Source organism: Rhinatrema bivittatum, chromosome 18 (assembly GCF_901001135.1).
Source record: "Rhinatrema bivittatum chromosome 18, aRhiBiv1.1, whole genome shotgun sequence".
Lineage (NCBI taxonomy): Eukaryota > Metazoa > Chordata > Amphibia > Gymnophiona > Rhinatrematidae > Rhinatrema > Rhinatrema bivittatum.
In genome coordinates, this window is record NC_042632.1 from 8716628 (window position 1) to 8860806 (window position 144179).

Consider the following 144179-nt stretch of genomic DNA (forward strand, 5'->3'; position numbering starts at 1 on the left):
AACACTGCAAAACACACTGTATGACGATGAGACACCTTTCTTGTATATTCATATCGTGTGAGCACCAACATCATATTGGGGCATGTACACCTGTGTGTGCTGAACATTGCAGTTAGTTCAGGACCTCGGAGACGTCCCTTCCTTCCAGTAGACACAAACCTTATCATACACAACCTGATTACATTTCAGCATGCACGTAAGCTTTTTTGTTTGTGATATGAAATACTTGTTTGTGCCACACTTCCATTGTAGGGACAGGCTTCCACAGTAAAGCTATGGTAAATCTGCCAGCATGAATCAAATGATTTGCAAATAGCTTTTTGGTATTGGAAAGTCAGAGTCCTCCCATCTCTCCAACAAACAAACTCCGGTGTTTAACCTAATGTTGGCCCCTATCATTTTGGGCCACCAAATACCTTTCCAAAAGGCAGCCACTAATGGGCATTCCCACCACATATGAAGATATGACACTCCTCATCCAGTATCCCCTCCAGCACAGCCTGGGAGAGCCGGGAGAAAATGTGGCATAAAAAAGGGGGTCTGATGTACTAGTTTGACCATCTTTTCCACTCTTCACCTGCAAATAGAAACTTTATGGGCTTTCTGCCATCCCCCTCCAGTCAGCCTCACTGAGATCCAGATGTAGATCCCTATTCCTTTCTGGTTCCCTGACAACCAGACACTCCGCAATAGCCTTATAGAGCCAAGACAATCCTATCCTAGGATATCCTTCTCAATCAAGGAGGGTGTCACTAGTTCCCAGCCACACTTCTTGTGACATTGAAACAATTCCAACAACTTGGAATTATTTCAATGTCACAAGAGGGTTCTCCTCAATCATGAATTCATCTCTCAAATCCAAGAACGATTTGTACTCTGGGTACTCTCCTCTTGCCAAAGATGGCCCACAAACTTGAAGCCCATTCTCTACCACTCAGCTGCATCTCTACAGAGATAAAGGATAAAGATGGATTTCCTCAAAGGGGAGAGAGAGAAGTAATCCTCCCCCCCCCCCCTTGCTAGAATAGCAGTGGTTTTACAAACTGCCTGCCACACTTCTAACGTGTGTGATAACAGCGGGTCAGTTCTGCTAACCCGTCATCCCTAAGCAAAGTCAGTAGGTTGCAATAACAAACTAGCCATTCTCATATCTAATGAATACTGAGGATGTGCATTTGTTTTAAAAGAAAGTGCAAAAAGTGATGAATAAGGCTAATTTGTTTCATTCAGGGGGGCCCCAAAACAGAATCGAAGTGGCCCCCCAGAATGAAATGAACCTTATTTGTTTGTTTCATTTTAAACTAATGCATTGGGCCTAGACCTAGGCCAGAAACTGGGGCTTTGTCTAGAGCATACGAAGAGGCCCAAAGCAGGGGCCGCTGCCTAGGCCAAAGCACGACACAGGTGTCTCGGTGGTGGCACAGGCTGATGCTGGGGCCTCGGCTGAGACTCGAAAGTTTAAAAAAAAACTTACCTAATCCATCAGGTATCCGATGAAGGCTGGGTCCCAAAGCCTGGGCCTCGGCCTAGACTGGAGTCCGAGCTCAGGCTTGATGCTGCGACCTGACTCGAAGCACATGAACCCAGCAGATGCAGTGATTTAGCATTGAAGAGCCAAAGAAAGAAGAGGATCTGAAGAGGAGCTCCCATGTCTGGGCATTGAGACCTGGTCCTGACCCTGACCCAAGACCCAGGCATCGGGATCTGGGCTTCGGGTTGGGTTGCAGTGTCAGGCCTAGTGCCAGGACCCAGCCTCAAGCCTGGGCTCGAGCTCTGGCCTAGTCTGAGGCCCAAGCTTCAAGTCTGGCCCCCGGGTCAAGTAGTGGCATTGAGAATGGGCTCCAGGCTGAGGCCCTGGTGCCAGGACCGACCTCCGGGTTGGGGTGCAGCGCGGCATGGCTTCAGGGCTGGGCTCGGGCTGCAGCCTAAGCTGAGGCCCAGGCATCAGAACCTGGCCTGTGGGTTGGGTTGTGGTGTCGGGCTTGGGCTCAGGCCCTGGTCTAGGCTGAGGCTCAGGCATAGGGTCTGGATCCTTGCTGGGGCCTGCCATTGGGTCCTGGCCTTGGGACCCGGTCTCAGGCTCTGGCTTAGGCATCAGGACCCAGCCTCCAGGTCGGGTTGCGGCATCAGGCATGGGCTTGAGCTGCAGCCTAGGCTGAGGCCCAGCCGTCAGGACCCAGCCTCCATGTCAGGTCACGGCATCGGACCTGGGCTCGGGTTGCGGCCTAGGCATCTGTACCTGGCCTCCAGGTTGCGGGATGGCTCCTGGGCTTGGGTTCGGTACCTGGCCTCCAGGTTGGGTCACGGCATTGGGCCTGGGTCTGGGCTCTTGCCTAGGCTGAAGCCTCAGCCTTGTGTAGGCCAAGGCCGTGGTGATTAACTGCATCCTTGGCCTATGCGAGTCCGATGCTTTAGCCTAGTCCTTGCCAAAGGATCCCCACCAGACCGGGTAAGTGGCAGGCTGGGGGAGGTTCTTGGATCCGGCATATTTCCATGAGGGTGGGAAGGAGGCTTTGATTTTGATTTTTAGCCCCTTTTTTTTTTTTTTTAATTTTTTTACACAAATGAAATGAGTCCAGCAATTCACAAACCAAGATTTGTGGGAAACAAAACCTCCAGAAAATGAGCTGAATAAAATATATTTTGTTCCCCTGCACATCCCTAATGAATACCAGGAGTTGGACATATCCCTGTGCAACCAAGTCAAAATTCCTTGTGTATGGGCAGCCCAAAAATAGACCTATTAATTGGGAAGCTCCATCTTGTCCTCCACTCTTTTACCTCCATAAGGTGTGCAGCTTGATTCGTGAGCACTGATTATTCTATATAAATTTGGAAATCTTACTGTTGAGGTTGACTGACAAAACTGTCAGGTTGAAAGCAAGGAACATGCTAAAATATGTACATTAAGTGAGGCAAGATATTCATCTTCAAAACAGCTATCCTACCCAGGATATGAAATAACCATTCCAATCTGATAGGTTCTGCTGTATTTTGCCTACCATGTTGACCTTGTACAGGTCACTGAGATCTTTAGGAATGAAATGCCCAAATATTTAGTGCCCATACATGCTTTTTTGAAACCCCCAAAACAGTGTGGAATATCTTTGTCCGTGGCTATCCCAGCTGTGAACACTTCTAATTTCTAAAGTTTTACTTTATAGCCCGACAATCTAATATATTCCTCTATTAATCACAGCAGCTTGGGCCCAGAAGTCCCCAGGTTGAAGAGGAATAAAAGCACATTGTCTGCATGTAATGAAATATGCTCAGCAGTTCCAGCCCAAAACCCTGCAGTGGTGGTACATGTGCGAATCTTTTGTGCTAAGTCAAATAGTAAAGGGGAGAGTGAGCAGCCCTGCCTGGTGCTACTGGAAATAGTAAAAGGCTGTGAATTGTTCCCATTAGTGATCTCCATAGCCTTGAGGTAGAAATACAGGGCCTTCACCCAGGCACTCAATTGAAGGGGGTTACCAAATTTCTGCAAAACAGAGAAAAGGAAAGACCATCGCATCCAATTGAAGGCCTTCTAGGCATCCAAGGTGATCACCATACCCTCCTCTTTGTCCCTTTTAGCCAAGGCCAACATATTAAACAATTGTGTGTTTACAGTGGACTGTCTGCTCTTGACAAATACTCCAATACCATCTCTAGTCGCATCTGCAGGACCTTAGCCAGTATTTTCACTTCTGCATTCAATAACAAAATTGGCCTATACAAGCCCAGGTCCAACCTCTTTCCCTTTTTTTTTTTATATTGGCCTTGCGCAGCATACTTTCTTTCTCAGGAAAGGCCTGCAGATGAGAAAACATTCTTAGCATTAAGAGAGCTATCTCTGGCCCAAAATGCCTATAAAAATCCGTCTGGGCCAGGATACTTCCTATTGGGTAGTTGGGCTATAGCTGTAAAGAATTTAGGAGAAATGGGTGCTGCCAACCTTTCTACTTGGTGCTCAGACAGCTCCAGCAGGGTGATCTGACTCAAATATATATTAATCTCTTCTAGATTACACGTAACTGTAGCAGTGTAGATCTTTATAGAATCTGCTAAAAACTTCATTCATTTCTGAGAGCTGGGAAGCCACAGCCCCCCCCCCCCCCCTCCCCTTCACAGCCCTCTTGCACAAAAAGCATGCTAAGAGCACCCTCGTCTTATTCCTGTGCTCGCAAAACTTCTATCTCGAAAATTTAAGAGACTTTTTTTCTATTTTCCCAACCTGGACTCTTTGCAGTTCCTGTCTTAGGGCAATAAGCTCCTTATATACTCTAGGAGAACAGGAAGCTTTGTGCCAGGCCTCCAGTAGTCTGATATGTCCCTCTAATGATCTTTTCCTGTGGTTGCTCAACTTATTTACATGACTGCAAAATTTATGATATTCTCAAGCTTGACTTAAGGGTCTCCCAAGCATCACTATGCATTGGGTAGCATTCCCATGTATTAGCTGAAACTCTTTGATAGCTTTCTCAATCATCTAACAAAATTGATCCTGGCCTAAGAGTGAAATGCCACGCCCTAGGGGACTGCAGAACCTGTGAAATATTCAGCAGCAACATGACTAGATGATGGTCTGAAATATTACAAGTACAAAATATATAAACAAACTGGTTTCCCTGGTCAATCTTTGTATGATTATACTGTGCCGCATGCACACAATTCAATATTATAATAGATTTTTTTGTAGGACCAATACGCAACGAGCCTGTATATCAATCAGACCCACCATGGAAAGGTCACATTACTTTATTGTATTATATCTTTTAACTATTTTTTTGATTTTTTTGAATACACTAAAACAGTCCATCTTGCCATGGGAATTAAAAAATAATTGAAGATTCACTTATCCATAACTTTCATGAAAATCAGCAAAGTTGCAATACTTAGCTCATAATAAAGTCCTGACGTGATTGCATTTCGGACCACCCGGTCCTGCTTCAGGGGGGCAATCATGTTTTCCCTTAAGAGCAATCCATTGAGTCCACAATCTTCCCTTAATGGCAACAACAATAGCGTCCTCGAAGGTCCTTCTTCGGCAGTCTGATTTCAGACACGCTAAATTAACATGGCGATATGGCAGGGCATTTATACTTCCTCCGGAAATGATGTCTGGCACCATATAAATCAAGTCCTCTCCGCTCCTATACTGAAAACTTCCACAAACTTGTTAGAGGAAAGTTCCCAAACAGGTTGTCCAAATACTTCGGCAGTTTCAATAGGGAGTTCTCACTAAGGTCCTCATCATCCAAGCAAACAGCACACCGATAAAACCTCTCATTGGTATTGCAGTCCTCCATCAGTCAGTCCATTGGTCCAGCCCCCTTGTTAAACACAGCTGAACAAAGAAAAAAATCTGTGACTATAGGTGCCATATCTAGAAGAGAAGAAAATGTAGCCCCTTCCTGACAGGTGCTGTACCCTCCAAACAACCCTAGGCATGATATCAGATATCTCAAGCCATCGGCTGAGCTCCCACCTTCGCTCTTATGAGAGGAACTATCCATAGCTGAATAAGGACAGGAACCCCAATTCCCCCCCCCCTCCCATTTACAGGGGAAGAAACAAAAAGCCCTCCACTGTTGCCGTCAGTCTCTAGATCTACATTAGGACCAAATACATTAACCAGAACAAATTGCCAGACATAAAAGGAGCTTTATGAAATAATATACACACCCCTTGGCTCTTGGAGTTGAAAGAGCAAAAACACACCTGTCCTACTCATTCCCTGATGAGTTTCTTGTGCTCCTTATGTGTGAGATGAGTCTCCTGCAGCAGAATAATCATGGCACCCTGTTGCCTAAGATATTCCAGGATCCTTTCCTCTTAACTGGCATCCCAGTTCCCTGCCCATTTTAAAGATACTACATTAACTTGTTTACCCACCATCCTTGCTCATTGTGTTAATATCTTCTGCAAACCTGCCCCACCTCAATTTCAGTAGAAGAAAAACATTGTCAGAAATAAACCCAACTAACATTCCGCCTCTGCTTTTTCTGGGACTCCCACAATTCATAGATTGCTTCAGCATCCTCTGTTTTTGAGGTTGTCCATCTTCTCCTCGGTGCGCTTACTTCCAGGCACCTTCCAACTGAATTGAGTGCCATCTCAATATTGTCCATTCCTCAACCACTGTATCCAGCCACGTGTTAGTCTCGCTGGCCGAGGAAACAAGCTGGCCTGATCTTCTCCACCACCAAGTCTAATTTAGCCTTGAGATAAGTATGTATCTTGCCTCTAGCTGCTGCAGCATCACTTTCATGGCCTTGAGCATATCCACTGGCAAGGCTACTTCTTGTAGAGGGGTTAAACTTGCAATTATTTAGAGAGAGAGAGTAGGAGCTAGATGAGGACACTGCTGCTATCAAATTTCAGTTCGAGGGTGTGAAGCATCTGGGGGGGGGAACAAATTGCAACACAAGTAATCATTTGCGTTGCCAGTTAAATTGTTTGCCTCAGTTCTGTGTGGTTCAATTACCATGGTCTGGAGAGTTGAACAGGGCGCTTCCTAACAATATGAATTTCTCATCCGTTTTTTTTTTTTTTTTTTAAATTAGTTGACTTCATTTAGGCCAAGGCAGTCTGGCAAGGTTCAGCTTTGACAGAAGGCTACTGTCAGCTGCCTTGAAACACATCTCCCTTCTAGTGGACATGATGGCATGTGATGTGTCCTGTCTCCACCAGTTACAGAGAAGGGAAATCTCTAGATTAATGATGGTCTAGCAGGAGTCAAGGAAAAAAAATTCAGGTAAGATATAATTTCACATTATAAACTAGGCATGAAATATTCTACAAATACTTGATGCTCTCTTAAGCATTAAATTGCTCTATATCAATAGATTAATGTGATCAGTAAGACAGCACTTACACCAAACAACTGTAAGTACTGGAATTTTTTTTATAAATCACCAAGCCTCAACAATATACATTTTAATAGATAATCAATGTGACTTTGGAGCATTCGTTTCAAAGCTTTTAAGCATTGTATTATCAATGTGAAGTTTAATTTCTTGAAATGGAGGAGCTTTGCATCTCACTTGGCACTTGTTAACAAATCATTGGAATGGCCAATTTGTACTGCTCTGCACTTTGCCTTTTCTAAGTGGCACGAAAGACCTGGAGTATGGACATGGCTTGCAACAGATCAGCAAATTTCTGCCTCCGAGCGATAGATGGATATGACAGCAGGCCTTGATCTTGAGTTAGTAACAGATTTTAAGTGCATCAATATTTTGATACAACCATGACATTTTGCTTTAGTTGATGTACTGCTTGCTTATTCACCATCATCTGCCATTCTTTATAACGGTCAACAATAACTGAGTAAGACCTTAGTTAACCTGAATCTTATGTGGAACCTCTTAGCATTTTTCAGACAAACAGGTCTGCTTGATTACCTTCAAGGACACTAGTGGGAGATGGAGGATGGACCAGGGCAAGAATTTGTGTTGGTAAGCACTGGACAATTCTGTTCTGGCACAGGAATGAGTTTATTTAATAAGCAGAGCATCAGACTTGATTGACTGTCTCTGCTGGCCTGCATCAGCTCCAGCACAGTGTGAGACTGAAGTGCATCTCTTTTGTATAGTATGAGACAGATAACTGTAAACTATTAATTTATTGTTGACTTCAATGCTTACCTCTTAGTGGTCACATACATTGTCAGCAATGGTAGACGACTGAGGCTGTCGCCTTAGGGATATATATATATGTATATGTCAAGGTATCAGTAGATAACCCACAAATAGCTATACATTTTTTTTGTTCATGTGGATTAAAAGATTTAGACTTTGGTAGACTGGATGCAGATTATGTTTTAACAGCATGGGATGATGAGAGCAGAGGTTAACAGCAGGAAAGTTTGATGCAAAGTATAAAGTCAGTTAAAGATTGTGTTAAAGCCAAGGTCATGGGGCACCAGGGGATGCTTTGGGAAATAAGGAAGTTCACTGTTTATATTCAGACTGTGTGGTCAAGTCTCTCTGGGACAAGACCTAGCTATACCTAAATCAGTACATAGCTGTCTAGAACATGACATGGTGCCATAAGTTTGAACCTTATTTAGTTTTTATATTAAAATAACCTTTGAATAAAATGCATACAAAGCATAGAGGAGATGTTACATGGCAAAAATAAGCATCATAGCTGAAAGGAAAGTGAGAGTAAGCCACAATACCAATCAAGCAGCTGTACATTTTACTCCCTGAGAAAATGTCTAAGGTGTGGTGATCAACTATCCACTAATGCATACCCAGCTTTAGGCAGAATATACAATGTGTCAGAAAGTTGGCCACTTTACTCCTGTTTACTGTGGCATACTTCTGCAAAGAGTCACAGAGAAAAGGGAGAAGCTTTGGTTTCTAGGTTCTGTAACATGAGAAGTACCCAATAAAAAGTTGACTGAAAGGAAGTTAGGATCTGATCATGGGGCCAGTAATAGTACCAGACTGCAAACTTCAGGCACTACAATGAAAATCAAATGTAATTCTGGAGCAGGCACCTCTAGCATAACAGTGATTGCTTATGAACAACTACCCTCCCTGGAAGTTAGTTAACCTGGATTTGAGCTCAGAAACATATTGCCTTGACACCCATGATGGACCAAGGGAATATTCCAGTTAACAATGGTCACTTCCGTGGATGAAAATCTATTGTGTAAAGGAATTGTGTATAGTCACAGTCAAAGCAATAAATGTTTTTAAATGTCATTTTTTAAATTATATATGTTCAACTTTGTAAACTGCTTAGACCTACATATTGTATAGGTGGTATAGAAAAGCTTTTAAATAAATAAATAAAACATCATTTAACCATCAGCAATCAGATACAACATCAGTAAACATCCTAGTAATGAGGCATAAGACAGAACACTGTTAAGTCTGCCTGGTAACAGAAACAGAAGGCCAGGTTAGGCTGTGTGAACTTGATCTTGTCCACCTATGCAAACTTGTGTGGGTGATGGAGAGACAGTTTTGTCCAAAGAGGACCTGTGTTAGCCTGATAACAAGAGGATTGCAGCAGCATGAGCAACAGTATGTTGCCACAGGCACGGAGGTAAACCTTACAATACAGAACAGTCATGTATTTGATACTAAGAAAGGGATCTATGTTGGTGGTAGGGGGAGTAGAATAACTGAAAATTAAGTTACTGGAAATCCATAAGAAATCTGATGCATGACAGAAGAGCTAAAAATGGTCAGAGAGCACCAAGAGCTATGACAGGCAATCGGTGGAGATAAAAATCAGATTTACTTTAATCTGAGTAGCCTGGTTGCCTTCCCAATACTCTGTGCTCTGAATAAGGATTTCAATAAAGTTTTTACCTATTCCTTACCTTGTGTCCTGAGTATTGGATGCTACACACACATTTTTGGTGAGCCTGACGTGATTCCCAGGCATGGCAAGGAAGGCTGCAAAGTCTGTTTATCCTCCACAGGACGGGGAAGTATAGAGTAACTTCGGCAGAGTTGTCTGAGAGGAAATTGTGACAGTAAGTTAAGCCATACATATGAAGGCATTCCATAAGGACAAGAAGTTGTAAGTATGAAGTCTGTTTCTGTTGTACTGTTTGGTGTAGTTTTCTTATGTCGTAGGGATGTCCACTGATTTTCAGAACATTTTGTTTTTGTAGTATAAGCTTCAAGTATGACTGATTCTGCTCTAATGTTGCCTGTAGATGGAGTTTGTGCAGCATTCCTTTAAATAAAATATTTGTACTGGAGCACAACAAAAAGTGGTTTAAAGCAGCAATTTTAAAAAAATCTTTTAACACTAGGACAAAGTTCTGCTTTAATTTTTTAAAATTGTTGCTTGCCTTTTCCAGAGAAGATTGGGCAAGTGACAGTAACTGTTTGAAATTGGGTCTTAGTTATGTCCTGATTGCAACTACGATGTAACTAAGTTACCACAGCTGTCTGTCAAAATCCTGGAGTGGGGATCCGCTCTAGGAATCACCGCCCAGTCTCAATTTACACTTGCCATAGACATGCACAATTGTGTAGAGATTCAGAATTGGGTCATGAAGGGACACAGGGGTTCCTCTAGTAAGATTGATGATTCTGTTGTTGTAAAAAGCAATTGCTATATGAAAATTTTAGAACTTGAAAGGACACAGGGAGCGGAAGAGTTAAACTGAGTTTGCTGATAAGAGGAGGGGATGGAAAACTGAGTTTCTCATAAGGAAAATAAAATGGAGAGGAAAACTAATTTAAAAAATGAATTAATTGTTCAGTTTAAAAGTTATAAACAGATTGATGGGGAATTAAAGATGTGGAGAAATGATTTTTCCAGAAAATGAATTTAATTTAGTAGATTGTTTAAGAATGTTTAGTTTCATTTGCACTGAAGTGGTGATCTGTAACTTGTCAAAGTGACAACAGAAAATGCTAAATGCTCTTAATGGCTAACATTGAATTTGTAGATAATCAAAAATTGATGAAGCAGCTACCTCTCCTAAATCAATCACGTAACAAAGGAGAGAGGAGAATAAACTCACTCAGTACATCTAACAAACAATTTTTAACAAGACTATTTTGTTGAAAGTAAATAACCCAACAAATGACAATATCATACGAGATTTTTTGCTCAAATGATGTAATCTGCAGCCTCTCACCACGCAATGGGTCGCAGGCTGTTGTCAGCTCACAGAGCTTGCTTGTTGTAATCATTTACCGTCATTTGTCCACCCACCAAATACCTTTATTTAAACCATTTACTTAACCTTCTAAATTTCCAAAAAATTTTTAAATGTTAAATCTTACTTAGAACAGAACGTTCTTTTAAATATCAAATCCAGAAATAGAATACTTAGCCGTAATATTTTCAATCAAGCCACTACAGTGCTTGCTGTTGCATTTTAACCGTCCCGTCGGTTAAAATGCAACAGCAAATGATTACAACAAGGAAGCTCTGTGAGCTGACACAGCCTGCGACCCATTGCGTGGTGAGAGGCTGCAGATTACATCATTTGAGCAAAAAATCTCATATGATATTGTCATTTGTTGGGTTATTTACTTCAACAAAATAGTCTTGTTAAAAATGTGTTTGTTAGATGTACTGAGTGAGTTTATCTCCTCTCTCCTTTGTTACGTGATTAACATTGAATTTGTACAGAAATTAATAATGTGTGGTTTCTTTAAATGCTGGGTAAATTCTTGTATGTGAGTAAAATAAGGAAGGTGTATGGCTCTAATCAGGAAATAGAGAGCAGCTGTCTTGTCTAATTTCCCTGAATATAATGTACATTTGTTTACACTATTGTTTTTTTTAATTTCTGTTTTAAGGCCAAATTGCCTTTTAATAATTTGTATGTCTAGTAATGAAATGCCTTTACTTTTGACATCACACTACAAAAGAAAAAAAAAAGTGGATCCTTCTGGCCCTGAATCAACAGACCAGAATGCCTGTCACGTGACTAACTGTGTTCATAAGTTTTTAATTTATTATCCCTATTATATGGTATGAAATATATTATAGATACTGTTTTATTTAGTGAAGGGACCCTGAATGTTGCAGAATGAGTTTGAAAAACACAATTAGGGGCAGATTTTCAAAAGGTTACATGTGTAACCCCCGAAAAGCTGCCCCTGCGCATGCCGAGCCTATCTTGCATAGGCTCGGCGGCGTGCACATGTCCCAAGGCTTGCAAAAAGGGGCGGGGCGTGGGCGGTGCAGGGGGGGCGGTGGGCAGGGCCCGAGCCTCCAGGCACAGCGGCCATTTGCTGCTGTGTACGGGATCGCGGGCCGGCCTTTGGGCCGGTGCGCGTAACTTCTTCAACAAAGGTAAGGGGGGGGGTTCTAGGTAGGGCTGGGCGGGCGGATTAGGTAGGGAAAGAGAGGGGAAGGTGTGGGGGGTGGAGGGAATGGAGGCAGGCTGCATGGCGAGGCGCGCACAAGTTGCACAATTGCGCACCTCCTTGCACCTGCCGACCCTGGATTTTATAACATGCGCACGGCTGCATGCAATGTTATAAAATCGGGCGTAGATTTGTTTCACGCAACCCCAGCATGAACAAATCTGCGCCCGCGTGCAGGTTTTAAAACCTGCCCCTTAGTTTTCTGCTTTGATCTTTGAATAAAGCAAATGTTTGTAGCTATTTAAACAGAGATCCTATATAAGAGCGGAGATAAACTTCCTTTTTTACTTTTCTGCTTTAGAAATTAAAGGGAGAACAATATCCTCTTCAGTGAAGGTATTTTGTACAAGATGTGAAGTTCCTGGGAGATGGCTGGAGGTGAGGGAGTCAATGCTGAGAGATATTAGGACATTGTTGGGTCTGCTTGCCTGTCATCAGGAATGAAGTCACAAGCCCTGTTGCAAGCAGAATACAAAAGATCATCTATGCTGCATATTCTTGTTTGATCTTTATTTCTTGAACTACCTTTATGAACATTCTATACAAAAGACTGGTTTGATTGTTTTAATTTTTGATTGTTCTATATTGCATTTTCATGCTTGGTATTAGAAATCATTTACAAATATCACATGAATTATGATAACATACATACACGTAGTAAGCACGCCACCCTTGCAGAAGCAATTACATGGGATCCTTTAACACTGACTGAGAGAGGAGAGCCTTATTGGCAGTAATAGTATTTATATTGGTGTTGGCCATAGAACAGCAACAAGTATTTTGTGCTTACCAGCTATTGTGGAAATCTTTAAGAACACTAGAAAGTAAAATTTAAGACCTATGCATGGGCACACATGTGCATGCGTTTGCCAGCATGTGCACATGGACACAGCCATTTTATAACATATGCACATGATATAAAATTGGTTATATGCATGTTTGTGTGCACAACTTTTTATATTGATAAACACATCTGCATACACATGGCGACTCAAGCGCGTAAGTGGGGGAATTTTATCAGCTACACTCTCCGACGTCATTACCTGTTTCCCCAGTTTGTTTCCAGTTCGAGGACTTTCTAAACCTCCTAGCTAACTTGCCTCCCTTTTACCCTATTAGCCCTGAGCCTTAAAATCCTGCTGACTAGCCTAGTATTTTTTGTTACATGACTTACATGCCATCTATTGCAGAAGTAAAGTTAAGCAGTAGGGGACCCTAGCACACTCTTGTGCGCATAAAACACTTACATGCAGACTTCATGGTGCAGTTCTGGCCGACCCATTCCCTACTCATACTTCACCCCTTTTAGTGAGAAAAATGTGTACGCACATACCAGGAGATATGCAGATTTTAAAATCCGCGTGGCATGTGCCAGGCCAAGTCATGCAGGTATCTCCCGGCTTTGGTGCACATAGGGCTTTTAAAACTGACCAGTCACTGTAGAAATTCACAAACACACTGCCCTTCAATTAAGAGGGGTGATAAAAACTTTACAAGACCATAGATTAGCCCTGAATTTAATTCTAAAAGCCAAGGATGCTGTGTCACACACTGAAGACCAACTTTGGTTGTCAAATATGATGTGGAAATCTGACAGTATCCTCATTATTTTAAATCTAATTAAGCACTTAAAAGAAAATTACAACTTGCTCTCTGGTTAGCTGAGCCCGAATGGTGAAAACGTCTTCTTTTTATGTGAGAAAGGTATGGGGAGTCCAGATACTAATATACTTCGTTTTAGCTGTAAGTATCTGCATAGTTCTGGCTTTAATTGCTTTTTGTATTAAGGCTTTGTTTCAAAAAGCAGTTGATCATTTTTTACCAATTGTTGTTCCCCCAACTTCAACCTTATTTGATGATGCTAATACTGCTTCAGTTGGTTTTACAGATACAGTTACTTGTCCTATTTCCCCAATAAAACAATTATAAGTGCTACCTTTGCATGGTTTAGAAATGCAGGTTTATTTCCACTTGGCATTGTTCATTTTTGTATTATATACTAGCGGTACCCGGCCACGCGTTGCAGTGGGAGAGTCAGGTTCTTTACCCTCCCTCCCCCTTCCCCTTGCTCATTTACCTCAGTCACTCATCCTCCTCCCCCTTGGTCACTCACCCTCCCCCTTCTTTCCCCTGTCCCCACTCCAACTCTCTCTCCCCTCACTGTCACCTCCCCCCGCCTACTGCCTACCCTTCAGATCAGAAAACCTTTGTCTTTCTATTTCTGTGGGAAACCCCCCCAATCCCAACCCTTTAAATCAAATAATAACCCCCCTCCTGCCCCCCCCCCCAGACCTGGGAATTAAAATTGTTGGTGCTACATGTGGTCTGTCCCTGGGCGTCTGTGCACGTTATGGAGCCAAATAGGGGAGTGCCTAACCAAATTTGCACTCCCAAATTTGTTTTGTGGTCTGGGGAGGGCTATTTTGGTGCGTTCCCAAGATCGTGCAAGTTTAGTGTATGTATTTGTGTGTGAACCGCCCCCCCCCCCCCAGCCCTGTGAAAAACAGTAGCCCACCCCTTGCCCCCCCCCCAGAATTGCCGAATGAATGAAACCTCCCCCACCCTCCAGACCCCCTGAGACCTGATAAAAATGTCAGTCGGTGGAGCGGGAGCATTCAGGAGCGGTCTGGGAGCGATGTATTGGCGTTGGTCCATCGGCTGCAAGCACTGAAAAGGGTTCCGATGGCCCTTTGCCCTTACTATGTCAGTGGGGTGGAGCAATGGCAGCGGGAGGTCCTCTGACATAGTAAGGGCAAAGGGCCGCCGGCTGCCAGTCCTGAAAATGGCATCGACGGGCCCTCACCCTTACTATGTCTCATGGGCTACTGCCGCCATTGGTGTCCCCGAGTGGCATAGTAAGGGAAAGGGCTGTTGGCGCCATTTGATTGCTGGCAGCTGATGGCCGTAGGGCAGGAGATGTGTCCCGGACCGGTCCTGGCCCCCCGCTGGAGCCTCCCGGACTTCTGTCAGGTTTTGTGTGTGTTGTGAGGGCCTGGGAAGTAAATAAATTTGGCATGTGTGTGTGTGTGTGTGTGGGGGGGGGGGGGGGGTGTGAGGAGGGTGGTGGGTGTATTTTATCTGTAAAGGAAATAGTTATCTTCCAGCGAAAAAAAGTGCGTGAATGTGTTAAAATGGAAGTGAAACGTGGACCTGGACTGGCGAAATGAGTAGTGTAGCGTGTGTTAGTGTAAGGTGTAACAGATGGCGCTTACGTCCAGCAGATGTCGCTGTTTTCTGGAAAAAATCTTTAAACCTATTTTACCTGTCACAGGTGTGACATATCTGTAATGTAAGTACAGAAGAACCTGCCTGTATATGAAATGAATGTGTCCAAATTTGAAAGCAATCGATTTAGTGATTTTGTCCAAACTATTTAACATTTTATATATATATATATATATATATATATATATATATATATATTTTTTTTTTTTTTTAATTCTTTATTTATAAAATTTTTGAATTACAAACAAAAAAGTTTATTTTAAAAAATCTGTTGATAAACACAATCATTCTTAATAAAACAAAACATTCCAGGCATAATCTCTAATCTACTTTCCAGAAAAAAATATAAGAAATCGGGGGAGGTAGATGCAATTTAAAGAGAACTAAGGCATTAACACAATTACCCAGCATTATTCTATTTTACATGCTTAATGGAGAAGAAGTAGCCGGTTTCTTAGACTCCAAAAACAATTTTAACTGTTTGGGGGAGAAAAATATAGAACACTCATCCCCTTTTCTAATTACGCATTTACAAGGAAAGCTAGGTAAAAAGGAAAAACCTAGTGCAATGCTATCTTGGCGGAGGGTTAAGAACCCTCTACATCGTGCTTGAGGCTAAATCTGGATATATCTTTATAGGAGACGCTCTAAGTAATTAATCAGATATTTCCTGAAATAACTTGTCATTTGATTTATATCAGCAGTGGTAATAAAAGAGACTAATAACATTCCTCTGACTTTGACTTCCATTGCAGAATTTTCTAAAAAATTAGATAAGTCATTTTGAACATTTATAGCCATTCTGGAGGATGTAGATTTTGGAAGGAAAAAACAGGTATTTATCGAAGGTAAATTGTCCGTAATAAACCCCAAGATATCTTGGAGAAATTTCTTCACTGTCAGATAGGGAATCTCTCCAACCACTCTGGGAAAGTTAAGGAAACATAGATTAAGATGTCTAGCATTGTTTTCTAGATATTCTATATGTTTTGCCAGAGCTTCTCTATCCTTTAACTATTGCAGCTTTAAATTCTTGAGTTTTTTCTTTTTCTTTTTCTTCTATTCCGGATATTTAAGCTGATAGGGGTAGATTTTCAAATAGCGCGATTTGGCGTACTTTTGTTGGCGCATCAGGCGCCAACAAAGTACGCTGGATTTTAGTAGATACGCGCTTAGCCGCACATATCCGCTAAAATCCGGGATCAGTGCGCGCAAGGCTATCGATTCCGTATAGCCGGTGCGCGCCGAGCCGCGCAGCCTTCCTCCGTTCCCTCCGAGGCCACTCCGAATCGGAGCGGCCTCGGAGGGAACTTTCTTTGCCCTCCCCTCACCTTCCCCTACCTAACCCACCCTCTCGGCCCTGTCTAAACCCCCCCTTACCTTTGTCGGGGGATTTACGCCTCCCGGAGGGAGACGTAAATCCCCGCGCGCCAGTGGGCCGCTAGCGCGCCAGGATGCGACCTGGGGGTGGGTCTGGAGGGCGCGGCCACGCCCCCGGGCCCGCCCCCAAAACGCTACGCCCCGACACGCCCCCCTCGGAAAAACCCCGGGACTTACGTGAGTCCCGGGGTCTGCGAGCACCGGTAGGCCTATTGAACATAGGTGCACCGGCGCGCAGGGCCCCTGCTCGCCTAAATCCGGGCGGATTTTAGGCGAGCAGGGCTCTGAAAATCCGCCCCATAATAAATTAACCTGCGTTTTGATTTCCAATGATGTTTGTTGGCATTTGGAAGCATAGTGATCTAGTTTAATATTTAATAGGGATGTGAATTGTTTTTGTGACGATTGAAAATATTGTATGATATTTTCAAACTCATCAGAAATCGGGGGCTGCCCGAAACCGATAGGAAAACCCCACGAAATTGGCGTGGGTCATCCCAATGCTCCTACCAACGTGACAGAGGCCGGCCAATGGCACGGATACCCTGTCATATGGTAAGGGCAAAGGGCCATCGGTGCCATTTTGATTAGTGGCAGCTGACGGCCCGAGAGCGGGAGATGGCTCCTGAGACCCCCACTGGACCACCAGATAATTTAAAAAGTTTAGGGGGGAGGGTCGGGAGGGTGGGGGAAACTAAAGGATATGTTTTAAAGGGTTGGGGTGGGTTTTTTGTTTATTGGCTTGGGCGCAGCCGATTTAAAAAAAAAAAAAAAAAAAACCCCCCAAAAAAAAAAAAACCCGATCGGACTGCATGAAAAAGATTTCATTATAGTCCCTCGGGCGCATTAATACAATTTTTGGAAACTCTGAGCATCCCTTTTGAAGAAGTATCTCTCGCCACAATTGACATCGTGTCCCTCTACACGAATATACCCCAGGATGGGGCCTTGCAAGTGATTCATTCGAAATTAACCACACAATCTTCCGAGATTCACCCGCCAGTTACCTTCATAGTTGATCTAGCTAGTCTAGCTTTGAAAAAAAAATTTTTTGTATTTGATAACATCTATTACCAACAGGTGGGAGGCACAGCGATGGGCGCCACCATGGCGCCCAGCGTCGCTAGCCTTTATGTGGGACAGTTTGAGTCACAGTGGCTGTCAGTTTCTCCTTATAAAAATAATATTTTGGTATGGCGTCGATTTATCGATGACATCTTCATAGTGTGGAGAGGCACTGAAGTTCTATTCAAAGAGTTTATTCAATGGTTGAATACTCGTGAACAGGCATTACAGTTTACTTATATTTTCCATAAAAGCACAGTCTCATTTTTGGACATAAATATCTCAATAAAGGAAAATAAATTTTTCTTTACGATCTATCAGAAGCCTACAGATCGTAATACACTACTAGAGTATTCGAGTTGTCATCCATTACCGTTGAAAAATAGCATTCCCTTTGGCCAATTTTTGAGGCTGAGGAAACTCTGTTCAACAACAGGAGAATACAAATTAAGAGCTAAGGAGATGTGCCAAAAATTTTTAGACCGAGGCTATCTTTTAAAAGTTATAAAACAAGCCTGTAAAAGAGCACGATGGAATCATAGGGAAACTTTATTACAACCTCAACAACAACGAAAGTTACAACGTCTTACTTGTGTACTACCATATTCTCTGGGGGTGAATGAGGTGGCGCGCAGTATCAGACGCCACTGGAATGTCCTACAGGTACATTCAGTCTTTGAGTCACGACCTATGGTCGCTTTCAAAAGAGGGACAAACATAAAGGATCAAGTAGTTAGATCGCATTTCAAGAGCTCTTTTGGAAATGAAATAAGTCGCGAGGGACATTCCGCTTGTGGATCCTGTATGATGTGCCCACTGGCTCATTCAAACATCAACATACCCCTAGATAAATTGAAAAGATTTAAACCAATAAGAAAATCTACTTGCAATTCCATTTTTGTGGTGTACACTATTTGGTGCCCTTGTGGTTTATTATACGTAGGGAAAACAACCAGACAGTTGAAAACTCGTTTGATAGAACATAAAAGTGCCCTTAAACGTAATAAATTAGAAGCCCCGTTGGTACAGCACTGTTTAGAACAATCTCATAATTTTTCAAGTTTAAAGTGTACGGTATTGGAGGTAATGGAACCGGATGAAAGAGGAGGGGATTTAAACCTGTGCCTATTACAGCATGAACAAAAGTGGATTTTTAAGTTGAACACGGTAGCGCCAGCTGGTCTTAACAAAGAGGTAGATTGGTCGGTATATCTGTGAAATCCAATTGATAGGTGCTTTAATTAACAACAGGATATAAACACTAACTTCCGGTAAGAGGATAGAGAAAGCGTCTAAGCGCCATATTTGAATGCCGTGAAGGATTGGGTGAGATAGCGCGAAGCTGAAGAGTGAGTACCATTGTTAGCATTATCACTTGAATAGTAAAATTAATTTAAGAATTTTAACACAATGAATATAAAACTTGTCTTTTTAGGTATTGAGCAGTAAGCCCCTGAAGCAGGCGCATTCGTTGCGCCGAAACATTGTCAATGTCTATAAAAAGTTAAATAGGATAAAAGTAAAAAACAATTGAACGCTCTCAAGGGAAATGGTAGATGACGCGATTTAGCAGTGCCGATACATGAGAAGGGTTGTAGCCCTGTATAGGGCAAGAGCCTGTGAGATTGTGAGCACTTTCTCTGATACCATCCCTGAGAGTTTGTTTGATAAAAAATAAAGTCTAAGTTATTGCTTTTGAGCAAATATCCTCAAAGATATCAAACAATTTCTTATTTCATTATAGTCCCTGAACCAGGAATCGCAACCGGTTCCGGTTCCGATTCACATCTCTAATATTTAAGGTGTTTAATGTTGTTGCTCATATCGCGAGAAAATATGGCTCGATATTCCATTTATTTCATTGTGCCCAAGAAGGAAGGCTCCTTTCATCCCATCTCAAAGTGGTCCACCCTCATTTGTAGGTGATTTATTTTTGCATGGAAACCTTGTGCTCAGTGGTAATGGCAGTGCAATTGGACTTTCTGACCTCCCTGGATCTGTCTAAGGCATACTTTCATATTCCCATCCGGTTGGACTACCAGCCTTTTCTGTATTTTGTGATGTTGGGGTGCCATTATCAGTTTCGGGAGCTGCCTTTTAGTCTAGCCACCACTCCCAGAACTTTTTCCAAGGTTATGGTGGTGGTGGCAGCAGAGTACACCCATATTTGGATGACTGGCTGATTCTGGCCAAGTCTCTGGAAGAGAGCCACCTGGTGACTGCAAGGTGATCTCACTATTTTAGGAACTCTGGGTGGTGAACCTATCCAAAAGCAATCTTCAGCCATCTCAATCATTGGAGTATCTGGGTGTTTGCTTCATCATGAAGCAGGGCAAAGTTTTTCTGCCAGAAGCTTCTATTCAGAAGCTGATGGCACAAGTATGTCTCTTGATGAATACTATACACCCAACAGTGTGGGCCTATCTGCAGGGAATTCGGTTTGATGGCGGCGACCCTAGAAATGGTGCCGTGGTGCATGCAGTCTCAGGACTAATTGATTCGGCTCCACGTGCCAATGAAAGTCTTTCACCTTCAGTGGTGGTTACAAGCGGGTCATCTAAAAAGGAGAGTTTCCCTGAAATTGCCGACTGGTTAGTACTCACAATAGATGCGAGCCTCCAGGGTTGGGGGGTTCAGTGTCAGCAACTAATAGCACAAGGGTGCTGGAGTACGGAAGACTCTCTGGAACATCAGTTGGCTGGAAGCCTGGGTGGTCTTGTTGGCATGCTTCAGTTCAGCTGCAGGGTTGAGTGGTCCGGGTATGTCAGACAATGCAACGATAGTGGCTTACATCAATTGACAGGGAGGAACCAAGAGCCAGCAAGGGTCGCAGGAGGTAGACCAACATGTTATAGGTGGAAGTGCATCTTCAGGAGATCTCTGCCTAACACATTGCAGGAAAAGACAATGTAAGAGAAGACTTTATCAGCAGGGGGAATCTGGATCCAGGATAATTGGTTTTGTTGGATGAGATATTTGAGCTGATAGTGGATCACTGGGGTCTTCTGTTCCTAGACCTGCTGGAGACTTTTTTCAATGCAAAGTTTTCTCGATTCTTCAGTCGCAGGAGAGATATGAAGTTCTTGGGTACTTGAATACTCTTGTGCAGGACTGGCTGGAGGATAAGCTGCCGTATGCCTTTCTCCCATGGCCCATGTTGGGCAGAATAGTTTGGAGGGTTGAGAGTCACAGATGGTACTTTTGGTAGCACCAGATTGGCCCCGGAGACTATGGTATGCAGATCTGTGAAGGCTCCTGAGAGACTCCTCCCTGTGGTTTCTAGCGCACAGGAATCTGTTAAGGCGGGCACCTGTTCTTCACGAAGTTCTGACTCTATTTTGTCTTACGGTTTGGCCCTTGAGAGAGCTTGTTTGCTGAAATGTGGATATTCTACTGTAGTGATTGCCATCTTGCTACGAGCAAGAAAGTTCTCTATTTCTTTAGCCTGTATGCGGGTTTGGTGAGTGTTTGAGGCTTGGTGTGAAGATCAAGGAGTGCTTCCTTGTTCAGTTAAGATCCTGCTCAGTTTGGAATTTTTGCAGTATGGATTGAATAAAGTGTTGGCCCTTAATATCTTGAAGGTACAGGTAGAGGTGCTTGCCTGTTTCAGGGGTCAGGTGAATGGTGAATCCTTATTGGCTTATCCAGATGTGACCTGTTTATTGAGAGGAGAGAAACATCTTCATCCTCCCTTGTGGTGTCTTAATCTGGTTTTGGATTTCTTGGCAGGCCCTGCATTTCGACTGATGTGTAGCCTCTCCTTGCAGTTACTGACCTTGGAAATGGTATTTCTGGTGGCGATATAAATTCTGCACATAGAATTTCCGAACTGCAGGCCTTGTCTTGCCAGGAGCCTGTGGCTCCTGGCAAGACAAGGCCTGCAGTTCGGAAGCATGTGGAGCATGTGGCTCCAGCGGTGATAATGCAGCTGTATACTGTTGCTTCCTTTTTGCCAAAGGTGGTCTCAGATTTTCATTTGAATCAGTCCATTTCCCTGCCATCTCTGGATAGGGAAAGAGAGGCGGAGGAATATCACTTGTTGCGGCCCTTGTATGTCAAGAGATGTTGTGAGGTATCTCCAGGTTTCTAAACCTTTCCGAAAAATGGATCATCTACCTCCTCCATGAAGGACAGACAGTGAGCCAGCTTCACAGGCTACAATAGCTTGCTGGATTAAGCAGGTAGTCACAGCTGTGTACGTGGCTGCTGAAAAGCTGATGCCTACTTAGGTTAGGGCTCATTCCACTAGGGCTCAGGCAGTATCATGGATGTAAGTTAGATTGTCTCCCATCAACATATGCCAAGCTGCGATGTAGTCCTCCTTAGTCCTTACACACCTTTTCCAGGTATTATAATCTGGATTTACTGGCCCAGAAGGATGCAACCTTTGCACGTGTGGTTTTTGACTGACTGGACTGCGGGCAAACTCCCTTCCTTTTCGGGAGTAGCTTGAGTACATCCCACTGGTCCTGAATCAATCTGTCTAGGTGCTAGGAAATGAGAAACTACTACTTTCATGATAATTTCTTTTTCCTTAAACCAGACAAATGATTCAGCTTTTCACCTTGGCTGCCGAATGATTGCGTTATAGTCCTCCTGAGTGGCAACATGTTCATGGTTTACTGGTAAGTATTAATCCAGTCCGTAGACTAGTGTTAATACATTCTTTGCCTGAGTTCAGTGTTTCTTGTTGGTTGAGTACTGAAATGGATATCTGTTATTAAGCAAGTTTTTGCTAGTCTGTCCACAGTTGCTTTTGAAGAGAATACTGGCAGGGTGATGTCAATGCAGGGGTATATATACTGTGACATCAGTTTACTCCGTCTCCATCTGCTGGTGGAGGTGCTGGTAGAGGTCCTGAATCCATCTGTCTGGTTTATGGAAAAGGAAATTATCAGGTAAGTAGTAATTTCTCATTATTGGCAAGAGGGAAGAGTCTGCCAACTCTCTCTCACCCTCCAACCCACCCTTCTCCCTCCCCGCACTCCCAAACTTTTTTCTCTTTTTTCCCTTTTCCACTCGCAACCTCAACCCACCCTTTTCCCTCACCCCCGCCACTCCTCCCATCTGACATAACATGTATATTCCAGCTGTATATATTCCATATATATATATTTCCATGTATATTTCCGCTGATTATAATCCATGTTTTTTGTATTATTAATTTATTGTTTTATGTTAATTTATAGTTTGTAATTTTGTTAACTTATTGTTCAATTACTTAATTCTGTCCTATCTTCCGACATCCATGTTTTTACTCTCCCTGTTTTAATGTAACTTCTCTTTTCCACTTATACGTTAATTGATTTTTCCCCTTGTTCTAATGTAAACCGGTACGATAAGACCTGGTCTTGAGTGTCGGTATAGTAAAAGAAGTTAAATAAATAAATAAATAAATAAATTGTTAATTGTTTTCTAGTTATGGAGGTTATTTATTTATTTATATACCGTCATTCTTACCGAATGGGCCTCCTGAACTCAAAATGCAGGATAACTACTGGAAGACTTTTTGCATCCTTGTTTCCACAAGAGAGCTTTTCTGAAATCAGTACCCAGTATACACAGTGTATAGTATTTGAAGAATATAATTACTATTTACTCTCATTTAGGACTAATTTAGTTTTCTGAATGCATTTGCTTCACTGGCATTTTTATGGGACTTTTTCAAATATCAGTATATAGAGCATGAACATTTCAGAACTTGCATTTCATTCAGTGTTCATGGATTAAAATGGGAATATTTAATTTTGTATAATGGCAGGGGACCTGTGAAAAATATAACTTGCCTTTCTTTGTTTCAGACACAGCATGGAAGAATGAATAGTTAAAAAAAAAAAAAAAAAAAAGAAGGGGTTTAATCACCACCTGCACCAGCAGGGCAGGAAATGTATTTGCGAGCACACAGCTGGAGCTGTTTTGTAACCATGTGCAATATTTGTGTTGTTGCCTTCCAGGGAAAAAAAGGGTAAAAAAATGCTGCTTTTTGGTTAGTAACATAGTGCATGTCACCAGAAAGACTCAAGCGGTCCCTGCCCAGCACATTTTTTTTTTTTTTTTTAAATATTCTTAGGGTATTTGTTGCTCTGTGCAGGTTATCCTTTTCTTCGTCTTCATATTTAGCCACTAGGTGTTACGCCCATCTGTCGCAGATGGCTGCGACCGCTGTTGGTCACCTCTTTCTTCACAGCATTGATTCCATTGGGAAGACTTGCGGCCTCCGCCAGTTATCACCGACCTGCCCTACCATTCCCAGGCCTCCCTGGATGGCGCGGACGCTGCCGACCGCCATCTTGTCCTCGGAATCCCTTAGGCGCGCGCATGGGCTAGTCTTAAGCACGTCATGGCAGGAACCTCAGGGGCATCCCCTCCGGATGACATCATTCTTCCAGGACACTTAAGCTGGCTGACCCTGCCAGTCTACGTCTTGGCAACAACGAGTTCCCTCATTGCTGAATCCGCTTCACTCACAGAAGACCTTTCGTTCCAGCTCCTGCTTCCTTGGCATGAGATGTCCCGGGTACCCGCTTCTCGGGGGCCCTCTCCTTGTCTCTGGCTATCCACTAGGGATGTGCAGACAAAACGTTTATGTTCATAAGTCCATAAGTCGAAGGTGAGGGTCAATTTCGGTCAATATGGACATATGTAGAATTCCATAAGTTGAGGCTATGTCCATACGTGCACCGGTTCCCTAAATAAAAATTTAAATCCCTCACCCTCCTTAATCCCCCCCCAAGACTTACCAAAACTCCCTGGTGGTCCAGCGGGGAGTCAGGAAGCCATTCCTGTATTCCTTTGCATCCTTGTTTCCTTGTGGAAACAAGGATGCAAAAAGTCTTCCAGTAGTTATCCTGCATTTTGAGTTCAGGAGGCCCCCCCAAGCTGGCCAAAAGTTCCGGTTGTGTCCAGTGGGGGTCCGGGAGCGGAGGCGCGGTGAATCACGTGACGCGGACGTCACGTGGTCCACCGCACCTCCGCTCCCGGACGCCCCGTTGGACCACCAGGGAGTTTTGGTAAGTCTTGGGGGGGTCAGGAGGGTGGGGGGTTTAAGTGTTTATTTAGGATCAACGATCGCGATTTCCAACTTATTCAACATAGCTATGTTGAATAAGTTGGAAATCGCGATCGTTGCTCCTCATCACTTTTTTAAGTTAAAAAAAAAAAAAAAAGTTGTGTTTTACATATGCGTTCAAAACGAATGCACACCCCTACTATCCACTCTTTTTCCCGGCACTGAAGTCAGGCTCACTGGTCTATAGTTACCCGGATCGCCCCTGGAGCCTTTTTTAAATATTTGAATGTTAAATGCTGTTGCAGTATGTTTCTTTAATGGCCTCCCTCCAGTTTGTTGTACTTGGTTTGTGGGCTCTTGGGCCATGGAGAGAGCTGGGTCATGGAGAGAGCTGACTCCACCCACAGGGGTCTCAGCAGTGATGGACACAGGAGTCAGAGATATATTTATTATACAGCAAAGAGAAACCCGAGGAGCGGGTTTGTAAACTCAGTCCTTGAGTAGGAAGACCTGAGATGGATTCTCTGGTAGTGGTCCGCAGAGCGGGGTAACCGGGGAAATACTTGCTTCTTGGTTGTTCTTAGGCGTGGTAGCTCCGGTAGTGGTCTGCAGCGTGGGGTAGGCTGGAGATAGATGTTGGCAGCAGGCACAAGACCACGTGGATTCGGTAGTGTTCCAAAGAGCGGGGTAACCTGAGGATCCACACAGCAAGAGAGAAGCAGAGATGAAGATCAAGTCTAGTACTCACTCCATGATGATGCAGTAGAGATAACGTTGTAGCAGCAGCGGAGACCCAGAGCAGGAACACTGAAGGGTCATCCGTAGAAATAGCGAGAGGTGCTAACTAAGCTGGTGAAGGTAAGACTCGCAGAGAAGGCTCTCTGAGGAGCAGATAGCCCTGAGTGCAGCAAGGCCCCCGAGGAGCAGGTACCTGAGTCAGTCTGGAATGCAGGAACAGCGAGGCTCTGAGAAAAGGAATTGAACAAGATGGAATCCTTGCTAACTCGTTGGTAGGAAGGTCCGGTAGGCTTAAGTACACGTAGGCAGTAGGGATGTGAATCGGGCTTCGGACGATTGAAAATATCGTCGATATTTTCAAAATCGTCAGAAATCGGGGGCTCCCCCAAAACGATAGGAAAACCCCACGAATTTGATTGTGGGGGTTCCCTTATTGTTTTGGGGGAGGACGCGAAAAATGGCACACAAAAATAACCCCTAAACCCACCCCGACCCTTTAAAACGAACCCCTTAGCTTCCCCCACCCTCCCGATGCCCCCAAAAACATTTTACAGGTACCTGGTGGTCCAGTGGGGGTCCCGGGAGTGATCTCCCGCTCCGGGCCATCCTCCCACTCCTGGGCCGTCTGCTGCCACTAATCAAAATGGCGCCAATGGCCCTTTGCCCTTACCATGTGACAGGGTATCCGTGCCATTGGCCGGACCCTGTCACATGGTAGGAGCACTGGATGGCCAGTGCCATCTTGTACTCCTACCATGTGACAGGGGCTGACCAATGGCACCGGTAGCCCCTGTGACATAGTAAGCGCAAAGGCTATCTGCACCATTTTGAATACTGGCAGCCGATGGTCCGAGTGCAGGAGATCGTTCCCGGACTCCCGCTGGACCACCAGGGGCTTTTGGCAAGTCTTGGGGGACCCTCCTGACCCCAAGGGGTTACTTTTAAAGGGTCGGGGTGGGTTTAGGGGTTATTTTTGTGTGCCGGTTTTCCCGCCCTCCCCCCAAAACGATAAGGGAACCCCCACGATCAATATCGTGGGGTTTTCCTATCGTTTTGGGGGAGCCCCCGATTTCTGATGATTTTGAAAATATCGACGATATTTTCAATCGTCCGAAGCCCGATTCACATCCCTAGTTAGCACTCATCAGCATGTATTAACTCTGCAGTCATCATAGTTATAAAAGTAGCAGATGGAACCATAATTGATTTCATGAGCCATTCACAGTTTCACTGTACTGGCCATGTATAGATAAAACGTGCATGACTTGATCTTTACAGATTTTGAAAAAAAAAAAACACTACTGGTAGGATCAACTGCATTCATCCTGATACAGACATCCCCCATTCCAATGGTCTTCAAGGTTCTTTTCAAATCCTCCCTTCCCCTATGGTACTTACAGACTCTTTGTCTTGCCCTGGCCATCAGTTGTTCTGCATGCTTGCTGCACCGCTTCTTGAGCTTTTGATGCCTCCTCTGGCCTCATCCTTCAAAGTACTGCTGCTCTTGCTGTGTTGCTCTGATCCTACAGTTTGTTTTTAATATTTGCCAGTGCCATTGCTGTTGCTGCCATTCCAAGCCTTAGGGTGTTCCCTCTTCTGCTTTTGCTGTCTTCAAGGCCCTTTATAAAACCCCTTACCCTACTGATTTTGGTCTTGCTCTGGCCTTCCAATGCTTTACACAGGCCTTACCCACCCAGTTATCTTTAGAGGTTCTAAGCCCTCTTGGACATTTTCTTCAAACTCTTTTCATTTATGATTAAGTGGTGCACCCAGAACCATGATTACTGATACTAAGGTAATGGAGGCAATATTTGCAATTATTGATTCAGAAGAATCATGTCTTGGATTCCTTGAATCAAGGATATTAAGCAGCTAATGGCTAATAGGCATTTGGTGTCTCTAGTCAGTGGCATCTTAGCCTGTAATGAAGACAAACTCTGATCAGCCAGCTCCTTCATGAAATGATGCCATATGGAAATGACATCAAGACTCCTCCAGGGATTTCCTCTGGTTTCTCTCTGCCTAGGGATTTCTCTCAATTTGGTTGGTGCCCTTTGCTCCTCATTTGGAACCTTGAGGTGTTTTTGCCACTCTGGTGGCTGCTTTGTGCCTCTCATGATACTTTGGGGTATTTATACTACTCTTCCAGTTGCTTTGACCTTCTATCATTGCCTTGGTTTTCTGCCTCTTTTGGTGTTTTTGTTCTCCCTTCAAGTTTCATTGAGCTGTTCATGCCACACTTGGTGCCTCTTTGCCCCTCTCATATAACTTTGGAGGGTTTATGCCACTGTTGTCTGTACCATGTGCCCCACTTTTTCAGCCTTGAGGTGATATGGCTACTCTTGCTGCTGTTATGGTCCTCTGCTGCTATGGAGAACGCCTACCACTGCTGATATCATGTTGCCCTATTATAGGTCCTTGATTTTTTTCATGCCACTATTGGTGTCACGTTGACTCAGGGGTAGATTTTATAAATTTACGCGAGCGCGTACTTTTGTTCTTGCACCAGACGCGAACAAAGGTACGCTGGATTTTATAAGATATGCATGTAGTCGCGCATATGTTATAAAATCCGGGGTCAGCGCGCGCAAGGGGGTGCAAATTTGTGCAACCTGCGCGCGCTGAGCCCGGCGCGCGCTGCCTGTTCCCTCCGAGGCCCCTCCGAAATCGGAGCGGCCTCTGAGGGAACTTTCCTTCCGCCTCCCCTCACCTTCCCCTCCCTTCCCCTACCTAACCCACCCTCCCCTACCTTTGTTGGCAGATTTACGCCTGCCAGCGAGCTGCTGGCGCACCATCACCTGACCCGGGGGCTGGTCCGGAGGCCTCGACCACGCCCCTGGTCTGGCGCCACGCCGTCGGACCCGCCCCGAACTGTCCCCTGACCCCAGACATGCCCCAGGACTTACGCGCATCCCGGGGCTATGTGCGCGGAAATCCGGCTGGATTTACGCGCGCAGGGCTTTTAAAATCCGGCCCATAGTCTTGGTGTGTTGGCATGTCTTCATCCTTCTGAAGCATAGCCCAAAATAAATAAACAAATGAAAATGTTCATTTAAAACAAACCTAGCGAATGACTGGCCTATGAAATAAATGAATAAACAGAAATGTTTTGACACTGCATATACTTAATATCAGTCATACTTCTGTCAGTATTTTAGGAGCAAGAAGGAAGATGGAAGGTTGGCAGCTTGACAAGACAGTACTATTCCTCGTTTAATTTTTTTTTTTTTTTGTTAGTTGTGATAACATAAAAAAGGCAATGGAAGATGGGGGCTATGAGGGGATCTGTTGCTTTGCTCACATGCTGCAACTGGCATTAAAGGGGGCCCAATGAGGAATAGGCAGCTTAGTCCTGAAGGAAATGATTGAGAGATGTAGGAAAATAGTAGTACATAAAAATGAGGGCAGTAAAGGACCAAATGGTCAATCCAGTCTGCCCAACAAGCTTATAATTGTATCTGCTGCGCCGTTCAGGTTACCCTCATGCTTATCAGTTTCCCAGATTGTAAAAGTCAGGGCCTTTCTTGATTGCCGTATGAATACAATTCCCCTTTACCCCTTGTTGGGGAAGCAGAGAACTATGCTGGAGTTGCATCAAAAGTATCAGGCTTATTGTTTAAGGGTAGTAACAGCCACATCAGCAAGTTACCCCATGCTTATTTGTTCTCCAGAACATAAAGGTCTGGGCCCTTGTTGGTTGCTGTCTGAATCCAATTCCCCCTTTCCCCCTCTCTTGTGTTGTACAGGTCTTTGGTGAGACCTCACCTAGAGTATTGTGTTCAGTTCTGGAGACCGTATCTCAAAAGGGACAGAAACAGGATGGAGATGGTTCAGAGAAGGGCAACAAAAATAGTGGGAGGTCTCCATCAAATGACTTTTGAGGAGAGGTTGAGGGAACTAAATATGTATACCCTAGAGGAGAGGAGGTGCAGGGGATATAGACCTTCAGATACCTGAAAGGTTTTAATGATGCACATTCGACAAACCTCTGTTGGAAAGAAATCAGTAGAATTAGGGGTCATGAAATGAAACTCCAGGGAGAATGACTCAGAACCAATGCAGAAAATATTTCTTCACGGAGAGGGTGGTAGATGCTTAGAATGCTCTTCTGGAGGAGGTGGTGAAAACAAAAATAGTGAAAGATTTTAAAGGGGGATAAACATTGTGGATCCCTAAAGGCTAGAGGATGGAAATGAGGAAAAGAGCACTTGGGGGTAACTTGCTGGTGTGGTGGTTACTACTCTTAGCCAATAGGCCTTCATACTGTTGCGGCTCATTATTGCGCTCTGCTTTAACAGCGGGGGAAAAGGGGAATTAGTTTTGGACAGCAACCAAAAGAGCATTGAATTTTACGGTCTGGGAAAACAAAAGCATGGTGGTAACTTGCTGATGCAACTGTTACTACACTTAATCAATTAGCCTTAAACTTTGATGTAACTCAACATTTCTCTCTGCTACAAATGGCAAGAGTTAAGAAATAACATGGAATTAGACTCAGACAGTAACCAACAGGGGCCCCTGACTTTAATGGTTTGGAAAACTAAGTATGGGGGTAACGTATGCCACAGCAGATGCCACCCCCTGATGCTACCATTATAGGGGAGACCTGTATTGCACAGCTGATGCTACCATAAGCTTACTGGGCAGATTAGTTATGCTGCTCCCAGTTGAATATATTTAACTATTTTCATGTTTTTCCTTGTTCTTGTTCACTGTAAAGGCCATGCCTATTTGATTCTCAAGCTATCATTGTTCTAAGTTATTTGTAAACCGATACGATGCGCAAACGGTTGTTGGTATATAAAATCTTTAAATAAATAAATAAATTAGATTGACCATTTGATCCTGTTCTGCTGTTATTTCTATGTTTCTATCTTTTTTGAGATACAGGCACCAGTACTGAAATAAGTAATCTAGGTGAGTGTTATTCTATCTCTTGGATTCACTAATAAATTCCAGGAAGACCTTGTGAGACTGGAAAATTGGGCATCCAAATGGCAGTTGAAATTTAATGTGGGTAAGTGCAAGGTGATGCATATAGGGAAAAATAACCCATCCTATACTTACACAATGTTAGGTTCCATATTAGGAATGATGGGAATTATTAGAAAGGGAATGCAGAAAATGTCATAATGTCTCTGTATCGCTCCATGGTGAGACTGCACCTTGAATACTGTATATAATTCTGGTCGCCACATCTCAAAAAATTTATAGTTGTGATGGAGAAGGTACAGAGAAGGGCTACCAAAATGATAAGGGGAATGGAACAGCTCCCCTTTGAGGAAAGGCTGAAGAGGTTAGGACTTTCAGCTTGGAGATGAGACTGCTGCGAGGGGAGATATGATAGAGGTGTTTAAAATCATGAGAGGTCTAGAACGGGTAAATGTGAATCAGTTATTTACTCTTTCGGATAATAGAAGGACTAAGGGGCGCTCCATGGAGTTAGCATGTGGCACATTTAAAACTAATGAGAAAGTTCTTTTTCACTCAACGCACAATTAAACTCTGGAATTTGTTGCCAGGGGATGTGGTTGGTGCAGTTAGTGTAACTGGGTTTAAAAAAGGACTGGATAAGTTCTTGGGGGAGAAGTCCATTACCTGCTATTGACTTAGAAAATAGCCACTGCTATTACTAACAACAGTAACATGGGATAGACTTAGTTTTTGGGAACTTGCCAGGTTGTTATGGCCTGGATTGGCCACTGTTGGAAACAGGATGCTGGGCTTGATGGACCCTTGGTCTGACCCACTATGGCATGTTCTTATGTAACAGTCTTACCTCAGGCTAGAGACAGAACAGAGACTGAAGAGTGACACCCAGGTCACACGAAGATCCCGCAAGGATAGAGGAAGACAAGACCAACCAGTCCAGGCAGGGATCGAAGCTGGCAGCAGGCAAAATCGAATCCACATCCAGGCAAGGGTTGAGATAGGCGGAAGAGAAACCAGACTCCAAGTCCAAGCAGGTGTAGAGGCAGGCAGCAGACAGTTCAAAATCTAATCCAATCAAGGGTCAAGGCAGACAGAAGAGAACACACAGCGAAGCAGCACCAGCACAAGCAAACCTGTAGTAGAGGTAGGCAGATGTAGTAACCCTGTGCTTAAATCCTTCAAGTTCTCGCTCTATCGTGAGTACTTCTGGTGTTGACGCGCGGCACATTGAGGGGGAGGAGCTGTGACTGAGTGCGCGTCTTGCTGCCCTGCCGTCGGGAGACGCTGATGACAACAGCCACCGCTGTGCCAGGGAACTGCCAGAGCAGAACAGGTTCTGGCTTGCCTACTAACAATACCTCCCCTGCAAGGTCCTCCCTTCTGCCTTCCCGGCCTAGACTTGAGAGGGAAACATTGATGAAATTCACAGAGTAACTGAGGCGCTTGAATGTTACTGGCCAGTACTCGAGGATTTTGCAAAATGGCGCCGGCTGTATGGCCATATTGCCGTATGGCCATATTGCCGTATTGCAAAATGGCACCGGCCGTATGGCCATTTTGCAATACGGCAACACGATTCGAGTGCAGGAGGTCATTCCCGGACCCCTGCTGGACTTTTGGCAAGTCTTGTGGGGGTCAGGAGGCCCCCCCAAGCTGGTCAAAAGTCCCTGGGGGTCCAGCGAGGGTCCGGGAGCGATCTCCTACGATTGTGACGTCGGGGGACAGGAACCAAAATGGTGCCGGCGCTACCTTTGCCCTGTCATATGACAGGGCAAAGGTAGCGCCGGCGCCATTTCTATCAACGCACCCGTGGCCCAAGAGTGGAAGATCACACCGGGACCCCCCCACTGGACCCCAGGTAATTTAAGACATTTTGGGGGGGGTTCGGGAGGGTGGGGGATTTATTTTAAAGGTCGGGGTGGGTTTTAGGGTTGTTTTAGTGTGCCGGTTTTCCCGCCCTCCCCCTTTCCCCTCCCCCTTCCCTTCCCCCGATTTACGATTTTTGACGATAAATCGGGGGGAATTCCTATTTATATATGCCTCTAACGATTTTGACTATTTAAAATATATCGGACGATATTTTAAATCGTCAAAAAATGATTCACATCCCTAGAGATTGAGTACTTAGCCAAACTAATTCTCCTGGATGGAGCTGTGGGGTTGGTATTCGTTTTTTATCTGCCTGTTTCTTAGCTCTGACTGTGTCCTGCTGCAACAGTATATGGGTATTTTTCCATAATTCAATTAATTCTTGAGTAGCAAGATCTAATGCAGGACAAGAGGATGACGTGGCAATGGGTAGTGGTACTCGAGGATGATGTCCAAAAAACAAATAAAATGGTGAAGTTCCTGTAGCCTGTGTAACGTTACTGTGGCAAATCTGGGCCCATGGGAGTAATAAGAACCAATCATCTTGACACTGATTCACGTAAATGTCTTAAGAGACTGATTAGTTTGTTCCGCCAGTCCATTAGTTTATGGATGATTAGCTGAAAAAAAATCAAATGGAATCCCACATTTTTTTTTACAGAGGTCCTTCCAGTAACATGCAGAGGAAGTCCATGGATTTGAAAGATGTGTTGAACAAATAGTCAGGCTAATTCTGGAGTTGATGGCATTCCAGGGAGTATGATGAAATGGGCCATTTTAGAAAATGAATCTACCACTACCCAGATAGTAATATTCCCTTCTGACGAAGGCAGATCCATGATGAAAGCTGTGGCAATATGAGTCCAAGGTCTCTCGGGTATAGGTAACAGTTGTAGTAAACCCCAGGGTCGGGTCCGGGAGTTTTTGTGGGCTGCACACATAGGGCAGGATTCCACAAATCGTTTTGTATCCTTTTCCCACCGAGGCCACCAATAGTGATGGGCAAGAAGTTCCTTAGTCCATTGAAGTCCCGGGTGCCCTGCAAGACGAGAGTCATGAGCCTAACAAAGAACTCTTTCCCTTAATTGTTTGGGCACAACTGTCTTGCCAGCGACCATGATTCGAGCTGGGTCGATAATATGATTAGGTGGATCAGTTTTGTCAGGGTAAAAGATTCTTGATAAGGCATTGGCTCGATGATTTTTCTCTGCTGGCTGAAAATGCAAGTTAAAGTCGAAGAGACTAAAGAATAAGGCCCATCGGGCTTGTCGGGGATTTAATCGCTGAGTGTGAGAGGTAAGCCAAGTTCTTGTTGTTGGTGTAGATAGTAACAATATGTTTAGCTCCCTCCAATAAGTGGTGCCATTCTTCGAGTGCTAATTTGATGGCCAGGAGTTCTCTGTCTAGAGTAATTTTTCTCAGCCGACGAACTCAAATAGTTCTTATGACCTTTTGGACTCCATTTGGCCAGTTGTAGTGTGCTTCAATCTGTGAGGTTGATATAACCTCAAGCACAGCAGACCCAATATTATCTGGTTCATCACTGAGGGTAACACATATAAACATTTTTTCTTGATGCAGCAACCTGGTAGTCATAGTTAGGATCTCCAGTATCAGACCATTATCAGTCAAATGTTCCCCTGAGACTGATGATATAGTGAGAGCCACTTTTAGTGGTTTCGTAGGAATCCGATATTGCTGAACCATGCTTTTTTCAGTGAAGTTTCTGGCCACTCTGGTGTCTATAAAGGCCTAGAGATGAATTGTGTTTTTAACTGTACAGGAATTAAGATCTGTGGAGAGGAGATCGCACGACCCAGGGAGGCCTCTCCCACCAATCCTAGGTCCGAGAGTTTCCTGGATTCAGAGGCCAAGCTACGGCATAATGGCCAGCTCCTGTAAAATATAAGAAAAGATTATGTTGTCGTCATCGATGCCTCTCCTCGGAGGAGATACTGACCCGGTCTATTTGAATGGGTCATGCTTCTTGAGGTTTGGTGGGAAGAAGCGGGCATTGAAAGGAAGGTGCTAAATGCACCAGTTTATGAAGAGCAGTTCTTTCTCAAGACCTTTCCTGGAATCAAACACACATGGGATTTCTACTGCAAAGGGAGTGGGGCCTCTGGATGCTGGGGCTATGGACGTTAATCCCTGGATCTCTTGTGGTGACTTCTGGACTCCTCTCCCGGGGGATGCTGGGAGCAGTATGCAGATGAGCCTTCTGGTCCTCCTGTACTGCAAAGGGGGTGGGGCCTCTGGAAGCTGGGGCTATGGACGTCAATCCCTGGATCGCTTGCGGTGACTTTTGGACTCCTCTCCCGGGGGATGCTGGGAGCAGTATGCAGATGAGCCTTCCAGTCCTTTTCGACTGCCTTTGAAAGTGTTCTGCCCTTTTTGGTTTATGAAGAAGCTTAATGCTGCCCCCTCCTCATTGTTGAAGCTGGGCTCTATTTGCCTGTTTAGTTTTCTCAGCATCAGACTTTTCCTAATGAAAGGTCACATTAGGATGAGTCCAAGGAGCAGAGGCCAGTCCTTTTGGAGATCCCTATCTGGATCTCTGTCCTTCGGACACAGGATACAAGCTGTGGAAGAACCAGACTCAAATGGACCTCAGGTACAATTTAGATACTCGGGGAATCCTCTGCACATAGGAATTTCCCTGCCCATCTGGGATATCTTCTTTTCACTCCTTGAGGAATAAGCCCTAACCCAGGACTAGATACTGAGAGAGACATACACAGAGGAAAGGAAGAAGTCTATACTGTAAATACTCCAGTGAGGGCACAGATGTAAAGGGACAGTTATTTACTTGATTGGACATTTGTTTATTTCTGAAGAATCACAGTAAAGTTTAAGTTGAACATCCAATGTGTTTCCTGCCTGTTGCCTGCAGTACCATCACAGTAAGCAGCTATCAGCATACAAAGGGAAGTCACTTATACTGCCTGGCCTAGGTCATCCTTCCTTCCCCATAGAAAGGACCCACATGGGACAAGCAGAGAGGGGGGAAATATTTCTATTGAGACAGCTCCAAGAAAAAAAATATTTTATCTCTATTTGAGAGACAATACCCCTACCGGAAAATGTTTACAACATGAATATTAGTAATGACAGGTTAATATTCTGTCTGAAGGTGTTTTTGTAAAACTGTTCTGAGATCTATTTGTCACTGTTGCAACCCCTGTGTCTCCTGCTTGTTAGTACAGATTCACATTGCTGTGTGTTGCTTATAGGGGTGTGCATTCGGATTGACCGCATTAGTAAACGCAACTCATATTTTTTTTTTACTTAAAAAATTGATTCGACATAAACGATCGGATTTCCACATATCGAACATAGATATGTTCGATATGTGGGAAATCGCGATTGTTGAGCCAAAATAAAAATATAAACCCCCTCACCCTCCTTAATCCCCCCCCCCCCCCGACTTACCACAACTCCCTGGTGATGGAGCGAGGAGTGAGGACGCCATTTCTGCAATCCTTGGCGAGAAGCATGTGACGTCGGCGGCACGTCGAGTGACGCCGACGTCACGTGATTCCCGGCTCGTTCGCGCCGGACGGCTCGTTCGGCCCAAAAGAACTTTTGGCCAGCTTGGGGGGGCCTCCTGACCCCCCCAAGCTGGCCAAAGTTCTTTTTGGGCCGAACGAGCGTCCGGCGCGAACGAGCCGGGAATCACGTGGCGCCGCGTCACTCAGACGCGACGTCACGTGATTCCCGGCAACTTTTGGCCAGCTTGGGGGGGTCAGGAGGCCCCCCCAAGCTGGCCAAAAGTTCTTTTTGGGCCGACGAGCCGTCCGGCGCGAACGAGCCGGGAATCACGTGACGCCGCGTCACTCGACGTGCCACCGACGTCACATGCTTCTCGCCAAGGATTGCAGAAATGACGTCCTCACTCCTCGCTCGATCACCAGGGAGTTGTGGTAAGTCTGGGGGGGGGATTAAGGAGGGTGAGGGGGTTTAATTTTTTTTTTTGCACATATGTACATATACCCAACTCATTGGATTTTTTTTATGTCCATATTGGCCGCAAGTGGGACCCCCTTTCGGACATAAAAATATGAACATAAAATTTTGCTCTGCACATCCCTAGTTGCTTATGTTAAGTCTGGTTTAATACTTCCCTGATAGGGAATAAAGAAAACCCTGACATGAAGTCTAGAGGGATAACATTTTTACAGTCTTGTATGGTACCAGTCAAGGCTCCATCCAGCAATTAGAACTGGGCCACACAAGGTATATAAAATGTTACTTTGGACAATCAGATTATTCAGCAACTCAGCACATCAGCAGAAAGCCATAGGACAGCCACACATTGACAATACAATAGTTTTATTATAAAGGGCCTTTTGCCAGGAACATGACATTTTAAATAGCTGCTCTTATGGAATGCCATAAAGTAAAAAGAGGTTTGTTTTTTTTCCTGAAAGTTCACAGGTTTATTTGTGTGTTTTGAGCAGCAAGCAAAGAGAAATACTGGCTGATTTTCACCAAAATCACAATGGAAACCCCTCCTATCATCATGAAGGTTGGCAAGAGCAGATAGAAGATGAGCCACAATGGCCCATATTGTCTGATTAAGATGACAGTCTTCTGTTCTCCATTAGGGTCATAATGGCAACGAAAGGATTGAACTCTTCTGAAATTTGCTGCAATTTCCTCTACCTCAATTTTAGTTTCTGTTGTATTCTCCTTGCACTGGGGCACATAAGAGCACTGTAAAAAATCAAGAACATGGTTAGCAAGTTTCAGCTAGTACCTCCATGTTGTACAGTGGGGAAGGTTTGAAGGAAGCACACTTATGCCTCTCTTTTGTGCTATTAAATTTATATCTGCACACCTGTTTCCAGTTGCGCATTGGTCTTCTGTACATTTCTGGATAGTTCCAAGCCTTCACTTTACCAGCATCCCAAGACGCTTGGGTTGACTACCTTCCCATCCTTTATGGATCCCTTGACAGGTTTACTAGCAACAGAACTGCAGGATGCAGTCCTAAAACAGCAGGCAGAGCAGCTAACTGATCATCATGGTTGGTGGATATCCTGCTTTTCCAGCAGAGGAGTTCAACGCTTGGCACAGGGTGGTGGATGCATGGAATGACCTCTCATAAGAAGAGGTGAAGATGGGAACAGGAATGGAATTCAAAAGGGCAAGGGCCAAACACAAAGGATCCCTAGTGCTGGAGAATGGAAATGAAGAAATGGGGTAACTTCTGTGACATCTAAAGTTAACATTTCTGCATGGGAGTATCTGCACGGAGCAACAGTTACTACCCTAAGCAACCTGCTGGACAGATTGGATCAACCTTGTTATGTTGCTATGCCTTCAACCTATTGTAAACCACAAATTCTGCTTTAACACGCTTCTGAACTTCAGGACTGTATCCTAGGATTTTGCTGCTGGGAAACCTGGTAGGAGAGCCAGGAAGGATGGGAGGATAGACAACCCACAAATCTTGGGATGTTTCTAAAGGAAAAGCTGGGTACCATCCATGTAAGATGGAAGCAAATATAAAATGTTTAGACAAGTATAATACATCACGTAGTTGATGAATATTTGAGGCCAATATTCAAAGGCATTTAGCCGGATAACTCACAAGTTATTCAACTAAATGTCAAGTTTTCAATATAGACACTATTTATCTACTATCTATTAATCAGATAAGTAGGGGTGTTTCTGATATAAGGCATTAGCTAAATAGGTTTTTTGGCTTACTCTAGCCATTCTCTGGAGCAGATCTTTAGTTATTTGGGAATGTGTTACTGGATAACTTTTTTTTTAATACGTTTTTATTCAGAGATATTCCACAAAGTCACAAACAAGCATATTACATCACTTTTGCCCCTTCCCCCAACCAAAAAGCGGTTTTCATAACAGTATACATAGAGAGAGCCTTTCTCACAGGACAAGTAGGATGGTAGACCTCACATATGGGTGACATCATCAGGATGGAGCCCAATCAAGGAACAGTTTTGTCAAAGTTTCTAGAACTTTGACTGGCACCACTGAGCATACCCAGCATGGTACCAACACTGCATCCAGCAGGGGTCCCCCTTCAGTCTCTTTTTTTCCACGCTTTTGCCACATGGAGATAGGAGCTCTTCCACGGTTTTCTGAGGAAAATATTCTTCAGGAAAAGTTCAAGATTTTCAAAAATTTTCACCCCGGCTGGGGTCCCCCTTGTATACCATTGATACCCATGCCCGTTCGGTAAGTTTTACTACCTTTTCGGACGGTTACTGTCTGTTCCAACCTTTAGGCCTGGAGGTCACCGACCGCACTGCAGCCTAAATTTTCGACGGCAATGATGGCAACGGGTTTTCATAGGTGCCCTGAGGACAATGTCCATCATCGACCCTCATCAGGTTTGTGTGTTGTGCTTGGGCCCTACCCATGATGTAGATTTGTGTACCAACCCCGCGCAAATGACCCCTAAAGGCCGTTGGGCTCGTTTGGAAAAGATGACTTTATTGTTCCATTCCAAACAGGTTTCCTTATCAAAAGCGTCAAAGTAATCGACACCGTCACCATCCAAGTCCTGTCATCGGTCAGATACCGATGACTCTTGACCCGCATCGAGGACTTCGGTTTCTGCTTCTTTGGTGCCGGACACCAGTAAGGGAGACCATAAGGAAAAGGATCGCCATCGGCATCGCAAACCCTTACTATCTGATCCGAGCGCACCATTGTTTTCCACTTCTACTTCCAAAGAGCCACCGAGGAAGAAGGCCTGTGCCGAGGAGCCCCAAACCTCCTCCTTCCTTCGGAAGAGGCACCGACCGATGCTCCACCTATACCGGTGGTTGTTCCGACGGTGCCCATCCAGCCTCCCACTCTGGACCTGGCCTTGACAATGCCAGTGTTCCATGAGGAACTGAACCGGATGGTTCAGGAGGCAGTGGTGCAAGCTCTCCACAGATGCCCGATTCCATCGGCACCGATACCAGCTCCGATTCCGATGCTGGAACGATGCCACCGATGCTTGCACCGTTGCTGGACAGGATCGATGCCCTTATCGGTGCTTTGCCTTCGGCACCGAGGAAAATACCATTGCCTCCAAGTCCTTAGATGCCCATTCCCCTCTTCAGATGAGGGTGAATCGCCGATGCCAGACCCGGTGCAGGGCCCTTCTGGAGTTTTACCACTGAGGAGGCCACCGAGGCCATAGAGTCCTTCCACACCACTTTTGACACTGATGCCCCATCAACCTCTACCGATGCCAATACCAGTGCTACCGGTGCAGCCACTGGTGCCTTCGGTGCCTCAACCTCCTCCGGCTGGGGGAGGTCCATTTTTGCCCTCTGGAGAACTATTGGGTGCTGGGGATCAGCACTATCATCCTTGGTCTGATGACTCTTCTGATTCCCAAGACACAGGAGATATTCCATCAGATCCTTCTCCTCCTGATGAGAGAAGAAAGTCTATGCCAGAGGACCTCTCTTTTATAAGTTTCATCAAAGAAATGTCTGAGTCTATTCCATTTACACTCCAGACTGAAGAAGACTCCAGATATAAAATGTTAGAAGTCCTTCAGTTTGTTGATGCGCCGAAGGAAATAATATCCATATTTGTCCATGAGGTCCTCCTTGACCTCCTTCAATACAATTGGGAATATCCAGGGACAGTCCCTGCGGTAAACCGTAAGACTGATGCTACATATCTTGTCCAAGCAGCACCTGGATTCCAGAAGGCTCAACTTTCCCACCATTCAGTGGTGGTCGAGTCCACCCTGAAAAAAGCCAGAAGGCCAAGACCTCACTCGTCCGCACCTCCAGGAAAAGAGCAGAAATTCCTCGACGCTTTTGGTAAAGGGTCTTCCATGGAGCCATGTTCATCTCCCGTATTGCAGTTTACCAGCTTTACATCTCACAATACAACAGAAACCTGTTCAAATAACTCCAGGATCTTTCTGTTACTCTTCCTGACCAGTTCCAGGACCAGTTCAATGCCATTCTAAAGAAAGGTCTGGATGCTGGTAAACATGAGATGTGCTCAGCTTATGAGATTTTCGACACAGCCACCAGGGTGTCAGCAGCTGGAATACGTGCTCGGAGATGGGTCTGGCTCAAGTCTTCGGATCTGCATTCAGAGGTTCAAGAAAGGTTAGCTGACCTCCCGTGTACGGGAGATAACCTTTTCGGTGAGAAAATTCAGGAGACTGTTGCTCAACTTAAAGACCATAACGAGATGCTATGGCAACTCTCAGCTGGGCACATGGACTTCGCCACTTCTTCTAAATGCCCATTCTGTAAGGAGGCTAAGCGAACCACCTTTAAGGCACGCAGATAATACCCACCTCAGACTCCGTCTCGCCCATCTAGACCATATCAGAAGCTTCAAACTCGCCAGCCTAGGCCTCAGAAGACGCAGCCTCCTCCATAGCCTGGTCCATCCTCTGGTTTTTGACTGCCCAATAGAGAGCAAAAGTCCACCTCCACCTCTGCCACAATTATCAGTGGGCGGCCGTCTCTGCCACTTCATCAACAGCTGGCACACAGTCACCACAGACCAGTGGGTCCTGTCAGTAATAGCTCAAGGTTACCATCTCAAATTTCTGTCCATTCCGTCGGACTCCCTGCCTCATCTGACGTGGAGTTCCGTCAACCACTCTCCACTTCTAGAGGAGGAAATAAATTCCCTTCTCCAAGCCAATGCCATAGAACAAAAGGGAAAAGGCTTCTACTCCCGGTACTTCTTGATACCAAAAAAGTCCGGAGGCATTCATCCGATATTAGATCTTTGGGCCTTGAACAAGTATTTACGAAAGAAAAAGTTCAGGATGGTAACCTTGGGCTCTCTACTCCCTCTGATTCAACAGGGGGATTGGCTTTGCTCTCTAGATCTAAAAGACACATACATGCACCAAGTAATTACCCCGTCTCACAGGAAATACCTTAGGTTCCTCATCGGAAATAAGCATTTCCAGTACAGAGTGCTTCTGTTCAGCCTGCCATCGGCCCCTCATGTCTTCACGAAATACCTGGCAGTAGTAGCCATATACTTAAGACGACTGGGCACTCACATCTATCCTTATCTAGATGACTGGTTACTGAGGGCTCAGTCGGCGGAGGCGGTGCTTCAATCCCTCAAGCTAACCTTGCGACTACTCGTACTGTCCTTGGGATTTCTAGTGAATTATCAAAAATCCAGTCTGACTCCATCCCAATCCCTCTCCTTCATTGGAGCGGATCTCCACACTATCCAAGCAAAGGCTTTTCTCCCCAGGGACCAAGTTCATGTGCTTGCGCACACTATACAGTCTCACCAAACCATGACTGCTCGTTGTATTCTCATCTTGCTGGGCCACATGGCGTCCTCTGTCCATGTTACACTGATGGCTTAACTCGCCATGCGAGCGAGTAACACAGTGGACCTTAAAATTCCAGTTGTCTCAGGCCCACCAGCCAATGTCTGACATTGTCCAAATCACCAGGCAGCTTCGTCTCTCGCTAGCGTGGTGGGTCCAGGAATCCAACCTGCTCATGGGATTACCCTTCCAAGCTCCAGAACCTCAGATTATTCTGACTACAGATGGTTCCACCCTGGGTTGGGGAGCACATGTCCACAATCTACAGACTCAGGGAACCTGGTCTGAAGCAGAAGCACAACATCAGATAAATGTTCTAGAGCTCAGGACAATCAGATATGCCCTTCTAGCTTTCAAAGATTACTTATCCAGCAATCCTGATCCAAAAGGACAATCAAGTAGCGATGTGGTATATCAACAAGCAGGGTGGAACCGGCTTCTACCTGCTGTGTCAGGAGGTAGCGCAAATCTGGGCTCAAGCTTTAGGTCATTCCATGCTACTGAGAGCAACTTACCAGGCGGGCGTGGACAATGTACTAGCAGACAAACTCAGTGGCAAATTTCAACCCCACGAGTGGTCCCTGAATCCTGCTGTGGCAGAACTCATATTCCAGAAGTGGGTGTATCCAATGAGAAATCTCTTTGCGTCAATCCACAATCACAAAGTGGACAACTTCTGATCCCTCCATCGCAGTCCCAGGACTCCACCGAGGGATGCGTTCGCTCTCTCTTGGACAACAGGTCTCCTGTATGCCTATCTCCCGCTTCCACTCATAAGCAAGATTCTCATGAAGCTACGTCAGGACAAGGGTCTCATACCCCCATACTGGCCGTGGCAAGTGTGGTTTCCCATCCTTCGCGACCTTTCCGTCCACCCGCAAATTCGTCTGGGTGCAGATCCATCACTGATCTCTCAGAACGCTGAGTGCCTCCAACATCCAAACCTCCAGGCTCTGGCGCTGACAGCTTGGATGTTGAAAGGCTAGTTTTGCGGCCTCTCAACCTCTGATTCCCAGGTCTGAGTAGCTTCTTGAAAGCCTTCCACTAGAACATCTTATCATTCTAAATGGAAATGGTTTTCATTGTGGTCACATTAAAGGAGTTAGATCCCTTTACCTGCCCCACAATGAAGTTTCTGGACTACTTCTGGCACCTCTCAGAATCTGGTCTCCAAACTTCAAAGATTAGAGTTCATGTCAGTGCGGTGGCCACCTTCCATAAGGGTACGTTTCTATTTCAACACAACCCTTAGTAGTGCACTTTATGAAGGGCTTGCTTCACCTCAATCCCCCCTGTCCGTCCACCTGCCCCTGCTTGGGACCTTAAAGTGGTATTAGCGCGACTCATGAAACCTCCGTTTGAGCCTCTGCACTCCTGCGAGTTATGGCATCTCACTTGGAAGGTGCTTTCCTTCTTGCTTTGACGTCTACTCGCAGGATCAGTGAGCTGCAGGCGCTGGTTACTTACCCACCTTTCATGAAATTTCTTCATGATCGAGTGGTCTTTCGAACTCATTCTAAATTTCTACCGAAAGTAGTCTCTGAGTTTCATTTAAATCAATCCATAGTTTTGCCTACTTTCTTTCCAAAACCCCACTCACATCCAGGTGAGCGGGCTCTGCATTCCTCGGACTGCAAGCGTGCGCTAGCCTTTTATTTGGAACGCACTGCAGGCCAAGGAAGTCCACCCAGCTATTTGTCTCATTTGATAAAATTAAACTGGGAATCCCGGTGGGGAAGCAGACCCTGTCCTCCTGGCTGGCGGACTGTATTTCCTTCTGCTACCAGCAAGCAGGCCTTCCACTCCAGGGACACTTTAAAACGCACTCCATTAGAGCAATGGCAACGTCTGTAGCACATCTTCGGTCTGTACCTCTTTCTGACATCTGCAGGGCTGCTACATGGAGCGCTCTCCAAACCTTTGAAGCTCATTATTGCCTGGACAAGGCTGGCACCCAAGACTCTATCTTTGGCCAGTCTGTTCTATGCAATTTGTTCTCAGCTTAATACCCAACTTCCTTCCAACGGCCCCCTGGGAATTTTAGGCTGTCCTCTTATCCAAAATCACCCCTGTTGTTGTGCCTGTTGCACGTCTTTGGGTACTTTTGGTACATTGCTCAGGCATCCTCAGCTCGCTATTCACCCAGATGTGAGGACTACCATCCTGCTTGTCCTGTGAGAAAGCAGAGTTGCTTACCTGTAACAGGTGTTCTCACAGGACAGCAGGATGTTAGTCCTCACGAAACCCACCCGCCACCCCACGGAGTTGGGTACGCTTGCGATTTGTTATTTTATTTTCCACACGTACTTTTTACTATACACGAGACTGAAGGGGGAGCCCTGCTGGATGTAGGGTTGGTACCATGCTGGGCATGCTCAGTGATGCCAGTCAAAGTTCTAGAAACTTTGACAAAAGTGTTCCGTGATTGGGCTTCATCCTGATGATGTCACCCATATGTGAGGACTAACATCCTGCTGTCCTATGAGAACACCTGTTACAGGTAAGCAACTCTGCTTTCTACATAGCTGTATGTGGCAAACATTATAATAGCATAATGGTAATGGCCATATACAATCACATATTGACACTTGTAGGGATATTCAGAATAGGCCCAGTGATCACATTGTAAGCTATCCACTTAACAATTCATGTAAAAGTGTAGTATCATCTAAATTCCGGTAGAAAAGTCTGAAACTGTATGAATGGGAGGATCCAAGATGGCGATGTAGCTGCACCACAGAAGCATTGCTACTCACTTGTGGTCTGGAAACCTTTTTTCTTCTGCAAAATGCCGCATTCGGTCCGGAAAAGAAGGGCTAAAGAGAGGGAATCAATAGAGAACCCTCTGGGACCCCGAAAGCTGGACCGATGGATGCCCATGTGGTGTTTGGGCCTACCAAACCGGGAGGACATCCGTAGGAGTTGGTTCAGGAGAGCTCCGATAAGGCGGAACCACTCCAGGACCTAGAGAGATCGATTTCCCCGGTAATTAGAACGCCGCCAGTGAACCCCGCGGAGGTCAGGGAGGCTCATCGGGAGTTGACTCAGACGTGACCCGATGATGTCACCAACCCTGGATGTGCGGGGGGAGAGTTAACAGCAGATGCCGCGGTGGAGCTCGAGGATATCAGAGGACCCTGGCGGAATTCAGCGCGAGGAGAGAAGTTAACATCGATGAATATTAGGGATGTGCAGAGCAAAATTTTATGTTCATATTTTTTATGTCCGAAAGGGGGTCCCACTTGCGGCCAATATGGACATAAAAAAAATCCAATGAGTTGGGTATATGTACATATGTGCAAAAAAAAAATTTAAACCCCCTCACCCTCCTTAATCCCCCCCAGACTTACCACAACTCCCTGGTGATCGAGCGAGGAGTGAGGACGTCATTTCTGCAATCCTTGGCGAGAAGCATGTGACGTCGGTGGCACGTCGAGTGACGCGGCGTCACGTGATTCCCGGCTCGTTTGCGCCGGACGCCTCGTTCGGCCCAAAAAGAACTTTTGGCCAGCTTGGGGGGGCCTCCTGCCCCCCCCAAGCTGGCCAAAAGTTCTTTTTGGGCCGAACGAGCCGTCCGGCGCGAACTCGCCGGGAATCACGTGGCGCCGCGTCACTCAGACGCGACGTCACGTGATTCCCGGCTCGTTCGCGCCGGATGGCTCGTTCGGCCCAAAAGAACTTTTGGCCAGCTTGGGGGGGGCCTCCTGACCCCCCCAAGCTGGCCAAAAGTTCTTTTTGGGCCGAACGAGCCGTCCGGCGTGAACGAGCCGGGAATCACGTGGCGCCGCGTCACTCAGACGCGACGTCACGTGATTCCCGGCGAGTTCGCGCCGGACGGCTCGTTCGGCCCAAAAAGAACTTTTGGCCAGCTTGGGGGGGCCTCCTGACCCCCTCAAGCTGGCCAAAAGTTCTTTTTGGGCCGAACGAGCCGACCGGCGTGAACGAGCCGGGAATCACGTGACGCCGGCGTCACTTGACGTGCCGCCGACGTCACATGCTTCTCGCCAAGGATTGCAGAAATGGCGTCCTCACTCCTCGCTCCATCACCAGGGAGTTGTGGTAAGTCGGGGGGGGATTAAGGAGGGTGAGGGGGTTTATATTTTTATTTTGGCTCAACAATCGCGATTTCCCACATATCGAACATATCTATGTTCGATATGTGGGAAATCCGATCGTTTATGTCGAATCAATTTTTTAAGTAAAAAAAAAATATGAGTTGCGTTTTACTAATGCGGTCAATCCGAATGCACACCCCTAATGAATATCAATGCGGAAAAGCAAGAAATGGAATTACGATGAAGTCTTATACCATTGGTGAGACCCTCTGATATAACTTTGGGTACTATCTGGGAGACTTTAGTAGTTTTAAATGAAAATATTTTTCTTCAGCTAAATCCAGTTGTATCTAAACTGGAGGACTTGGACAAACAAGTTAAAGTCTTACAAGAGGAAAAGGTTAACAACATGTAACTGATTCGGCACAACAGAACATAGGGAATTTAAAAGACTTGTATTTAAATCTGATTAAAGAAAATCAATTGTTAAATAAAAGGCTTGAGAACATGGAAAATCAAGCTCGAGGGAAACTGAGACTGATTCATTTTCCTAGAGTTCCTTTGGTTTCAGCAAGAGATATGTGGGTGAAATATGCACAAGAAATATTGAAGTTTTCTGATCAGATAATGCCTCCGTTAACAAAAATTCATTATGTGACACCCTTGAAAGCAAAACCCGTTGAAGGCCAGGAATTCCAAGCACTTTCTCCTCTAAATATAACAGAGTTACTTGAAACATCAGATATAAATACGGCTCAACCTGCAATATTAATTGTTTCTTTCCTGTTGGATTCAGATAGGGATCTAGTGATGGAAATGTATTTTAGGAATATAAAAGAATTATTTCTTCAAATGAAAGTTCAAATTTTTCCTGATGTAGCGAAGAAAACACAGGAAAGAAGGAAGCAATTTTTGTTAATGAGATCTCTGGTATTACATATGGGAGCAAAATTCAAGTTAAAATTCCCATGTAAATGTTATATAAGGTACCAGGAAGTTAATTATATATTTTACCCTCCATCTCATTTGTTAAAATTTATATCAGATAAGTTGACTCCCAATACAGAAATAATTGGTCCTGATGTACCTTCACCTCAGTAAACTGAATTGTTCTATTTAATTAAGTTGTAAGTTCAACTACTATTTTCTTTAATAATGTTAAAGTATGATTTAGCTCTCATGAGTATTGGATCCTCCCTTCTTGAGAACTACGATTCTAGCCAATAATTATGTTAGAATATATATTTGCTTTATTATAACAATGATACTTGTGGCATGGCTAATACTTTTCCTGTTCAGTCAAGATTATATTGATTGTTAAATGTAATAATATCATTAAATAAAAAAAAAAAAAAGAAAAGTCTGAAACAAAGGATCCCATACTTTTTTTTTTGTATAACATTTTAGCTTTCTAAATCTTCAAATCTGCGGACCTGTATTCCATGGCAACCATTTCTAACAAATTAGACCACAACATTTCAATGGTGAGAAGTTTGTCATCCAGCAAGTTTGTACTAATACGCTTTGCTACCAGACATGTTTTAGATAAGAATAGTTTGTATGCTAACCCCAAAACTATATTGAGTACGTATCCCAATAATGCAAGCACACAATCTGCTGGTATATGCATGTGTATCATAATCGCTACAGTCCAAAACACTGCCTCCCGAAATCTGAATATCTGTGAGCAGCACCATAAACAGTGTAACAGAGATGCAGACACTTCAGAACATTTTTTGCAGTGATCATTCTGTGAAATACATATTTTGTAGCTTCTATGAAGAAGCAATTTAGAGTTTAACATAAAATAATTAACATAGATTTGCATATTAATGAATTGCATTCGCATACCTGTTCTCTTCCAAATTTACATTAACATCCTTTTGCTACACATCAGCTAATGCTAGGGATGTGCAGCCAAAAGATTTTCGTTGCATTCGTGATACGTATTTGTCGGGGGTCATTTCCGTTCCGACGTATGGCGCCCCCGATACGTCGCTATGTAAATTCGTTTTCTGGTTCCCATTAAAGTCAATGGGGGAAGGATTTCCAGCCTATTTTTGGCTGCAGAATTGGGGTTTTATTATCAATTTTGATGAAACTTCTGGGGAGCAATCATCACAACAACAAAAGAGCTCCAAGGTACTTAGACTGTGGCAAAGTGGCACCAAAGTGGCATGAATAGCCTAAGGCACTGTAAAGGTGCAAAGGGGTACCAGAAGTGGCAAGAGTGCAGTGAGAGTATAAAAAACACACCACAGCTTCAATAGAGAGCACCGATAACAGATTCTTGAAACAGGGACCCAGACCAGGGAGTCTAACATGAGTGCTAGGACCTGAAACATGATGAACTATGCCTGGGTGGAGTGGAGCATCTGCGGGTGCCAATTTTGGTGGTAGTATCAAATATTCAAACAAGAGCCCTGGGGAGAGTTCCCTTTCCTATGAGCAGGAAAGGGCTCCCTAGAATGGGTTCGCCCCTAAACAGCAGTTCAACATGGGACAGAGGGTAGATACAGGCAGGCTACACACGGGACCCCGAGGGACTGTAGTGTGAGAATAACCTTGACAAAAGACAGGTAGGCCAGAAAGCAGTCAGAGTACTACTTGGCATAGAAAGAGGCTGATTTCAAAATGGAACAGCGGTTCAACATGGGACAGTAGAAACAGGCAGGCTACACCTGGGGAGAGCTCCCTTTCCTATGAGCAGCAAAGGGCTCCCTAGAATGGGTTCGCCCCTAAACAGCGGTTCAACATGGGACAGTAGAAACAGGCAGGCTTCACCCAGGGAGAGTTCCCTTTCCTACAAGCTGGAAAGGGCTCCCTAGAATGGGTTCACCCCTAAACAGCGGTTCAACATGGGACAGAGGGCAGATACAGGCAGGCTACACACGGGACCCTGAGGGACTGTAGTGTGAGAATAATCTTGACAAAAGACAGGTAGGCCGGAAAGCAGTCAGAGTACTGCTTGGCATAGAAAGAGGCTGATTTCAAAATGGAAGAAACTAATAAAAATGTCTTCATCAAGTGAAGTAAAATCCCAAATGCCAGCTGTTGTTTTAGTAGAAACAGAGGCTTTGAAGAACTTTACTATTCCGAAGCTAAGAAGAAGTATTAATAAAGTGTGCTTGGCACCTAGCAACACAGATAGAAAAGAGTACATACAGATGAAGTATACTTTAGAAGAATCAAGATTTGATATGTGCTATCATCTGCACTCTTCCTGGCATTTTGGTGATATGAAACTTGAATATACATACGACAATTGTCAATGCGGAGGCGGAGGAGGTTACCATGTAAACAAACAGCGGTTCAACATGGGACAGTAGAAACAGGCAGGTTACACCCGGGGAGAGTTCCCTTTCCTATGAGCAGGAAAGGTCTCCCGAGAAGGGGTTCACACCTAAACAGCAGTTCAACATGGGTCAACAGGTCCTAAGAGAGAGGCTGCAACACTGGGGAGAGTTCCCTTTCCCAAGAGCAGGAAAGGACTTCCTTGGAATGGGTTGGCCCCTAGAGTGGAGCACGAGCCTTCAAAGCGTGGCGACAGGGAGCAGGGTGCCATGTGAACAGCGGTTCAACATGGGTCAATAGGTCCTAAGAGATAGGCTGCAACACCGGGGAGAGTTCCCTTTCCCAAGAGCAGGAAAGGACTCACTTGGAATGGATTGGCCACTAGAGTGTATAATGGTACAAATTGTTCAGATTAAATCATTTGCAAACAGATCATGAGTTCATAAGCAAGACGAAGGAAGTTCTCTTCTCTGCCCTGAAACTAAAGAAAACTCTTTGTTTTATTTAACGATCAATGCTGTGAAGGAGTACTAGTTTTAATTGCCAGTGACTGAGGTTTCCCTTTGCAACGAGGGTTCAGCCATTAGTACTGGACATAATGCCTGGACTGACTGGCAGAGCAATCAAGGACAGAAGTCAATACCACCTAGGGACATAAGGCCTGGATGGACAGGCACAGCAATAGAGGTCAAACACTTATAGGAACTAGGGATGTGAATCGGTTTTTGACGATTTAAAAAAAATTGTCAGATTTTTTAAATCATCAAAAATCGTTAGTCGCGATACAATAGAAATTCCCCGATTTATCGTGAAAAATCGTAAATCGGGGGAGGGCGGGAAAACCGGCACACCAAAACAACCCCTAAACCCACCTGACCCTTTAAAACAAATCCCCCACCTTCCTTCCCCCCCCCCCAAAATGTTTTAAATTACCTGGTGGTCCAGTGGGGGGGGGTCCCCCGGCATGATCTCCCGCTCTCGGGCCATCGGCACCATTTTGGCTGCCACTAATATAAATGGCGCCGATTGCCCTTACCCTGTGACAGGGCAAAGGTAGCACCGGCGCCATTTTGAATATTGGCAATATGGCCTGTGCAGGAGATCGCTCCCGGACCCTCGCTGGACCCCCAGGGACTTTTGGCCAGCTTGGGGGGGGCCTCCTGACCCCCACAAGAGTTGCCAAAAGTCCAGCGGGGGTCCGGGAGCGACCTCCTGCACTCGGGCCGTATTGCCAGTAAAAATAATTAAAAATTTAAAAAAAAAAAAAAGTTTAAATCGGCCCGAGGCTCGCAGGTTGAAAACCGGATGCTCAATTTTGCCGGCGTCTGGTTTCCGAACCCATGGCTGTCAGCAGGTTTGAGAACAGACGCCGGCAAAATTGAGCATTGGCTGTCAAACTCGCTGACAGCCGCCGCTCCTGTCAAAAAAGAGGTGCTAAGGATGCGCTAGTGTCCCTAGCGCCTCTTTTTACTGTGGGCCCTCATTTAAATACTGAATCACGCGCATAGGAGAGTGGGCACTCGCCCGCTCTCCCATGACTTTTACTGAATTGGCCTGTAATAGAGCTGCTGGTTGCCCCTGCCTCAGCCAGGTCCCACCAGTGTGCTGTCAGGGAGAGGTAAGAGTGTGCAGCATTCATGGTGATCCAGATATCGCAGGTGAAATGCACACTCCTTGTACAGGCGACTGCGACACTGCTTGTACAGGCTGGGGTTAACCTTTCTGATAAATGTGGTTCTGGAGGGGACTTTGTAATTTGGAACTAAGACCTTCAGCAAATGTTTGACACAGACATTCGCCACTATCTGCAAGGGCTGGTCATCAAGGGCAATCATTTCCCCAATGCTCCTGGTTACAACTTTTGAGGCTGCCTGCCTTCTATCCCGGGATAGCGTTATGCACACCAACCATTTCATCCATGGTGGGTTGTCACTTCTGACACATGGCAGGGGGCTGCTGGCCTGCCACCTGACTGCTAGAAGGGGTTGAGGGCATAGGGTGACTCTGCTCCTTTTCAACCACTTTATGCTGCTTAAAAAAGGGGTCCCCTGACTGGTACTGCCACCATCCCCAGATAGCAGTACTGTTGTTGGGTGTTGCCTCTTCATATGATGCGTCATGCCAAAATTAGATAGATGTCCCATTTGCTTGCCTCTGCTAATGGCCCTGGCATAGTAATTACACTGAGCAAAATGCGGCTCCTTTGACACTTTAAAGTGGCTCCAGATTGCAGATGTCTTTCGTGATCCCTTCTCTATTGCCTTTGGAGTGAATTGTGACACTGGAGCTGAAGTAGTGGGTGCACCCTGAGAAGCAATGCCAGGGGCATTAGTCACACTGTGTGCCTGCGCTACTGCTCTTCCTCCTCATCATTATCAGCTTCATCTCTCCCCTGCAGCAATGAAGTGGAGGCTAAGACAGGACTAACGAATCCTCATAAACCAGCTATTACTTCTTCCATTTCTGATGATGAGAATCCCACAAAAGATGAGTCTTCATCGGAATCAGAAGCAAACAGTGCCTGCACTACTTTGTCAACGCTAAGTCGAGTCTGCTGTTGCACTGCTACTTTTGGGTGTCACCATTTTGTCTGGCATGACTCGACCTCCCCTTCCCTCTCCTCCAAAACTACAGGGTCAGAAACAGGTGGTAGCGATGCATCATTTTTAAATTTCATTTTTTTCCGGATGGAACTGCCTGCCCCTCCAGAGATTTTAGATTGGAACAGGTCCCTTTTTAACTTTAATGGGGGACTGGCATTGCCTTTTGAGGTCCCCCCTCTACCAGTCCCAATCACTCGACCACGTCTAGCTTTCCCTGACATTATAGATTTAATGTCACTGCCTACTTGGGATTTCAATTAAAATAATTATTTCCAAAAGAGGCCCACTGGGGATTTGGCTGCAGAGACCACCACTGTCCCAATATAGGTGAGTCTGCAAAACTGGCTGCCCACAGGCACAGTGCCTTGATGTGCACTAATGTAATGTATGTGCACAGTTGCACACACCAAGCTTGTAACTACAAAAGAGGCCCAATGGGGATTTGGCTTCAGAGACCACTGCTGTCCCAGTTTATGTGAGTCTGCAAAACTACCCAGTGCCCACTGTCACTGATGCCCAGTGCACTGCCTTCTTGGATTAAAAGAGCACAGAGACAGTGAGTTCAATAAAAGAAAACTACAGTTAACAAAAAAGCCTGGCTTAGCACAGCAGCAAAATCGATGAAATATATTTTTCAATGACAATTCTATCAAACTAGCTAGAAATTGAATATATCTCCCACCCACAACACCCAAATGCTGCTTGCAACCTACCCCAGGGGGTAAAGTAAGCAGCAAAATGCCACTGCTAGTGCTAGCAGCTTCTCTCAGTGGCACAGACAGAGAGACCATCTCAGATCAATTTAAAAAAGTGCGGTAAAAAAAAAAAAACAGGGCTTGCTGGCACTGCAGCCAAATCGAACAAATATCTTTTTCTATCTAAGTAGCTAGCAATTGAATACAGATTTGAGACACTCAGACTAGGTCTGAGTTCAGCCCCCTCCCCGGACCACCTCCACTGACCATCCCCGCCAAGAAAGTACATGGCACGCCGCATGCTTAATGTATAAATAGCGCTGCGTCATCAGGAATAGCATCACAGAGCACTGAGTGAGAGTGGTGATTGGCTGCATTAGAAAAATGCTTAGCTGTGATAGGTTGCATTCTGGTCTCCTTTCCAACCTGTCTGACCCACTCTATGACAGGGCTGTGAGGTCACTTATGACTCACAGGAAAGGGCTGGTTTTTGCTATCTCCTATTTCAAATGGCTGCTAAGAAATCACTGTGAGCCAAAAGAATGAAACTAATGATATGTTTGTATTCATGGAGGATCGCGATACATTTCAAATACAAAGAATAGGGACGGATACGTAGCGGATTGCCAATGCATTGAAAATGAATGCACATCCCTACTGCTTCATGGAGCAACAGGTATAAGAACCAACAAGAGGGAAAACTTTTACACTTAGTCCTTAGTGGAACACAGGATTTGGTATCAGATGTAACAATGATGGAGCTACTTGGCAAAAGAGATCACAACATGATCAAATTTGACTAAAATATCTGGAGGGAGGGCACAAACAAATCTACTGTGATAGCATTTAACGTTCAAAAAGGTGACTATTATAAAATGAGGAAAATGGTGTAGGTAAAAACTGAAAGGTTAAGAGTTTAGATCAAGCTTGGATGTTGTTTAAATATATCATCTTGGAAGTCCTGACCAGATGTATTCCAAACATTAGAAAATGTGGAATGAAGTCTAAACTACTGGCATGGTTAAAAGGTGAGGTGAGAGAGGCTATAATAGCTAAAAGAACATCTTTCAGAAATGGAAAAGGGATTTGAATGAAGAAAACAGGAAACACTATAAGCACTGGCAAGTCAGATGCAAAGCATTGATAAGGAAGGCAAAGAGAATTTGAAAAGACGTTTGCCATGGAAGCAAAAACTCATAATGAAAACTTTCATGTGCATTCGAGGTAAAAAGTCTACAAGGAGTCAGCTGGACCATTAGATGATCGAGGAGTAAAAGGGGCACTTAGGGATGACAAAACCATAGCAGAGTGTTAGGTTTTGCTCCTCTAGAGGGGAGGAGTTAGCAATCTGTAATCTGCTGCTGGATACTCCTGTAGAGGGAGGAATTAGCAATCTGTTATGAGTCACCATGCGGAGTTGCAATCTGTTAGGGATTGGCTCCTGTGGAAGGAGGAGTTTAACAATCTGATATGCTCCGTAGGCGGAACTAGCAATCTTGTTATGATATAGACTACTGAGTTGGCAATCTGTACCAGCAAAGTGCTAGAGAGGGTACTCAGCTGGAAAGGAATGTAAATAGGTGAATCCTTGGGCTGATGGCAGATGACAGCGCCCCCAGGAGGATATCCTGAGAGGGACCACTGGCTAGGCTTGGGTATGGAGATAGACACAGATAGTTCTTTTATTAGACAGGTTAGTAGAACCACCAGAGGTGGCAGTAGTGAGCTGATATGCCTGGCTGGGCTGTAGTCCCTCAGATACTGGAACAGCGATCCCTGGAGACTGAGCTGTAGAGAAACTGAAATATAGTGAGTAGACAGGGTATGCTGCATTCAAAGCCAATAGTAGATGACAAACTCACATAGGTTCTTAAGGAGGCTCAGTAGCTGGAAAGAGTTAGGCCCTCGAGGAGCAAGTACCTGGTTCCAGGGAAAGCTCTGAGAGAGCGGTGGTAACTCACGAATGTCTGTATCTGCAATAGCTTCCAGGCAGTAGAGAATCTTCAGAGTATTCAGGAACATGGGCCCTCGAGGAGCAAGTACCGGTTCCTATCTGCAATCTGAAATAGAGAAAAGAGAGCGAAGCCCCCGCGGAGCGGGTACCTCTGGTAAGTCTGAGGAGGCAGAGTAGCTTGGACGAATCCATATGCGATTCGTTCGTCCGTCCATCCATCCTTGCTGACTCAAATCATGTGAAAGTGAAGACCTTTTATGTTGGAAGTGGATAACGTCAATACAGGGGGACGCCCCTGAGGTTCCCGCCCTTGCTGGTACATACCTTGGAGCATGCGCCCTACATCATCAGGAACATGGCGGATCTGCAGCGTCGAGCAGGTCTGGGTACGCCAGAGAGAAGCAGCATGGAGACACTGCGGCAGCAAGCCGTCCATCAGACCTGGAGGGAGTCGCCACAGAGGTAGAGAGGGTGGAGTGAGGGCGAAGAGCAGCCATGAACGCAACACAGAGAGACTAAATGAATTATTTCCTTTGGTATTTAATGAGGAAGATGTAAGAGATATCCATGCCAGAAATTATATTCAAAGATGGTGATTCAGAGGAAATAAATCTATGAACCTTGAAGATGTACTAGGGCAAATTGACAAACTGTAGCAAATCACCTGGACCAAATGTTGTGTAGCAGTCAGAACGGCCTCTAAGGGCCTTGCATTCTGTTGTGTAGGGCGGCCTTAAAAGGCCTGGTATTCTGTTACACTCCGGTGGTTTAGTGTGCCCCTTGGGCCTCAGCCCGGGCCCAGACCTTCAAGGCCGATCCGAGGGTTGACGGTGGGCTCCGTATGGCTAACGGGCTGACCCTCTGCCAGACCTGCAAGCTCCCAAGGCCAACATCCAAGGATGTTGGAAGTTGAATGGTCCTACGACCATTCCAAGCCCTTTCGGACCTGCTGTGGAACAGCATGGAGCAGCAGGCCTGGCCTGAGGTTGAGGGCAGATGGAGGCCTTGACACGAAGACAGGACTATGGTCGATGCGACGTCATCACTGACAAAACACTTAGTTGATGCGACGGCATCCTTGACGAAGACACTTGGTTGATGCGACGGCATCCTGATGAAGAAACTTGGCTGATGCGACGGCATCACTGATGAAGACACTTGGTACTTGACAACAGCTGGGCGGAAGGACATTTGCACTGTTTCTCAGGGCGCCCTACTCAGGCCACCCGCGGGACTGAGTCGCGGACCACCCTGTCCCACTGCGCGCCCTACACAGCCTTTGGAGGCTGGTCATGGACCACGAGGAGAACAGGACAAGCGCAGGGAAAGTCCAGGCAAAGAGGAACTCCAATGATGAAGCCGGTGTCACCCGAAGCATCCTCTATGGCTGGCGGGAACGGAGGCTCAAGAGCACCAGGGCAATCCCACCTGCAGGCCACCTCATTCCCGGGCACACATCATCCGAGAGAACAGGCCTACAGGATCAAATGGCTCAGGAGCACCAGACGAAAATGCAGGGAAGAACATCCTGGAAGGCAGGCACATTAGGAGGTAGATGATCATGTCGAGACACCAAACATGGACCGGGTCCTCAGGCAAAACACCAAGACATGAAGATGTGGTAGAAGGCAGATGAGACGAGGAGCTCCACGAAGAACAGAAGACCTTACAAGACTCTGGCATGCAGGAGCCTCCAGAGGGGATGTCACTCAGATGCAAGGCGAGGAACAGACTGACGGAGCAGCCCTATATAGGGCTAAAGCAGGAAGTCCCATTAAAGGTGGGGCCAGCACACTTCCTGTGCCTGGCCCTTTAAATCAGGCAGAGAGGCGCGCGCCGATGCCTAAGATGCAAGCAGGAGCAGGGAGCTGTGCAGAACCGCAGACAGCAGCCTGCACCGACGTCTGTGCGTATAGCGCAAGCAGGGCCTGAGGAGCAGGCCCTGACGTCGGTAGCGGCTCCAGCCGCTGTGGGGAGCCCCGGGGGCGGCTCCAGCCACCGGACCAGCCCGGGGGTGTGGCCTTAGCGCCGCGAAGATGGAACTGACATCAGGGGCAGCCTCAGCCCCGCGGGGAGGGGCAGAAAGGCCGCGGCTCCGACCGTGATGAAGATCCGGGGCGGCTCCGGGCCACTTGGGGCAGGCAAGACCGCGGCTCCAGCCACGTAGAAGGCCCGATGGTGGCATCCTGCCGTGTCGGGTGAAGAAGGGCAGCGAGACGGTGAGTGCCTGCTCGTGGGGAAGCCCGCGGGCAGAGCAGTTCATAACACCAAATGGTATCCATCCCAGAATGCTGAAAATAGTGAGAAAATTGTGGTCCTTCTATTGGAAATTTGTAAACATCATCTATGGTACCTGAAGATTGGAGAGCTGCCAATGTAATGCCAATTTTTAAAAAAGGATCAAGGGGTGATCCAGGAAACTACAGACCAGTAAGTGAAGTCTGTGCCAGGAAAAATGGTAGAAACTATCATAAAGAACATTTTTTAGGGCATAAATAAATGTGGATAAAGTTGAACCAGTTGATATAGTATATCTGGATTTCCAGAAATCATTTGACAAAGTTTCATGAGACTTAGGAAATTTAAAATGTCAAGGGATAGGGTGCAGTGTCCTATTGTGGATTGCCAACTGCTTAATTAAAAACAGAGAGTAGGGGCTAAATGGTAATTTTTCCCAATGTAGAAAGGTGAATAATTGAGTGCCCCAGGGATATATCCTGGGACTACAGTTTTTTTTTTAAATATATTTTTAAATGACCTGGAAATAGGACCTTGCAAAACTGGGAGAATGGGCATGCAAATGGAAAATGAAATTTAATGTGGACAAATGCAAAGTGATGCACTTAAGTAAGTCAAATTATAGCTACACAATGCAAGGTTCCACATTCAGGAAAAGGATCTAGAATGCTATGGACTATTAGAAAAGCAATGGAGAATAAAACAGAGAATATCATAATGCCTCTGCATCGCTCCAAGATGCAACCTCATTTTGAGTATTATGTGCAGTTCCAATTACCAGATATCAAAAAAAATATATAGTACAATTAGAAAAGATACAGAGAAGGGCAACCAAAATGATAAATGGAATGGAACCATTCCCCTGTGAGGAAAGGCTAAAGAGGTTAGGACTCTGCCATTTGAGAAGAGACAGCTGATGGGTTGTATGCTAGAGGTTTATAAAAAGACTATTGAACAAATAAATATTTTTTATTTAATTGCTTTTCTATACCGGTATTTGTGGGTACATCATATTGGTTTACATGTAACTGAATGAAATACAAAAAAACAGGGGAGGGGTAAGGGGAGCAGGAGGAAGAGGCAAAGCGCATATACAGGGGAGGAGAGAGATGGAAATAGGACAGGACATTAACTATTGGAGGAACCGTAATATTAATCAGTTGTTTAATCTTTCTTTCAAAAAGTTACAAAGACCAGGGGACACACTATTCTTGGGATAAGCAGCTTGGAATCTGTCTACCCCTTGGGATCCTGCCAGGTACTTGTGACCTGGCTTCGGCACTGTTGGAAAAAAGATACTGGGCTTGATGGAACTTTGTTCTGACCCGGTATGAGAAGTCTTATGTTCTTATGCTTGACTCTATGCCATTTTTTGCCTATAGGGCTGAGGCTAGTTTCTTTATATTCCACCCTTTGGCATTTCAAAGCAGATTATGTTCAGGTACTGAGGGTTTATAATCCAACAGTGTCATTAATCAAAATGCAATATGGCGTTATCGTGGGCCCACAATAACACCAGCGTTATTTATCACATCGTGAAATGCGTGTGCACATTTTTAAATTTTAGTAAAAGAGGAGGAATCTGGGCAAGGTTTAAGAAAATGAGGGACATTTAACATCGCGTGCGATAGCGTAACGCATGTTTTAGCGCCGGCACTAACTACACCTTTTTTCATGGTGTTAAGCTGTGTGATAAGCCTGAAACGGAATTTGCAGTGAGAGAGAGAGTACCTCTGGTGTGGCACACATTAGTTATCTATTTATACCACTATAAGAGGATCAACTAGTACCTCAAGATGAGGTTTTGGTGCCAGTTTTACATTCACAGCAAGACGTATGAACAGCACAGTACTAATCAGGGAAGATATGATGTGATTTTGAGTGAGGAAAGGTACACAAAGATGAGATTTCTACAATGTACTCTCACCCTAAGGTGAAGCCCATCCAGAAGAATAGGCTCCACCTTCTCCAGATTGATCCCTAATTCCTAAAATCTAAAGCCCTCTTGCTTGTACTTGCTTCAATACTGGGAAATATGCCTGACATCCATCAACTCTCTCCTCTCCAATCTCCACCTTGCACTTAACACCTCAAAAACTGAAATCCTCATCTTAGCAAACCAACCTCTCAACTTAATCCACCAAATGATTCTCAACGCCTCACAAGCCCACACACTACCGCCCAGTGTCAGAGATTTAGGAGTCACCCTAGACAATCAACTCAGCTTCAAAGCCCACATTAAATCACTTCTAAAAGGGGGCTTCTACAAACTACAAATCCTCAAAAAACTGAAGCCCCTTCTCCACGCCCATGACTTCCGCACGGTTATGCAAACCACCATACTAACCAAACTCGACTACTGCAATTCCCTTCTCTTAGGCCTCCCTTCCTCTACCATTAAACCCCTTCAAATCCTTCAAAATGCCATGGCAAGAATCTTAACAAACACCAGAAAAACTGACCACATCACTCCCATACTCCAAGATCTCCATTGGCTCCCCATCTCCTTCCGTTCCCAATATAAAACACTTACCATCCTCCACAACACATTATACAACAACAATTCACCCTGGCTTGAAGACATGCCACAATTCCGTGAAGCTAATCGCCCCACTAGAAACTCCCTTGCTGGCACTCTCCAAACCCCCTCACTCAAAATTGGGCAGCTTACCGCTACTAGAGATAGAGCCTTCTCCATTGCGGGCCCTATCCTCTGGAATTCCCTACCCGTCAAACTCCGCTTAGAACCGTCCCTGAGCCATTTCAAAAAAGGAATCAAGACATGGCTCTTTAAACAAGCATACCCCAGCTCCACCCAATCCTAACCATTGTCCTCCTTGAACCACATCTATCCCAATCTAGCCTATTTCCTTTCCCCTGACCTCAACTTACCATCCCAGAACCCCCCTGCTCCCTCCCTTTTCCCCACCTCCCCACCCCCCTCTCCTACCGCCCCCTCACCCCACTAACAATCTCTCACTGAAAATACTCTCACCCCATGCACCCGGTTCCCTCTACCCCCTCCTCTCCTTCCCCCCTTCACCAGATTCCAATCGTACTCACGTGCACTTGCCCCTGTATTACTGTAAATAAGTTTCATATGCTAAGTGTAATAAAGTGCTGTGTCTTACTGTAAATAAGTTTCATATGCTGTGTATCAAGTGCACATGCCAATTAACTTTGTATATTAATTTCATTTTGCATATCTAATCCCAACCGAATGCAAATAGTTGTAATGCTGCCTGTATATTAGTTCATTTTGCATATCTATTTCTAACCGAATGCAAATAGTTGTAACGCTGCCTGTTGACTCTCCTCTCCTGTACTTTGGTATATCACCCAGTTAACCCCCTCCCCTGTTCATTGTAATTTCCTTTCCTTCTCAGTTATTTGTAAACCGACATGTGTCCTACGAATGCCGGTATAAAAAAAGTTTTTAAATAAATAAATAAAATTTTCTTATCCATGCATTGAGACCCCAGAGTTCTGCCTGCTTCTGGGATCCTGAATATGGAACTGGTAGCATTTCTGAGAACGAAATGCTGTGGGTTCTGGAATTCAATTTCTTACCTAAAAGCATACATTTAGTCTCCAGAACCTTCCACCTCCTCCATCTTCTTTTGTCATTGATACTTATATGTACCACAATAACCTTTTCCTCCCCAGCACTCTCTAAAATGTTATCTAGGTGGTGTGTGAGGCCTGCTAGGTTTCAAACTAGGCAGACAAGTTACTGTTACTTGACAAGGATAAATTGGAATCTTTTAGCTCAGGTGAGTTTTTAGTTACAGGCACTTGGACTACTTTTCTTATTATTGGAACCTCACTGTCGGGATGCCCTACTTCTAATGCATCATTAGTATCCTTCGAAGATACCTCCCTCTGAACCATGCGCTGCTGAGCGACTGTTGGCTTTCACTCTTGATTTAGTTTAAAAGCTGCTCTATCTCCTTTTTAAAAGTTAGCACCAGCAGTCTGGTTCCACCCTGGTTAAGGTGGAGTCCATCCCTTCGAAAGAGACTCCCCCTTCCTCAAAAGGTTCCCCAGTTCCTTGCAAAACTGAATCCCTCTTCCTTGCACCATCGTCTCATCCACGCATTGAGACTCCGGAGCTCTGCCTGCCTCTGGTGACCTGTGCGTGGAACAGGGAGCATTTCAGAGAATGCTACCCTGGAGGTTCTGGATTTAAGCTTTCTACCTAAGAGCCTAAATTTGGCTTCCAGAACCTCCCTCCCACATTTTCCTATGTCGTTGGTGCCCACATGTACCACGACAACCGGCTCCACCCAGCACTGTCTAAAATCCTATCTAGGTGACGTGTGAGGTCTGCCAACTTTGCACCAGGTAGGCATGTTACCAATCAAAACACACAAAACTCCTGGTTTTGCCTGCCTTTCTGACTAGCTATTCAGTACAGACACAAACACACTAATATACCCCAATAGTCTTACTTTTCCCCAATACTTTTGTTTTAGAAATTTCTCCAAGCAGTACTTACTGATTCCTTTCAGCCACCAGCAAGGTGATCCTCTCTTCTCAGTGCTCCCAGTGGATTGTGGGTTACTAAGCTCTTCCCAAGTGATTCTCTTGCTCATCAGCCACCCAACTTGCTACATTCCTAATGATTGAATCACCAATTACAATGGCCATCCTAACCCTTCCTTCCTGTGCACACGCCCCTGGAAACATATCCTCATTGAGAAAGGATAAAGCATCACGGGGAAGGCAGGTAGCTATAAGCTCACTTTCTGTCACTCTTAGGTGGTGACCTTGCTTGTGTAGAGCAGCACAAGAGCAGCTTGACTAGAGTTGGGACTGCACTAGAATGTCTGTTAACGTTTCCTCTCTATACGTCTCTAACTGCCACAGTTATTGCAGTTCTGCCATCCTGGCCTCCAGAGATCGGACTCATTCTCTGAGAGCCAGGTATGATTTGTACCTAGTGCACGCATACATTTTCTCACCAACAGGTGTGCAAAACAATAGGCTTCTGTCTGCATCTTAATTTTGTGGTTACTAAATGTTTAAAATCTGTTTTTAGAAGGTGGTATGTCTCTCAGTTTAAGGGTTTTTATTTATTTGGTGACTTTTTTAATGTAAGGTTTTTTTAATTTGATTACTAGGTGACTAATGCTAGTTTGTGATTGGCCAGTGACAAGACTAAAATTAGTCAATCACTAAAATCAGGATTAATTGTATGTTAATCACTTATTGACTCTTATTTTGAAGAATTTCCTCCCAATGAGAAGAGTAATTTATATAACAAAATATGCGATGGCTGGATGGGAATCAAACAAGTGATTAGTTGCTCAGGAGCTCGAACCCCAACCTCAGATTATGTGACCTTTAGAAACTTAGAATTATAATACTTGCAAATACTGACCTTTACTAATGAGACCAAAGTCTATTTTTACAGAACACATACAATTAACAATGACTGCAAACAAATTCTAACCATAAAAATGTGGTAAGTTCCAGCAATGGGACCATCCATGGAGTTACTTAGATATAAGTAACTCCAGCTCACCAGCCTCCCTGCAGGCCATCTTGTCCTCGTCGGCGCCGCCCCGCTCGGGACCCAAACCCCACCGACCACCGCAGCCCCAGCCTCTGCCTCCCTCTGATCCGACCAGCAGACCACGTGGGACCCGCTGCCCCAATCAGAAACCAGGAGCTGGGTAGCAGCTAGGGATGTGAATCGTTTTTCAACGATTAAAATTATCGTCCGATAATGTTAATATCGTCTTAAATCGTTATAGAACACGATACAATAGAAATTCTAACGATTTATCGTTAAAAATCGTTAAATCGTGTTAGTGCGCACTAACGGGTGTTAGTGCGCACTAACTCCCAGTTAGTGCGCACTAACTCGATTTAGTGCGCACTAACTGAAAATAATACAAATAAACACTTTCCAGGTCACTGAAGGTCAGTTAGGAATGAATATGTGTTCCTATTGGCTGGCTGCCCTCTTATCTATTGATGTTACCAAGGTTACCACTGAGGTGATGGTTGGGGGGATGGGAAATGGAACTGGAAACTAACGAACACCAACAGAAAATGAAACAAAGTGTTCACACTTCCCAGGTCAGTAAAGGTCACTTAGGAATGAATATGTATTCCTATTGGCTGGCTGTGCTCTTATCTATTGATGTTACCAAGGCTAACACTGAGGTAATGGTTGGGGGGATGTGAAATGGAAACAGTTGGAAGCTTGACAAAAAAAGTAATGTAATGATCAGCACTCACGTGACTAGAACTTGTTGTTTATTATTTTTGTTAGCAGGCACCTGAAATGCTAGTGCATGTTGAATTTGCCAATCACTGTGCATTTTAGAAAGGTGGTCCTGGCTGGAACTGTACACAGTTCAAATATATGTAATTGATTGTTGGTAAGTGTAGATTTTAAGTGATTTTCCTGCACACAGTGCCCTAACCCTGGCACCAGGGGTGTTGTGATCTTCCTGCACACAGTGCCCTAACCCTGATACCAGTCTGAGACAGCTCCCTCCCTGCATTACTAGTGAGAGGCTGGCTTCACAGACAGGGGGGAGCTGCCTGACCCTCACTCCTGACTTCCCCCATGTCCCAGCTAGTGAATGGTGTGTGGGTGAGGGGGGGGAGGAGGATGGTGAAGTCTGAGACAGCTCCCTCCCTGCATTACTAGTGAGAGGCTGGCTTCACAGACAGGGGGGAGCTGCCTGACCCTCACTCCTGACTTCCCCCATGTCCCAGCTAGTGAATTGTGTGTGGGTGAGGGGGGGGGGGGGAGGATGGTGAAGTCTGAGACAACTCCCTCCCTGCATTACTAGTGAGAGGCTGGCTTCACAGACAGGGGGGAGCTGCCTGACCCTCACTCCTGACTTCCCCCATGTCCCAGCTAGTGAATGGTGTGTGGGTGAGGGGGGGGGGAGGATGGTGAAGTCTGAGACAGCTCCCTCCCTGCATTACTAGTGAGAGGCTGGCTTCACAGACAGGGGGGAGCTGCCTGACCCTCACTCCTGACTTCCCCCATGTCCCAGCTAGTGAATGGTGTGTGGGTGAGGGGGGGGGGAGGAGGATGGTGAAGTCTGAGACAGCTCCCTCCCTGCATTACTAGTGAGACGCTGGCTTCACAGACAGGGGGGAGCTGCCGGACCCTGACTCCTGACTTCCCCCATGTCCCAGCTAGTGAATGGTGTGTGGGTGAGGGGGGGGAGGAGGATGGTGAAGTCTGAGACAGCTCCCTCCCTGCATTACTAGTGAGAGGCTGGCTTCACAGACAGGGGGGAGCTGCCTGACCCTCACTCCTCCGGGGTATTGTGATCTTCCTGCACACAGTGCCCTATCCCTGATACCAGGGGTGTTGTGATCTTCCTGCATGCAGTGCCCTATCCCTATTAATACCAGGAGTGTTGTGATCTTCCTGCACGCAGTGCCCTATCCCTAATACCAGGGGTGTTGGGATCTTCCTGCACACAGTGCCCTATTCCTGATACTAGGAGTGTTGTGATCTTCCTGCACGCAGTGCCCTATCCCTGATACTGGGATGTGTGCAAGAAGATCCCAACACCCCCGGTATCAGGAATAGGGCACTGTGTGCAGGAAGATCACAATACCCCTGGTATCAGGGTTAGGGCACAAGTTCTAGTCACATTGACTGATCACATTACTTGTTTTGTCAAGCTACCAACTGTTTCCATTTCCCATCCCCCATATACTGTCAGTGGGAAGCTTGGTAACATGAATAAATAAGAGGGCAGCCAATAGGAATACATATTCATTCCTAAACTGACGTTAACTGACCTGAAAAGTGTCAAATTGTATCATTTTCAGTTAGTGCGCACTAACTCGAGTTTGTGCGCACTAATCGGAAAAAACGATTTTTAACGATTTTTTAACTAAAAAATCGTGCCTAACACGATTTTCTTGCCCTGCCACATGATTTCTATTGTTAAGACGATATGGAAAACGATTCACATCCCTAGTAGCAGCCCTAACAGGAACTGACGAAAGAAAAACTACAAAAAAAAAAGGTAAAGTCCTTTAAATTTGGGCTCCTTGCTCCGGCGACGCACGCCAGGCGTCGCGCGCCGCAGGAGCGCGACAAAGGGGCCTGCCCCTTTGTGCGCCCCTTAGTGCAGCTCCTTAGGGCAACTCGGAGTTACTACACTATTATCTCCCCTACAAGAGCTCTCTCAACTTTCAAGTTTATTCACATCAAGCTAACTTCAAGCTATTGTGCCATTAGCAGTCTCTCCCACCCAATCTCTTGCTGCGATATACCCTGCGCTTGCAAACAATCACTTCTCCCTCTCCTCACTCACCCTACTGTTATTGCTAAACATGATCTATTGTGCCATCCCTATCATCAACAATAGAAGGAGCAACCTAATAAAAAACCTTGCCCCTCCTGCTCTCATTCAAAAAAGATTAATCCCAATTATGATCTCGCCACTGAACCAACTACTAGGCCTCACTCTATTCTCCTTAACGCTGTTAAATGCCCAATCTCTTGCAAAAAAAACTCACCTCCTGCATGATTACCTCCTGGAAGCCCAACCAGACGTATGTGCCATCACCGAGACCTGGTTAAAACCAGAAGATATAGTCCTAATCAACCAACTTCCGCTCAACACATACAACTTCTTCTCTATCCCCAGACCTAAAAAAAGAGGTGGAGGTCTGCTTCTTGCTGCAAACAAAAAACTAAGACTATCCCTTCAGTGGGCAAATGCCACCCCCCATTAGAACTTGCAATTTTCAAATCCAACTTCCTCCAAATTGGCCTCACTTATGCCCCTCCCGGATACCTGGAATCAGACCCATCACCTTTAATAGAACTCATAGCGAAACACATTAATTCCGAAAAACCGGCCATCCTCTTGGGAGATTTTAACCTCCATGTGGACGATACCCCTAATTCTCCTAGCTGCAACACATTTATCAACTCTTTGAACTTCATGGGCTTCAAACAAATTATCAATGAACCTACTCACAAAGCAGGACATACCTTGGATCTGTTATTCTTAAACGAGAGCCTCTCCCCATCTTCTCCCACAGTCTGTTCTTCAGTCCCTTGGTCGGATCACAAATTGATCACCACTACTTTGAAAAACCTTCAGTCTACTCCTGCGCATACTCAAAAGACAACAATTCAATACAGGAAGCTTTGTAACCCGGACACCCTCAGCTATCACCTTTCTTCCGAGTTAGAACAGCTCGACCTCACGGACGCAGACTTGGCCACGGTTTCCTAGTCCAAAATCACTAGAAAAGTGGCAGACAGCATCTGCCCACTATCCACAAAAATCTTACAATCAAATATAGACAACAGAAAACCTTGGTACACACCTGAGCTAAAACCATCAAAAGAGAACTCAGAAGTAGAGAACACCTTTGGCGCAAAAACCCTTCTTCAATCAACCTGACGGCTTACAAATCGATGATGCAGCAATACAGGATCGCCAAACTCCGCACGAAAAGAAACTTCTATTCTCAAAAAATCCATCATTTCATCTTTGACCCGAAAGCTTTATTCTCACTGGTGTCTTCTCTCACCAAACCATCTCCTGCAGCTGTTCCAGATGAACAAGCTGCAAGCAAAGCAAACGAAATAGCAACCTACTTCAAAAAGAAAATCTCAAACCTTATTGATCCGCTCACGAATAACAAGTTAATTCTCCCCCAGCCCCCCATTATCACACCTGCGCTTCCAAACACAAAACTTGAAATATTCGAACCTACCTCATCACTGGAGATAGAAATCATTCTCAAAAAGCTCAAACCAGCTTCTCACCCTTTGGATACGATTCCATCCAATCTACTCATCGCTATACCTAGTACCATCTCCAAACACATTGCCGAAATCATAAATTGTTCCTTATCTCAGGGCCACGTCCCGGACCCGCTTAAACTTGCTATCCTAAAACCGTTGCTGAAAAAACCTAATTATCACCGGATGACCCAGCCAATTTCCGCCCTATTGCAAACCTTCCTTTCCTAGCCAAAATATTGGAAAGAATAGTAAATCAGCAACTCACAGAATTCTTGAACAACAACAAAATCCTCCACCCTAATCAGTACGGATTCAGGAAATCCCGTAACACTGAATCCCTCTTAATCACACTAACAGACACCATACTCATAAATCTAGACAAAAAACAACCTTGTCTTCTCATTCTCCTTGACCTTTCTGCAGCTTTCGACACGGTGAACCATACTTTTCTCTTAGATCGGTTATCCGACATTGGTATCAAAGGCACCGCAATTAGCTGGTTCAGGTCATTCCTTCAAAACAGGACATACAAGGTCAAAATTAACAACAAAGAGTCCCACCCCGTCTGCTCTACTTTGGGTGTACCTCAAGGCTCCTCCTTATCCCCAACTCTCTTCAACATATACCTGCTCCCTCTCTGCCAACTCCTCTCCAATCTAAATCTAATATATTACCTATATGCGGACGATGTACAAATCCTTCTACCGATCACAGAATCAGTTAACAAAACTCTTGCTTTCTGGGATACATGCCTTAAGTCTATAATCAGCCTTCAACTTGATCCTGAACACTAACAAAACTCCTACTCATCTCACACGACGGAAATAGCTCACGGCCCAACCTACATTCCACAACCCTCCCTACCTTCCTCCCCCAAGTCAGAAATTTAAGAGTCATCTTCGATAAACAACTGAACTTCAAAAGTTTCATAAACAACACGACTAAGGACTGTTTTTTCAAACTTCAAGTACTAAAATGATTGAGACCTCTCCTTCACTTCCATGACTTCCGTTCTGTTTTCCAGGCAATCATCTTCTCAAAAGTAGATTACTGTAACTCTCTTTTGATCGGCCTACCTGCAGTCTCTATCAAACCACTACAAATGCTGCAAAATGCAGCAGCCAGAATTCTTACCAGGACTAAAAAAAGTGACCACATTACTCCCATCTTGAAGAACCTCCACTGGCTCCCGATCAAATACAGAATCTGGTACAAAGCTCTCTCCATTACTCACAAAGCTCTACACAATATCACCCCACTAGAACTTATGATCCCTCTTCGACCTCACTTACCATCCAGGCCGGTAAGAGCAGCATATAAAGACACCCTCGTGGTCCCCCCTTTAAAAATTTAATTAAGTAAGAGGGCATCTCAGCCTCTGGACCAATACATTGGAATTCTCTTCCACCAGACCTCAGGCTGGAACATTGCCCAGTCACTTTTAAGAAAAGACTCAAAACATGGCTGTTCAAGCAGGCCTTTGCTTAAATCATACGCCAGATGAATTAAATCAGCTCTATCACCAGTAACGCATTGACTCTTGCCTGCCTTCTCTCGATTTAGTCAAATGCTATATGTCCTACTTTAACCCCAAATCCCAAAGTCCTTGCCAATACCATGATCTTAACCAAACCATTCTCTACCAGCCGTGTATCATAGTTTGAGTTATATCCTGGTTTGTTTCAACAGTTTCATGATCCTAGTTCTGTAATCCTTTGTTTTATGTAATTGCACTATTTGAGGCACCGTTATTGTTATTATGTAAACCGTTTTGATTTGTAACCTTTTACAAGAAATTAGGTATATAAAACTGTTAAATAATAAATATAAGGATGCATTTGTGTCCAAACTATAAAAGTGATTCCATATGTTAGGATCGTGGACCCTTGGGCCGGCTGTGACTGGTGGAAATACACTGTGGGGAGCCCACAGCGTGTCATAGCCGGGAGGCGGCGCTGAGGAGATGGTCCTGGACAGGCTTCACTACCGGAAGCCTGGAGTCCCCCCAGGAGGAGCCCGTAGGGACCCGGGCCTCTTGGACTTAGGAGACCCTCTGCGACCAAGAAGGGCCAGGAGGTCAGTAGAGACTTCACCCTTGGAAGTCCGCGGTCCCCCCGGGAGGAGCCCGTGAGGACCCGGACCGCTGGGACAGGCGGGACCTCCTGGTAGGAGCACTCCAGGTACCTGTGGAGACAAGGGTCAAGTGCCAGAAGCTGAAGCTGGAGTCGGTGGACGAGCCAAGGTCGGGGGCCAGGAGTCAGATGCCGAAGACAGAAGCCGAAATCAGGAGCCAGAAGTCCAAAGCCGAAATCAGGAGCCAGAAGTCCAAAGCCGGGGTCGGAAGCCAGAAGACGAAAGCAGCAACTAGAAGCTCTCAACAGAGCGTGAACCTCGTTGCAAGGCAAAGCTTAGGGCTAGCTGCAGGGTTTAAATAACCCTGCAGCGTCTGACGTCATCTCAGGGCTGGATTCAGTTTTCCTGCGCTGGCCCCTTTAAATGAAGAGCCTCCAGCGCGCGCACCTAGGGGGCAGGGCCAGCGTCCGAGGGTCGACGGTGTCTCTCTCGCCGAGGGGACAGCGTGGCAGGAGCCAGGTCGGGCCTACATGGCCAGAGGAGCTTTGCAGCGGCCCGGGCTGGCCTTGAGGTAGGTGGAGGGACCAGGGCATGGCCCGTGACCGTAACACCATGAGTCGTGGAGGGGGACTCTAACCCCCCCCCCCCACCAGTATTCTAACCCATTCATCAGCTCCAAATCAGCAATCATGCTGCTCTATTTCAAAATAGCAGTGGCAGACCTGGTGTATGTGCCATTCTGCTGAACAATTTATAGAGTAAATTGGCACTGACCTTTTCTTACTGCCACTATTATGACAATTGGTGGTGCAGGAGCTATTAGGGATCATTCCTGTCCCATTTGGAGCTGACAAATGGAGTAATATAACAAGGAGGGAGGCTGGAGGCAGTCGTGCATTGAAGAGATGCAGAGGGGTCCCAGATTGATTATTATTGTTTTTTGGGTGGAGGAAGGGGTAGAGCTCTGAATTCAGAGTTTTTTGGTTCCTTTAGTTTTGGTTATTTAAAATGAAAGAAAAACCAAAACATAATATGCAGTGCACAGCACACTCCTAATTGGGAGCCATTCCTGTCAGAAGTGGCTGGGGGCTTCCTGGGATTTGGTTGTCCCTAGTATCAGGGAGGCTGATATCAGCAACCAGGTATTTGGTTAAACTTTTCAAATGGGAACGGAAGATTCTCAAATTCCAGAGGGGTTTGAAGGGAGGGAGACTTCTGCAGGGAGCAAAAGGAGATTAGAGGCATGAGAATCTGTACCTTTGTAACATTAATAACAACTGGCTTTGTTTTTCTTGGAACAACATACTAAAGGGATACTTTTCAAAATCATGCATAACAGCGCATATCAGAGCCATTTTAAAAAAAACCATTTACATGCTTAAAGTGCACTTAATGCAGATAAAACCTACTGACAATTTAATAGCATTTATTGTTGCAATTTTCAAAAGCCTACTTATTTGCGTCAAGTGCATTTATGTGCATACAATCCAGTTTTAATTCTGCAAGTTCTTTTAAAAATTGCCCCCAGTGTGTGGAGATTTTCATTGAGAAACTATGAGTGATCCCCTTGGGCCTTTGCAGCTTTTAGCTCCCCTCCCACCCCCCCACGGGAAGACTCCTGGATCCAGGACTGCACTCCACAGAAACTGAAGCTGGTCCCTTGCCTGTTTCAAGGAGAGCCCTGAAGAAAGCAGGTTACATATTATAACAGTACTGTGTTAATGTAGAAGAATCAAAACCATTTAAGCTTTATGAATTAACTTTGAACTATTTGAAAAAGTGGAATGTAAATATATGAAATAAATCTTTCCTTTTAACTCTACATTGATTTTTTTTTTTTTTATTAATGATATTTAAATACCTTTGGATTGATGTCCAGACTATCCTCCATGTGATACAGCATGCGTTTCTCACTCGAGTGATTCACAATGACAGTGACTAGGAGACAAGGATAATTTGAGGTTTTACAATAGTTTGGGGCAGGATTGAAGACACATTCCATCACACCTCTGACACTTGCTTGCACTAGACTGCACGTTTCTTCTTGTGTCCAAATGCTGCAAAAGCAAAACACAGCCATGTGCAACAAATGCTGATTGCAGCTTACAGAAGTGTTGCAGAGACAGATGAGACTTGAACGGGAAGGAGAAAGAGAGTCCTTTAATTACTGTAAAAATTAACTAAACTGGATGGGACCCTTTTGGTCTTTTATCTGCCTTCATTTGCTATGTTACTAGAAGGCCCATTTAAATGGCTATTTACCCTGGTAAAAAGCTTTGAAAAGTGTTCAGTATGCACAATTGATGCAGAAAATGATTTGCAGCCAATCCGAGGAAAGCTAGAGTAAGGTAGCGAGTCTCTGTGCACATTTCCAGTGTCTTAGCAAGGGCCTCTCCAAAAGCTTAGAGGGTTACAGACAGAATATACACCAGCAATAAAGTAGACCAGATGCAGAGCTGCCAAAGTGGTACCATTTTTATGATGGAGATTCTCCACACTCTCTTATAAAATGTAATAAGTTTCAGCAATGATCATGCCCACAGCAACCCCGTTCTTTGTTGCTTCTCTGTCTCTGAAAGGCTCTTCCTGCTCCCTGGCATCGTTACTTTCTAAACCTCCCTCCACAGACAGATCAGATTTGCATTATGGACTTCCCAGAGACGGGAGAAGCAGAAGTGACAGTGCATGCACCTTTCCTCCTTCCCCCCATCCCAAAGAAACAGGACAAAGAGCACAAACACAAAGTACATTGCCAAAGTCAGGTGGCAGCATTACAGCTAGAATATTTTAAAAAACAATTTAGAAACTTGCTGCAGAGTTTGTAGTTCTGGCGCACTCAGTGGGGCCGATGCAATACAGTGCGCTCAGCCGAGCGCACTGTATAACCCGCACTCCGACATGGGTTAAATAGGCGCTACTCCACCCCCTAATGCAAAAGGGGGATTTGCGCCTATTTAACCCACGACGGACGCGGAGTGAATGAGTTAGCGCTCATCACATGTGAATGAGGCTATTACTCATTCACTCCGCATGCAAAAAGATAAATGTGCGTCTCAGATGCTCATTTATCGCTCAGCTATTAACGCCTGCCTGGAGCAGGCGTTAATAGCTGAGCGCAGGTGAAAGAAGTACAGAAAAGCAGAAAAAACTGCTTTTCTGTACTTCTTTTTTAAAGTAAATAAAATAACTGGGCAGACCGCTGAGCTATGAAGACCAACGCCAGTAAACTCTGCGTCAGTTTTCATAACTGCCCGTCTACCAGTAATGAAAATGGCCACCGATAAACTCGGCGGCTGTTTTCTTTACTGGCAGACGGGCAGGTTATGAAAACCGATGCTGAGTGTACCGGTCTTCATAATCGGCAGCCGCGACGGGTCGTGTTAGCAAGGAGGCGCTAAGGTTGCGCAAGCGACCCTAGCGCCTCCTTCCTAGCGTGACCCCCTAATTTACATATTGCATGGTGCCCCCCCTTGTGCCCGCTTTCTGCAAAAATTATTGCATCGGCCCCAATGCAAGTACAAATCTTTTTATGTTTTTTTTTGTTTTTTGCATTTCAGCTGAAGCAGGTGTAAAAGTGTGCACAGTAAAGTGCCCCCCCCCCTCACAACCCCAAACCTTAGTCCACACCTTTTTCTTGTTGAGTGGGGTGGTGGGGTGCACACTTCTAGCTAGAAGGAGGGTGGGCAAAATATTCAGACTCACATAAATGACTTTGAGTATTGCCCCCCCCCCCCCCCCCCCCACCAGGCTTTGCCCGTCACTAAGATTCTCCTAAATGTTACAATTTTTGGAATCCCCACCTTTATAAAAATCCCCCCGAGCATGTGGTTTGGGTCTTTGCCATCTCCCAGGTTCACTGACCAGGAGAAGAGCTCTCTCTGCTTTGCAACAGAGGTGACCTAAGGAGTGAATTTTTGGAGATTTGAAGATTTTTGCGTCGTTTGGATTCTGAAGGAAGGGAAACCCCTGGTGTCTGGAAGGGCTGGGTTCAGATTTCCTTTTGCCTTGGCTCATAGCAGCATGGATGAAAAGAGAAGGATTTTGAGTTTTTGGACTTTCCAGCAATAGTTGAAAGCTAGGTTTTGCAGAAGGGTTTTCTGTCACCTTTTCCCAGCTCTTGAGTGTCTGAGCTAGAACATAAGAACATAAGAAAATGCCATACTGGGTCAGACCAAGGGTCCATCAAGCCCAGCATCCTGTTTCCTGGCCAATCCAGGCCATAAGAACCTGGCAAGTACCCAAAAACTAAGTCTATTCCATGTAACCATTGCTAATGGCAGTGGCTATTCTCTAAGTGAACTTAATAGCAGGTAATGGACTTCTCCTCCAAGAACTTATCCAATCCTTTTTTAAACACAGCTATACTAACTGCACGAACCACATTCTCTGGCAACAAATTCCAGAGTTTAATTGTGCGTTGAGTAAAAAAGAACTTTCTCCGATTAGTTTTAAATGTGCCCCATGCTAACTTCATGGAGTGTCCCCTAGTCTTTCTACTATCCGAAAGAGTAAATAACCGATTCACATCTACCCGTTCTAGACCTCTCATGATTTTAAACACCCTCTATCATATCCCCCCTCAGTCGTCTCTTCTCCAAGCTGAAAAGTCCTAACCTCTTTAGTCTTTCCTCATAGGGGAGTTGTTCCATTCCCTTATCATTTTGGTAGCCCTTCTCTGTACCTTCTCCATCGCAATTATATCTTTTTTGAGATGCGGCGACCAGAATTGTACACAGTATTCAAGGTGCGGTCTCACCATGGAGCGATACAGAGGCATTATGACATTTTCCGTTTTATTCATCATTCCTTTTCTAATAATTCCCAACATTCTGCTTGCTTTTTTGACTGCCGCAGCACACTGAACCGACGATTTCAATGTGTTATCCACTATGACACCTAGATCTCTTTCTTGGGTTGTAGCACCTAATATGGAACCCAACATCGTGTAATTATAGCATGGGTTATTTTTCCCTATATGCATCACCTTGCACTTATCCACATTAAATTTCATCTGCCATTTGGATGCCCAATTTTCCAGTCTCACAAGGTCTTCCTGCAGTTTATCACAATCTGCTTGTGATTTAACTACTCTGAACAATTTTGTGTCATCTGCAAATTTGATTATCTCACTCGTCGTATTTCTTTCCAGATCATTTATAAATATATTGAACAGTAAGGGTCCCAATACAGATCCCTGAGGCACTCCACTGTCCACTCCCTTCCACTGAGAAAATTGCCCATTTAATCCTATTCTCTGTTTCCTGTCTTTTAGCCAGTTTCCAATCCACGAAAGGACATCGCCACCTATCCCATGACTTTTTACTTTTCCTAGAAGCCTCTCATGAGGAACTTTGTCAAACGCCTTCTGAAATCCAAGTATACTATATCTACTGGTTCACCTTTATCCACATGTTTATTAACTCCTTCAAAAAAGTGAAGCAGATTTGTGAGGCAAGACTTGCCCTGGGTAAAGCCATGCTGACTTTGTTCCATTAAACCATGTCTTTCTATATGTTCTGTGATTTTGATGTTTAGAACACTTTCCACTATTTTTCCTGGCACTGAAGTCAGGCTAACCGGTCTGTAGTTTCCCGGATCGCCCCTGGAGCCCTTTTTAAATATTGGGGTTACATTTGCTATCCTCCAGTCTTCAGGTACAATGGATGATTTTAATGATAAGTTACAAATTTTTACTAATAAGTCTGAAATTTCATTTTTTAGTTCCTTCAGAACTCTGGGGTGTATACCATCCGGTCCAGGTGATTTACTACTCTTCAGTTTGTCAATCAGGCCTACCACATCTTCTCTACCCTGCAAGGGGAAGGAATATTGGAAATGGACGCTGGTGCAGTGGATAGTGCTGGACAAGGAGACCATGGTTTTTCCTAATACTGTTCCTTATGTTTGCAGTTCTTGCCTGGATTATAATTTTTAAACTCTAATAAATGTGTGTTGAACACTCTTTGTAACTTTTTTTTTTCTTTGGGCTGAGCAGTGGAACAGAGTGTGGTTATATGCATGTGTGTTTTATTATTATTATTATTATTATTCATTTTCTTTGCTATTTTATCCTGACTCCTTCTGAAGAATGTCTGTGTCGCAGCTGAGACCAGGGGTTTGGAAACAAAGGCAGTCTAGCATGGACATGGACATGACCATGCCAAGGGCCCAGGAGGTTAAGCCTCTTTGCCCACGTACCAGATGGACCCCGGCATTGTGGTTTCCCAGATGTAGCACACCAGCCAAACGGGGGTCCTACTGCATAATTAAAAGCTTTGCAATGCTCATAAATTCTTATTTTACTATAGTGCTATATGCTTCTGTTTCCTGTAGAATATAAAAATCTAAATATATTGTGCCCTGAGTTTTGTTTGCATTATTTACAATATGGTATGTGTGTGTGTGTGTGTGTGTTGTGTGCTCCAGCCTCTCCTCTCTGCCCCTGGGAGAAGCATTAAGTGGGTGTCCTATGCATGCCCATTCTAAATCCGCAGCTGAGAGGTGGAATTATTGATGTGGCCCCTCCCGTGTGTGTGGGAGGGTTACGATAGCAGGAGACTCGGCCAACAGCCAGTACATAACTGTGTTAGATATATAGAGAGGGACAGTAACAATTCATAGTGTAACATAGCAAATGATGGCAGAAAGACGCAAGTGGTTCAGTCAGTCTGCCCAGCAAATGTATTATTTTATTTTTTCTTAGGGTAGTAACTGCTGCTCCATGCAGGTCCCTAGGTAACACAGATTACCCCTTTGCTTCATCTCCATTCTTTAGCTACTAGGGAGCTTCTGTGTTTATATCATGCTTTTTTTTCAATTCCATGACCCTTCTAGTCATCACTTCTTCTGGGAGGGCGTTCCATGAATCCACCACCCTTTCTGGAAGAAATATTTCCTGACGCTGGTCCTGAGTGTGCCCCCTATCATATCATGACTCCTAGTTCTACAGCTTTCTTTCCATCAGAAGAGGTTTCATTCCTGTGCATTACTGATACCATTCAGCAATTAAAAAATCTGTATCATATCTTCTCCAAAGTATACATATTTTGGATTTTTTCAGTCTCATAAGTCTTTTGGTGTTCATCCCATGCCACTTTGGTTGCCTTTCTCTGGACTGCTTCCATCCTTTTTGAGATATGGTCTCAAGAGCTGATAGAGTACTCCAGGTGAGACCTCTGCAAGGGCATTATCGCCTACTTTTTCCTGCTGGCTATGCCTGTGTCTGTACAGACCCGCATCCCTCTGGCCTTAGCTACTTCCTTGTCACATTGTCTGAGAGTCTGACGGCAGTGAAGCAATGTCACCCTGAGGTCCGTGCACATCAATTTCTGCCCTTCCCCCCCCCCCCCCCCCAAAAAGAAAAACCCAAACAAACCACATACAGCATTTCAAGTGAGCCACCTCTAAAGATTGAGGGGTCAAAATGGCAACATAACCCCCCCCACCAACCCCAGAAGCATACAGAGCTAAAATTGAGTTCAGTATGCCCTCAAGAACACACTGCTTGTGAGTGGAGCAACCGGCTGCCAGTCGATGCCTGGGGCCCATCCGAGCCGATTGTAGAGCTGCAGTTAGTGAATGTGTGAGAATATGAGCAGGGTGGTGATCATGAGGAGGCTGTTAGTCTGACCTCTGCTGAATTGCTGCCAGAGCCAGAGAAGGGGACCCCTTGGCTATCGACTAGAGGGCCATTGAATCACTCCTTTGAGTGGCAGCAGGATCCTCTTGCCCGGGTTTCCTGTTCCTAAATCTGGACCTGTTTGCTGTTTAAACAGAGGATCATGCAGTTTCTGGAATCCAATAGGGATGTGCTTTTCATTTGTTTGTTTTATTTTTTATGGTTTCTCAGTTTAATGTTCTTTGTTCAGTTTGTTTTCCAACAGCAGAAAAATCTTTAAAAAAACAAAACAAAGAATCCACAAAACAAAACAAAATGGGCCTCCCCAACCCCCCTCCTGTCCTCAGGAGCCCAGCCAGGCCTGCCCTGACCCCTCTAACTCCTCTCCAGCCACACAGAACAAGGCTTGGAGCCCGGGCCTTTAGATGCCTCTTCCATGGGAGAGGATTAAATAGAAAGGGGCAGGAACAGTTGCCCATTTGCTCCTGCCCCCACAGATTCCTTAAAAGAGGCCTCACCTGGAGGATGGCGCCAAGGTGATGTCATTGTGTCACCTGTCTCAGGTGCCGCTGGGGCCATTATGGCTGCTTAACCCAGGTGGCTAGGACCAGGCTCTGAGACTGGCCTGGTGTGGCTGCAGGAGGTGCGGGGCCTGCACTCGGCTCGTTGATAGGTGACAGGGAGATGGAAGGTCTTGGGGAGGCTATTTATAAAAAAATAAGTAAATAAAAAGTAGTGAAAATATCCCAGTGTTTGGAAGCATTTTCATGAGGGCCGTTTTCAGTTTATTCCATGCATGATATTTAATAAACTGTGGCCGCTCCCTCCACACAGTTCATAAAGTCCCCTGTGTAAGTTTGGAAATTGCCCTCCCCGATATATTTATTATGGATTACTGTAATTCAAATCAAGTCCATTTACCTCTTCCTGTGCAATGGCAGGGCGGTAGTTCCCACAAGAAAGTACATTATCACCGAACATAGGACCATTCCAATCCCCAGGCATATTGCTCTGATTTCTCCAGGCTTCTGCGCTGTCACCAACTTTTAACCATGATCTCTTCCACTGTGCTGCACTTAAGGGCTGTTTCTGAAAGAAAAGGGTATTGGAAATGACTCCCTGATTGTGGGGATAAAGTACATTATTTTCTGTGCCTCTTCCTCAGGTTTTGTAATGGATTGAGGCAGCTTTCTTATCTCCAAACATCAATGCAAGCTCATCTGTGCCCGTGGAGGGAAGCCCTAACTGAAAGGAGAGCACTGTCAGGCAAAAGATTTAGTTCTGTATCAAATATATTTTTTATGTTTTCATTTCGACTTCTTAGACTACGTAGGAAGGTGAAACCTTGCATAGTAGTAGTCCATGTACTAGAACCAACAGGAAAGTCTGTAAACAGTTTAGGGAGGGAAGTGGGCTTCTAATGTGTTACATTTTTTTCAACGAAATTAGACAAAACAGGGGAGGGAGAGAGAGAGAGAGTGCGTGTGTGTGCGGGGTGCGTGTGTGTGTGTGCATGAGTGTGTGTGCGTGTGTGTGCAGGGCATCTGAAGGATGCGGATTCAGAATCTGAAATCCATTTTTGGCTAGCCAAGGAATTTCAAAACTGGTGTCGGTGAACATTAGGCTGTCAAATTTAATCATTCCATAGATAAGCAAAAATACTAATCAATTAAACCTCCCTCCCAATTCCAACTACAGCAAAATAGGAAATCTGTCAAGACTGAAAAGATAGCATTAGTGATATTTCTGCCACTTACTTGCTAGGGGGCATGAAAACCAAATTTAGGATTCCTTTTTATAGAGAACAATCTCACATTTATATCCCTGATGGAGGGAAGTGAATTTACCAAGCATGCTTTTTTTTTTTTATTGAAGTGAAAAAGCCCTTTCTGTAGTTTCACTTGATTTTCCCTTTTACTGCTGAGAAAGCAAACAGAATCAATTACTTCTTATTAAAGGCAGCTAATGGGAATATGCTGCTTTATTACAAGGGTTTAGATGTCAAATGACAAAAGTCCCAGAAGGGAAGCCAATATGGGGCCTTGTTCAGAATGGACTTCCCTATCCTGGGTCTGTGGAAAAGTTCTCTATTGAATAAGGCATTCTTATGGTTTTAGTCAATCCACAGATTTCTAAGAAACAAAAAGTGACTGTACTTTAAAGGTTTAATTGATTTGGGGTGAGAATCACTGCTTGCCACAAAAATCTTGCTTCCATTATACATGCATTAACCAATAATCAGTAGCCATATTGACAACTGCAGCTATCTATTTACTGGCATCTCATAATATAATCTCAAACACACCTCCAACTCCTACACATACAGGCAGCCTGGAATCTTGGTAGGGCCAAAGCAAGAGACCACATAAAGTCATCTTAAGGCAGCCATACTGGCTGCCAGTCTAACATAGTATACCTAGTTTTCTAATATTGTAAACCAAATGGCCCCCCATCTATCTCACCCAGCTCCTATTCTTCTACACTCCCACAAGAGAACTCCAATCTGCCCAATGGTCCTCTTATCTTTCCCCCCTTTGACTTCTGCTGGACTGACTTGCCCCCAAAACTTTGAAACAAGCTCCTGCCTCCCCTTTGCCAGACCTTCTCATAGACTCCAGGACAGAAACTTCCTCTCCTTAATGATTAGATCTCTTGGTCATCAAACCACATAACAGCGCCAAGGGCTTTTTGTAAGACAGTTTTCTTTCTTGGTATCAGTCTTTTGCTTTGCATCAGCACTCATCTCTTGTGGTCTGCCTTTACTTCCTTCCTTCCTATCATACAAATCAAAGATTTAACACCTGCTCTGCTACTCCCTAAATGATCAAATTCTATGTCCTATGGGGTCTCATTTACTAAGTGAATCAGGTAAACACCAATCCGTTGTTTAATCTTTCAAAAAGTACAAAGACTAGAGGACATGCAATAAAGTTACTAGGTAATATATTTGACAAATATTTTAAGAGGAAATATATATTTTTTTACTTGACACATAATTACACTCAAATTCATTGTTAGAGGATGTGGTTAAAGCTGTTAGTGTAGCTGGGTTTTAAAAAGGTTTGGACAAATTCCTGGAAGAAAAGTTCATAAACCATTTACACAATTGTATGGAAATACGATTTCCTCACTAAAGGTCAAACATTCTCTTTCCCTTGACTGGACTGATCTTACTATCTTTTTACTGACATTATTTTATTATTATTCTCACTTAATTTATTGTGTTACATTTGTTGAATCTAAGTCCCCGCTCCTTACAGGTTCACGTGTTAATAGTTTTTAATTATATTATTCTAGTTATTTTCCCCTGGTTCCCAGTTCAATGTAACCCCTGTTCTATGTAATGCTCCTTGCAATATTCTATTTCAGTGTAAACCGATATGATTATGTCACTTTCCACATGAATGTCGGTATATAAAATTTCAAAATAAATAAATAAGTTGAACTTGGGGAAATTCACTGCTTATCCCTGAAACAGCATGAAATCTGCCAGGTACTTGTGACCTAGATTGGCCACTGTTGGAAATAGGGCTTGATGGACCTTTTTGGTCTGATCCAGTATGGCAAATCTTATGCTCTTAAGTATTTTCCCATAGACATACGGGTAGATTTTGAAAGGGGCCATGTGCAAAGATATTTATTTATTTAATTTATTTATTATTTTTTATATACCAACATTTGATCTGAGTTATCACATCGGTTTATATTAAGGTACGCCTAGGTTTTAAAATACTCTTTATGCACATATGTTTGCAGCCTTGGCAGAGAGAGAGAGAAAGAGATAATCTTTATATGGCTCAACCTGACAATATATACACGATTGGTAAGGGGGGCACTTTGATTTCAGGGTGAGTTTTTGGGAAGGTGGGGTGGTAGTACAGACACATTCAGAGGTATTCATTGTAAAATTGACATCATTAAAGAATTGTAGTCCTTATAAGCCATGAAAAGGAGTTGTGTTGTTCTATGCAGCTAGCAGACTGCAGTGTACAAATCAACTCCTCTTGTTAGAATTTTCATCACTTATAAAGTCTAAAATTCTATAACGATGTCAAATTTACAATAAATACCTCTGAATGTTTCTGTAACAGCACCCTCCAAATCCCAACCCACCTCCCGAAACACGTCCCAATCAAAGTGCCACCTTACAATGGTCCATATATTGAGTGTCAGGCTGAGCCCTAACAAGAGTCTTTCTCTCTTGACGTGTACTAAGGAGGTGTAGCAAAGTTACATGCATAACATTTCGAGTGCTAGCTTAGGGGTTATGCATGTCGCTGCTGGCCTTGCTTCTGGAATGCCCTGGCCTACTTTTATCTAGACGTACATCCTTCCCGGCTATTTAAAATTCACGTGGCCCCACATTAACGTGCGTATGTGGCTGTTTTTAACATGTGCAGGCTTTTTAAAATCTACCTCTAAATATTGAACATTGAATTATTTTAACATAGCAATAATGACCAGTACTTTGAATATTTATTGTCTTCCACAAAAGCCCTGTACGTTTGATTAGTTCAAATGAGGCCCATGCCTTTGTTGCCTCTGAGTGCCCTTTTCTTGTCTTTTCTTACTGTGTAAGTGTTCCACAGCTCTACTTGTGGCCCCTATGCTCTCAGGTGGAATGAGACAGAATCTCGCCACAGTTCTTGTCCGTAGGGGAGAAATGCATGTTTCAAGATCCCAATGGCAGGAATGCTGCAGTTTCACTCTGCTCTGCAAGAACCAGACAACACCACACAGGTCTCGAGTTTCCTAAGATGCGTTTTGTTTGTGATAACTTTCAGTCTCTTTCCCACTCCATTCAAAAGCATTAACGGGAATTATTCAGTCGGTGCCTGTGGCTTTGCAACGCTCTCAAAACTTTCCACTTGTGACAGTTTGGTGGGGAGTGTTGCATTTTTTTGAATCTTTGGACATCTTTTGGGATGAGTCTTGCCCGTTATATCTGGGTGAGTATGCCTAGAGGAGGACTGTCTTGCCAATGTAACATCAATTTTTTGGAAAGGGATCAAGGGGTGATCCAGGAAATTACAGACCAGTGAGTCTGGCGACTGTGCCAGTCAAAATGTTCATAAAGAACAAAATTGCTGAACATATAGATAGTTTAATGAGACAAAGCAAACATGGATGTAGCCAAGGGAAATCTTGCCTCACAATTAGCTACATTTTTTGAGGGAGTAAATAAACATGTAGATAAGGTGAGTCAGTTGATATAGTTGATTGAAATTGAGAATCTTCTAACAGAAAACTCATTGGCATTAAACACCAACAAAATGGAACTTCTCATCATATCGCCGCTAAACAATCACTTTACTAAACCTACCCAACAACCCCTATCTGACTCACACTCTATACAACAAGTACGCAGCCTTGGTGTTATAATTGACAATAACTTTACACTGAAAAAATGTATCACCTCCACCATCAAAAATGGTTTCCACAAGTTTCATACTTTGAAAAGGATAAACCACTTCTACAACCCAAATGACTTCGGGCAGTACTACAAGCTACCATATTAGCTAAACTAGACTACTGTAACTATTTTACTAGGTCTACCAAAAAATGCAATACAACCACTGCAGATGCTACAGAATGCAGCTGCGCGACTCCTCACGAATACACATCGCCACGAACACATTACGCCAGCTCTGCAATTCCTGCATTGGCTTCCAATTGGATTTAGAATAATCTTCAAAGTTCTCACTCTTATACATAAATCACTATACAATCCAGATATGAAGTGGTTCTCGGACTGTTTTATTTTCCATACTTCAGTCAGACCTATAAGAAAAATGCACCTGCTAAATTAACTACACCCAAACCATAAACAAATAAAATATGTCGCAATGAGAGAATGAGCATTTTCGATTGCAGGAATTAATCATTGGAAATAAACTACCTACAGAATATACGCCTAGAACCATGCCACAAAGAAATTTAAACAGAACTTAAAAACATGGCTCTTCAAAAAAGCTTTCAATTTATGAATCCTCGTCAAAAAGCCTACATTCTGTGAACTCTACCCATGTTGTTACTTATATCATATCATGTCATTGTATAGAATAATTTCCCTTTCCTTCTTTCAGTTTATATGCCATCTATTATTAACTTACATATTAGTAACATTTATTTTAAAATATATATCCTTTTATAATAGTATTAATCAGTCTTCTAATCTTGAACTACAAGAAATCAGTCCTCTAATCCTGAATTACAAGAAATCGCTAATTAGTATAAGTTACTCCGACATTCTGTCATAATTGAATTGCTATTTTTGTTTTGATATTCTAGATCCTCCAGTTCTCTTCCCCCCCCCATTTGTAAGTATTGTTGAGTTTTATCGTGTATTAATCTACTATGTTAGTTATATTTATTTATTTATTTATTTTATTTAAAGTTTCTTTTATACCGATGACCGTTTACACATCGCATCGGTTTACAGTTAAAAAGGAACAAATGGGCAGAACCCTTACATATAACATTGAAAAAACAGGTTAACTTTGGGCAGGGCCCTTACATGTAACTGAGAACAAGGGTGGTTAAAAGTGGGATAGGGTATAGAGCTGACTATGCCGCGAGCGTCCGTGATATCAATAAATAGATACAGCAAAATCAGCAAAATCACAACTATTTACAAAAGCTAATTACATAAGTAGCCGAGTCAAAGTACAAAATCGATGGGCATGAGACGTATTCCGAGAAATACATTATTATTGTTCATAATTTTATGTTGCTATAATTTAACTTTATTGTAAAGCCTGTTGCTAATTTAATGTTCTCTGTAAACCGAGGTGGTGTTTGCTAACGAACCGCGGTATATAAAAAACTTTAAATAAAATAAATAAATAAAATAAATAGTGTACCTGGATTTCCAGAATGCATTTGACAAAGTCCCTCATGAGAGACTTCTTAAGAAATTAAATTGTCATGGCATAGGGGGCAGTGACCTATTGTGGATTGCCAGCTGGTTAAAAGATAGAAAACAAAGTAGAGCTAAATGATAAATTTTCTCAATGGAGAAAGGTGAATAGTGGCAGGCCCAGGGATCTGTTCTGGGACCACTGTTTTTTTAATATTTTATAAACAGCCTGGAAATGGGAATGAGTGAGATGATCAAATTTGCAAATGACACAATTATTCAAAGTTGTTAAGTCACGAGAAATTGCAAGATTATTTATTTGGCTCCGCTCTGTCATGTGTTAAATCAGTACATCAGCAGGTCCAGCTTTTTGGAATGATCTCCCTGGACATTTGCGAACAACAAGTCTTTCGAGAAATTATTGAAAATGCATCTCTTCCAGTTAGCATAAGATGAGCTGTTCACTTAGGGATAGATTTTTAAAGCGCTATGTGCACCAAATCAGGGAGATACGCCATGCACCGGCCCAAGAGATTTGCTTATCTCCCAGTATGCACACAAAAGAAAAAGTCCAAAAAAAGGGGCGGGGCATGGGCATTCCAGGAATTTTAATGGAAGCCAGCATGTATTTATGTGCACAAGCGTGTGCCGGGGTCCCCTAGCCCGTAACTTTACTTCTGCTATAGAGGGAATGTAACTTATAAAACAAAACTAGGCTACCCAGTGGGGTTTTAAGGGCAGGTTAAGGTAAGGTAAAAGAGAAGTTAGTTAGCTAGGGAGGTAGGAAGTCCTATCCTTAACTAGGCAAAGTGGGAACAAACTGGTTTAACTGGTAATTGCGTTGGCACGTGTGTATATTAAAATCCCTCCACTTACACATTAGAAGCGGCACAGGCGCGCATCTATATAAAATGGAGCGCGCATCCAGCCAATTTTATAAGATGTGCACATATTATAAGATGGCCGCATCCATGGGTGCGTGCTGGCATATGCGCGTTTGTGTACACCCACGCAGCTGTTTTAAAGTTACTTGGTGATCTGGCTATTTTTATTTTTATTTTATTGCATTTTGCTTTGATTCTTTTACTATTGTTTTTGTCTTCTTTTTGTTGATTTTAGGCCAAATTTTCAAAGGCCTGCATGCACAAAAATTGGGATTTACACATGTGGCCGGACCTTGTGTGCGCTGTGCACATTTTAAAACGAGCCTGGCCAAGCGCGTGAAGCCCAATACGCGCGCAAGTACCGGGCTTCTCCAAAGGGACGGGGCAGGGGCGGGCCTGGACAGAACCATTTTGTGCTGTCCCAATGACTTGCATGCCGGCACAACTTATGTCAGCTCCAAGCCTGAAGTAAGTTCTGAAACAAAACAAAAAAAACAGGATAGGAAAGATTTAGGGGTCGGGATGGATAGGGGAAGAGGTAGGAAGAGTAGGGATAGGGGGATGCCTGATTGTGTCACTGTGTGAAATTTACTAAAATTCAGTCCCCCTGCACGCACAGATTTTATAACAGTTCAATTGGTCTCTCTGAGGGATCAATTTAAAAGACATTTGATGGACATTCTTCAACTACCTGTAGAAGCTGGGCCGCCGAAATCTAATATATACTTTTCACCACTAATAAAGAAAGGAGATCATTCTGCCCCGGCTGACTCGCCTCAGAATATTGACATGGATCTTACAGCTTTTTCGGAGACATCGATGGAGGAACACTATTGGTAACTTTTTTGTTTTCCAGCAGATAGAGATTCCATATTGAGACTTTTTCTTTGGAATAGAGAAAAGTTATATTATGGACAGAAGATATGGGTTTATCCCAATATCACTAGATCCTCTCAGTTGTTGGGAATGTGCTCCTAGACAGTTAGGAGCACAGATTACAATCAGATACCCTTGCCAAAGGTGTGATGAAACTAAATAATATCCGGTATATTTTCTTTGAGCCATCTCAGCTACGTTTCTTCTTGGATACTTCTGGGGTTGAGGGAAGTGCTACCTAGCCAGCTCAGGGCATTGTAAAAGGCAGGATAAAAGCTCCCTTTATTTTTTTTTTTCCCTTTTTCTAAAAAATGTGTTCTTGCAACCCTTGGATCGCTGTATTAGCGCTTATAGGGTCAATATTTACTTAGAATACAGGTGTTTTGAAATGTATAATTTTTCTTTTGGAATTTTCTTAAAACTCAATGTGAATGAATGATATATTTCAGATTGGAAATTTTCTGTTTACTACTTTTAATAATAAATAAAGAATTAAAAAAAAAAGTGCCGGCAGACAGTTCGGGAAATGGACACCCATTTAACAAGCGTCCGTTTCCCAAACCCCTGGCTGTGCACCAATAAATTCGGCATCCATTTTCTAAACTGGTGACCATCATTTAAATATTGCATGGTGCTCCCAGGAGGGGGTGCCCGGGGGCGCGTTAGGGAAGTGGGCACTGAACACTCAGCACCCGGTTTCAGTGCATTTTAATTGCATCGGCCCCAGTGTCGTGCAAGCTGTGTATGGCTGTGTGCAATAGCAACTGCTGAAATGCTGCATATTCCCACAGGTGACTCCATCATTGTAAAAGGAGTTTCCAAATGAAATAGTGTTAAAAGTAGTCTGCTTTAGGTATGATGTGCAGTAGAGTTCGGGAGCAAAAGAGAAATTTTCTTTAGATTGTTCTGTTTTTCCACATCCAAGCTCAAGGTGAATTACAATTCAGGCCCTGTGGTGGTGATTTCCCTTCCCCAGAGGGCTCACGATCTAAGTTTGTACCTGGGGCAATGGAGGTGTCTTTCTGAGATTCTCTTTGTTAGGATTCAAGCCCTGACTTCCTTCATTCCCAGTCTGCTGATCTAACCAGTAGGCTACTCTTCCACTCCCTTACACTGAACACTGAGCCAGAAGAGACTGTCTCTGTGAACTGCTTGGCTTCCCAATAAATGGCCTTAAAAAGAAAAAAAAAATGTCATGCAAAAACTCTTTAAAGTCAGGACAAAATGGTTTTGAATTGTTCCCCAGAGTTTATGACTTGACATCAGAGTACTGTGCTCCCTACGTCTATAGATGTGCGTCTCTGTAGTAACTCTGTATAAAACAATAGCTCTGAAGCATAATTGTAACAAAAGAACTCAAAATTACTTACAGTCTCCAGTACCTTATTCGTGCTCTGTTATCCCATGAAATCTAAACTGGGAAAAAAAGACCCTTCTGTCAGCGCTGAGGGTGGGTGTTGAAGGAGCTGCAATTGTTCTCTCCTAGGACTTTCTTTGAAGCTTGTTTTGCTCAAGCTATGCTCACTGCTTGCCCTTCCATTGGCATTAGGCTTTGACCATAAATGGTAAGAGATGACAGTGTGCCCTGCTCTGACCATTAATTACTGAAAAGCAGAGAGCCAGGCCTTCCAGCGCTTGCAGACCAGCTGCGGATGACGTGCAGTGCCGTAAAGTAGAATTAGAAACAGAAGTATTAGCAAAACATTTTTTTTTCCAACTGTTCATTCAGAAGTGCAAAGAAAATATACCCTCTTTGTTCCTGAGGACTCTAGCTATTTCTACCATTATAGAGCAGGGTAAATTAGGGTGCACAATTGCTGTTCATAATCAGATACCTATTATAGCACCGCTGGGATGAATACATCTGAAGTTTGCATGCATACTACATGAATAGCCGGAGAGAGTCCCGAGGGTAGGAGTTTAAAATGAAGGAGATGGCTATAACAAAAGTATATGCCTTTTATTCCCCAAAAGTATGATAAATTGGAAAGAGAATGAAAGCAGCAGAGAAAGGAAAGAAGCCAAAAAAACAGAAAAACGTAATACTTGGTCTGCTACCAAGGGCCCTGAAAACAACAATTTACCTGTTTGTCTCTTGGTCTTATTCACAGGTCTCCTTTCATATTACCATACATTTGGTTTCTCTGTTTACATATGTAAACTATAGGTAATATTCTCTAGTACAGCTATACTGCAGCTTTTGAAAAATAAATGTGCTCCCTTAGAGCTCCACTTGAATTAGGCATCTTGTTTATACCATACATATTTCTAACTGGTTAGAGAGCCCACTTCTACTGAAACTCAGCACAGCAGCACCTTCATGTATGTGAACATATAGTAGAGTAGACAGCACCTAAATAAAAAGAATGTAAAGCATAGGATCTGACCCATTTGTGCTCTGGGGTCTTCTGTTCCACAGGTAGATGGGGGGCTGACAAAGTCTCGCCTTTATTTTTTCATTTCCATGGGCGCTCTGTTTGCACATTGGTTGACAATACGTAGCAGTGGCAGAAAAATGATGCAGAGTTGGGTGATGGGATTAGTGGGGTAACTCCCTATTCTGCGGCCCGGTTATTACATTTTTATATAAAAGCAGACTTTGTACTACACAACATCATTCTACTGGGGGAGGGAGAGAGGGGGAGGGACTCGACTGCTGGAGATGAGGGAGGGAGAGAGGGTGAGGGACGACTGCTGGGGAATGGGGAGGGAGGGAGAGAGGGTGAGGGACTCGACTGCTGGGGAATGGGGAGGGAGAGAGGGTGATGGATTCGACTGCTGGGAACTGGGGAGGGAGAGGTGGGTAGGACTGCTAGGGGCTGAGAGGGTTGGGAAGGGATGAACTATAGCTGCTTTTGCTTCTGTTTTTATGAGAGGGAAAGTGGAAAATGCTCATTTTCTGTCATTTTATGGAAATGTGCATCTCTGAATATTTTTCTCTTGTGTATACTACAAGAAAAATTCATTTTTAAACTTGAATTTATTTATAGACATTTAATATTCCACCTCTTTTCAAGAGTGGCCTCAAGGCAGATTACAAAACAAGTTTTAACTAAGTTACAGTACATTGATCAAAGGTCATTTACAATGGCAGATGAATCCGATTTACAATGGATATCATTAAGAGGCCAATGTATATGAATTATAATCCTCACAAGATAAGTCAGAAAGACTTAAAGGCCCTTTGGCCATTAAGCTGTGGTCAAAGGCCCCACTTTATTTTCCTGCAAGGAAGGTAGCATGGCTTGAGTAGCAGGAGTAGCAATACCTTGTTTCAGATTTTTGGAGCATAAGAACTAAAGGCACAAAGTCTTGTGCAGGATAAGTCTAGCTAAAGCTGGAGGCGGGGAGGAGAATCAGAGTTCTCTAGTGGAAGTGTAGGGGAAAAGAAGCTGAGAGATACTTTGAATTGTAAGAACATAAGAAAATGCCATACTGGGTCAGACCAAGGGTCCATCAAGCCCAGCATCCTGTTTCCAACAGTGGCCAATCCAGGCCATAAGAACCTGGCAAGTACCCAAAAACTAAGTCTATCCCATGTAACCATTGCTAATGGCAGTGGCTATTCTCTAAGGGCCTGATTTTTTAAAGCATTTACTTGAGTAAAACTGGGCTTTATTCGAGTAAATGCACTTTACTCGAGTAAGTGGGTTTTTGAAAATTGCTACAATATATGCCATTGAATTGTCCATAGGATTTACTCACATAAATGCACTTTACGTGAGTAAATAGCGTTTGAAAATTGCTACAATAGTAGTTACATTTATGCGCATAACTCCTTTTGAAAATTACCCCCTAAGTGAACTTAATAGCAGGTAATGGACTTCTCCTCCAAGAACTTATCCAATCCTTTTTTAAACACAGCTATACTAACTGCACTAACCACATCCTCTGGCAACAAATTCCAGAGTTTAATTGTGCGTTGAGTAAAAAAGAACTTTCTCCGATTAGTTTTAAATGTGCCCCATGCTAACTTCATGGAGTGTCCCCTAGTCTTTCTACTATCCGAAAGAGTAAATAACTGATTCACATCTACCCGTTCTAGACCTCTCATGATTTTAAACACCTCTATCATATCCCCCCCTCAGTCGTCTGTTCTCCAAGCTGAAAAGTCCTAACCTCTTTAGTCTTTCCTCATAGGGGAGTTGTTCCATTCCCCTTATCATTTTGGTTGCCCTTCTCTGTACCTTCGCCATCGCAATTATATCTTTTTTGAGATGCGGCAACCAGAATTGTACACAGTATTCAAGGTGTGGTCTCACCATGGAGCGATACAGAGGCATTATGACATTTTCCGTTTTATTCATCATTCCTTTTCTAATAATTCCCAACATTCTGTTTGCTTTTTTTGACTGCCGCAGCACACTGAACCGACGATTTCAATGTGTTATCCACTATGACACCTAGATCTCTTTCTTGGGTTGTAGCACCTAATGTGGAACCCAACATTGTGTAACTATAGCATGGGTTATTTTTCCCTATATGCATCACCTTGCACTTATCCACATTAAATTTCATCTGCCATTTGGATGCCCAATTTTCCAGTCTCACAAGGTCTTCCTGCAATTTATCACAATCTGCTTGTGATTTAACTACTCTGAACAATTTTGTGTCATCTGCAAATTTGATTATTTCACTCGTCTTATTTCTTTCCAGATCATTTATAAATATATTGAACAGTAAGGGTCCCAATACAGATCCCTGAGGCACTCCACTGTCCACTCCCTTCCATTGAGAAAATTGCCCATTCAATCCTACTCTCTGTTTCCTGTCTTTTAGCCAGTTTGCAATCCACGAAAGGACATCGCCACCTATCCCATGACTTTTTACTTTTCCTAGAAGCCTCTCATGAGGAACTTTGTCAAACGCCTTCTGAAAATCCAAGTATACTATATCTACCGATTCACCTTTATCCACATGTTTATTAACTCCTTCAAAAAAGTGAAGCAGATTTGTGAGGCAAGACTTGCCCTGGGTAAAGCCATGCTGACTTTGTTCCATTAAACCATGTCTTTCTATATGTTCTGTGATTTTGATGTTTAGAACACTTTCCACTATTTTTCCTGGCACTGAGGTCAGGCTAACCGGTCTGTAGTTTCCCGGATCGCCCCTGGAGCCCTTTTTAAATATTGGGGTTACATTTGCTATCCTCCAGTCTTCAGGTACAATGGATGATTTTAATGATAAGTTACAAATTTTTACTAATAGGTCTGAAATTTCATTTTTTTAGTTCCTTCAGTACCCTAGGATGCATACCATTTGGTCCAGGTGATTTGCTACTCTTTAGTTTGTCAATCTGGCCTACTACATCTTCCAGGTTCACAGTGATTTTGTTCAGTTTGTCTGACTCATCACCCCTGAAAACCATCTCCGGAACTGATATCTCCCCAACATCCTCATTAGTAAATACGGAAGCAAAGAATTCATTTAGTCTTTTTGCAATGGCCTTATCTTCCCTAAGAGCCCCTTTAACCCCTTGGTCATCTAATGGTCCAGCTGACTCCCTCACAGGTTTCTTGCTTCGGATATATTTAAGAAAGTTTTTACTTTGAGTTTTTGCCTCTATGGCCAACTTCATTTCAAATTCTCTCTTCGCCTGTCTTATCAATGTTTTACACTTGACAGTGCTTATGTATTATCCTATTTTCTTCAGATGGATCCTTCTTCCAATTTTTGAAGGATTGTTTTGGCTAAAATGGCCTCTTTCACCTCACCTTTTAACCATGACGGTAATCGTTTTGCCTTCTTATCTAAGCTGAAGAGTCCTACACTTTTTAGCCTTTCCTCAGTTGAACAAAATAATTGCCTTTCTGGGTCATATCATGAGTCCACAATGCCAGTATTCTGTTTTCAATAATGGTCAATCCATTGACCATTATTGGCAGGATCCCAAATAGAGGCTAGATCTCATGCTGCTAATGCTATGGGATAAATAGTGGCGTTTCTCAAGTGTATCTAGTTAGTAACAGTTTATGGGCTTCTCCAGGAACTTCTCCAAACCTTTTTAAACCCTGCTGTTACACTACTTGCCTTTGTTACATCCTCTGACAATGAATTCCAGAGCTTAACTGTGAGTTGAATAAAAAATAATTTTCTCCTATTTGTTTTAAATGTGCTGCATACTAACTTCATGGAGTGTCTGCTAGTCTTTGTATTTCTTGAAGGAGTAAACAACTAATTTGAATTTACGTGCTCTATTCCACTTATGATTTTATAGACCTATCATATTTTCTCCTCTCTCTCAGCTGTCTCTTTGCCAACCTGAACAGCTCTAACCTCTTTAGCTTTTCCTTTATAGAGCAGTAAGTTCCTGCAAACATTGTAAAGAAAGAAACATTAAAAAAAAACAAAACTATAAAATCCTGGAGGAAAATAGATGAGAGACAGGAATATTTACTTGCTTGCTATACTTAACCTTGATGTAGCGGCTTCAAACCACCATTTTGTTCCACCCTGTAGACCTGCAATGCAGCATCACAATATTTCCACTACTTGTTATTGCTTTTTGGCCACTGCTTCGATGCCAAGAGAGAGATAATTTGAGAGATCAGGCATAGGTTCCTTGCTGTGTTCTTAAATTTTTGTTGTTGAACTAGCATGACAAACATTAGGGGGTTTTGTTGGACCAGTGACTATTTTTAATTACTTTGTAACTCCGATAATACAGTCATGCTGTGCCCTGCCAGAGTCGTTAACCTCCATCTAGAAATCAAATTATAAGAGCTAATGTGAAGAATAATGACAGGAAACAGATGCACAGCCTTTCTCTTATGGAAGAAAATCCTAAATTGAAAAGGTCTGCATAGCATAGGGCTATAACCCTTCAGCTGCAGGACAGAATTGGATCAGGGATACAGAACCTATCGCCTCTAGGACTGGAACAGGAATACAGAGCCTTTCACCTATTGGACTGAGTGACTCGATGAATTGACATTCAGAGCCATGCCCCTCCTCCTCCTACATTTTTCTGTCTTGGTGGATTACAATCATCCCCCTCAGTCCACAACCTTGGGGGTCCTCCTCTTTGACTCCTTTCTGTCCTTCGTTTCACACTTCCAAAACATTTGCTAAAATGTGTAATTTTTCTAGAAAATCATCAATATCTTATGCAAAAAGGGATTAAATTAGCACAAAATTGGCTATACCGCTTCCGTTTCAATCTTATACAGTTGTATGCAAAAGTTAGGCATTCCTGGTCTAATTATATACTTCAATGAATCTCTAAGTTAACAGAAGCTGACACAACCTCTACATGGTACAAAAAAAAATCACATAAATAAGTTAAACAAGGTTATCTTTCTGAAACGTTTTTATGCAAAATGACTGACCAGCTCTGTGCAGAAGCACCAGACTTTGGGCAGCTATAGAAATGCGTAGTAGTAGTAATGGTAGTAATAGTAGTCATCCAAGGTACATGAGCCACGTCGCCAAAAGGATAGGATGCCCCAGGAAATGACCCACCGGGGTTTATTACTAAGAGGCCTAGTTATCTTTTTTTAGCTAATGCAGTGTAGGTTAGACATCAAGGGAGGTTCCATTCAGTATAGGAGGCAGCTGGGATGGCCATCCCCTTGGAAAGTAATGAAAGTTCTTTCCTGAGAGCTCTGGGGGCCATGCAGTTTGGTTTGGAAGTTAGAGGAGGTGTTTTTTCCCTGTGCCTTATATTGGGCCTATCCTGGGACTCAGGTGCCACTTGACCTCAGTTCCTGGGCAAGGTCGAGGAAGCTGCCTTTGCAGTTCACTGTTGGCTGCTTTGCAGGCTTCCAGATTGTTTTTCAGGATTTTGAAGTTTTCCCTTTGTAAGAAGCCTGCGAGACTCTTGGGTGTTTGCATGGAGGGAGATTACGGGGAAACCTTTCCCGAGGGGGGGGGGGGGGGCCAGGATAGGGAAGACCTGGCCCTCTGCAACCTCCTGCTGGTGACCCACTGTATGGACTTTCTGGTGTTTTGAATCAGTTTTGGGAAAAGGACATTTATATTAGAAGAACTAGGAGGAAGAGTTTTGTTGCCCCTCTTCCTGCCTTTCCAGAGGAACATCGTGGGATTCAAGATAGAAAAAGAGATTGCGAGAGACTTCGGAGAACTCTGAGTAAGATCAAACAGATCTATTGGGACTCTGTGCAGAGATTTATTATTATTATTATTATTATTAATTTATTTATTTTAGCATTTGTTATCATTGAAGTGGGTTTTCTGCCCAAAACAAGATTTCCCTGGCCACCTGGGAACTTCACTAGTCCAAACCCTAGAGGGTGAGTGATTCCCTTACCCTGGCAAAGAAAGAGAGAGAGAGAGACCTTTGCACCAATAAAGAGAGAAATAACTGTTAACAGTCTCCTGTGGGAAAGAACTGCCGTAAACTGTGCCACTTAATATTCAGAAACAACTTTCAGTAACGTTTATTCTTTTGGACACTCACCCAGCATCTTCTGTGTCATGTATTTGGCACTTACATTAACCGGAAAGAAAGGGAATAGATTTACCTTTCCGAAGGAAGAGAGACAGTGTCACCTCTGCCATCTAGGGTTTTGGAGGAGATACCTGCCCCTTCCTCATCAGTAAAAGAGGTGAAAGAGACTGTGTAAGGGAAATAAAAATCTGAGCCGGCCCCAAAAGAACTACAAATACTTTTATGGCCCCACTGGTGTGGTCCATTGCAGAAGACGGGGTTAGATGATGCACAAATATCTTTCAGCTGTATCAGTCTTCCTTTTCTGTACAGCCTGCCTGTGTGTCTGATGGATCTCCTGCAATTCCTCCTCGCTCCAGTCGTTTGCCTCCTCTTCCATCACTGGGCATTGTAAGATGAGCATCTTGTCCCTCTGGAGGAGGCAGGCCTCAGCTTTTGGCCAGGTTAGGAAGTATGCAGCAGGCCATAAAAATGTCACAGACCTAGGTTGTCATTGAAGAGAAGGCGACTTCCTAACCTGTAGTGGAAATGTGTTTTGAGCAGGCCAAATGTTCTCTCAATGACTGCCCTGGTTGGTTGGTGGGTCCTGTTTTAGTGGACATCTGCTGCAGTTTGAGTGTATCCCACCAGAATCATGAGAGAAGTTTTGAGCGGACATCCTTAGGGAACCTTCATTTTCAGTTTTTATTTTATTTTTCCTGGGAATTTATCAGTGTTTATTTCAACAAGACTAAAAATATTTATTCATAAAAAGTCACTTATTTCCACTAATTTTCCTGTTTATGTACTTATTGTAATAGAAACTGATAAATTCCTGAGAAAAATAAAATAAAAACTGAAAATAAAGATCCTTGGATATCCTTTATCATCTGTAGGAGAGAAGGCAGAGAAGAAGAGAATGAGATATCCCAAGCTGGTAGTCATAAGACTGTCCCCTGGCAGAGACTGGCGTGGCCCTCCAGGGGCAAAGTGGTAAGACAGAGGGATAAAAGAGCAGTGGTCAGTCGCTGTATCATTGCAGTGAGAGCAACGTACATACCTAGAAGTTCAAGTCAACTCCTAGTGATAAGACAATCCTGGAAGTGGTCATTAATTCTTGCCTGTAAGAGCACACAGGTATCGTGACGCGGCCCTGGAAACCTGGGCACTACATCCATGATTATCCTCTTGGCATTACAGATCACCTGGTGCCCTTGCCGTTTTGGAAAGTGTCTTCATTGCCAGCAGATGGCCTTATAGGGATGTGTGTGCAATTGATTGCCCTCAGAACAGAGAGGAAATGTACACATTGGTAGAAATCAGCCATAATTTGTTATTGCTGTCTGCTCCAAGAGGAAAATGTATACTGTGTTCCTGAGAAGTGCAGACCGAAACTGATCTATGGAGGTGAGTGGCTGGCTGACTTATTCGTCAGTAACAGTTTATGGATTTCTCTTCCAGGAACGTATCCAAACCTTTTTAAAACCCAGCTACACTAGTTGCCTTAAACACATCCTCTGGCAATGAATTCCAGAGCTGAATTGTGTGTTGAGTGAAAAATAATTTTCTCCGATTTGCTTTAAATGTGCTACTTTCTAACTTCATGGAGTGCCCACTAGTCCTTGTATTATCAGAAAGAGTAAATAACCATTTCACATTTACCTGTTCAAGTCTTTTCATGATTTTGTAGACCTCTGTCCAATACCTCCTCAGCCATCTCTTCTCCAAGTTGAACAGTCCTAACCTCTTTAGCCTTTCCTCATAGGGGAGCCGTTCTATGCCCTTTATCAATTTGGTTGCACTTCTCTGTACTTTCTCCAGTGCAACTATAATTTTTGTTGAAATGCAAACCCCAGAATTGCACATAGTATTCAAGGTGCAGTGTAACTATTGAGTGTTACCAAGGTATTATGACTTCCTTCATTTTATTTTCCATTCCCTTCCTAATAATTCGTATTATTGTTGGCTCAGTGTGCTGTGGCAGTCAAAAAAAACAAATGATGCCCAGATCTTTTTCTTGGGGTGGTAACTCCTAAAATGGAACCTAACATTGTATAATTACCCCAACAGATGAAGTACGAGACCTAGGAATTCAGATAGATGAGAACTTCACTATGAAAAAACAAATTAATTAAAACAGGATACTCCACGTTGAGAATATTAGATCGACTTAAACCTCTATTAACAATACAGGACCTCCGCACTGTATTACAAACACTTATATTCTCAAACTTAGGGGGTTATTTTCCAAGCCGCGTTATGGGCTTTTCGCATGCGAAAAGCACCATAACACATGGTGCGATGCTAATTTAGAAAAGGGGTGGAATTTCTGGCCAAGTGGGCTGGCTTCGCAATTTGCAAAGCCATATCACAAAGTTTTAACTCTGCAAATAACTACACCTTTTTCATTAAGCTGTGCAACATGGCTTTAATGCACTTTGCAATGTTTTCATACATAGCATGTTTAGTCTTTTAAGCTATTTGGAGAGAGAGAGAGAGAGCACCTAGACTCAGAATGAGATGTATGAACAGAACAGTACACTCTTGTGAAGATTTGATGTCCTTCAGAGTGAGGAAACTCTCACAAAGATGAGATTTGTACAATGTTATCTCAAACTAGCTTGATGTCCATCTTATTAGTGTAGGGGTTAGGGGCCACTTTGACATTCAGAGTGAGATGTACGAACAGAACAGTACACTCTTGTGAAGATTTTATGTCCTTCGGAGTGAGGAAACAAAGATGAGATTTGTACAATGTTCTCTCAACCTAGCTTGATGTCCATCTTTGTGAGTGTTTCCTCACTCCGAAGGACATTAAATTTTCACAAGAGTTTACTGTTCTGTTCATTTATTTATTTATTTATTTATTTTTGGTTTTTATATACCGGAAGTTCCTGTATAAAATACATATCACTCCGGTTCACAGGTAGCTGAAATAACTACCGCCGTGTGGTGGTTTACATGGAACATATCAAACGATTTACATAGAACATGTAAATCGAGTGTTCATACGTCTCACTCTGAATGTCAAAGTGGCCCCTAACCCCTACACTAATACCTAATAGGGATGTGAATTGTGTGATCGATCGTCTTAACGATCGATTTTGGCTGAGGGGGGGGAATCTGATCGTCATGGTTTTTTTGGTTAAAAAATCGTTTTATCGGGGGAGGGGGAGGGCGGGAAAACTGGCACACCAAAACAACCCTAAAACCCACCCCAGCCCTTTAAAACAAATCCCCCACCCTCCCGAACCCCCCCCCCCAAATGTTTTAAATTACCTGGGGTTTGGTGGGGGGTCCCGGCGTGATCTCCCGCTCTCGGGCCACGGCTGCGTTAATAGAAATGGCGCCGGTGGCCCTTTGCCCGTACCATGTAACATGGCAAAGGTAGCGCCGGCGCCATTTTGGTTCCTGGCACCCGACGTCATGAGTGCAGGAGATCGCTCCCGGACCCCCGCTGGACCCTCAGGGACTTTTGGACAGCTTGGGGGGGCCTCCTGACCCCCACGAGACTTGCCAAAAGTCCAGCGGGGGTCCGGGAGCGACCTCCTGCACGCGGGCCGTATTGCCAATATTCAAAATGGCGCCGGCGCTACCTTTGCCCTCACTATGTTATACGGGCCAATGTCGCCCGTATGACATAGTGAGGGCAAAGGGCCACCAGCGCCATTTCTATTAACGCAGCCGTGGCCCGAGAGCGGGAGATCGCGCCGGGAACCCCCCACTGGACCCCAGGTAATTTAAAACATTTTGGGAGGGTTCGGGAGGTTGGGGGATTTGTTTTAAAGGGTCGGGGTGGGTTTTAGGGTTGTTTTGGTGTGCCGGTTTTCCCGCCCTCCCCCTCCCCCGATTCCCGATTTTTTGACGATAAATCGGGGGAATTGCTATTGTATCGCGGCTCTAAAGATTTTTGACGATTTAAAATATATCTGACGATTGTTTTAAATCGTCAAAAAACGATTCACATCCCTAATACCTAAACCTCACCTCGAGTAACTAGGTGGGCCTCCTATAGAGGTATAAAAATCTAACTACTATGAGGGCCTTTTAGCTAGTCTCTCCCCCCCCCCCCCCCAGTGGTTATAGGTGTGAAAAGGTTAGCGCACTCTGTGGTAATACCTACGCGAAGCGCACTTTGTGATAAATAAGCTATTACCATAAAACACGCCCCTCTTCCTATCGGAATCTAGCCCTTAGACTACAGCAACTTACTGTTACTGTCTCTCGTCAAGTGTAATAAAACCACTACAGTTACTTCAAAATGCATTCCCAAGACTGTTACTGGGGACAAGGAAATTCAAACACATCACTCCATCACTGATTGCCCTGCACTAGCTTGCTGTAGAATCCAGAATTCATTAGAAAGTATTATCTCTAATTTTCAATATCGTCAACAATATTGATCCATGCTTATTAGGAGTGACATTTCAACCTGAGAGACCTAAGATCACAAACCAAAGGTCTTCTAAGTGTACCCTCCACTTGGAACACACACTAATGCAAATAAGAGACCGATTGATTGCAATAGCAGGCCCCAAGCTGTGGAACTCACTTCCAGAGTCAATACATCAGATAACAGAAAGAAAGAGTTTCAAGCGTGAACGGAAAACATGATTCTTCAGAAAGGCATATGGTTTAATGTAAAATGCCAATGTGCTGATAAATAGCAATGACAGTACCAGAGTTAATGCTAAATGAGCAAGCATTATATAATGAATGATATAAAGGGTATTGTTAAAAGAATTAGAATTTGTATTTACTGTTGTGTTGAACTAGAAAAGTATCAATATGAACTAAATTATATAGTAACTACTTTGATATCCTAGAATATGTATAACTATGAACTAGAATATGTACTTGCTGTGGTGTTGAAATAGAAGTTGATTGTGGACATAAAGTATATGATTGGAGAGACCATGAATATGAATGCTGTTATTGTAATCCATTGTGATCTTCTTATGGAACGACGGTTTATAAAATCAAAACAATAGTTTACTGGTATTCTTTGTAATGCACCTCACTGCCATCAAAATTTGTTGGACCCTTAAATCCTGAAATATCGGGATTTAAAGGTCCAACAAATTTTGATGACAGTGAGGTGCATTACAAAGAATACCAGTAAACTATTGTTTTGATTTTGTTTACAAATTAGTTCACTGGAATACACAATTGGTGTGTTGGTGGGTTCGTTTTGTGATTGACGACGGTATATAAAACATCTAATTAAATAATTACAGTATGCATTATTTTTTTCCTATATATATCACTTTGCACTTGTCCACATTAAATTTCATCTGCCATATGGATGCCCAATCTTCCAGTCTCACATGGTCCTCCTGCAATTTATCACAATCTGCTTCTGTTTTAACTACTCTGAATAATTTTGTGTCCTCCACAAATTTGATCACCTCTCTCATACCCCTTTCCGGATCATTTATAAATATATTAAAAAGCACTAGTCCAAATACAGATCACTGAGGCACTCCACTGTTTACTATTTTCCACTGTGAAAACTGACCATTTAATTCTACTGTTGTGTTCCGCGCTCACGGCCGTCCGCGGGCATGGCCCGCTACCTCTTCTGCCGACCAGGCCAGTGGCAGCATCGGGGCCGACTGCCCCGCGCCGAGCTTGGCACCCCCGCGCGGCGGCGCGGGCCTTTGAGCTGGCCGCCAGGATCGGAGCCGTCCCTGCTCCTCCCTCGTGGCCGCTGCTGCTCTCCTCCGTGGCCCAGATCCAAGATGGCCACCGCCATCCTTAGGCACGAGGCCACGCCTCTTCACTAGACTTAAAGGGACCTCATCCCTTTAATTGCCTGCAGCTGATTCCTATCCACAGGTCCAGAGGAAGTATAAAAGGAGACTTCCTCTGACCATTCCTCGACTTGGCAACGTCTCCTGTGAGAGTTGTTTGAGTCTGCTTGCTTCGGTGAGTTCCAGCATCTTGACTCCTTGTTCCAGTTTTGTCTTGGTATCCCTGGTTCCGGACTTTGGATCGGCTAGCGGTGTTTCTTGGTATTGACCGGATTGGCTAGCGGTGATTCCTGGTATTGACTTCGGACTGGCAAGCAGTGATTCTCTGGTGTGTGGCTTCGGACTGGCAAGTGGTGATCCCTCGGTGTGTGACCTCGGACTGTTAAGTGACGATCCTCTGGCACTTGACCTTGGACCTCTTCCTGACCATTGTCTTCAAGGGCCCACCTAAGTCCCAGCGGCCCGGGTCCCTACGGGCTCCTCCCAGGGGGACCGTGGGCTTCCAGGGGTGAAGCTCCAGACAGTCCTTGCACCGTACGTCTGTTCCTTGACCTCTCAAAGATCCACCTAAGTCCCAGCAGTCCGGGTCCCTATGGGCTCCTCCTGGGGGGACCGTGGACTTCCAGTGGCGAAGACACACCTCTGTTCCTTGATGTCACGACTCTTCATCTGCCTTCACAGTCGCATCTGTCTCCAGTGCCGAGGGTCAGTTGGTCACCTCTTCTGTTCCTGCCTCGCCACCCGACGGGAGAACCTCGGATCTTCCTCCAAGGTATACTATCCTTCCGTCGGCCCAAGGGTCCACAAGCCTGAGCATAACACCTTCTCTCTGTTTTCTGTCTTTTAATCAGTTTGCAATCCACAATCGGACATCTCCTGCTATCCCATGACTTTTTAGTTTTCTTAGAAGCCTCTCATGAGGCTTCTGAAAATCCAAATACACTACATATCCACATGTTTATTCACCCCTTCAAAAAAAAATGTAGCAGATTTGTGAGGCAAGACATCCCTTGGGTAAATCGATGCTGTGTTCCATTAAAGCATGTCTATCTAAATGTTTTGTGATTTTATTCTTTATAATAGTTTCCACTGCTCACTGTATTTTGCTATCCCATCTTTGTAATTTGGGCATCACATCTTCGATTATTGACTGGTTTACATCTTACCTGACTGACTGTTGTCAGGAAGTAAATAGGGAAGGATTCTTCCTCCTTCTTACAGCTTAAAACAGGAGTTCCACAGGGTTCGGCCCTTCCTGCTACTCTGTTTAATATTATCTGCCTGATCTGCAAATTCTTGGTGGAGCTAGAGGCTGATTACCATCTAAATCTTGATTACATTAAGTTTTATGTTGCAGAGAGTCCACTGTAAATGATGCTTTGATAGCTGTGGTGAAATGTCTAACGTGATTAAACTGTAGATGTATGACAAGAGAAGAGCATTACATGTCTGCAAAACAAGGCTAATTTTCTTGGGAAGTTTGTACCCTACTGTATCCCCACTTTTTTTTCAATTTAATGACCTTGTAATTCCCATTTCATTGCAGGTTTGTAATTTTGCTATTTTGATTGACTCTTCTCTCTTTGTCTAAGATGGCAACTAAATGCAGTGGTTAGAAGTGTTATTGTTTTAATTGCGTATGGCATGGAAGCTGTAGTCTGTCTTGTTTGCACGATGATTTTAGTATTGTCTTACTGGCTCTTTTGCTTTATGGCATTGGCTATTGCAACTTGAATCTTGGCCTACCTTTGAAAACTTTGAATGCTCTGCAAACAGTGCAACCAAAATTATAAAGGGGATGGAACGATTCCCCTATGAGGAAATACTAAAGAGGTTAAAACCCTTGAGCTTGGAGAAGAGATGGCTGAGGGGAGATAAAATATAAAATAATGAGTGGAATGGAACAAGTAAAAGTTAAATAGTTTCATCTTTCAAAGAGTACAAAGACTAGGGGACACACAATGAAGTTACTGGGTGATACATTTGAAACTAATAGGAAAAAATATTTTTTTACTCGGCACATAATTAAGCTCTGGAATTTGTTGCCAGAAGATGTGGCAAAAGCTATTAATGAAGCTGCATTTAAAAAAGATTTGGACAAGTTCCTGGAGGAAACTTAACCCTTTGAACCCGTTGTACCTGAATTCTGGGATGGCCTAATATCAAAATCACCCATTATCCTGGTAAACTGGTATAATTATAAAAAAAAAACTGCATGAATAACCAATACTAATATTAAGAATAGCACATTGACAAAAATTATTGGTTTTCCCGAGGAGCTTAGGGTTGATGGGTTTATCGCCATAGGAACCTAGACTTCAAAGGGTTAATAAACAAATTATAAAGGTGGATTTAGGGAATCCCTGGGATAAGCAGTGGATTTCCCTATCTACTCCTTGGGATTCTGCCAGGTACTTGTGACCTGGCTTGGCCACTGTTGGAAACAGGTTGCTGGGCTTAATGGAGCAGGTGGACCTTTGCTCTGATGCAGTATGGCGAGTCTTATGTTCTTATTGACCAGTGTTAGACTTAGTGATCATCTCACCAATATTGCGGACCTTGCATTGGCTTCCAGTGCTATGGCATATATGATTTAAATTCATCCCTCTTATAGATGTAGGAACCTTTGTGTTCTCTAACTAAAAGGAGTGTACCAAATTACTGGGGAGAGTCTGTGTAAAGAGGGGGATTAGCTCTCACAGGGAATTCTCAAAAATTGATTTAAAAGAATTCAAAGCAAACTTAAAGGTGGCTAGACATATCAACGGGAGGCTGATTACTACTAAATGGAACTTCCTTACTCCTTTCCCATAAATTAGGAAAAATGAGGACAGGATGCAGAGAGCTCCTGCCCCCTTGAAAAAGTAACTAAAATATCCGCGAGGATATATGGTGCTTTGGTATGATAAACAGGACACACATGGAGGAGCAGGCAGACCCAGGCGAAGGGCTCCTCCCTGCAGGTAGAGCCAATCTTGCCTCAGCCCAAGGGTCCACAGATGCAACAGATGGCCTTTGGTACCCAGGATTCAGTAACCAAACCTGAGAGAGTGAAGTCATTTATCCTGAAAGAAATCAAAATGTGGAGAAATTCATCTGGAGGAAGGGATCCCAGCAAAGTGCACTTAAGAAAAGAAACTACTAGTAGATACAAAGTAAAAGTAACAAGAACTTTATTGCTGCTTTACTAAGGATTACACAAAGGGTGTGAGAAATGCCCACCAGGCACTATATAAGCAGTACAGTAGAGGATTCTGGAAGAGTTTAAAATCTGGGACTAAGTTTTTATAAACTATTGGGGCTATATTCTAATCTTCAGCTAAAAGAACTAAACCTTAATAGGGAATTGAAGGATTGAATGAACTTCAATCTAACAAATCATAGGAGTAAGGAATTCAATGTAAATAGAGTGCTTCCAGAAATAAATAGAGACTTTGCACAGGTTTTATATCTCTCTGCTGTCTTATTGACTTTAACTAAGAAACTAATTGAAGTGTAAATACTATTCAGTCAGCTAATCAACTATCAGTAAAGAAGTTGGAAACCACCATTCTTCTCATTGTGTGTTTATTGGATGGAGAGACAGTATTAATTAGCAGTGCTGTGTGCAAAGGACGGATAAGGGCTGGTCTTGCAAAAAAAAAAAAAGGGTATAAGAACTATTGTTCATCCCCACACTGGAATGGTGGGACTCAGAAAATAAAGCTATCTGGTGGGGTGAAGGAGAGACTGAGAGTGGTGTGCAGAAAGGGTCCCCCGGGTGCAAGTAAGGATCCATCCTGCCCAGAGGTTGCACACATAAAGCACTGAGTGGTGGCACTTCTGTGTGTTGGATACATAGGAATATAAGATGTATAGGAAAGCAGCAACTGAGTAAACCTCAGTCCAGAGGGAATGCTGACTGCAGAACCTCATTGCTGATGGTAAGTTCAATATGCAGAAAACTGCAGGATTATAAGCATTGTTAATACTAGAAGTATTGAGTGATGTAAAGTGCATTATGGCAACTCTATGACTAATATATGAAGACTATTTAAACAGAAATTATGTATCACAAATGACCTTCCTAGCCCCCTAGTTAATTAGATGTTGTGTTTACCTAGAATATGAATGTTGCTTTTGTAAACAGTTGTGATCTTCTTTTGGAATGACGGCATGTAAAAAAAAGAAAGAAAGACTTGCTGGAAAAGAAGGCTTAAATATTGCAAAAAAGAATTTCTTTAAGGGTTAAATTATTACTGGCTGTGTATATTGTGTGTTAGTTTATTTTTTCTCTTCAATCACATTAGATTTCCAAGGGAGGTCTGGAAGAATCAGGATCGAAAAATAAAAAATTAGCTCCGCCTAATTTAAACAGCTACACAAATATTATAAGAGAAAAGTGGCACCAAAACTAACTCTTGTACATAATTTCTGTACTTAGGGCCAGGGCAACAAGAACACTTAGACTCAGTAAAACGGTATAAAGTAAAGTTTTATTTGGCTTTTCTTTTAAAAAAGTGTTCTTGGGAGATGCTGTATGTGGAGTGCCCTTTCTAAATAAACAGCATCTCATCTAATACAGGAAGAGAACCTTCTTTTATAGTTAAAACATACAGTATTGCCGAAACTTCCAGAATGGCGTGACTGCTCAAAGACTCATTTACAAAGATACATTATGCTGTTGTCATGACAACCTATCATGTATAGGAAATGCTTGTGAGGATCACTCCCCCACCCTTAGAATTCTTTACCAGCTAAACCTGTTCATTCTCCCACCATAAAAGTTCCTTTATCAACATGGCTTTGATGTCCTTTGTTTCTGCTGATTTTCTCTTGATCCGCTGTGTTGTGTAAACAGACATCCGGTCTGTGGCCTGTATAGAAGCTCGGCCTGAATTCCGTTTACTGGCGCCAGGACTTTAATTAAAACTGTAACCTTAAAAGAAGACTCTTTTCACCTGGCTCCTGTCGTTGAGATAGGCATCTGCAAGACAAAAGCTTGCATCCTGGCTTCATGCGAACCAAGCTTCCCTGTATTATGGTGCAAATATTGTCATTGATGCCTTCCTGGCCTTTAATTATAGGCTTTGCAGAGCTACAAGTTTCCCAAATCTTCCACATTCTTGAGTCTGAGAAATTCACTATATTTCAGCAGTGTCAGTATGAATCAGCCCTCTGAGGATTCTGGGAATGGCTGAATGAGCCACAATTCTGAACCAGAATTATGAATTATATCACTCTCTGGCTTTTTCTCCAAAAAAGCTTTATGTCTCTGTTTTCAAGGTTATTTGTTTGCAAGTGTGGAGTGTTCAGAATTAATTTGTGAGTTAGTTAAAGATTACTATTTGTCAGTATTAGAACTGTGAGTTTGCAAAGGTCAATATCTGTATCCAGCCCCAGCAGTTCCCTGCATTCAGTCTATATCTGTATCCAGCCCCAGCAGTTCCCTGCATTCAGTCTGTGTCTGTATCCAGCTACAGCTTATCCCTGTATTCAGTCTATATCTGTATCCAGTTCTAGCTGGTCCCTGCATTCAGTCTGTGTCTGTATCCAGCCCCAGCCCGTACTCTGTGTCCAGCTCACAGTCTGCACCATGATGTACATCTGGAGACAAGCCCTACCAGCACCTGGAACCCAAGGGCTCAACCTGTGGGGTAGGAGTTTGGATAGGCAGAAAACAAGGTCCTGCCCTGCAGGCCTGTATTGCCTTGGGGTGGGGGGTGCTCCCTGACTCTAGCCTGCCAGTCTGCCAGACCATGATGATTACATTTATATAATATACTTGTCAATACTAGTGGCTTGGTCTGAGATATATTGAACATAAAATATGTATTCTTTTGGAAAGCACAACATACCACTGTTTGCTAAGTTTCTCGGGTACTAGCATGCAATCAAGTACAAATAGAGCTTGCAACTGTTTTGAAAGAAGTCATTTCGGCAGAACTAGGGCAATGCACCCCTTCCTTCATGCAGGCTGCGAGCTGGCATGTACCCGCACTTATACTGCAAAATCTAAAAGTGTACAGTAAGTGTTCTTTTACTACTTGTACTGTTGGTACTTTGCTGCCATGCAGTGGTTACAACACTTATCTATCCACTTGTTAATTTTAGTGTTCAATCCAATAACTTGCTCATCTATTCCTGTGATATTGTACATTGGGGTGTACCTCATTCACGTGACTGGACATCACTCTCAAATGTGGATCCCACTTTATGTTCTACTTCCCTGTATCATTTATCCTGTTTTGAGGATTACCACCATAATGTTTCACCACCACAGAGAGAAGCTGGCTGTCATAAGTACATGTGGGTACTAATGATAAAGGAAGGTGTAGGAGGGAGGCAGGAAATTGAAATCCAGAACCTCCAAGGTTGCATCATTCATCACAACCCTGGATGTTCTGGATTCCATGTGCAGGCTGAGCTCCCAATCTGTGGAAGAGAAGGTGGACCTGGGAAGACAGCTTTAGATTTGTTAGAAGCTGGACGATATACTGGGATAGGGGGACCCTATTCCAATGGAATGGGCTCCACCTTAACCAGTGGAACTGGGCTGCTGGTGCTTTTAAAAAAGAGATGAGCAGCTTTTAAATTAGACTATGGAAGGAGGCTGACAATCACTCAGAAATATGTGGTTTGGAGGGCGATATTTTACAAGGATACTTGCAGAGCAGGAATGTTGGCATGTCCCCTAGTAGAGAAGTTATGGTTGGCTGAAGTAGCCCAACAGATGTAGATAAACAGCCCAGAGCTATGAATGACTACATTGCCTGTATCATTTGCTAATATGCAGGTTGTGAATACAAAGAGAAATGAAAGTACAAGTAAAAAGCATACTTTCAAATGTCTGTATGCGAACGCTAGAAATCTGAATAGCAAAATTAGAATGAATGGCATTATGCAAGGGTGTAGACATTTATAGGTATCTCAGAAGGAAGGTAAGCAATGGGTCAGTGTGATACCAGGGAAGAAAAAAGATATTTTCCTGTTTGCAATAGTTTTTAGATCCTTCAGACTGAAAAATAATCCCTGTGTCATCTAAGAGAGCTGTGAAACAAAGAATTGGATCTCAACTGGAATCCAGAGCTGGTAGGAGAGAGGAAGAAACTGAATCCCCCTCAGCCAGGAGAACAGGACAGGAGAGTTTTGGTGAAAGAAAGCTCGAGCAGTGCTAGTGTGCAAGTGGAGACCCTTAATAGATAAGAGAACCTTTCTTCAGGGTACCTCAGACACCCATCATGTGCGATCTGATTTATTGTTATGATTATGGAAGTGACAAGAAGCAAATGGAATTAGTTTCCATAGACGTGACAGCTGAACTAAATAGTCAGTTTTTCAAATGGAGAAAATAAATCATAGAAAGTACTTTTTTACTTGTCAGACAATTAAACTGTGGGATCTGTTGTCATAGGACGTGGTGAAAGTGATAAGTATGGAAAGGCTTAAAAGAGGTTTGGACAAGTTCCTGGGGAAAAGGTCCATAAAACATTTTTAGCCAGGTAGAACAGAGAAAGCTATTGCTATCCCTGGAAGTCAGAGACAGGATTCTGGGCTCGATGGACCTTGGGCTGATGCAACATGGCATGTCTTCTATTCTTATGTAGGTGTCCAGTCTGAGAACTTGTCAAGGTAAATAGTTTGAGTTAACACCCACAGAAAAGAGATGTACACTCTACCTTGGGCTTTAGAGATCTCTACCTCTCCCATCCCATGTCTCTTCAGATAATCCATGCCAGGGTTTAATGGGATGTTTATGGACTAAGCACTGGTACTGAATGTGCCCCTGCCTTGATAGCCACACCTAGAAGAGGGGCTTCTGTCACAAAGCAGAGCCAGTAAATATTTAAGAAGAAGAAGGGCTCAAAGAGTGAAGGGACAGTGTGGGGGATCCAAATGGGGCATGGAACTCTAAGTGTTAAGGGGTAGCAATTGGCTGGAGATACTTTTTGACTGAAACAATAGTGCTTTTTGTATAGGGGGGAGGGTTGGAGTGTTTTCGGGATTTTTTGTTTTAACCAAAACTCAGAAACTTTAGCTACAAGACAGCAGCTGGCTCAGTGAAACAGAAATCACATCACAGAGCAGCTGCACCTCAGCAATGCAATAGTCTCATTCTTATCCAGGGACTTTTATTATGAGAGGGATATGTAGAGAGATGGCCTTTTCAGAAAAAGATAGCGGATTTCAGGCCCCTAACATCATGTATGGATATAAACCCTTTCCAGTTCAAGCCATTTTAAGAAAGAAGAAAAACTTTGTATAATTTTTATTATTATTATTATAGTTCATGCCAATGAACATGAGGACTATTAAATGATTTATTTTATAAACTAGCGGTACCCGGCCACGCGTTGCAGTGGCAGAGTCACTCATTTACCTCAGTCACTCATCCTCCTCCCCCTTCGGTCACTCACCCCCCCTTCCCTCCCCTGTCCCCACTCCCTCCCCTCACACTCACCTCTCCCCTCATTCTCCCTCCCCTGACACTCACCTCCCCCCTCATTCTCCCTCCCCTCACTGTCACCTCCCCCCGCCTACTGCCTACCCTTCAGATTAGAAAACCTTTGTCTTTCTATTTCTGTGGGAACCCCCCCCAATCCCAACTCTTTAAATCAAATAATAACCCCCCACCTCCTGCCCCCTCCCAAGACCTGGGAAATTAAAATTGTTGGTGCTACATGTGGTCTGTCCCTGGGCGTCTGTGCGCGTTATGGAGCCAAATAGGGGAGTGCCTAACCAAATTTGCACTTCCAAATCTGTTTTGTGGTCTGGGGAGGGCTATTTTGGTGCGTTCCTGAGATCGTGCAAGTTTAGTGTATGTATTTGTGTGTGAACCTCCCCCTTCCCCCAAAAAACAACCCTATGAGAAAAGTTCTCTTAAACTAACCACCCCACACTCTGCTGCCCCCCTCCCCCAGCCCCGCGAAAAACAGTAGCCCCCCTGCCCCCTCCCAGAGTTGCTGAATGAATGAAACCTGCCCCCCCTCGTGACCCCTCCCCAAGATGTTCGCAATAAATTCATTACCACCCCCCACTCTCCAGACCCCCCGAGACCTGATAAAAATGTCAGCCGGTGGAGCGGGCGTTCAGGAGCGGTCCGGAAGCGATGTATTGGCGTTGGTCCATCGGCTGCAAGCACTGAAACGGGTTCCGATGACCCTTTGCCCTTACTATGTCAGTGTGGTGGAGCAATGGCAGTGGTAGGTCCTCTGACATAGTAAGGGCAAAGGTCCACCGGCTGCCAGTCCTGAAAATGGCGCCGAGGGGCACTCGCCCTTGCTATGTCACATGGGCTACTGCCGCCATTGGTGTCCCCGAGTGGCATAGTAAGGGAAAGGGCCGTCGGCGCCATGTTGATTGCTGGCAGCCAACAGCCGTAGTGCAGGAGATGTGTCCCGGACCGGTCCTGGCCCCCCGCTGGAGCCTCCCGGACTTCTGTCAGGTTTTGTGTATGTTGTGAGGGCCTGGGAAGTAAATACATTTGGCATGTGTGTGGGGGGTATGAGGAGGGTGGTTTTGTGTGTGTTGGGAGGCTGTAGGAAGTAAATCAATTTGGCATGTATATGGGGGGGTGTGAGGAGGGTGGTGGGTGTATTTTATCTGTAAAGGAAATAGTTATCTTCCGGCGAAAAAAGTGCGCGAATGTGTTAAAATGGAAGTGAAACATGGACCTGGACTGGCAAAATGATTAGTGTAGCGTGTGTTAGTGTAAGGTGTAACAGATGGCACTTACGTCCAGCAGATGTCGCTGTTTTCTGGAAAAAATTTTTATGGTTAAATAGTTTTTATTGAGCATACAAGAAAATACAGAGCCTCCAGGCTGTGTGTACACTGCCACAACCCGGGAGCAAATACAGGTAACAGCCAAACGTGAGCTCATTTATAAACAGACACATTATCACCCCCTCCTTACTATTTTACCTGTCACAGGTATGACATATCTGTAATGTAAGTACAGAAGAACCTTCCTGTATGCAAAATGAAGGTTGTGTCCAAATTTGAAAGCAATCGGTTCAGTGGTTTCTGAGATTAGCGATTTTGTCCAAACTATTTAACATTTTATTTATATAAGACGAAGGAGAAAAAGCAAGGAATGGCTTACTTGAGACATTCTGTATAGTAATCAGAAACCTCCCCTTGTAATCACCACGTACAATTCCCCACAAGAGAGAGTTTCTTTTAGCACTGAGTGCACAGTATCTGGCAGGAAGAATCCAAATTTTGCAGACCACAATTCAAAAGAGTCTCTCAGGAGGCTTCAGTGCTCTGATTAAATTTCAGAACTATTACAAATAATTAATAACCTATCATTAAAATCACATGTTGTACCTGAAGACTGGAGGGTGGCCAATGTAACCCTGATATTTAAAAGGAGCTCCAGGGGTGATCCGGGAAACTATAGACCAGTGAGCCTAACTTCAGTGCTGGGAAAAATAGTGGAAACTTTAAAAAGAATAAAATCACAAAACATTTAGATAGACATGGTTTAATGGGACACAGCTAGTATGGATTTACCCAAGGGAAGTCTTGCCTCACAAATCTACGTTTTTTGAAGGGGTTAATAAACATGTGGATAAAAGTGAACCGGTAGATGTGGTGTATTTGGATTTTCAGAAGGCGTTTGACAAAGAAAACTAAAAAGTCATGGGATAGGAGGCGATGTCCTTTTGTGGATTGCAACTGGTTAAGACAGGAAACAGAGAGTAGGATTAAATAGTCAATTTTCTCAGTGGAAAAAGGTAAATGGTGGAGTGCCTCAGGGATCTGTTCTTAGACCAGTGCTTTTCAATTTATTTATAAATGATCTGGAAAGGGATACAATGAGTGAGGTGATCAAATTTGCAGATGATGCAAAATTATTCAGCATAATTAAATCATAAGCAGATTGTGATAAATTGCCAAAGGTCCTTGTGATTCTGGAAGACTGGTCATCCAAATGGCAGATGAAATTTAATGTGGACAAGTGCAGGGAGATGCATATAGGGAAAAATAACCAATATTGTAGTTATAAGATGTTAAGTTTCATATTAGGAGTTAATTACCACCCAGGAAAAAGATCTAGGCATCATAGTGGACAATTGAAAAGTTTAGAATGAATCACATGTGCTCCACCCATGAGACATGTATCCATAGGTAATATATATCATTATTCAACTAATCTTTAACAATTTTATTTTACCGGACATTACTAGCACCTTTTTTGTAAAATACTAGCTATTTATTACTATATGTGCCTCTTTGTAAACCGTTATGATGGTAAATAACTTAATGACGGTATAGAAAATTTTTTAAATAAATAATACGTTGACATCATTGGCTCAGTCTGCTGTGGCGATCAGAAAAGCAAACAATGTTAGGAATTATTAGGAAGCGAATAGCAAATAAAATGGAGGATGTCATAATGCCTCTGTATCGCTCCATGGTGAGACCAAACCTTGTATGCAATTCTGGTTGCTGCATCTATAAAATGATATAGTTGCACTGGGGAAGGTATAGAGAAGGGTGACCAAAATGATAAAAGGAATGGAAAGGTTCCCCTATGAGGAAAAGCTAAACAAGTTAGGGTTGTTCAGCTTGGAGAAAAGATGAGCGGGGATGTGATAGAGGTATATAAAATCATGAAAGGATTTGAATGAATAAATGTGAATCAGTTATTTCAGATAATACAAGGACTAGGGAGCATGCCATGAAGTTAGCAAGTAGCACATTTAAAACAAATTGGAGGAAATACTTTTTTACTGAATTCACAATTAAATTCTGGAATTCATTTTCAGAGGATGTGGTTAAAGCAGTTAGTGTAGCTGGGTTTAAAAAAGGTTTGGATACGTTCCTGGAGGAGAAATCCATAAATTGCTATTAATCAATAAGGAATAGCCACTGCTTGTTACCAGCATTAGTAGCATGGGATGTATTAAATGTTTGGCTACTATCCAGGTACTTGTTATTTGGATTGTCCACTGTTGGAAATAGGATACTGGGCTTGATGGACCCTCGAACTGACCCAGTATAGCATATCTTATGTTCTTATGTAACCTTGCGGACATTTCTAATTGTGGCTAAGGAGATGTTGCATTTTTATCTCTAGCTGGTGCTTTGTTAAAGTAATGGACCCTGCGGTCATGCTACCAGTAAGTCCTTAGAATTTCCATTGTATAAGGATAGAGCAGTGTAGTTTAAGAAAGGGGGAGGGGCCATTTTGTACAGCCCCTCCCTTTGAGGGTGCTGGGATACACAAAAGCAGATTGTAATATATTGAGCTCGGGGCAGTGCAGCTTTGAGGGAGTCAGGAAGAAGTGTAAGAGTCTTTGCCTTGGTTGGTTTTTGGGCCTACCCTTGGACTCAGGGGTCATCTGCCTGCAGTTCCTGGGCAAGGTCAAAGGAGCTTCCCTTTAGTCCACTAACTGGCTGGCTGGATCGTTCTTGGGATATTTTGGGGGATTTTTAACTTCTTCTGGTAGGAGCTTTGCGAAATATCAGGGTGTCTCCTGAGCACTGGGTATGGGGAACCCCATGTTTGGGCCGCCCAAGGCTAGGGAAGACCTGCCCTTCAGAGGTGGTGACCTGAAGCAAGGAACAACTTCAGTCTTAAGATGTTTTGGAGTAAAGAGACATTTTGGTTAGAAGATCTGGGAGGAAGAGTTTTGCTGCCCCTCGAGAACATCGAGAGCTGCGATTTTCAGGGAATCCCTTTTCAACTTGGGATTTGAATACTGTGAGTGAGATCAAGAAGGGCTAAGAAGAACTGTGAGTAAAATCAAATGCTGAGGACCCCCACGTGGAGTCTTCAGCACTGGGAATACAGTGCAGAGACTGGATGATAGGTTTTTGGCCAGCTGGAAGGGGGTTTTCTGTCTCAGCAAGGATACCCCTGCCTGCTTGGGAACTTCATTAATTCAAGCCCTGGATAGTGAGTGTTTCCCTTGCCCCTGGACAATGATAAAGACTCTTGCACAGATACAGAGAGAAAAAGAACTGTGGAAACCAAAGGAATTGAGTTGAGTTGTGCCGTTATTTCAGCTGATTTTGGACATTCAGCACAAAGTCTCCTGCAGTGTCCACAGTGTCGGGGGACGTGCACCTCTCACGGTGAGCACCAGTAGAATCACCCATGTCACATTGGGGGCCCTGAAAGTAAATATTTCCCCATACTTATAAAGCATCCAGCCCTGAGGAAATGAGAGTTAGCGGGTGAGTGGGCCCAGCCACGAAGAGCAACAAATACGTTTGTGGCCCCACTGGGTTGGGAATGGGGTTACATTAGCTTTTGCTATGAAAAGGAAAGTTGGAGTGGAGCTACCACTTCTCACTCCTCTCTGTACATTTACTCATTAATGTTTACAATGTTAAATCAAGCAGGCTGAACAAACTGGCATTTATAATTTTTGTTCTGTTTATTATCCTCCAGTCCGCCATTTTATATCCCAGACTGGGAAGTCAGGGCTCCCCCATGTGAGCGCGGTATTGCACTGCAGCCTACTGACTTTTGTTCCTTAGATTATTATTAAGCATTATCTTGCCCAGCTGACAGACTGATATTTCCACTGTTATTCCCTGCCATTTAAATGTTTAATTGTCACACAGTGAAAACTATTTGCATTCAGTGCTGGTTTGCAGTCATGGGCTGGCTATTGAAGTGCTGCTGACTTTTAACATCTGCCATGGCTTCTTCAAAATGAGAACATGAATAGAATCAGATTAACTCAATATTTTTGATGTTGACTACCCTTTGCATTAATGTTTAATACTGTCTAGATGATGCTTTTAAGACATAACCAATGACCAAAGACATGCATCATTTATTACAGCTTTGGCCTGCCTAGGAAAGTACATCTTTCTTTTATAATAAAGTTCTCTTTAATAGTTTTCCTGTATACTTGTGTTAATGTATTCTGCCTTGAGGCGACTGTTTTAATGTATTTCCGCCCTGGAGGCGACTGTTCAGTTCCTTGTAAACCGGTGCGATATGTATTCTTTACAGGAACATTGGTATATAAAAATTAAAAATAAATAAATAAATAAATAATAATAAGGACATTGTAAAACACTTACTATCATTTCATAAAAAATGGAAAGGATGTGTTGGAAAAGTATTCCCATTTTCTCACTGTGAGAATTAGAAACATTTGGACTCCACCCCTTCAGTGGCATGTACAGTACAAGTTTTCCGTTTGAATTGTATGGTGCATGCCACATATCTTTCTATAATTATATATTCTGTTGGAAATTGACATCTCCCTGATTGTTTCCTGATGTCTTCCTCTAAAGAGCTTACCCATTCTGGCATGTGTGTTTCAGAGTGGGGACGAGGACAGTGCAAAATCATTTGGGAGTAATGATGGCTAATGTAACAGGAAAAAAGCAGTGATTGTGAAAGGGTCCTAGAGTGCTGTAATCTTCCTTCAGTTATAAGGCTATGACAAGTTTGGAAGGAAAATAGCATAGAAGAAAGATGTTGAGGGCAAAATAAGAGAGCCATCACACGAGCCTTTGTTTAACCCTTTCACTCTGGCTTTCCTCAGGGATCTATCATGCATTCCCACATGGCTTTCAGAGAATCAGCATGCATGCCTGTGCGCCTTACTCGTTTCCTTCTGTAGGATCCATCAAGTGTAGACTTTCTCCCTATTCCTTCCCATTTGGCCATCACAGAAACATAGACTATGATAGCTGGGTGAGTGTGGTGACTCAGCTGATAAGGGTTGTGCACTGCCATTTGGAAGGTCTCCGGTTCAAACCCTGGGTTGCGTCTTCTCCTCTCCAGGCATGCTTCAGAGGCAGTATTTATAGCTCCTGGGAAGAAGAGGGAGTCATGATTATTGTCTAAATGGTGACAATCAGTAGATGGACTCAGGGCACATGGTTCTGAAAGGAGCCTTGGTGCATGGCTCCTGGCTCAAAACTATCACTGCAATGACTGGACAAAAAACATTTTGGGAGGGGCTATAAAATAGGGGGAAAGATTCCTGGGTAGTTATGTATAAAAGCTCATAGTTCCAGATCCCACCCCTGGATCTGACTGAGCTAGGAGAAAACTACTGGATCAAAAAAATGATAGCAGATAAAGGGCCATAATGTCCATCTAATTTGTCCAGTTCTATTTCTGATGCAATGCTGCAGAGCTCAGTAGATCTTTGGCTATCTCCTCACTTCTTTAGAATAAAGGATCTTCTGTGCTTATCTCAGGCTATTTTTGTTTTAATTCCATTACTATATTTGTCTCCACCTTCTTCATTGGAGGTCATTCCATGCATCTGGAAAAGCTGGGAAAGCAGTCAGAAAAGTGAAGATGCAAATGGAAGAAACAATAGCAAATATGGGGTAAAATGGGAGAAGAGTATTAATTTTATATATGTTAGTGTAGAGATCCTGTCAAATACCTACTTAGAAATATTCAGGTTATTTGATTTTGTTTGGGGAACAATCATCGTAAATCTGTAGGAAGGGAGCTACCCCATGGAGAAGTTCCTCTGATATAAAAACTCTGACCACCAACTTAGGGTGTGGATATTTGTGATTCCTTTCTCAGGGGCAGCATGCTCAGGGCTGTCCCTTGTTTTCCTAATTCATTTAAGTTGTTGAACCTCCATGGAGGAAGTTCCTGACCTTCAGTCAGAAGGAACATGGATCATTAGTATCCAGAGTAGAGATGACTTACTGCCATCCAGAAAAGAAGGAGAGAGGGGATAAATGAGTTTGGTGGGTCCTCACAAAGGTTAATGAATGTATCTTTAAAGTTGTGACTTTATCAACTTGTCTAAAACCATGTAGAAGGGAAAAGGATACATTTAAAGACTGAATTAATTGGCTTTACCATCTTAAAATTAAATGGAACACTAAAGAGTCACACATTTATTAAGAAGATTACTTATGACATCTTGAACTAGTAAGAAGTTTTAAAGAACCACTTCATTTTTTCATATCATATTAGTAAAAGTAACATTAGAAACCAACCGTTAGCTTCCAGTGTGTGTTTGTATATAGAGACTTTAATGCTTATCAGTGCTGTTATCATCAGTGCTGTATACAGATCCTTAAACTGGGAAATTTTGAAATGCAATGCATTGATTCCTTCAGAAGAGTTCTCGATGCAGGCCACAGTTTAATTTGGGTATCATTAGATATCACAGCTGCTTTCAGTACCATCAGTCATGCCACCTTATTAAACCATCTCCATGAATATGGCATCTCCGGAATGGTGCTTCAATGGTTCACTTCTTTTATGTCCCACCGGCAACAAAAGCGTCGAGTTCAATAACAAGTCATCTAACTGGGCCGATATAAAAACTGGATTGCCCCAAGGATCAGTTTTCTCAGTGATGTTATTAATATCTACTTGTCATTGTTATGTAAAGTGCTGGTTGGTCTGTGTGACGGGTATAAATTATATGCAGATGACATTCAATTCTTCATTCACATGCGATCATCATGGTCTGTCACAGTTGACCTAGTCAATCTATGGATATTGTCAATTAAGCTCTGGCTGTTTTACAATAAGCCATCAATTTATCAAAAATACGTCTTCTGGTTCAGTGCCCTCTGTCCAAAAAAAAAAAAACCCATTGTGAAAATATCACCTTTTCTTTGAAGTCCAATATTCGTAACCTGGGTAAGCTAGTTGACCATTCTCTTTTCGCCCTTTTGTAAAAAATAGAATCAGGGTAGGATTCTTCAAATTGTGAGTACTATGCAGTTTTAAACACATGCTAAAAAAAAGCTGACTTCCGAACAGTGGTACAGACCTCCATTCTACCTCTGGTCAACTAATGTAATTCTATTCTTTTGGGTCTACCAGCTACAACACTTAAACCCCTCCAACTGTTAAATGCCGCGGCAAGATTGATTGCTAGAATGAAGAGAAGGGAACACATCACGCCAGTGTTATCTGTGTTACATTGGCTTCCAATTGCTGATCGAATAATATACAAGATAGTAACCATCACATTCAATCTAATCTCCTCAAAGACATCACCATGAAGATTACTTCTATGGTTATACTGCCCGACCTGACAGCTCTGTTCGGCACATCGAGGGCTCCTTGATGTGCCATCAACAATTCATGCCAGGCTAAGCTCAACCAGAGAGTGCTCCTTCTCGGTAGCAGCTCCAGTGATCTGGAATTAATTTCCTGAAGATTTACAGATGGTACACAGTGCCAAGTCTTCAGTCCCTACTAAAAACATGACAAGCCTTTTATTACGACTGAAAATGGTGTACTGTCTTATCCTGTTTCTGTACTGTATATGACGATGAATATTATTTTTATGTAAACAATGTGTCTGTGCTTATGTACATCACCCAGGATATGGGTGTTTAATAAAATCAAATAAAAGATAAAAATGAAAAGATAAAAAGAAGGGCCTTAAACACTGCTCAGAAGCAGCCACAAGTTGGAAACAGCCAGGAGTACAAAAAGGAAACCAAAGTCTGGCTGGTTCCACACACATAAACTTTTATTTATAAGCAAAACAAAAAATACAGTATCGATGCCACTTCAGCAGTCTTGCAACAATCAAGTATATGCAGTTCTTGCATTGGCTGGCTTTCTGCCTTCTCTCTGGGGTCTGTCCACCCTTCTGGATCCTGCCTTCTTATCCTCCCTGGCCCAGAATCTCTTGCTGGGTTGGCTCTTAAGTAGAACTGGGCCAGAACTATGGCCAGTCCTTTAAGGTTTTCTGAGGGAGTTTCTTATACATTTCCTCACATGTCCTCCCCCTCAGCTCGGTCTTGTCAAATCGAGCATCAAGCTGTGACCGGAAAACTCCAAGCTCCTCCTCTGTGACCCATGTATCTTTATCCATGGACAAACTCTCCTCAAAGATATCCCACTTCTGGGTAGGCTGCCCTAGCTACCTGTGAGCTGACCCAACAGGCTTGCAACTGGGGACAATTGTATCCCAGAAACACTGGATGCAGGAGCTCGGAAATGACTCCTGCTTCCATAATGGCTTGTCCTTCCGAGGTTGTCAGTTGGACCTAACTGGCAACTGGTTGGATACTTCTGTTTTTCCCCATGTATACAGGCATGAGTCTCTTTCCTCTTATGGTTGATGTGCTCTTTTTGAAGCAGGTCCTCATGAATGAGAGTCTTTCCATGCCTTGAATCCACTAAAGCTTCATCCAGTTCCACCTGAAACACAAACTCCTTAAGTCCTGAATGAGGAATGTCCACAAAGTTGCAACTTTGAAAAGTTGCAGCTTTGAAAAGTGCACACCCATTCGAGCTCCCATGCCTCATCCTCTCTCCAGGTAAGTCCTTAATCACATGCTCCTTTTCTTCACAGTGGGAACATGCCCTTGGCTTCTGCTCTACGTTACTCTCAACAGATGCCCACAAGGGATTTTCGGTCTCTCCTCCCCATAAGGGCAAAATTCCTCCTCATATCCATTTTCTACATGAAGGAAACAAAAGAAGAAAGTAGCCATAGTGTAACTGGGTTTAGAAAAGGTTTGGAAAGTTCTTAGAGGAGAAATCCATAAACTGCCATTAATTAATAAGCAATGGTAGCTCGTGATTTATTTAATGTTTGAGTACTTGCTAGGTACTTGAGACATGGCTTGGCCACTGTTGGAAACAAGATACTGGGCTTGATGGACCCTTGGTCTGACTTAGTATCTTATGTTCTTATATATGCTCATTTCAGTGTTGTGCCAGTATCTCTGAGACTCCTTTTTACCTTTGATTTGAGGATTATCTTTGCTATGGAGATTTAATTTTATCCATGTGAACATTATCCTCTAGTGCTGGCTGAATCACTAACTGACTGTTTCCATAACTTCACTTCCCTTATATCAACAGTCCCTTGCCAAATTACCTCTCCTTCTACAACTGAAGCAAGTGGGGGAAGCTGTGGTCAGTGACCTGGGTACAGAAGACTAGCCACCTCATTGGATCGATTTTGGGGCCTCCACTCTCATTGCTGCATCAGGGAGGCTTCCGTACCATGTCAGGCATAAATTGTGCCTGGTGGAAGGCATCTGCTACTTCTAGTGCTTTTTCCAAAGTGAGCCCTAGGTGTCTGCACAGCCAATTCCACATGGGCTGGTCAAGCCCATCTGAACTGTCATAGTAGCACTGTTTGACTACCTTAAGGCCGGCCTTTGCCTTTGGCTGCAGCTACTTCCAGCTGGCATCTTTCAGATTATGGAACAGATTTCAGGGGCTTTCCCTGGGCTGTAGGATGCCCTGCCAGAACTGCTGCTGGTATGTTTCTGATTTATACCCAGCTCTTTCTAGGACTGTGGTCTTGACTTCCACAGAGGTGGCACTTCAATCCAGATTGGCTGCTTGACTTTTGCCCGTGAGCAAATTTGTCAAGTACGTGTTCCAGTTGGCTTCTGGCCAACCCAATAACTAGGCAGTCCTTTCAGAGTTTTTCAGGAAGATCCCTGGGTCCTCCCCTGCCTTCATATTAACCCATTATGTCCCAACTTCTTAAAAAATTGGGACATAATGGGTTAAATAGGACAAGAGGTAGTGGATTCATCTGGGTTGTGGCAGCTTGCACGGTTTAAGCAATCTGTGCCAGCATCCACTCTTGCTGGGTGAACTGTTTATGTACATTTTTCATGAATTTCTGTAGCTGCTGCTGGCTATCAGGACATGTACCAGCCACTCCATGTTCTTTGTTCCTTCACCTATGCAAGTCGCAACCTTGGTGAGTCTCTGGGAAAAGAGACTTGCAGAAAAACAAAAAAAAAACCTTTCTGGCCTGACCAGCCCTTACTAATTGGTTATTTCACTAGCTGATTGAGGTGGAGCTAACCCCCTTGGCCTGATATAACAAAGTCCTGTGCTATTCATGTCAGGTCCCAGGAAAAGAAAAAAAAAATCTTCTCTCTCTGTGGGCTCTTATCTGTGCTCCCCACTTAAAACGGGAGTCCCACTGCTGCCACCATATGTGGTCTCTTGGGAGCAGCCATGGGTTGGGAAACAGCCAGATCTACAAAAAGGAGGCCAAACTCCAGCTGGTTCCACACACACTCTTTTTTTTATAAGTAAAACCAAAAATACAGCATAGAGGCCGCTTATCTCAGCAATCTCACAACAATCAAGTATATACAATTCTTGCATAGGAAAGCTTCATGCCTTCTCTCTGGGGCCTGTCCACCCTTTTGGGCCCTGTCTTTTTATGCAAGACTGCAAGGATCCTCCCTGACTCAAAATCCCTTGTTGGGTTGGCTCTTAAGGAGGACCAGGCCAGATAGCGCTAGCCGGTCCTTTAAGGAGTTTCTTATACATTACCTCACATCATGTTCAGGGAACCCTCTGGAATCACTATCTAGGTTCAACCAGCCCTGGGGTTATATTATTGATAGGAAGAAATGCAAAAGTAGCATTGTGAAACTCAGAGGTAAATGGGAGAAATACACACAGGAACATATAGAATTGTTTAATAAAGATTTCTTCTTGGTGTTCACTGAGGAAGGTGACATAGCAATATAGGAGGTACCGGCCATGATCCTGACTGAAGGTTGCCATTTGAAAATGGACTGTGAGGGTGGAAGAGTTAGGTTAGGTGTGGGGGTGGGAGAGAGGGAGGCTTAAAAAGGCTTATTGGGGCTAATTTTGTGCAGATCAGACTTTGATTTGTATAGAAAACATAAAAGGGTTTGGGGGAGGTAGGGACTTGGCCTCTTCTGTTTTAATTGAGGAGGCTGAGAGGGTGGGATTTGGGAATAGGTCCACTTTTTTTTCTTTTTTTTACAGCTTATCACCACTTAATCTGCTATAGTTTTTTAAAATATTTTCTGTTAAGTTTAAAGTTATTCATTCACATAAAGCTTGATGATGTGCCCTTCTGGGCACATTTAGAGTTAGTCAATTATTTGGCTAACTCCTAATCTTGGAGTTAGCTAAACTGTCCCCTGCTCTGTTCCCATGACTTATCTGGCCAATTTTTGCCAGATAATGACTTATCTAGCTAAGGCCTAGATTCAGCATTTTGCAATACATATAACAAAAATAGCACCCGCGATAAAAAAAAAAAAAAAAGGGGGGCATGGTTAGGGTAACTTTCCTGCTACCACATAGCTATTTTAATGCAACGTGTTTGAAATTTATCGCACCTGCGATATTTTTACATCGCAAGCTTGAGAAGTCTCTGGACAGGCTTTTATCACTTTTGGGCTGTTAGAGAGAGAGAGAGAAAGAGAGAGTGCCTCTGTGGAGGCCCACTGACTTTTGAACTTTTTATACCACTGTAAGAGGGGGCATCATGAAAAGTTTGGGTGGGTTCTGGGGGGCAATTTTACGTGCACAGTCATACGTACGAACAGCACAGTTACCATCAGTGAAGATTTTATGTGATTTGGAAAGATGAAAGGTGAAAGAAGAGTAGATTTGTACCATGTTCTTCTACCTAGCATGATTACAGCTAGGTAGATAGTGCATCAAACTAGGTAGAGTTATCCAGCTAAATGATTTCAATATTGCCCTGTAGGAGTCCAAATCCAGGAAAAGTGTCTGTGTCACTGTGGACAATATGTTGAAATTCTCAGCTCTGTGTGCAATAGTGGTTAATAAAAGCAAATTCAATGTCAGGAATTATTTAGAAAGGAATGGAGAAGAAAATGAAGAATGTTAAAATGTCTCCTTATAGATCCATGGTGCAACCGCACTTTTGAGTATTTGATTCAGTTCTTTTTTTTTTTTTTATTTATATTTTATTGTTTTCATCAATTTACAACAAATGAGAACCTCTGCAAGATTGCAATATAGGAAAAGCATCATAATATACATTATAATAACAAAATATGTCCAAAAACTTCAAAATAACAATTGCACAGAAGCAATGGAGGGATTATCAATAAAATAAATACAAAAAATATGTCATATCAGGACAGAGATATTATCTGATTGCCCAGGATGAAAAATAACGCAATAGACTTGTCCCTAATACAAGTTTCCAAATATAAAGGTTCAGTAAACACAAAGTGATGTTTCTGGAATACTAGGAGACATTTACAGAGATACTAAAGAAAGAATGAGGCTCCCAATGCCAGGACCTTATATTTTAATAGCAGTAATTGCTTCCTGCATATCTGAGTGGCCCAAGAGATGTCAGGAAACACCTGGATCGTCTGACCACAGAAAGCCAAGTCCGTGTTTTGACAAAACTTCTGAAACACACCATCTTTGTCCTGCTGCGAAACAAAAGATATTATTAAAGCAGCTCTCTTAGAAATATCAATAGACAATTTTTTTAACTAATATTTATGCACTAGGAGACACTGAATAAATTATTCAACATAAAATAATAATGGCTTCCAGGTACAATAGCTAATATCCCCAAATGGGATTATACAGAGCCAATACAAATATACAGTAGACATATAGGGGTAGATTTTATAACATGCGAGCACAGTGTACATGTGCGCGCACTACCCGGCGCGCGCACATATACACCCGATTTTATAACTTGCGCACGCCGAGCCGCACTGCCTTCTCGTGTTCTCTTCCCCCTAAACTGACCTTCCCACCCCTTCCCCTAACCCCCTTAGCCCTACTCTAACCCCCGTCAAAAAAATTTGTTTTACCTTTTGCACCTGCCGGCCGACTGCCAACACACGATCTCCAGCACAGTGGCAAATATGTGGGGAGCCTGAGCCCGCCCCCACCCCGCCCCGGACCGCCCCGCACCACCCATGCCCTGCCCCCTCTCCGCCCCTTTTTGCAAGCCCCAGGACTTACACGCGTCCCGGGACTTAATGTGCGTCGCTGGGCCTTTTTAAAATAGGCCCGGTGCGCGTAACCCTTTGAAAATCTGGCCCATAATTAGTATACTCTTATATGTAAATTGAATTGACATCTATTCTGTCCATAAGGAAAATAGGTGAATCCTGTATGCATTTTACACACACACACACCCACACACAGACACAAACACACACAACCATTCACACTATAAATCATACTAAACCATATCTGATTCTTGCAAGCACCTTTGTGTCAGTCCAACATCATATCTGTAGGTCAGTGAATATGAGTGGGAGGATCCTACCCTGACTTTTCCTTCCACTGAATAGACTAAACACTAGATACTAGATTTTATCATAAGGGATTAGGAAGCTGCTGATAGGTTCTGCCCATAAGACTATATATTCATCCAATACCTTTCTTTTAGTGAATTTTACATCCAAACGTTAAATTTGCATCCAGTCTGCTAGTTTTCGATGGCACATCTGAGCATTAGCGCATTCTGATTTAATCCAATAAAATAAGATGTATGATTTAGCTAGCAAAATCACAGTGGGGCCGATTTTAAATTTTACGCGTGCTGGGTACATTTGTGCGCGCTACTGGGCACGCACAAATGTACACCCGATTTTATAACATGCGTGCACTGCTGTGCGCATGTTATAAAATCCAGGGTCGGCGTGCGCAAGGGGGTGCACACTTGTGCACCTTGCGCATGCCAAGCCCAAGGGGAGCCTCGATGGTTTTCCCCGTTCCCTCCAAGGCCGCTCCGAAATTGGAGCGGCCTTGGAGGAAACTTTTTTTTGGATCCCCCACCTTTCCCTCCCTTCTCCTATCTAACCCACCCCCCAGCCCTACCTAAACCAACCCCCCTACCTTATTTGATGGAGTTACACCTGCCGGCATGCAAACCTCTGGCACGGCCGATGTGCCTGAGGACTTGGGAACGTCCCCGGCCATGCCCCCGGACCACCACCACATCCCGACCACGCCCCCGGACTGCTGCCACGCCTCCTGCCCCGCCCCTGATCTGCCCATTTTCGAAAGCCCCAGGATATATGTGCGTCCCGGGGCTTGTGCATGCCGCCGAGCCTATGCAAAATAGGCTCGGCGCGCGCAGGGGTAGGTTTTTGGGGGTTACGTGCATATCTTACGCTCGTAACCCTTTGAAAATCTATCCCAATATGTATAAATTTGGCTAAGCTCTTGGCTTAGCCAAGATATTATTGGAATCCAATATAAAGAACCTAATAGTAAAAATTGTCCACAAAGGGGGATTTGTGATGTACCAGCACCAACAAAATCCAGCCCCAGTGCCCAAAATGGAACTAGCTTTGTGTACAATACAAAGTTACAGCTCAAAGTCCTTTGTCTATACAACATTTGATACACTCATCCGTGTCCCTCACTTTCATTTTGTTTGCTTTTACCCCATCTATATACATTTTATGTATTAATTTAAATTGCATTTCCTGAAATTTAGGATCAAAGGTAGTAATGAATGCATCATTTAAAGAGGCCAAAATATTTTTTTCTGTTGTCTTCATTCCTAAAAATGTTGTCCAAGATTGCACCAAAGGCTTTAAAATTTCCACGTTTTCTTTAGCGAACCTGAGTTTGTGCCAGAAGGAGAGTGTATTAATATTTTATTTGTCCAATCTGTTGGGAGTAAAATACATTGAACAAGCTTTCTTTTGATGCTATGTTTCCTATTTTTTATACACACGGACAGCATTTCCACATTTTTTTTCTTAATGTTTTTTATGCAGTTTCCTCTTTTTTGATGCAAATTTCGATTTAACACCTATTTTGTGTACCCATAGATATGCTTTGGTCTGACACCAAGTTGTCTTTTTTTAGAATACCCTATAAAATGTATGCACACCATTGCTGATCGTTGACTGAAGTGTGTAGTTTTCAAACGTTCTTTATACAGCTGGCCAATTTCATTACATGTGTTGTCATAACCCATCACCAGTTTGCTTCACATTTGTGTGACCCATTTCAGGATCCATCTTTGTTATCTTTATGTGCCATTGTGATATACATATACATACATTTATGTAATTCTACATTATTAGAGATTTAAATTGCATGGCGAGTTACACATTCTGGGGTAGATTTTAGAAAGTTGCACGCGGGTGTGCACGTGCATGCTCTACCCATCACGCACACATGTACACCCGATTTTATAACTTCCATGTGCAGGCGCGTGCAAGTTATAAAATCCGGAGTCGGCACATGCAAGGGGGGTGCACAATTGTGCGCGCCAAGCCATGTTGCCTTCCCCCGTTCCCCCTAGCCTGACCTTCCCACCCCTTCCCCTAACCTTTCCCCCCCAGCCCTACTTTAACCCCCCTGACCTTTATTTTATCTTTTGCGCCTGCCTCTGCAAATAGTCGCTGTGCCAGAAGCCGCTGACTGCCCACGCCCCACCCCCTCCTCATCCCTTTTTGCAAGCCCCAGGTCTTAGACGCGTCCTGGGGTTTTACGTGCATTGTCGGACCTTTTTAAAATAGGCCCAGCGCCCGTAAGGCCGGTTATGCGGAACCCTTTTAAAATCCGGCCCTCTGTTTTTATAGCAGTGAAGAGAACGAGAATCGGATGATAAAAAAAGCCCTTTATTGAAATATGCCCGACTCTGGCCGAGTTTCACTCTAGTATATAGCTGTTTCCCTTACTTTTTTAGACAATGTCCCCAATTTTTTTATCTTGCTCTTCAGCATTTTTAAAGTAATTTTAAGACTCTCAAGACATAGTGGGGTGGATTTTAAATGCCCTGCGTGCCGGCAGCCCGGCACACCTATTTTGCATAGGCCGCGGGCGCGCACAGAGCCCCGGGATGCGCGTAAGTCCCGGGGCTTTGTAAAAGGGGCGTGTCAGGGGCGTGCCCGGAGTGACGCGGCGTTTTGGGGACCGCTTCCTGTTCCCTTCCGAGGCCGCTCCGATTTTGGAGCGGCCTCGGAGGGAACAGGCAGCGCGCGCTGGGCTCGGCGCGCGCAGGTTGCACAAATGTGCACCCCCTTGCGCGCGCCGACCCCGGATTTTATAAGATACGCGCGGCTACGCGCGTATCTTATAAAATCCAGCGTACTTTTGTTCGTGCCTGGTGCGCGAACAAAAGTACGCGATCGCGCAAATTTTTAAAATCTACCTGAGTGGTTGTTCTTTTATTTGGTGTAAAATCAGCCATATCACGTTACATTTTTTAATAATGGCATAAGTTTTTGTTTAATCTGGTTACAGCTCTGAAGGTTTCTTTATCCTAAGTTACTTTTTTGCACTTGAATAATGTTTTTCACATTCCCATTATTGTACTTTAACCATGAAATACATTTGTATACCCTTTGGGTAAACAACTTTTTTGTTAATGCAGTTTGCAGTGACATGCCATATTAAGATATCCAATTGTTTTGTGTGTTTTAGCTATATAATTTCTGATTTTGTTGTTGATACATACTGACCGAGATCTTCTTCACGAATGGTGCTACGTGACATGATAACACAATCAAAGTAGAGATCCATGATACAACAGGTAAATAGCCAGCTCTGTCGTTAGTCCCCATTCTTTATGTTTTTTAATGTTTTTCCCTTTTTTGCCCCACATTTTCAAAAAAGTTTTTAAATTTATTAATTGGTTTTTACTTTTTATTTTGTCCATTGTTTTATTTAATTATTTTTATTTAATTGGTATTTTATCCCCCTTCATATTATAACATATTTTGATTCGCTTTGGTTGATCCCATTATTTTACACACTTCTTTTTATATGCATAGCTTACAAGTTATTGGTTCTTGTACGGCACTGAGATATCAGCCCTGCAGGCACACCTTAAGTCCTGCATAAATTAAGCATTTTTATCTAAGTAGTTAGCTTTTATCTGATTTTAATTCTGAATTACTGACTCCCTGACATTCATTTTAGCATGCTTATTAAATCACTATTTATTCTAACACAAAGTTAGCCTCTCCAGCATCAACTTGTCTGTGCTCATGAACAGTGTTTTTACTATTTAGATTGGCACTAATGCAGTTCCTTTTTTTAATCTACATCACCTCTGTATACCATTATGATGTCCAACACACATATATGTTATATTTTATTTTATGTCTGGAGTATGTACACCTATTCATGTTGTTCATTGATTTTAATTTTTTGAGTGTGTTCATTTTTTAATGTTTACATATTTGTTTCTAGTTGCCCCTGAGGCAGCTCTATATACTAGAGCGAAACTCGGCCAGTCGGGCATATTTCAATAAAGGGCTTTTTTTTATCATCTGATTCTCGTTCTCTTCACTGCTATACAGCCAACTGGATCGGCTTCCGCTTTGCTTCTTGGGTCCACCTCTGTTTTTATATACATATATCTATGTATGTTCTTATTTGTTTTGTGTATATATATTTTATAAATGTGTGTTTTAATTTGATTTCACTAGCCCCTGAGGCAGCTCTGGTTGCAAGCTAAACTCAGCCAGAGTCGGGCAAGAATTTTTTAAGAATAAAGGTCTTTTTCATATACCGATCTCTTTTCTCTTCTTTGGTCGCTATATAGCCATTTTGGATTGGTTTCCGATTTGTTGTTTATGTTTACAATTTGCAAGGTTATTTTTTTGTATGTAATATTTGCTCTGCAAATAAATGTAAACATTTTTATTATTTAATTGATATGTACTCTTGAGATGTTTTAAAGACAGACAGGTTTTATTTTCTTTACAATAAAAATGTTCTATTGCAACCAGATCTTGCTTTTTCCATTGCTTAAATATTGGATTTTCAATGCCAGGGATGAATTCAGGAATACCAACTTTCCAATAATTCTGTGGCACATGAATTTATATTCCATTCCTTGCAGAAAAAGTGCCATGCCAGTAAGACCGGCCTGATTAAAATATGGGAGCGCAAATTACTTGGTAGGACTGAGTCCTTAATATAAAGTACATTAATTTCTGAGTATGGACTGCTAACTTCAGAGATAACATGGGGAACTTCAGATTCCATTCCCAACAAAAGCATAGTTGGTAGGCCATATTATACATCCAGAAATGAGGAAGTTGAAGACCGACATATTTTTTAGATCTCATGAAAGTGACATAGTATTCTAAGCACCTTTCCCCTCCAATTAAAATGTGAAACCATCTGTTGCAACTTTCACGTGTTTGCTTCATCCAAATGGGAAGCATCTGTAATTTATAAAGTAGTTTAGGCAGAAGAGTCATTTTAAACAATGCACATCTACTCATTAAAGACAGTGGTGGGTTTTTCCATGCTATTATATAGTTATATTCATTTCCATGCTATATAGTTATATTCATTTCCATGCTATTATATAGTTATATTCATTTGGTACAACTGAGACAAATCACGAGATATCCAGACCCCTAGATACTTGAAAGCTCCAGACAAACATAAGAAGGGAAAGAGACCTTGCCAAGTCAATTTCAACTCATCTCTTATAGGCATGGCTTCAGATTTTGTGAGATTAATTTTGAAACCTGCAAAGAGACCAAACTGCTCTATCAAATGCAGTGACTTTATAAATGAACATGAGGGATTTGCAAGAAACAAAAGCATATCAACTGCAAACGAACATACTTTATACTCTCCAGACCCCAAGCAAAAACCTTTAATATCTACTGTCTAATTTTGATAACCAAAGATTACTGTGAGAACTTAACGGGGAAAGGGGACAACCTTAGTTATTTATTTAATGTATTTGTATACCATCATTCTATAAAATAACAATCATGATGGTACCTCTTTCCAGTCAAAACGGCCTGGAGATTTCACCATTAATCATTATGCTAGCTGCAGTGTCAGAATACAGAACATGTGTCCAGTTTACAAAGGAGACTGGAAGACCCATATTTTTGTAGCAGCAAGAACCTATATGACCATTGCACATTATTGAATGCTTTTTCAGCATCAAGGCTGATGATCAGGCCAGACAGATTTAGAGCAGAACCAGACCAGAGTACCTCAATCAGCTTGCGTATATTATTGACACCATTTCTATCTCTCACAAATCTGGTTTGATCCTCAGACACCAGTATTGGTAATGATTGAGATGATTGGCCGAAATGGAGGTCCATATTTATTAAAGATATAGGTCGGTAGGATCCTGGTTTAGTTAAAACCTTACCTGGCTTAGTAAATACTGTTATGAGGGCCCGATTCATGTCTAATTTGAAACTGCCATTTTGAAGACATTCATACATGTTTTTTTAGGGAAATCACTACAACATTTTTTAAAATCTTATAAAATTCTGTTCCAAATCCATCTAGTCCTGGAGCCTTAGTAAGGGGCAACTCCTTGATAACCGTAGTAATTTCAGACTGAGTTATTGGCATTCCCAGCATTTGTACTTGCTTATCCATGATTTGAGGCAATCTTAGATTTTCAAAAAAGCCTGCCTGAGTCTCTTCATTCGATGATTTACTAGAATATAAACCTCAGTAATAATTGAGCATTATTTTGGTAAGGGACTCACTTGAGAATTGTAATTCTTCTTTCTCATCTTTCAGGGCAGTGATAACATTTCTTGGCTTGATATTTTTAACCATGCGTGCTATTAGTCTTCCCACTTTATTTGCTTGACGGAATAGCTGAGTCTTATATTGCAAAATGTGGTGGACTTCTCTCAAATATAATAAATAATTTAGGGTTTTCATTACTCTGTTAATTTGAGATTGTGTATGAAGCTTGCAGAGTCAGAATATGCTGTTTCTTTAGAATCTTAAGCCGACTATGCAACTTTTAGTTTGAGCTGTATATGCTATGATTTGTCCCCTGATCACTGCTTTCCCAGCATTCCAAAAACAATCTCCTATGATGTCTGCTGTTAGATTAAATTCTACTTAATATAATACCCATATAATATAGCATGTACGAAAAATCACATATAATACAAAACCTGCTATGCAAGGAAACTCAATGTTGAATGAAGTTTACCTTCATACGATGCCATAAATTTAATGGCTATCGTGTCTGTGAGCCTAAAAGCTTAGGCTTCTTAATCATTAGGTAACTTGATCTGTGTGTCCGTGTATGCTTAGTTGGAGTCCACTTCAAAAAAAAATTTTTAAGCCTGTGAGTGGGTTACACAGTCGCACTTATCTTATTATTGCTGAATCTAATGCAGCCAATTCGGTGAAGCCGACATCTCGATGTTTCAGAACAGATAGGCTCCTTCTTCAAGGGCTTGACATTGGTGGTAGTGGACTGCAAAACACTGTCAATCTGCACAGAAAATGAGAATCTCCTTAATTTATTGTAAATACACTTAAATGTCGGATACCGAAGATGGAAAGGTCTACATACTTGTGAGTTGTCAGGCCAGCGAACTGTTCAATGACAACAGCAATGCCAAATTGGAGCCACACGTATCTTGTACAATTTCCCCCTTTATATGCCCACCGATTATAAAATTGGCACATCCATGTGTGTGCGGCCAAAACTGTGTGCACATGGATGCAAGCGCACGGGTTTTAAAATTTACCTTTATGAAGTAATCAATTCTGGAATAAGAATTGTGAATTTAGAGTAAAAAAGAGAAATCAGTTTCAAAGGGATATAATGAGGGCCAGTTCAAGGGTCTATAGCACCCTAGGCAGACCAATGTAACACTGACCCCTGCCCCCTCCCCCCCCAAAAAAAAACCCCATACTGAATTGACAGTGGCCCTCGTACAATGGTAGATATATGTGGTCATATTTCCCCTCTTTCAGTGCCTCCTGGTTCGTGATTGGTCTCAAACCTCCATTTTCATTTTGAAAAATGCCCCGACAGCACCCCTCCCACTTCCAGCGCCATAGGCGGCTGCCTAGTCCTGCATAATGGTTGCACTGGCCCTGGATGTAATGTTCTCCAAGGGTCTAAGAGCTGGAGCTCTTTCATCAGTTTTCCTACAGCATGCTTTCAAATGAACTGGTTTAGTATCCAGTTCTGGGCTGATAGGTTATTAATATCTGATGATACAAACATTGACCCATTTCTGCTACCAGTTTTGAAAAGAAAGTCTGATTAAATATATTAGGAGCATACACATTACACAAGATAACCTTTAAATTAGCTAAAGATCCAACTAACATGAGATAATGTCCCTCCTTATTTGACAGCTTTTTTTTTCTAATATAAAAGGACAATTTTTATGAATCAAAATAGCAATACCTCTTTGTCTGGAGGAGTAAGATACATAGTGACATTGACCAACCTAGTCTTGCTTTAATTTTTTGTGCTCCTTATCAGCAAGATGGGTTTCCTGTAGAAATGCAATGTGTGCATTGGACTTTTTTTTTAATCAAATTTAATATTTTCTTTCTTTATTTTGGTGAATGTATACCATTTACATTAAAAGAAAAAAAGCCCTATTTCAGCCATATTCTTTAGTTATACTGAGATGTAAGTAAGATATCCTATATTTCTTTGGAAAACTGAGATGCTGCATAGCCTCAACATCCCAGGGAAGCACATTTCTTGTCTAATTATTTAACTGCCATAAGTACCATCCTAGGTGATTGCCAACACTCACCCATACATACCTTCATTCTGTCTCCACACCCATTCATTATTTTCAGCCAAAATATTAACCCATAAACATGAACACATAAAACCAAAAATTGCAGCTCCAAGGGAATGCACCTTCTTTTTCTTCTGTTTTCCGCAACGAAGATGCACTTCAATCTGAACATAGGTATTGTTGTGAATGGTAAACCTTCCATGACTCAGTTTTTAATAAGTTTATGAGGGAAAAGAAAAAGAGCTAAATAAATCACTTGGCATCATTTGCTTTCTACTGTGATCAAATAAAATGTTCTTCCATCTTCTACAAAAGAATTAATCGCATTCAAGAGCACTATTTCATTATATCAGTATTTTGCTAACTTTGAAGATATTTGTTTGATGAAAACCATTTAGATTAATTTACTGCAATGCAGTATTTTGCCCAATAACATCACAATGAGTTTAAATGCACTGCATCACATAACTAAGATGGTGACCAAAGGCGTACCATCTAAACTAAATGTCAACATAAGACTGCAACCCAATCCAAGTGGCTTCTGGTTTCCCCAGATTACAAAGCAGATTAATGGCCTCAAAAGAGAATAATAAAAAAGAAATCAAAGGAAAAAATAAAATCAGTTTCACATAAACTATAGCGTGCCAATGACAAGTTTCTTCACATCTCCTTTACCATTAATCAAGTATTCACCAGATCTGTACATCCTATCAGGTTTCCATCGTATCCTTTATTTTCTCCATTAGCTTAGTCACCTATTCTTTAGACTATAAGATAGTAGTTTTACCCTCATAAAACACTTTCAGTTTAGCTAGAGATTGAATTTGATACCTTTATAATACAGTTCAGTGCAAGTAGCAGAAAAGGCTCTCAGAAACCTTTGTGGAGTAATCATTAAACAAAAGCATGGGCAAATCTTTGTAATTCAGTGGAACATTAATGCTTTTTGTAAGCCGTAAGAATTTTCAACTTATCTGCAAAATTTAAGATTCGTGCCAAACTGGTCTCAGTCAGGTATTTTGTGGTGGTGGTGGACTGATTCTATGTACTCTTTCCACCATAATGGGTTCCGTGGCTAAGGAGAGGCTGAGCATTTTGGGAAGCCATACTTGAAGCAGGTGAGGCAGCTCCCTGACCTTTACACTCTCAGGAACCCCAATCACCCTGAGGTTATTTTTCCTATCTCTATTTTCTTGGTCTTCCAAATGTTCCAAGAGGGCAGCATTTTCTTTCTTTATAGCAGTCAGTTCTGACTCTAGTCAATCAGTTACCATTTCCTGGGTAACTACTAAATTTTCCAGGCCATCCACTCTGTTGTTTTGCATCTCTGTGCCCTCTTTAAGGCCTAGATTTATCATTCTTAGCAGAATGATGAATCCAGCGAAAACAGGGGGGGCGAAGGGGTGGTGGGCCTGCGAAAGCCCGCAGCCTTCGCACCATGGCCGTGTGCTGGTTGCTGGCTTTCGCACCAAATAGTGCCACTGTGAAAGGTGGTGCTATTCGGCGCACTACTGCCGAGAATAATGATAGTAACATTATCACCGTCAGCAAAGACACCGCCAACTCCACCGCTCCCCGCCCCTCCCCCTAATTTGCATTCCATTGCATGCGAAAAGGCCCTTTTCGCATGCAATAGAGGCTTATCGCACGCGATGTGTGATAAGCCTTTGATAAATGACCCCCCCCCTACGTTTGTTAATCGAAGACTGCAGTTTGTTCAATTTGTACTCAAGAGCAGCCAAACCTTTCTTTGATACCTCTTCAATCAGCTCTGTTTTCATCTCCAGCATGGCCTTTTCTATCTTGGACTCCATTTGTGATTTGGTTAACTTGGTCTTCTCTCTGATTCTGTGTCTTTGTGGTTATACCGACCCAAGAGATCAGATTTTCACTTAGTAAGGTAGGATCTCTTTGATAATGCAATTTAACATGAATCCAGTTGTCAATTCTGGGTTTACAAAAAGCTGAAATATAGCCTATATTGGGCTGCTCTCACATGCGACGTCTTAGCCAGATGACATCAGCGGAAGTTTCAATAGAGAATTCTAAGAAATCAGATATAGATGGGCTTACTAATAAAAGGGAGTCCATACCACCCTCATTAGCAATAAGTCTTTTACCTTTAAGAAAATAGTAAACATTTGAGAGTATGGGGGATTTATTTTCAGGAAAAGATAATATCTCCACAACATATTTTCTGAATAATTCATTAGCTGATAATAGCCTAGTAAATGGAAAGTTGAGAAAAAGCATGTTTTCCCCCTAATCTGATTCTCTGTATTCTCCAACTGAGTATAAAATATGAATTTATCTTTAACATGAGCAGCTCCTGCCTTTTGTAAGGAGTCAATATGAAAATTCACAGTTTGCACTGAAGTTTCCAAAGTATTGAGACAAGTGTCCTACTCAATTTATCCCTTTCTTCTGTAATTTTACATATCTGTGATATACAATCAGTCATAGTTTTCTCTAACTTAGTCACTATACGCCATATGTCTACCAAAGACATATTGGATGGTTCCACTATGTTCTCAGGGATGATATTAGTAGACAGTACAGCAGGCAAAGGGATTCTTGCTGCCGAGGCAGCATTTACAATATTAGGCTGTATGGAGAAAAAACTTTCTTGTAAAACAGCATCATTCATAGAGATGTTAATAATCGACGAAGTAGAAGGTGCAGTTACTACATAAGCAGGTAGATCCATGGGAGTAGAACCAGTCCCAAGAGTGTCTCCAACTACTGGTGTTGCAGAGATCAAACATGGTTGTGGAGGCAGTAAAATAGCGCCAGGACTTAAAGATGTTCCTGATAATGAGGAAACCGCTTTCTCACTGACTACTATCATGCTTCCTGAATCATACCGCATGTGTCTGTCCATTGGGGCTCTAAACGATGTCGATATGGAAATAATCTTACCTTTTTTTTTTTTTCTTTTTTTTTTACAGCCCATACCAAATCAGGCAGCTCAAAATCAGAGCAAAGGGGTGCACCCTTTTGGCACTCTGCTGCAGCTGAGACTTTATAGAGGTGGTCTATCATTAGGAGATGTTGCCTTGAGCCAGAATGGGAGGAGGAATGGCAGATCGCTGAAGAAATGTTCCAACCCTTCTCTCTCTCCTTTCCAGAGAAATCCTCCATTTGATTCAATTTTGATCGCCTCATGTCAAACAAAGATATAGCAGAACTAGAAAAGGTACAGAGAAGTGGCAACAATGATTAAGGGGATGGAATGGCTCCCTTATGAAGAAAGGCTTAACAGGTTAGGGCTCTTCAGCTTGGAGAAGAGGATCTGGTAAAGGTTTATAAAATTATGAGTGGGGTGGAACAGCTAAATAGGGAATGATGATTTACTATAGTACAAGAACTACTGGACATGCCATTAAGCTAATAGCAGACAAAACAAATTGGAAAAAGTATTTTTTTTTTCATTCAATGCATATGTGATGGAGAATATATAAAAGACTCCCTTAAACTACCTTAAAACACAGACTAGAGCTATCTGCCACACTCCACCTTAATATTAGAAAAAACTGGCAACAATGTGACTAGATAACAACAATAGAAAGAAAAGGTCACATTCTATTCATGGTTTTAAGATGTGGAAAATACCCTCATACCAGGGCTAGTGCACATTTCCGCCCACCGGCGTCTTTTACTTTTAAGTACTACCGCCAATTTGGCTGCCCTATTAAATTGCAATCATGGGGTAACCACTTTTTGTTTAAACCATGATATACTGCCGCATTTCTTAGCAGTTTAATTCATTTCTCTTTTGGTTTTCATTTCCCAATCTTATCTTTACAAAAAAAATTTTTTATGAAAGGTTTTCTTCTTTTATATTTTTTTTAATAACTTATTTGCTTTTTCAACCACAGTTTTGGTCTAAAAAACTCTTGTACTCTCTATCGCTTCTCATTTTCAAATTGAAAAGTGCTAAGAAAGAATTTTTATCTCGCACTTATCTTATTCATTTTCATGAGAGTCAGAGTTCCAGTGTTCCGCCTGCTCGTAAGAGCCAAAGTATAACGTGCTCCACAAAAAGCCCGACACCGTTGGTGTTTCGAGTTTTCTTCTTCGTCAGGGGCTTGACAACTGAATGGACACTGGAAAAAAGGAAGCAAATAGTTGTAACACGTTATTTCTTAAAAAATATATATCAATCCCTTCATTTGGGAACTGAAACTTACGGCGTTTCCTGAATTAGATTCACGCGGCGAATAGTGATCCGCCATTTTTACTCTAGCTTTTAAAGACCTGATTGGATTCTAAAACAACCAATCAAAACGCTCGTTCTTCGAAAACAGACTACGGCGGCCATCTTAATGGCCCTTTAACTCAGCATTTTGACAATATTTAAATTTTGATTATTCCTTTAGAAAAATGTGTGCGAAAATAGTAAAATCTAGATTGGAGGCAGATCAATTCGAAGTTCTTAAATCAATGATCGCCAATCAATAGTATCATTCATTCCTTGCGGGGATTCTGAACCCAATTTAAAAATCCATTTCTGTTCCTTATAATTAAGGACTGATCGAACATCTCCTTTCCTAATGTTCACCTGTATCATATCCAAAATTGTCCATTGTAAATCAATAAAATTGTGTCCTTGGGTGATGCAATGTTTAACCATCGGAGCATCTATATTCCCTGTATTTAGTCTACTTCTATGTTCTCTTAATCTAATTTTAACTGGCCGCGATGTGCGACCCACATACAACATAGGGCAGTTACATTGTATCACATATACTACTTGTTGGGAATCACAACTGCTTACAGATTTCCGTTTATATGTGATATTTGTACAGGGATTAGTCCAAGAATTTCCAGTAATTGACTGTGCACACATATCACATTTTCCACATGTGGTATGTGTCCCTATTACTCCTGGGACCACTGAGGGTAATGCTGCTTTTACCAGTGAATTTTTGATGTTAGATCCCCTCTGAAATGAAATCAATGGATGTTCTTGAAATATAGGGTATAGCTGAAGTATATGCCAGTGTGCATGTATACTTTTAACTACTTCTCCTACTCCATCGGTGTATTGTACCACATATACATCTTGAGAAATGGACTTTTTATCTTGATATGTTAACAATGATTCTCTTGTTGAATAACGCGCTCTTTTGTAGGCTGTCTTTATAACTTTGAGGGGATATCCCCTCTCAAAAAACCTCTTAGCTAAAGCATACGCTTCACTTTTAAAGACTGGCAATGAGGAGCAGATTCGTCGAAGTCGAAAAAATTGTCCGACAGGCAGACCGTTCTTAAATGCTCTTGGATGGAAACTTTGGTATCTTAATAGATTATTCCGATCTATTTCCTTACGGAAGAGAGTTGTATCAATCGTAATGCCATTTTTAATGATAAGTATATCCAAAAAAGGAATTTGTTTATCTGATATTGATGATGTAAATTTTAAATTTTCATCTATTTCATTCAACCATTGTAAGAACTGTTGTAATTGGGACAAATCTGATTTCCAAAAGAAAAAAAGGTCATCAATGTAACGCATCCACTCATGTACTTCTGAAAAAAATGATGATTTGTAAATAATTTGTGTCTCCAATCGATTCATTACTAAATTCGCCACTGTGGGTGCCACTGAGGAGCCCATGGCAATTCCATGTATTTGAAGAAAAAATTGATCTTTGAAAAGAAAATAATTATGTTTCAATACCATAGACAGTAATTGGAGGAGAAAAGAAGATGGTATCCGATGTGTTAATGTTGATAATGTTTCCTGTACGACATCAATCGCTACTGTGTGAGAAACATTTGTATATAAAGATATGACATCCATTGAGACCAGTTGAACTGAAGATGTTGGTAAAACCACCTCAGATAATTTTTTTAAAACCTGGGTGGTATCTTGAACGTATGATTTTGTTTCTTTAACAAATGGTTGTAGAAATTTATCCAGAAAAATCGCCAAAGGCTCTAAAAGGGACCCATTACTTGAAATAATGGGTCGTAGAGGCGGATTTGTTAAAGTCTTGTGAACTTTCGGGACTCCATATAGTGTTGGTATTCGTGGATGTTGTACAAAAAGAAACCGTCGTTCTTTTTTCGTTAAAAATGGTGTCTTTGTTTCTATAAGGATAGATTCTATTAAGTCCTGTAACTTTGTAGTGGGATCTTCATCTAACCGTTGATAATATTTCACATCGTTTAATTGATCCTGAAGATTTTGTATATACTCATTGGTATCTTGAACCACAGTACTTCCGCCTTTATCGGCCGGCTTTATTGTTATCTCTGGATTATTCGAAAGAGATTTCATAGCTTTTTTCAATCGTGTGGGAAAATTCACGAAAGTGTCAGAACGTAATTCTGCTATCTTATTCAGATCTCTAAGAACTAAATCTCGAAATGTTGCTATATGGTGGTCCAGGGGACCTGGCGGTACCCATTTTGATCGAGGACGAACGATGGAAATGTCATCTGATGGTATTTGGTTGTCACTACAAAAAAGTTTAATTTGTAACTTTCTAATAAAGCGATGTAATGCTTTCTAATAAAGCGATGTAATGCTTTGCACATCTGTGCCTTAAGGCACAGATGTGCAAAGCATTCTGGGTGCCAGGAGGTTCCCTTCCTAACAGTATAAAGCGTCAGAACAGTTCGGAAGGCCCCAGGGAGCTGCCCGTACAGGATATGTATGAATTGCTTTGGAACTTTAAAGCGAAGTGAGCTATTGTTTTGTTTTGTTGCTTTCTTTGAAACTCTTGCAAATAAACCTTTTGTTCCTGACCAGATCAGCCAAGTCTTGCTGTGTTTCTTGGCTGTTCTATATGCCATGGCTGACCCAATGCCAGAAGTGGTGGTAGGGGTGGGATATAGTGGCCTAAAGAGGGAACCAAAGGCACCGACCCATAGCCACAATATAGAAGAAAAAAAACCTCCCAGACTTTTTTTTTCTTTTCCTCTTTCATGAGGCCTCCCTAGTTTCTTGCCTAACGATGCTACAAACAAGCTAAGGGAGTAGCCCGCCTGGAATATGTAGGGTTCCAAGAAGTGAGGCAGTGCTGAAAAGACCAGCAGGATTTTTTTTTTCTTTCTCTCTCCTTTCCCTGGAGAGTTGCTTGCTTAGCACTCCCCTTCCCCAGAAATGCAGGCAAATATGGAACAAGTAATACAGGTTATGGCTACCTGGCAGCAATAGCTGCAAAATGCTTTGAAGGTCCAGATCGACCAGCAGCATGCGCTGCAGGAGCAAGTGGCTCGGCAGAATACCATACTAATTCAAGTGGCACAGGAGGTGCAAACAGTCATGACTAAACCACATTCCTTGGCCACAGCCTTACTGAAGATGACTCCCGGAAAGGACTCCGACAGCTTCTTAAAGAATTTTGAGTGGACTGCTAGGCTTATCGGCTGGCTGGAAGACAGGTGGGTTGCCTATCTAGGTAACTTACTAATTGGAGACTGTCAAGCTGCTTTCCATACCATGAACCCCTATGGCATAGCCATGTACCAGGAAGTTAAGACCATTATTCATCAGAAAGTGGGGCTCACCCAGAGCCCTATCAACAATGCTTCCGGTCCTGCTTTCTGCAGCTGAGGGAGAATCCAAGAAACGTTTTCCATGGGCTTCACTATGTCACCTCGAAGTGGCTCCTTCCAGAGGGGATGACTGGCAAGGAGGTCACCAAAACAATTCTCTTAGAGCAATTCCTAGATGACCTCTCATGCCCACTGCCTGGAGATAAAATCCTTATTCAATAAACATACACATGGTTAATGCGACTCCAACAATGCTCTAAGCTTCAACGGCAAGAGGAAATGTGGAAAAAGATTTGCATTCACAAAAAGCAGGGAGTAGCTGGCTTGTTACGGCAGTTACTACCCCAAACCAAATAAGCCTGATACTTCACTTTCATAGAAACATAGAAATGACGGCAGAAGAAGACGAAACGGCCCATCCAGTCTGCCCAGCAAGCTTCACACATTTTTTTCTCATACTTATCTGTTTCTCTTAGCTCTTGGTTCTATTTCCCTTCCACCCCCACCTTTAATGTAGAGAGCAGTGATGGAGCTGCATTCAATACATATCCAGCATAGCTCTCGGGGGTCAGTGTGCACTCCTACGGGGACTTGCTCCTCTGGTCTACCCCGCTCCTCAGGCTAGCTCTGCGCCTCCTGGGTCCTGTTCTGCATTGACTCCTGCTACTCGGGTCTCCCTTAGAACACTGTGCCAACCTGTGAGTTCCTTGGCTAGCCTTCCCCACTTCTCGGGGTTGCGCCTGTGTTCTAGCAAGACTGTGCTCTCCCGTTCCTTGGGCCATGCTTACTACTCAAGAGACTACCTAGAGCCTCCCTGCTCCACGGAGCTGTGCTCCTGCCTATTCCATGACTGTCAGCTGTCCCGCTCCTCGGGCCTGCTTCTCTACTACACAGCCGGCATTCTCCGCTCTCTGGGTTCCTGCCTATGTCAGCAGCTGAGATCAGGACCAGCCTTTTCTGCCTCGTGGGTTGGCCTGTGCCTCCTAATCTACGCCCACTATGCTGCAGCTCTGCCCCTTGGGGCTCTCCTCCCGGTGAACCTTCTGCACGGCTATTCCTGCGCCTACTGCGCCGTGGTCCACCTGGCACCTCTCTCTCTCCAGGGTCTCAGTCCAGGAACCACTAACTATCACCCTACAGAGGTTACCTCCTGGTCCCTGGGAATCTCTCCATCACTGTGCCCAGAGCTCCCTGCTGTGCCGGTACCTCGCCTCCTGATGGTGCGGATCTGTGGGGCTCCTCCCCATGGGCTGTTACAACTCGCACCTCAGGCCAAGGGTCCACATACCCACAAACCTTAACATCATCATTATAGTTTTCATACACTATTTCCTACATGATTGATTAATAATATTCTAATTACCCCACAGTCAGGTAATACAAATGTGAGCACCTCTATGTCTACTAACTGGAGAGAATATTTCATATATTCCTTCTAATTGATGAAGGAAAGAAAACAAAAAAGACAAATTAATACATAGCAGCACACAGAACATTTATTTAAAGTAGGATGTTGTAAGCTTGGTAGCAGCAATAACTCTGATATCAATTGTCCTTACACATTCAGCTGGGAATATATTAATCATCACCAACAAAACATTTCAGTTTGTTCTCAGGAAGACAAAGTGATAGCTGCTATTAAGTGCCTGTGAATAGGCTCTCAGAGAGTTTTATTGGAAATGTGACTGAAAGAAGCATGTTGAACCTTTTTAGGTTTAGCTGTTTGCAGTACTGTGTAATGAATACAGATTTCTAGGACATCTGGAAGGTGAGAAAGAAAGGAGAAGTGTTACTTGGAGATTTTATTCTGCCGGATGTACGCTGGAGAATCAGTTCCGTGGAATCTATGAGAAGTACAGAGAGAGAGGATTCCCTGCAAGGGGCTCTGCTCAAACAAATGGTAATGGAACCCAGGAGGAAGGCTTGGATACTTGACCTGGTGCTGACTAAGGGGGATAATATCTCTAATGTCCAGGTGGTTGCCCACCTGAGCACCAGTGTTTATCAGAAGGTATGGTTTGATATCGCAAATAGGATACAGAGAAGTCACAAAAGACCCTTGTTTTGAATTTCAAAAACACAGACTTTGTCTAAATGGGAATGTACCTGGAGGAAGAACTAGAAGACTAGGAGAGAATGGGAAAGGTGGAATAACAGTGAGCCAAATTAAAAGAAGCAATTACAAAGACAACAAATCTATACGTTAGAAAAGTAAACAAAAGTAAGAGGCATAAGAAACCAATGTTCTCAAAGGAGGTGGCTGAAAAAATAAATGCAAAAAGAACAGAAGAATTTAGGGAAGATTACCTGGTGAAACTGAGGAAGATGAAGAAAGAAATCAAGAAAACAAAAGGGGAAGTGGAAGAAAGGATTGCCAAGAGATAAAGCAAAGTGACAAAACATTATTCACATATATCAAAGAAAAAGAGGAATGCCCAAAGAGGTATAGTGAAATTGAAAGGTGACAAGGAGTTTATTTATTTTATTTATTTAAAAGTGTTTATATACCGCTTTATAAAAATAAATACATTAATTAAAATAAAAATTTTAGAAAAAGAACAGTCAGGTTAAATTTAAAAAATTAAAATGTACATACAATTAATTAATAGCTAGAAAAAGTTCTGGCTTGAAAATAAATCAAATTAATTACTCAAAATAATAAAGGATTTGTTGCCATGGGACTACTATTGCAGGGAAAATGGGAGGAAGGGGAGGGAGAGGCATGAAAAGAAAATTGATGACATAACTAATCAAAAAGGAAAAAAGTGGTGGAGGGAATGGAGGGGGAGAGAGTGAAATGAGTGGGTGAATGAGACGATAGAATGAGATGTGTATTATGTTTGATCTTGAGAAGGTGTTGTGTGGAGAGAGATGAAAAAATGTTAGAAATATTAAACAAATACTTCAGTTTGGTGTTCACTAAAGAAAACCTGAGGAAGGACCATTGCTAGTTGACAAGAATGTAGATTGGGGTGGAGTAGATGAAACTCTGTTTACAGAAGAGAATGTTTGGGAAGAGCTAGGAAAATGAAAATAAACAAGGCCATAGGACCAGATGAGGTACATCCCAGGATATTGAGGGAGCTCAGAAATGTGGCCAACCAATGAAAAACTTGTTCAATAGATCCCTGGAAAAGGGAGTGGTCCTGCTTCACAAGAGTAGGAGCAGAGAGGAGGCTGGAAACCACAGGTGGGGTAGTCTCACCTTGGTGGTGGGAAAATTAATGGAGACTCTGCTGAAGTGAACTATTTCCAATATATTGGGTTGTTGGACCCAAGACTGCATGGATTCATCAGGAGAAGGTACTGTCAGAAAAATATGATTAATTTTTTTGATTGGTTGTCTAGTGAATTGAATTGAGGAAGAATGCTAGATGTGATTTACTTGGATTTCAGAAAAGTTTTGATACAGTCCCACATAGGAAACTAGTGAACAATATTAGAAGTTTGGGAGTGGACGCCAAGCTAGTGGCATGGACTGCAAACTGGTTGACTGACAGGAGACAGCATGTAATCATAAATGGAACCTACTCTGAAGACAAAAAAGTGTTAGATGGAGTGCCACATGGATTGGGTTTTGGATGGGCTCTTTTCAATATCTTTGTGCATGATGTTGCGGAAGGGCTAGAAGGTAAAGTTTGTCTGTCTGTGGATGATACTAATATCTGCAACCGAGTGGACAAGCCTTAAGAAGTAAAGAGAATGAAAAGTTATTTAAGAACGTTTGAAGACTGATTGAGGATTTGGGAGCTGGGATTCAATGCCAAGAAGTGCAGAGTCATGCATCTGGAGTGTGCCAATCTAAAAGAGTTGTACATGATGGGGGTGGGGGGGTGAAAGACTAATGTGCATTGAATGGGAGAGGGACCTATTCATTTCATTTGTGGGTCTGCAAAACAAATAGCAATCCCCCACGAATGAAACATATCATTAGTTTCATTCGGGGGGGAAGAGGGAGATGGCAGGCACGAGAGAGAGAGAGAGAGAGAGAGAGAGAGAGAGAGACTACCCATAATGCCCTCACACTAGGTAGGTATTTATACCCCTATAAGAAGCCCACCTAGTTACTCGAGGTGAGGTATAGGTATTAGTGTAGGGGTTAGGGGCCACTTTGACATGCAGAGTGTGATGTACGAAAGAACAGTGCACTCTTGTGAAGATTTGATGACCTTCGGAGTGAGGAAACTCACAAAGATGAGATTTGTGTAATGTTCTCTCAACCAAGCTTGATGTTACCCAGGCAGAGAGTCCATATGCAGATATCGTAAAGGAACTGGTGGAGGAAGTGAAATTGTTGTTTCTGGTAGGCTAGGCACATTTTATAATTTTTTGGTGAGTACACTAGGAAATTATTAGTGTGCCGGTCAGAGCTGTCTATTCTGCGCAGTTACAGCTGCTCATGGGCTCGTTAAAATGGGTGAGATGTTTGCGGCACGTCAGTCAGAGCTCTGGATGTTCGTGGCACGTCGGTCAGAGCTCTCTTCCATGCAGATTCGTGGCACAGGGGCGGCACGTCGGTGAGAGCTGTCTCATCTGCGCAAGTGTGGCACGTTGGTGAGAGCTGCTCTCTACTGCACATTCGTGGCACGTCGGTCACTGCTCAATTATATAGCTGATGGTCAGGTAAGGGGTGCTTTTGGGAGGTTTGGAATGCATTATGAGTATTTCCATTATTTCCAATGGAAAAAATAGTCTTGACTTACAACCAACTTGAGTTACAACCAGCCTGCTGGAACCAATTGAGTTTGTAAGTCAAGGGTCTACTGTATTTCTACCTTAAGCAAGCATAGCACACTGTGCACTTTCTTCTTGGGTTCTATCTGAGAAGGTTGTTTGCTAGACTACCTCAACTCTGCCAGCCTGTCTTGCCCCTATCAAAACCACAGGGACCAGACTACCTCCGCTCTGCCATCCTGTCTTGCACCTATCAACTTTTTGCCACTCTGCCTTGCTGCCATATACCAGACGATTCTACTCCTTGTGCTGATCTTGCCACTATCATGGTTTCTCAGTGTGTTGATGCTAGTCTTTCTGCTGCTTTGTCCCTTTATCGGCACCTTGTGTTTTTTTCTGACACCCTTTCTGCTTGCTATGTTCCCTCTTCATTGAGCTGTAGGATGTTCATGCCACTAGCTTGCCACTTTGTCTGTTGTGCTGCCTTCGAGGGTTCATGCAACTGTTATTGGTGCTCTCTTTTGAAGCTGTGATCTGTTTTTGACACACTCATTGCTGCTTTGCACCTCTGTTAAAGCACTCTTGCCACTCCTGGTACCCCTTTGCCCCTTTACAGTGCCTTCGGCTATTCATGCCACTTTGGTGCCACTTTGCCACAGTCTAAGTACCTTGGAGCTCTTTTCTCATTCTGATGATTGCTCCCCAGAAGTTTCATCAGAATTGATAAGAAAACCCCAATTCCGCAGCCAAAAATAGGCTGCAAATACTTCCCCCATTGACTTTAATGGCAATATGAAAAACGAATGAAACTAATTAATAAATTGTTTTTTCCCCCTATGAAACTAATGAAATGAATGTGGGTCCCAGCAAAATGAAAAATGAAACAAAGCAATTTTTTTCCTTCTGTGCATCCCTAGTTGATAGAGTCTGGCAATCTGAAGGCAGTAAAGCAATGTGACAAGGCAATAGCTAAAGCCAGAAGAATGCTGGGCTGCATAGAGAGAGGATTAACCAGTAAGAAGAAGTAGATGGTGATGCCCCTGTACAGGTCCTTGGTGAGCCCTTACCTGGAGTACTGCATTTATTACTAGAGCCCATATCTCAAAAAGGACAGAGACAGGATGGAGGTGGTCCAAAGAAGGGCAACCAAAATTCGGAGCACTGAGATGAGAGGATCACCTTAGAACACAAGAACATGCCATACTGGGTCAGACCAAGAATCCATCAAGCCTAGCATCCTGTTTCCAAAAGTGGCCAATCCAGGCCATAAGAACCTGGCAAGTACCCAGAAACTAAGTCTATTCCATGTTACCGTTGCTAGTAATAGCAGTGGCTATTTTCTATGTCAACTTAATTAATAGCAGGTAATGGACTTCTCCTCCAAGAACTTATCCAATCCTTTTTTAAACACAGCTATACTAACTGCATTAACCACATCCTCTGGCAACAAATTCCAGAGTTTAATTGTGCATTGAGTGAAAAAGAACTTTCTCCGATTAGTTTTAAATGTGCCCCATGCTAACTTCATGGAGTGCCCCCTAGTCTTTCTATTATCCGAAAGAGTAAATTAAAAATTTTAAATCACATTACCCCAGTACTCCAATCACTACACTGGTTACCTATCAAATACAGAATACAGTTCAAAATCTTAATTATTATACACTAGCCGTTAAGCCCGTAACAACGGGCTCGGTCCGTTTCGTTCCCACTCCCTCCCCCTCATTCTCCCTCCTCCTCTCACCCCCTCTCTCCCTCCCTCACCTCCCTTCCCCTCTCTCTCACCTCCCTCTCTCTCACACCTCCGTCCCCCTCTCTCACCTCCCTCTCTCTCACCTTCCCTCTCTCCTCCCTCTCTCTCTCTCACCTTCCCTCTCACCACCTTCTCCTCCCGCTCCTGCCGGCAGATCTCGGGGGGGGGTGTCACTCGCGCGCGGCGGCGCTGCTTCTCCTGCCAGCAGATCTCGGAGGGGGGTGTCACTCGCGCGCGGCGCCTCTGCTCCTTCTCCCGCTCCTGCTTCGCGGCCGCCGCCTCTCCTGCGGCCCCACCGCCATGTTTTTTGTTTCGGGCACGCACGGCTCTGACCAACGTGCTGGCCCGCACATGCGCGGTAGAGCTGCTCTCTACTGCGCATTTGCGGGCCGTCGGTCAGAGCCCATTTATAAGGTAGATTCTCTCATTCATAACTCTAATTCTGCTACGCTATTTTTTCTCTCCTTCGTATATATAAACCTTCTAGACACTTAAGATCAATGAATAAATTTTTTTTTTAGATGTACCATTACCCCGACAGGCCCGCCTAGAGATTACTAGAAAAAGAGCTTTCTCGGTAGCAGGTCCAATTCTTTGGAATGCACTACCAGACTCACTAAGATCCATACCTAA

The 144179-nt window shown here is 43.3% G+C and overlaps 1 protein-coding gene across 3 annotated transcripts; it reads right to left on the reverse strand.

Moving 5' to 3' along the window:
- Positions 1-4126: 4126 nt before the first annotated feature.
- KCNMB1 (potassium calcium-activated channel subfamily M regulatory beta subunit 1) lies at positions 4127-85815 on the reverse strand. Of its 3 annotated transcripts, none has more exons than XR_003853474.1 (4): positions 85648-85815; positions 76580-76747; positions 69902-70097; positions 4127-5329 (listed from the first exon to the last, which is right to left on the reverse strand). XR_003853474.1 is itself a non-coding variant. In XM_029583974.1 (4 exons), the coding sequence occupies exons 2-4, from the start codon at positions 76645-76647 to the stop codon at positions 36496-36498; spliced, it is 549 nt and encodes a 182-aa protein (XP_029439834.1). In that variant the 5' UTR covers positions 76648-76747; positions 85660-85815; the 3' UTR covers positions 36380-36495. The 3 variants fall into 3 exon arrangements, 2 of the variants coding, with proteins under 2 accessions (XP_029439834.1, XP_029439833.1); XM_029583974.1 differs by lacking the exon at positions 4127-5329 and adding an exon at positions 36380-36780 and having other exon boundaries at positions 85660-85815; XM_029583973.1 differs by lacking the exon at positions 4127-5329 and adding an exon at positions 36380-36780.
- Between the last annotated feature and the right edge of the window lie 58364 nt (positions 85816-144179).

Excerpts from the sequence above, each read along its gene's own strand:
- KCNMB1 (XM_029583974.1), bottom strand. The coding sequence starts at position 76,647 with ATGGTCCTATGTTCGGTGATAATGTACTTTCTTGTGGGAACTACCGCC. Across the intron at positions 70,098-76,579 it reads CTGCCATTGCACAGGAAGAG|CATTTGGACACAAGAAGAAA; the intron begins GTAAATGGACTT and ends TTGCTTTTGCAG. Across the intron at positions 36,781-69,901 it reads GTCTGGACATCAATCCAAAG|TGCTCTTATGTGCCCCAGTG; the intron begins GTATTTAAATAT and ends GATTTTTTACAG.